This window comes from Oncorhynchus clarkii, chromosome 9 (genome assembly GCF_045791955.1).
Source record: "Oncorhynchus clarkii lewisi isolate Uvic-CL-2024 chromosome 9, UVic_Ocla_1.0, whole genome shotgun sequence".
Lineage (NCBI taxonomy): Eukaryota > Metazoa > Chordata > Actinopteri > Salmoniformes > Salmonidae > Oncorhynchus > Oncorhynchus clarkii.
In genome coordinates, this window is record NC_092155.1 from 16,545,388 (window position 1) to 16,654,667 (window position 109,280).

General features: G+C 43.3%; 6 protein-coding genes and 1 non-coding gene across 15 annotated transcripts; 3 read left to right on the top strand and 4 right to left on the bottom strand.

The window, feature by feature from the left end:
* Positions 1-8,170: 8,170 nt before the first annotated feature.
* Positions 8,171-14,801, bottom strand: LOC139415984 (beta-1,4-glucuronyltransferase 1). Of its 2 annotated transcripts, none has more exons than XM_071164197.1 (2): positions 13,395-14,801; positions 8,171-9,596 (listed from the first exon to the last, which is right to left on the bottom strand). In XM_071164197.1, the coding sequence occupies exons 1-2, from the start codon at positions 14,499-14,501 to the stop codon at positions 9,405-9,407; spliced, it is 1,299 nt and encodes a 432-aa protein (XP_071020298.1). In that variant the 5' UTR covers positions 14,502-14,801; the 3' UTR covers positions 8,171-9,404. The 2 variants fall into 2 exon arrangements, with proteins under 2 accessions (XP_071020298.1, XP_071020299.1); XM_071164198.1 differs by having other exon boundaries at positions 8,204-9,596; positions 13,617-14,783.
* Positions 14,802-19,936: 5,135 nt separating this feature from the next.
* On the top strand, positions 19,937-20,018 carry trnas-gcu (transfer RNA serine (anticodon GCU)). The gene has a single exon. It is a non-coding gene; the product is annotated as a tRNA-Ser (tRNA).
* A 560-nt stretch (positions 20,019-20,578) lies between these two features.
* LOC139415986 (prefoldin subunit 2-like) lies at positions 20,579-24,032 on the bottom strand. 2 transcript variants are annotated; one of them, XM_071164201.1, is made up of 5 exons: positions 23,801-24,003; positions 23,213-23,257; positions 22,837-22,925; positions 22,412-22,535; positions 20,579-21,854 (listed from the first exon to the last, which is right to left on the bottom strand). In XM_071164201.1, exons 1-5 carry the CDS (start codon positions 23,879-23,881, stop codon positions 21,675-21,677), a joined length of 519 nt encoding a protein of 172 aa, XP_071020302.1. In that variant the 5' UTR covers positions 23,882-24,003; the 3' UTR covers positions 20,579-21,674. The 2 variants fall into 2 exon arrangements, with proteins under 2 accessions (XP_071020302.1, XP_071020303.1); XM_071164202.1 differs by lacking the exon at positions 23,213-23,257 and having other exon boundaries at positions 23,801-24,032.
* Positions 23,899-27,037, top strand: LOC139415985 (nitrilase 1). The gene is made up of 6 exons (XM_071164200.1): positions 23,899-24,303; positions 24,775-25,011; positions 25,165-25,268; positions 25,347-25,483; positions 25,605-25,730; positions 26,040-27,037. Exons 1-6 carry the CDS (start codon positions 24,206-24,208, stop codon positions 26,307-26,309), a joined length of 972 nt encoding a protein of 323 aa, XP_071020301.1. The 5' UTR covers positions 23,899-24,205; the 3' UTR covers positions 26,310-27,037.
* Positions 27,038-27,323: 286 nt separating this feature from the next.
* On the top strand, positions 27,324-77,924 carry LOC139415987 (H(+)/Cl(-) exchange transporter 3-like). Of its 7 annotated transcripts, none has more exons than XM_071164203.1 (15): positions 27,324-27,426; positions 32,974-33,166; positions 55,533-55,693; positions 62,852-62,951; positions 63,697-63,884; positions 64,586-64,708; positions 65,235-65,441; positions 66,290-66,370; positions 66,618-67,166; positions 67,742-67,928; positions 68,212-68,429; positions 68,935-69,115; positions 69,856-70,072; positions 73,327-73,402; positions 76,749-77,924. In XM_071164203.1, the coding sequence occupies exons 2-15, from the start codon at positions 33,001-33,003 to the stop codon at positions 76,926-76,928; spliced, it is 2,634 nt and encodes an 877-aa protein (XP_071020304.1). In that variant the 5' UTR covers positions 27,324-27,426; positions 32,974-33,000; the 3' UTR covers positions 76,929-77,924. The 7 variants fall into 7 exon arrangements, with proteins under 7 accessions (XP_071020304.1, XP_071020307.1, XP_071020306.1 ...); XM_071164206.1 differs by lacking the exon at positions 76,749-77,924 and adding an exon at positions 74,097-74,737; XM_071164207.1 differs by lacking the exons at positions 27,324-27,426; positions 32,974-33,166 and adding exons at positions 49,928-49,972; positions 50,170-50,281.
* Positions 77,925-81,962: 4,038 nt separating this feature from the next.
* Positions 81,963-94,561, bottom strand: LOC139415988 (microfibrillar-associated protein 3-like). Its single transcript, XM_071164211.1, has 4 exons — positions 94,367-94,561; positions 93,097-93,514; positions 85,725-86,020; positions 81,963-85,517 (listed from the first exon to the last, which is right to left on the bottom strand). Exons 2-4 carry the CDS (start codon positions 93,368-93,370, stop codon positions 84,852-84,854), a joined length of 1,236 nt encoding a protein of 411 aa, XP_071020312.1. The 5' UTR covers positions 93,371-93,514; positions 94,367-94,561; the 3' UTR covers positions 81,963-84,851.
* Positions 94,562-101,208: 6,647 nt separating this feature from the next.
* On the bottom strand, positions 101,209-105,171 carry LOC139417476 (kynurenine/alpha-aminoadipate aminotransferase, mitochondrial-like). The gene is made up of 6 exons (XM_071166757.1): positions 105,091-105,171; positions 102,735-102,840; positions 102,476-102,651; positions 101,449-101,514; positions 101,350-101,356; positions 101,209-101,288 (listed from the first exon to the last, which is right to left on the bottom strand). Exons 1-6 carry the CDS (start codon positions 105,169-105,171, stop codon positions 101,209-101,211), a joined length of 516 nt encoding a protein of 171 aa, XP_071022858.1.
* Positions 105,172-109,280: the final 4,109 nt, after the last annotated feature.

Below are 109,280 nucleotides of genomic sequence, written 5' to 3' on the forward strand. Positions count from 1 at the left end.
AATCTGTATTGCCGAAGTTCAGCAGTATGGCGCGCTTGAGCCGACATATGCAACCTTTACTGTGTATGCAGTCTCCGTGAATGCGGGAACATCGCCCTTACATTTCAATCACGCTGTAACTCTGATATTCAGCGCTAGGGATTGAATCGAGCCCTCGGTCTTAGTAAGAGCATGCACTGCGGCTTCACCAACTCTCCAATGTGTTTTGTTCAGCTTGTAAACTTGCAAGAGTGCAATATTGACTATAAAGGCAAGAAAGTTAACAACGGGATGGTTTAGCTACCTGGCCGAAAAAAAATGGTCTCATAAGTTATGTGACTGAACAACTAGATCTCAAAGCAGAATGTGCTATAACACCACTACTTCTACAGTCTGTATCATAGAGATACAACATAATACATTTGTGTTCTAATTAATTCTGTGACCATATGCACATATCTGGACCCCCTTCCCGTACCCCCCTCCCCTCTTCCCCTTTCTGGACAAGACAAGGCCTGCGTTCCAAATGGTACCCTATTCCCTATAAATAGTACACTACTTTTGACCAGAGTCTTATGGGCCTTGGGAAAATGTAGTGCACTATATAGAGAAGAGAGAGCCATTTGTGATGCAGTCCAAGGCATTATGATGGTGGAACCCCACTTGGCATAATTAATTAGGCTTAAGCAAGAAGCCCTGCTTAAAAACTAGCTGTTGGTTTTGCCATCAGGAAAGGCAGGGGGTGTTAGGCCCTGTGGGCGGGGTATTATCCATCCAATCATGCTGTATAAATCCACAACACAACACAATTAACAAGCAACTGGGAGGAGAACTAATTACCATTATTTACTCATCATTGGCCCCAACCCCCATTTCTCCCCAAAGAAAAGGGGGTCAACACACACACCGAAACACATGCAGTAAGCACACACACACACACACTCGCATAAGCGTAACACACCAACACACACACACTAATTCCCTCCCTGCAAGTGAAGTAGGGGCTAATTACAAATGCATTTGCAACTCAATACCAGTATACTCTCAGACAGGTCTAGTGTCCCGCCTGCTCCCCTGTTCCTTCCCCACCTAGCAGGGCCTCCCTCGCAGCACCAAACAAACAATATATTCACTTCCCCTGACGCTGTTGAGTGGTGCTATAGAGGTGAAAGAGCAAAAGACAAGGGGGGAATCCTCATCTCATCTTAACAGTCAGAAGGACACCGCAGAGCTCTTATTTTAACCAGCAGTTACCACGTGTTCACAACATACCTGTTTTTGTTGTTTGCATTGTACTAAATATCAGTTGACTTTTTTGTTGTTGTTGAGAGGTACAGTGTATGGCGGGTTGATCCATACTTTTCTCCCTGTGATATGATGATATCCACAGGAATAGGTTTTCAAACACAACTAAAAAGCATAAAGGCTATCTGTCTATGTAACTTTTCATGCTAATGAAAATTAACCCCCAAAAATGTTTACCACATTGTACAATATTTACCACAATGACAAGTTACCTAACTAACACACATCTCATTTCCAGGAGAGATTCTACAGAAAATCCCTTCTAACTTGAATCAATGGTCAAATTAGTCTAGATGTCACCGGGGGGTCATAAAGCCGAACAGAGATTATATATCATAATGAGATGTTCTTTTCCGCTTCAGTTAATGGCCCATCCTCCTAATACAGTCCCAGAAAGTACTCCACCACTCATAGAAGTTGAAGCACGAGCTCTGGCCACCCATCATGGAATCGCCACTTGGATGGAGATGCCCGCTCTCTAGTAATACTATTTCTATGGATCCACCCTAACGAAGGTATCATCCACTGCTGTGTGTGAAGATTAGTTTACACAAGGGGATCTCCTCTCGGTGGCTGACCGACTGACGACACATTCTAATTTAGGCTCTCTGCAGGAGAAAATAGATCCAGAGACGGATGGGTGGGTGGACGGATCACTCTCAGGGTTTGTTTGTTTAATTACTGGGCTGGCCATTGGCCCTTGTGCTCTGAATCTGTCATTAGTGACTAGCACCAAAGGCTACAAGAACTACATATTTACATTTTTGTAATTTAGCAGATGCTGTTATCCAGAGCAACTTTCAGTAGAGTGCATACATTTTCATACTTTGCTTTGTACTATAGGAGATGATCCTGGTGGCTATTAGTGGTCATGGTGATGTCTGTCTTGACATTTTTAGAAAGGTAAAGGTCATTTACTGCATTTGTATACAATTTAAAAACTCTAAAATGCTATTAGGAGCACAGCAAAAACAAGCACAAATGACCCCAGCCATTATCACATTGGCTGCTGTAGCTTCATTCACCTCAGTTGATCTTCAGACACACAGCTTATGAGCTATACTATTAGCTGCTACACAATTACTCACATTTATACAGCACTGGGATTAAAAACTATAATGTAATACGTACAGAAGGATCTGTTAGCAGAAAAAGTATTTTATTGAGAAAAGGTAAACAAATACATTTGCTTTACAAGACTCTTTTGTTGCTACATTTGTACATTTCCTGTAATTCTACACACTTTGGCATGATTTATGCCATATGATATCCAAGTGAGAGTGACTAACAAAATCAATGGGTGGCCCCTTGGAGGTCAGGGCCCCTGGGGGTCAGGGCCCCTTGGCATGTGTCCTGTGAGCACATGCCCGGTAGGTAATATGGCCATGATTACTACTGGTTTAGAAAGCTGGATAAACTAACTAGACTGATTTACCAATTTAAAAATGTTATACTGACATGGGCTGATTGAGTGACATCACAAGAGGAAAACTGCTGATGCACAACCAAGTTTCGATATTTCACCTTATGAAATTCTAATGACCCAGGTCCGGACCTCAGTGTCCTCATATGTAACTACAGCCACCCTGCCGCCATGACATCATAACCCAGAGATTAGAAGAGAATATCCAAGGAAATGAAAGAGAGTCTTACAATTCTTTGAAATCTTAGAAGCCCTGTGTCAAAAAAAACTATTCACTGTTCGCTTCTTGCATTCTGTCTGCAACTCAATAGGCAGTTCTGTGGATTTGGATTGGAGTCTCAATTCTATTGGTATTGAGTTATATTTGATGGTTATCACTCCTTTACCAATTGTAGTCAAATTGAATATCATACTCATAAACATTGTGTTTAAAATGTGTACTTGTCTTTCAAGTCTCCATACCTGCGAACTCACTGATAACTTTTCACTCACCAGTTTGGCCATCATGTCTTAGGTGTCTCTCAAGGCGAAATCATTTCATTCTCATGCTATGCAGCCTCGCTGCGACTCAATGATATAACAGGTGTTATTGGAGTTGTTTAGAAATGCTAAATGGCTTAGAGGTAGGACTTATTCTCACCTAATACTTTAATACTCATTAATTCCTGCTTCAGTGACTTACCTCTTCTGATCCTCCCTCCCTCCCGCCTCACCCACAGCCACGCCCGTCAGAGGAGAGGTGGTCAGCAAACGGGCGCCGCGGGAGGGACAGGTGGACAGAGTGAAGAGTGGGGGAGGGATGAAGAGGATGGTGATTTAAGAGTGCTTAAAGGCTCATGCATAACATTTGTTTGTGTGTCATCTAGAGGCACTGATAGGAGAGTACTACGTACACACTGACCTGAGCTCATAATTACTCTAAAGAGCACCGAAGAGACTTAAGTAATTGATTGATGGATAGATACTCAGAGATACACATTTTGAGACACATTGTTAGCATGGTTATTATTCATTCATAACATTTTCCAGTGGGTGAATGTGTTGTTTTACAGGGTCATCCCATAGTGGTACAATGTCCCCGAAGCAAAATAGTCTTGAGTGCCTTGTTCAAGGGTACAGACAGATTTTTCACCTTGTCGGCTCGGGTATTCGAACCAGCGACCTTTCGGTTACTGACCCAGCACTCTATAATTGTCTTTATTCTTGAGTGACGTTTAACAAATGGAAACTATTTATACTGCTTTTTGTTATGGAAAAACATGTGTACCACAGTGTGTACCAGATAGGTTTAGCCAGCCAGCTAATTTACCTAAATAATCTAAGTGTAGCTTTTTCAATGAACCAGAAAATCCTTGTTATTTCTGGTTGTTTATCAAAAGTTAGCTGGCTAACTCATTGATCCTTATTTATTGTATCCCCTCTTGGTGCACTCACCTCCACTTAGTCTTAATGCAATACAACATGTATCATGTCAAATCCTAACTGGGGTCCCAAGCTGAGGGCCCAATGAATGTGCAGCTGGTGTACAAACACAGTCAATATCATGTCATCCTTCATCTGTTACTAAATGATTGTGATAGAGGATCTTGCATTAGCGCATCGATCGAGGAGACAGGTTTAATTTAGCTCCGTGTGACCAGTGTCAGGTCAGTAGGTTCCTGCACCAACTTGTTGGTTCCTTGTTGTGTGTGTGTGTCTGTATGTATGCAACTGTGTTCGAGCCTCAGTGCACGTGACAGTGTGCAACTGTGTGTCAGAGGGGGACGCCCTGCCCGCCACCGTCCGTCTGTTCGCTCTTGATGAATTCATGCTACAGCGGGGAGGGGAGAACTTGGAGGAGGCTTCTAGGAAGCTGCTGGGCAGCGGGGAAGACGACCTGAAGGCGAAAGAGGCGAGGAGGACTTGGAGGCTAAAAGCAAGGCGCTGGTGAGGCTCGGTGAGAGAGATTACCGTGATCCGTTAGGCCTGATTGTCTTTGCCCCCGGTCAGTGTCACGCCCTATAAGAACTGCCCCTACTAGCTGGATACCAGGGGGGCGGAGGGAAGACGTGTTAGCAGGATACGTTTAAGGTGCTAGTAGCCAGGGTGTCCAAGAACACTGGACTTAACTGGCCAGTCATCTGTGTGCATCGGTAGGAACTTGTTCCATAAGCAGACATAACCTACTCCTGAAGCTGCCATTTGATGACTGATAAACTCACACTCGTCTAAGTGAGACAGATCACTCCCTCCCGGAGTTCAGTGTTACCAGGTGACAAAAGCTGACCTGTTCCTCTCACCCCTCAGACAGATGTCTCACCTTTTTGGGGAAATGTATACAAAGTCCCGTTGTGTTTGACCGGTTCCTCTCACCCTGAGACACAAGCCCTTCTCACATTTTACTGAAGTGTAGTCCTATTTGGTTTATAGTTTGGATATTACTTAAGTCATTTTAAAAACATTTCCATGTAGTCAAAAGCTACTTTTGATTAAAAAAAGAAGAAGAAGTCCTAGTTAAGTTTTAACATGTTGTTGATCGGTCATGACCTATCAGCTAGAGTGACCTCAGTTGAATTCAGGCAGACCCATCAGACATGGAACACTCAACAACTTCTACTTGGAGAGTGTAGGGCAGATTTGATTTCCCTTTTCTAGTTGGTGACATTTTATTTAACTTACCTCAATGTTGTTTCAATGACACACAATGACTCAAAATGCACCTTGAGATAACCAGACAGCATTTATCCTGTACTGCATCATACAGTTATGTTATTCAACTCTGCATACAGAGACAGAGTTGTGGTTCAATTCAATTCCATACAACTTCACTTATCCCCTAAGGGGCAATCAATTAAGAAGAGCATTGATTGATTGATTTACCAGTCAAGTGCTCTCTAATTGTCAATCAACAGAGGTAGCCTGTCATTAGCAGCACGCAATAAGGTTTTAATGGTGAACCTTTTCAATAACTGACTGTTTAACATGCTGTGGCCATAGACAACAGGTCATTCATTTAGCACTACTTTAATATATGTGTACGTCCCAAATGGCACCCTATTCCCTTTACAGTGCACTACTTTCGACCGGGGCCCATAGGGCTGTTAAAAGTAGTGCACTATAAAGGGAATAGGGTGCCATTTTGGGACACACGTTGACTCTCCAGTCCTAGTTTTGGGGTCACTGCTTCCTCACTCCACAAAGCCCCCCCCAAAAAAAACCACCACTAGGCCGGGGTATCCAGCTGGCCTGGCCTCCCCCCCGTAGTACAGAAGCTGTCCACACACACACACTGTGTGAAACACACCTCCTCTCCTTGCTAATCCAGTGGTAGGCCTCCTGCTAGCTCCACATAGAGGCCAGCCCTAATTGCTCTTGTCGTAAAGCTCCCTGACCCAAATAAGCTGCAGCTCTCCAAAGCTGTGGAGATAAACCCCACTTTACCTCACCAAACCTGCTTAATACCACCCCCCCCCCTCCCAAACACCATGGATGGGACGAGGTGGGGGTTACTAAGGAGGGGGCTGAGGGAGACACTGAGGAGAAGGGTAGGGAATCAGAGAGAGAGGAAGAGACAATATGCTAATAGTCATTGGTCCGGTGAGATAAAGGAGAGGAACACAAAAATAAACGACAAAAGAAAATGTTGAAGATTTAAAAAAAAATATGATATGGTTGTGAAGTGGAGTTGTTGGGGTGAGAGAGGAGGTGTGTATCAGTTTAGATAGGAAGACTTCCAAGAAATGTTCAGCTGGTGTTGAGATTATGAGCTGAACGGGTTGGTATGATGAACCAAGTGTCCAGCAGCAGTGATAGCGTGTTACTCTCTTCTTTGTCTCTCCACCTGGTTCGGGAACGCAAGGCGGCTTAGCCACAAAAATGTCACTTTGTCACGAACGTCCTCACGTGGCAACCATCACACCACTAGTCAGCTAACCTCATTAACTTGTGTTGTTGCTGTTAAGTTTCTCTATAAAACGGAGATGAGAGATTGTCATATAAATGTATATTTTTTTATACCGTAATCACTCGCGACAGACTGTTTCACAAGTCTTTAGTCCCTACTCGTGAAAAAATATATCATTTCCAGTTTGGTTTTCAGATATGCTTATACGGCTGTGTTTACACAGGCAGACCAATTTAGATTTGTGTTGCCCAGTTATGGGCGAAAGAGCTAAAATTTGAAAAAAAGACCAATATTAGTGGAAAAATATCAGAATTAGGCTGCCTGTGTAAACGCAGCCTATGAAGGCCTATGATTCCCCCTAGAAATACATTAGGTTAGAAAAAAACCAAAACACCACCATGAAGTGAAAAACATCACTTGCGGCTAAGGCCATTCTAGTGTTGCTCTGTAGTTCCCTCTTATTGGAAGACTTCTAGGCTACGTCCCAATAATATCTCCTTTGTTCACTTCACTACACTGATTTGAAAGGACATTACTGGTATAATAAGAAATATGGTGGGAACTTCCACTAACCCTTGACTCCACCTCGTCCACCCTCCCAATACTTTCAGATTTGTGGGAAACGCACATTTAAAAATAATTTGATATTATTGGGACGCAACCCTACTAGATGTGTGTCTGCCTTACAGATCTAATTCAACATACCCCTATCAGGCGTTAGGCAAATCACAGGGCTCGGTAGAGTTTACTTCAATACAGGTCATGTTGATTAGTAAAAAGGGGCCTTTAATTGGATGTTAGGCCGAATCACCTTTGGCGTCAGCTCCCATTGGTTTAGGGATATCTTTTAAACTCAGACATGTTGTGGCCTCACAAGCTGAGAACAACACCACACTACAGATACGGTTTGCTCGGATGGAAAGATACAAGTTCACTTCCAAATTCATGAATGGATAACTGTCCATTGTTTTATATATGTTGACTTTTCCACTTCCTGAATTGACAATGGAATTCATTAAAAAACGGGAGAGAAATTGAGATATTCCTAATGTGTAGTTTTTTGCATCCAATCATCTAAGTCAGTACCACCAACAGCACACTTTTTAATTTTAGCCCTGGACAAGCACACCTGACTCAACTTGTCAACTAATCATCAATCCCTCAATAAATGGAATCGGGTGTGTTTGTTCAGGGCTTCAACAAAAATGTGTGCTGTTGGGGGTACTGGAGGACTGGAATTGAACACTTATCTAAGATGTAAACACCTTCCCAATCATCTAAGAAGTATATGGTTAGCATGAAAATCTACTGGATTGACGTACTCAGGAACTTGATTTAGAATCAACAGAACAAGAACTGTAGTCCTACAAGATATATCCTCTGAACATAGAGAACCTTCACTCCACTGCCTTCTGCTGGTTTGTGTTGCTACTACACACAAATGTGTGCCAAAAAAACATTCTACATAGCGAATTGAAATGGTCAAAAAATATTTTGATCGTTTTAAATAATGTAGTAACATAGTTCAGCCAATTAACTTCCACTCCAAATAGGACATTTAATGAAAAGCAATTTAAGAATGAAGTTAAAGTTTTGTTGTATTTTAATAGGAATCCAAACAAACCATGGACATTTACTTTTGGACAACTTGAACCACTCAAGTCAGGGAGAAAACATTACATTTGAAAAATATCTCACTAATATGTAAACTTTCAAAATGTAATTAAAAATGTACTCCCAAATAACTAAAAACAACATTTATTAGTGGTTGGAGTACAGAGCTTCTCTGTGCTACAGTAAGTTCTTCACAGGTCTAACGAGTCAGTCCCCATTTATGCAGAAAATAGTAGTACTGTACCATATGTTCACACGCCAAATATCCAGGATGCAGACTGTGGGTAGGTCCCGATTGGCACCCTATTGTTCTATTAGTAGTCTATAGGGAATAGGGTGCCATTTGGGACGGACGCTAGGGCCTACACACTGTACTTGGCCTGAACAGCTGATCACCTTTAAGAAAACAACATCAGTGTTCACAAAACACTTCACACTTCAAATATTCACAAACCATAACAATCTAATCCTTTATAAATAAGTGAGCATTTCAATTAAATAGAGTATCTATGTCAGTAGTAGTGAATAACATGTGTGTTATCCATTGCTTGTACAGTCTCTCTAAACATTCATCAGTGTTTGTAAAACCTGCAGGTATTAAATAACGAACTTTTTCCAGTTAACACGCTGGTATCATAACAGTGGTAGACCCAGACCACTCACTCTTTCCCGCTACATAGACTGCATCTCTCTATGGTAGTGTCCCAACTTATATAGAACAAGGTCATATTTACAAAATATTCTGTGTCAGTAAAAAGTTTCAATGTTTTGTTCTCCTTGAGCTGGATGAAGGTCAGAGGGCACTGGAAACCACTGGAAATGATAGGACCACCCTCACTGTAAATACATAGGTAACGATGATGAAGAAACCCTAGTAGCCACTTGTCTCTCCAGGGGTTGAATGAAAGAAACATTTGCAGAAATTGATGGACCAGACTGGCTCATGTTGTAGTGTAGGGAGTCATTTGTTGATTTCTTGCTGGACAGAAGTCTTGTGAACTTCTCCAAATCAACCCCTAGAGCCATACTTAGGGGAGAAGTGATCCAATGCTGAATCACACTATAGGGCCAGACCGTACTATGTTGGCTTGGATATCATCCCTAGCACGATACCAGCAACTACGGTGGCTGCGTAACCAGGCCAACCCATTGATTCACCGTATAGTGTCAATCAGGCACCAGTGTTCTCACCTGGTCTCCTCAGCAGCGTCGAGGGGAGGAGGGGTACTTGGTCTTCAGGCCCTCCTTGAAGCTGCGGAAGAGCAGGCGGTTCCTTCGGTTCTCCTCGTCTTTCCTGCTGTGGAACTCGCCCTGAACTTTGAACCCTTTGTGCACCACGAAGGCAGCGTTCAGCACGGAGAACCTGTAGCCTGCCACATGGAGCTCACAGGCCTAGGGAGGGGAGAGGAGAAGGGGGAGAAGAGGTAAGAGGGACAACATGAAATGGTGATACTTTATTCAGCTAAAAGTTATCTCCAGAGACGTTCGATCAGGTTCAAGTCCGGGCTCTGGCTGGGTCACTCAAGGACATTCAGAGACTTGTCCCAAAGCCACTCCTGCGTTGTCTTGGCTGTGTACTTATGTAACAGTATAACTTTAGCCCGTCCCCTCGCCCCTACCCGGGCTCGAACCTGGGACCCTCTGCACACACCGACAACAGTCACCAATGAAGCATTGTTACCCATCGCACCACAAAAGCCGCAGCCCTTGCAGAGCAAGGGGAACAACTACTTCAGGTCTCAGAGAGAGTGACGTCACCGATTGAAACGCTATTAGCGCGCACCACCGCTAACTAGCTAGCCGTTTCACATCGGTTACACTCACGTCCCTTTTGACCTCCTCCTTTTCTGCAGCAACCAGTGATCCGGGTCAACAGCATCAATGTAACAGTTTTTAACTTCAGTCCGTCCCTCGCCCCTACCCGGGCTCGACCCTCTGCACACAGACAACTGACACCCACATAGCATCGTTACCCATCGCTCCACAAAAGCCGCAGAGCAAGGGGAACAACTACTTCAGGTCTCAGAGAGAGTGACGTCACCGATTGAAACGCTATTAGCGCGCACCACCGCTAATTAGCTAGCCATTTCACATCGGTTACACTTAGTCATTGTCCTGTTGGAAGGTGAACCTTCGCCATAGTCTGAGGTCCTGAGCGCTTTGGAGCAGGATTTCATTAAGGATCTCTGTACTTTGCTCCATTCATCTTTCCCTCAATCCTGACTAGTCTCACAGTCCCTGCCAATGAAAAACATCCCCACAGCTTGATTCTGCCACCAGCATGCTTCACCGTAGGGATGGTGCCAGGTTTCCTCCAGACGTTATGCTTGGCATTCAGACCAAAGAGTTCAATCTTGGTTACATCAGACCAGATAATCTCGTTTCTCATTGTTTGAGAGTCTTTAGGTGCCTTTTGGCAAACTCAAAGTGGGCTGTCATGTGTCTTTTACTGAGGAGTGCCTTCTGTCTAGCCACTCTACCATAAAGGTCTGATTAGTGGAGTGCTGCAGAGATGGTTGTCCTTCTGGAAGGTTCTCCCATCTCCACAGAGTAACTCTGGAGCTCTGTCAGAGTGACCATCGGGTTCTCTGACCAAGGCCTTTCTTCCATTTAAGAATGGAGGCCACTGTGTTTTAGGGGACCTTCAATGCTGCAAAAATGTTTTGGTACCCTTCCCCAGATTTGTGCCTCGACACAATCCTGTCTAAGCTCTAAGGAAAATTTCTTCGACCTCATGGCTTGGATTTTGTTTTGACATGCACTGTCAACTGTGGGACCTTATATAGACAGGTTGTGTCTTTCCAAATCATGTCAATTGAATCAATTGAATTGACCACAGGTAGACTCCAATCAAGTTTTAGAAACATCTCAAGGATGACCAATGGACACAGGATGTACCTGAGCTCAATTTCGAGTCTCCTACCGAAGGGTCTGAATAATTATGTAAATAAGGTATCTGTTTTTATTTTTTATAAATTTACAAAAATGTCTGAAAACCTGTTTTCGCGTCATCATTATGGGGTATTGTGTGTAGATTCCTAAGGATTTAAAAAATCTATTTTAGAATAAGGCTATCACATAACCAAACGTGAAAAAAGTCAAGTGGTCTGAATACTTTCCAAAGACACTATATATTTTACTGCAGTGCAAGGGTTTTGCAGTGTACGGTGTCAGTTGATGTAATGAAGCCCTAATTGTGTGCAACAATACACACACGTGCCGCATCTCCACTGCAATCTAGAATACCCGGTTACCCGTATCCATACAGCACATACCTGGCTGATGCGGTTGAAGCCGTACTGCCTGAAGTTCTCGTCATACAAGGGCACGGTGCGGTGCCCGATGTAGAAGGGCTCCCAGGGGTCTACTTTATTCAGCTAAAAGTTATCTCCAGAGACGTTCGATCAGGTTCAAGTCCGGGCTCTGGCTGGGTCACTCAAGGACATTCAGAGACTTGTCCCAAAGCCACTCCTGCGTTGTCTTGGCTGTGTACTTATGTAACAGTATAACTTTAGCCCGTCCCCTCGCCCCTACCCGGGCTCGAACCTGGGACCCTCTGCACACACCGACAACAGTCACCAATGAAGCATTGTTACCCATCGCACCACAAAAGCCGCAGCCCTTGCAGAGCAAGGGGAACAACTACTTCAGGTCTCAGAGAGAGTGACGTCACCGATTGAAACGCTATTAGCGCGCACCACCGCTAACTAGCTAGCCGTTTCACATCGGTTACACTCACGTCCCTTTTGACCTCCTCCTTTTCTGCAGCAACCAGTGATCCGGGTCAACAGCATCAATGTAACAGTTTTTAACTTCAGTCCGTCCCTCGCCCCTACCCGGGCTCGACCCTCTGCACACAGACAACTGACACCCACATAGCATCGTTACCCATCGCTCCACAAAAGCCGCAGAGCAAGGGGAACAACTACTTCAGGTCTCAGAGAGAGTGACGTCACCGATTGAAACGCTATTAGCGCGCACCACCGCTAATTAGCTAGCCATTTCACATCGGTTACACTTAGTCATTGTCCTGTTGGAAGGTGAACCTTCGCCATAGTCTGAGGTCCTGAGCGCTTTGGAGCAGGATTTCATTAAGGATCTCTGTACTTTGCTCCATTCATCTTTCCCTCAATCCTGACTAGTCTCACAGTCCCTGCCAATGAAAAACATCCCCACAGCTTGATTCTGCCACCAGCATGCTTCACCGTAGGGATGGTGCCAGGTTTCCTCCAGACGTTATGCTTGGCATTCAGACCAAAGAGTTCAATCTTGGTTACATCAGACCAGATAATCTCGTTTCTCATTGTTTGAGAGTCTTTAGGTGCCTTTTGGCAAACTCAAAGTGGGCTGTCATGTGTCTTTTACTGAGGAGTGCCTTCTGTCTAGCCACTCTACCATAAAGGTCTGATTAGTGGAGTGCTGCAGAGATGGTTGTCCTTCTGGAAGGTTCTCCCATCTCCACAGAGTAACTCTGGAGCTCTGTCAGAGTGACCATCGGGTTCTCTGACCAAGGCCTTTCTTCCATTTAAGAATGGAGGCCACTGTGTTTTAGGGGACCTTCAATGCTGCAAAAATGTTTTGGTACCCTTCCCCAGATTTGTGCCTCGACACAATCCTGTCTAAGCTCTAAGGAAAATTTCTTCGACCTCATGGCTTGGATTTTGTTTTGACATGCACTGTCAACTGTGGGACCTTATATAGACAGGTTGTGTCTTTCCAAATCATGTCAATTGAATCAATTGAATTGACCACAGGTAGACTCCAATCAAGTTTTAGAAACATCTCAAGGATGACCAATGGACACAGGATGTACCTGAGCTCAATTTCGAGTCTCCTACCGAAGGGTCTGAATAATTATGTAAATAAGGTATCTGTTTTTATTTTTTATAAATTTACAAAAATGTCTGAAAACCTGTTTTCGCGTCATCATTATGGGGTATTGTGTGTAGATTCCTAAGGATTTAAAAAATCTATTTTAGAATAAGGCTATCACATAACCAAACGTGAAAAAAGTCAAGTGGTCTGAATACTTTCCAAAGACACTATATATTTTACTGCAGTGCAAGGGTTTTGCAGTGTACGGTGTCAGTTGATGTAATGAAGCCCTAATTGTGTGCAACAATACACACACGTGCCGCATCTCCACTGCAATCTAGAATACCCGGTTACCCGTATCCATACAGCACATACCTGGCTGATGCGGTTGAAGCCGTACTGCCTGAAGTTCTCGTCATACAAGGGCACGGTGCGGTGCCCGATGTAGAAGGGCTCCCAGGGGTCCACCCAGGATAATGTATAGGCCACATCCAGGGGGCCCAAACCCTGACTGTGTCTGTTCACCCACTGAGAGTAGTTTGTGGGGGCCTGGCACCGCGGGCATAGCTCCTCGTAGAAGGGCCTCACCTCGCCCACCTGATACAGCTGCACCAGCTCCGACTTGGTGGCAGGCATCTTGCGTACGTGGCGGATCTCGAAGGCGGGCAGCACGAAGACCTCGTCCGTGGCGGGTTCACGTCTCATGACCAGTGCCAGAAACTGCTGGTGGAGGTCAGCACTGGGCGCCATGTCGATGTCGATGACCAGGATGTAGTTGGCTTCCGTGCCGCCACGGGCAACGTTCCGAAGGAGATTATTCGGGTAGGAGACGTTTCCATTTCCACCAATGGCATAGTTCTGGTATTTGTCTCGGTGCGTCTCGAGCCTGGCAAACACAGCAGCACAGTCCTCAAGCCCGGTGAAATGCTCCCGGTCCTGCTCTGGGAAACTGGCCATCTGCCCAGAGTGGCACACCAAGTGAAAGTCCACCAAGGCCTGGATCTGAGGGCAGAAGATGGTGAGGGCGTAGACCAGGGCTGTGGCAAACTTGACATCTTGGCCATGAGCGAATATGGCCACAGAGAGAGGGTTTTGCCACCTTTCCACTAAAGAATTCAGGTGGTGCAAGTTGTTGATGGATGTGTGCGTTGCTAAGGCCAAGAAGTGAGAGCTGGCATCCGCTCCTGGTTTCTGATTGGTAGAGAAATCGCTTTTTATCAAGTTCTTGTACACGCGGTATTGTCCGCTGGGATCAAAGATACCCCCTGTGGACAGAGAGTACCTGAGACGCTCTTTCCGTGAGTTTTTCTCCGGGTTGGCATTTTTCTTGCCAGAGCTCCCGAAGAGCTCTGAGTATCGGTAGCGCTGCTGCTTACCGTGCAGTTTCGATAGGAAGGAGAGGTAAATCATTTGTAAGAGTGCCACGAGCACCAGAGCGCCGAGCACCACTTTGAACGCGGAACATTTCTTAGATAAATGCATTCCCGACCTTTACATGTACACCACATGCAGCAAGTCAAAAATACTTGAGCAATTTGCCCCAGGAAGGTATCAAATCTACCACTGCTAGTTGGCTAGCTTGCTAGCTAATTTGGCAATTTAGGTACGTGGGGGAGCTCGAATATCTCGTGTCGTTGACACCACGCAGTGCGGCCACAGGGTTCGATTTTAGATCGTGAAATCATTGTACGTGCCTCCTTCATATCTGATGCTTTGCGGTTCTGTCTATCTCATAGCGTTTCAGGAACATCAACAAGACGTTAGGACGTGTTATTCTTCTTCGATGGGGTTTATCAGCGATTGGCATCCAACTTTATGGTGCATTACCGACACCTACTGTACTGGAGTACGGAGAGAAACCAAATCCTACATGCCAGCCCCGTTGCTCTTAAAAATATAAAATATGTGTGACTATATCTAATGACGTTCTACTCAATATACTCTAAGCTAGTTTCCTGTATCCCCTTCTCCCTCATACTGGATCTCAGCCTCGCTCCTTCCCACACTGTAGCAATACATGCTCCAAGGTGTGTGTTCCCTGGCAATAATCACATTTTCCTGTTGGATGCTTTCCGATTACATTTAAGTTCTTATTTAACTAGCCGTGTCCCACCCTTAATCTTGTAAAAATAGCCTCCTCTCTTCTGTCACTTCCTCTCGACCTCCCCTCCCCGACTTTCCTCTGTACTGGAAATAAATGCCTTCCCTTGGTATCTGTAGTCTCTCCAACACTTCCAGATCAACACCTGGAGGCAGGAGGAGCCATGGTGGATTTACAGGAATAGCTACTGTTAGACTAAACTCCCTTGCATACAGTCCCATCTCCTTCACCTGGGTATTACCCACCCACCCAAAGCTTGTGTTCTGCCTTCGCCAATTCCAATTCCTCCTTTGGCCGCTTTTCCTTCCAGTTCTCTGCTGCCAATGACTGGATGGAATTGCAAAAATCACTGAAGCTGGAGACCAATACTTCCCTCACTAACTTTAAGCACCAGCTGTCAGAGCATCTCACAGATCACTGCACCTGTACATAGCCCATCTGTAAATAGCCCATCCAACTACCTCATCCCCATACTGTTTTTTCCCCCTCCTTTGCACCCCAGTATCTCTACTTGCACAATCATCTTCTGCACATCTATCACTCCAGTGTTTAATTGCTAAATTGTAATTATTTCCCCACTATGGCCTATGTTCTTATTTTACCTCATTTGCACACACTGTATATATACTGTTTCTCTATTATGTTATTGACTGTATGTTTGTTTATTCCATGTGTGTCGCACTGCTGTGTGTCGCACTGCTTTGCTTTATCTTGGCCAGGTCGCAGTTGTAAATGAGAACTTGTTCTCAACTAGCCTACCTGGTTAAATATAGGTGAAAAAAAAATGGCAGCTGCTGTCTCCTAATCTGCAATGGCATATCCCCCATCTCCACCTGTAGTGCAGCCACTGGGGATGTCCGAAACACCCCTCTACATATTCTGAGTCCTTGCTCCAGTATGACATCTAGCTTTTCCAATGAGGTCCGAGCTGCCCAACCATACGCAATACTGCCATAGTCTATTACAGATTGGATCAATGCAACATACATTATCCCCAATGAGGAACGCCCAGCCCCTCACTCCTTCCCTGTCAGACAGTGCATCACATTTGAGCACCTTCTTACACTTTCCCAACACTCAATGTGTTTTGCCCAGGTCAGTCTAGTGTCAACGTTTACCCCAAGGAACCTGAAGAACCCCACCCTCTCCAAGTTTTTCCCATATAACCTCAAGCATACCTCATCTCCCACCTTCCTTCTGGTAAAGAACACTGTCTGAGTTCTCTACAGAGAACCGGAATTCCCACATTAATGCCCACTGCTCTACCTCCTCACTTGCTTCCTGTAACTTCCTGACTACGTATGGCACATTTCTTCCCCTCTTCCATGAGGCCCCATCATCTGCAAATAACAACCTCCCAATATCTGGCTGTACCAGAGAGTAAACATTATTGATCATGATTGAGAACAACAGAGGATGAATCACACTCCCCTGTGGTGTACCGTTATCCACCAGGTAGCTAGCTGCCTGATAGTGACTTCCCCACCCTCAAAAGGATAGACCTTCCAAACAGGAAATCCTTTATCCAGTTGTACGTTCTTCCTCCTGCCCCCATAATATCAAGCTTGATTAACAACCCCTCCTTCCACATCATATGCCTTCTCCACATAAAAAAAGATAGCTACAACAGTCTCCTTGTTCACCTAAGCCTTCCTGACCTCTGCTTCTAAGCAGAGCACTGGGTCCATAGTTCCCCTACCGTTCCTGAACCCACTCTGATGTTGCGATACTAACCCCCTGCTCTCCAGGAAGTAAGTTAGCGTCCCTCCTATCCTCCCTCCTATCTAGTGCCCCAGGATGCTCCTCTCTCGTTCTCCCTCTGCCCCTCTGACAAATTTGCTGAGCTATGCACTTGGACAAATGCTTTGGCCATCATCTCTCATCATCTGTTACTGCCACATCCTTCCCACTCATCAACACTGGATAATCCCACTCCCTTCTGACCCCACTCATCCTCTTAATCATCCTCCACACTTCTCTTGCAGGTGTCGCCCTTCCAATGGTGTCACAGAACCGACGCCAACATGACCTCTTTGCCTGACGGATAGTTCTCACCAGGGCCTGATAATACTGAATCAGATGTTGGAAGTTATGCATCCTTTTCAGTATTCTAAATGCCCTGTTCCTACTCCTCAGCATTGCCACACTCTTCTGTCCACCACGGGACTGCTTTCCTCCTTCTCCTCCCTGAACTCTTAGGTATAGCCTCAGTAGCTGCCCCCACTAACGCTGTTCTCACCCAGTTATTCATACTATCCACATCCCCTCTCATATCCACCCGAGCCATCACCTGCTCACTCAGCTCCTGAAACTGATCCCACTTTGTCCTTCCAAACACCCACCTGCCTACTCCATCCACTGACACCTCGTCCTCACTCCGGCCTACTGTGCATACTATGGGGTAATAATCACTCCCTACTGTCGACTCCTCCCATACCTCCCACTCACAGATTCCTGCCATCGCACTAGATACCAGAGTGAGGTCCAAGGTAGAGCCTTTCCCTGTGGCTACATCAATCCTGGTCCCCCGGCCATCATTCAGGCACAACAGATCTTTAATTTCTATTAGATTTTCCATTACTTGGCCATTTAGATCCATCTGCCCCCCCCCCTCATTAAAATCCCCACACCACATTACTTCTATCCTGGCCCTCCACCCTCTTCAGCACTTCCAGGTCCAATATCTTCCAGGGGTTTTAGTTGTTCACTACCACTAGCACCTGTACTTGCTTTTAAAAGGTAGCACATCACCCCCCTCCCCCTACATCTCTGTCCTTATGAACCACAAGTGGTGCAGTGGTCTAAGGCACTGCATCGCACTTGCTAGCTGTGCCACTAGAGATCCTGGTTTGAGACCAGCCGCTGTCTCAGCCGACCCATGGGGCGGCGCACAATTGGCCCAGCGTCGTCCGGGTTAGGGGAGGGTTTGGCCGGCAGGGATGTCCTTGTCCCATCACGCTCTAGTGAGTCCGGTGGCGTGGCAGGCTGGGCGCATGCACGCTGACACGGTCGCCAGGTGTACGGTGTTTCCTTGGACATGTTGGTGTGGCTGGCTTCTGGGTTAAGAGGGCATTGTGTCAAGAAGCAGTGCGGCTTTGTTGGGTTGTGTTTCTGAGGACTCAGGGATCTCAACCTTCGCCTCTTCGGAGACCGTACAGGAGTTGCAGCGATGAGACAAGACTGTAACTACCAATTGGATACCACGAAATTGCTGATTTTCTTTACAAAAATATCTATGTATACCATATTGCCGCCCACCTGCTCCGTAATCCCCGGTCTAGATGCTCCTAACCATCTTGCCCTTGAACCTGTATCTCCCTGGATCACCCTCACTGCCTCTGCATGACACCCTTCTCTCCACTCTCACTTGTTGCACCTCCACTGCCTGCTTCATTGCCGCACACCCACTATGAGCACCACCACAGCTGCAGCACTTTGTTTGTACACCATCCCAACACTTCCCATACTCATGCTCCCCTCCACACCTGGCACACCTATTTTTCTCGTTACAGACTGTTGCCACATGCCCAAACTTCTGGCATTTATAACATCTTAAAGGCGTTGGTACATAAAGCCCTCACGTAATAACTCATATATCCTATGGTTACTTTATTTGGCAGTACCCAGTCCTTGAAGTGTAACAGAATAGACAGTAACAGAATCTACCCTAACTCCACCCCTTGTTGCTTGCAATCTTTGAACACACTAGAACGCCTCCTCTCAAATTGTACCTCTATAGTGCTAACACTCACAGGCACTCCTGTTATCACCCCTTTAATCCACTGCTTCCCTGCTTGATCAGTCCAGCTGCTCCACACCACCTTACACTTCCCTATTTGCGTCACTCTGAGAGCGTTTTCCCTCTGCGCCATGTCCTTACAGAATACCAACAAGCTCCCATCTCTTAACACTTTAGCATTGACAACTTCCCCAATCAACTCTTTTATCACAGCCGTCAACCTTATCGTACTCATCGCCCCAACTCCTCCTTCCTCCCTAAACTTCAGAATCACTTTATGGTCCTCACCTCCATGCTCCCCTCGCGATTTATCTTGCCCTTCCTCGGCACTTTCTACCTCCGAACTGCGGCTAGCTTTGGAAACTATGTTGCTCTCCTCAAACTTCCTTTTCTGCCTCCATAGACCTCACGCTCCCCTTCAAACCCCTTTTCCCTTTCTATCCCGCTTTATTTTTCTTAATCCCTCCTTCATTCGTACCACTATGCTTCACTTTCTTATCCATCACTATCTCCTACCATCTCTGACCCAATCTCAGCACAGTCGTGCCGAGTAAAGTAAACTATGTTGCTCTCCTCAAACTTCCTTTTCTGCCTCCATAGACCTCACGCTCCCCTTCAAACCCCTTTTCCCTTTCTATCCCGCTTTATTTTTCTTAATCCCTCCTTCATTCGTACCACTATGCTTCACTTTCTTATCCATCACTATCTCCTACCATCTCTGACCCAATCTCAGCACAGTCGTGCCGAGTAAAGTTTTTTTAATCAAAGATTGATCGCTAGCCTCAACCTCAGACTTGTGTGTTTGGAGTAGGGACAACTGTGTAATTGTCTATGCGCTTTTCATGTTACCACAAACCCTAGAATATAAGGGCATATAGAGTTTGACATAATGGAGCATTTATTGTGTTCATAGCAAACAGCTGGACGTTCAATTATGCTGTGCGGCTAGCTAGCACTTTTATGAAAATGGTATCTTGAATATGAAAAGCCAATATAGCAAAATTAATAAAATAAAAAACACTGGTTTGTCGTGAACTTGAGATAAATGGTATTGTTGCTTCTAAAGTATACGCAGAGGACGAGGTGGCCGAGTGGTTAAGGCGATGGACTGCTAATCCATTGTGCTCTGCACGCGTGGGTTCGAATCCCATCCTCGTCGGCAATTATTTTCCCATCTCACGAATATTAGTGCTATAATGTAACTAACTAGTTTGAACAGTACTTGAACAAACACTATCTGCCAAATAGTCTATATCCGTGTTTGTTGAAATTAAGACGATCTTGGTCTTGGTCTTGATCTTGGTCTCCTATGAAACTATTCTAACGTTACATTAAAACATGTTGTATAGCCAAACTCTTTACTTCACTAAATCGTGATAGATGTATGAATGATCGATTATATACAGTAAGTACCAAGAGCATGTTCATGTTGCTGTGTACAGTTCCATCGCCTATCCTGGACACACAATCCAAACCTTATTTGTATGGGTACTGTATGAACGTCATTAACGCACCCTTCTAACAGGTACTTGCGCCGGGGGATGGCATACCATAGCTCTGTTCATGACAGCTGGTAGGTAGGTCCATCCTCTGAAGATGTTGTCCAGGTTTGTTTCATGTGGTATTTCAGGTATTTGCCGATGAAACGGTCCCCACAGCAGAACGAGACTGCTGGCGGCTTGCTAAAGACGCTTGAAACAGTGACCACCAGCAAACTGATTGTTTACATTTATTTTTATTCCTAAACATTCACACAAAAAAACGAATTTTCTCCACACAACTACATGGTGATAGATAATGTAATTTAGGGCTGTGTGCTTCAGATACTTTGGGGGCACCTAAGACTATACCAATACATCAGCTGTGTGTCTGAAATGGCACCCTCAGAAAAAGTAGTCCGCTGCCGTTTGGGAGGCTGATTTTACGTTATCCAGATACTCTGGGCACACTGTTTTTTTCTTCTCTCAAATGCACATAGAAATGTGAGTTATAGATCTGTCATTATCATTGAACACAAGTCTAAGAAGCAGCAAATATGTTCTGTGAGCGCAATTTCTATGCTCCCTGATCTTAAAGTTTCATTTTTTGCTTCTTTTAATTTAGGTTTTGTACACCAGCTTCCAACAGCTGGAAAAACAATATTTTGGTTATGGAAAAATATATTTCACAGCAGTTTAGAGCGTACAATGATTTCCTACACTTGCTTGTTTTGTCACAAACTGAAATTAGGAGAACTACTAGAATTTTAGCAACGAGGAAATGGCGGAGCTATTTCTGCAGTGCACCTTCAAGAAAGATTGAAACGATACAGTGCGTTGTTATGAAGTGATTTTCCAATCAGATTGTCATTCCTTTTGCAAGCATTATTTTACAGCATGCCAGAGACAAACCTCAAAAACAGAGCCCCCAACAACAGGATCATAATATACATTGAAATATGACTGACAATAGAGTATAAATAAACTTCAAATCAATACATGGTCATCAAGAAGGCATGTCTTTTACAACAATCATCCCGTAAGATTTTGATGAAACACTGTCTTGAGTAAAAGGCGAAAGGCTTGTAATTAAACCAGAGTGTAAGTGAAATGTTGGTTTAAGTTTTGTTGAACTACAGGTGAAAAGGGATCACTTTGATCTGAAATGAATGTTCTGGATAATCTGGCCCTTGTGACATTGGTTAATTATATAATTTCTTTCATGCAAGACACACGTCAAACTCTGCCTTTGAAATGCCTTCCAGGATCTGTGCTGACTCGATGCTCGATGGCATTCCGCACAATTTCCTATCGCACTAAAGTCTCCACACACAAAGCTACGAAACTAGAACGCCGGCACCGCCTTTAGACCCGCCCCCATTGGAGGTAGCTGCCGATTTGCCCTGTCCTTCCTCTCCTTCTCCCACCAATCGGATATTGTATTTTTCCCGATACTCCGTGAGCTCCCGGCCTTTTGTCTGCATCTGTATGTTGAGGGACTCTACAATCTTTGATATCTGTAAGGAAAAGAGAGGGGACAGCAGAATGATAATCATGATGTATGATCAGCAGTGATTTAGTTTTACAAGATAGTATTGCAACAACCTATAGCATTGGTAATTATGTTAAAGGAAAGACGCACCATAATTAACGTTGATCGTGTGCAGTTGATTATGTGCTGGGTGTCAACGAACGGTAGTGATTTAACATGCAGAATTGTCAGGAAATGAAAATAAAGTAAAGGCCGGCATTCTTGTCGGAGGCGTCAGTTGCTCTAGTGCTTTTTCTTTATTAAAAACATTTCCAAGCGAGATTGTCCTCTTGGGAACGTTATGCGACTGGAGTGTTTGGACTGTAGTGTGGCTGGAGTACTTTGGAACCAGAAGGTTAGAGGTTTTCTTCCCCAGTCGGACTATGCTCATGGCCACCACATCATGAACACGTTGATATATTAATGGTATCTTCTCATCAAGCAATCTTATTTTAGACAGCCCTTTTTACAACAGCAGTCATTACAAAGTTCTTTACAGCAACCCCAGATTATACCCCAAAGAGCAAGCAAACAAAAGCTTACCTGTTCTTTATTGCTTCCCAGAGCTGGTAAGACTTCCTTAACCGTCCTCTCCACGAGCACCCCGCCCACCAGTCGGAAGCACTTCCTGGTTGGATCCACGTCTTTTAGGGTCTCGATGACTAGGCTGAGAAAAAAAGAGGCAAGTTGTGAGAGGAATGTAATAAGGGTGAATATCAAAAATCAAAAAGTTAAGATATTATGCTCCTCCCTTTGGACCCTTTCCTCCAATGCATTTTGAGAGGGAGGCGAGGAGAGGAAATGAGGAATCCAGGGAAGACTTGATTCACCCCCCAGTGTCCAAATCTGTCATCTCTAACACCTTACAGACTGATCAAAGATTATTCCTCTCTGTGGCCAAGTCCATAGTTAAGTCCATAGAGGTGAACAGTGAGTGAAATAGAAGCGGTAACTAGTACTGTAGTTACCTGTGCTCGTTGATCTCCATCTCCAGCTCTGCAGCCTTTGAGGCCATGCTGCGCTGTTCGGAGCGCATCCTCTGAAATGCAGCCACAACCTTTTGAATACACCAAACAGATCACATTAAAACATTCTCTCATTATAATATATATGCCCTTTAGCAAACCCTTTAATACAAAGTGACTGAAAAATCTGGTGACCTGCGGGAAGGCCTGCGTGGGCAACAACTTTAGTCAGTGTCAAAGCTCTCTTACAGTAGTGCATGCATACATACATATTTGTATCCGAGTCCCTAGTGGGAGTCGAAACCATGATCCTAGCGTTGCAAGCACCATGCTCTACCAACTCAGGGGAGCCACAATACACACAGATTTCTGAACTTACATTAGATTGAACAAAGTTGCAAAAAGCCTCGTTATATAGGCCTACCTGGAAAAGGAAATATTATTAGACCATTTATTGATTAGCTACAAGTAAATACAATAGTCGTTTATTTGTGATTAGTAAAACTAGCTGTATTACTAATGCGGTTCTATATGCCACTGGTTGGCAAGGGAGAGCGACGCTAATCGCACGAACTGTGACAGGCAGAAATGGGTTCTCATCTGCTCGACAACACAATTAATCCCTTCCTTGCAATTCGCCTGAGTATCTTGCGTTAATGAATACTGATAGAAACCTAGTCAGACTAACAGATTTCAGTTAACTAAAATTATTATAAACTCAATGAGGTATTGTGAATACGACTGATACCAGACTTGGCCTCTAAATCATAAAATATCAGTTTTGAGGAACACACTAGTAGGAAGCAGACGATGGGAGCGAGCTAGCTAGATAGCTAGCTTGCTAACTAGCCAGAGGCGTGACTGGTAAGTCCAGGTTTGTATCTCAAATCCCGCAACTATTAAACAGCATTTGCTAACAACACATGAAGATTATGACAGTTAAGGAGTTAAAGGAGAGTGGGGATACCTGCTCGGCCGACGGCCCTGATTGTTTCCCCCCGATAATGTTGCTGGGTTTGCTAACCGTGCTGCTACTGTTCGCTGCCATCTTGGAAGGGTGTCGCTAGTGGTGGGGGCTGAGGGCCCAAGTCTTACCATCTTGAGCTGTCTCATGTGATTGCCTGTTAGGAAAATCGTAATCAAAACAACACATGAAGAATGTTGTACTAGCTTGTCTCATAGTCGTGCGAATTTGGCGCCGCAAACACAACGTAGGTAGTTACATTGTTGATGTTTTGATACTTTACTGACTGGATTTTGCATTAACTTGAAATTAAAACAGAGTCCAAAGTACAGCACGAGCAAAGAAGATACTTTCTGGTGTTGCTCAATCGGATACAGACAGATTTGTTTTGACACTTGCGTCAAGCCAATGTTCGTGCTCAGGTGCAGTTTGAGAAGAACTAGGGTGAAACATTTACTGGACAGTCATTCGTCTTGGGGCTCGAGCTGCATTTGGGTGCATCAAAGGTAACGGCACCAGTCAACCTTTTAACGTTGTTTACAATGCATGTGTATGTTACCATAGCCCATTATAAATGGGGGATTAGGGTTGAATTGGTTATTCTAAAATTAAAACTTATTGCCTTTAATTCATTTTCTGTCAAGGTCTACTAGTGTCACTGACTTGTGACTGTAGGTCAATTAATAATGTTCAGCTATTATAACTAGCCACATATTTTTGACCTCTTACACTAACTAACCCTTTAGATGCGTGACTTTAAAAAAAAAACTAGGCAAGTCAGTTAAGAACAAACTCTTATTTACAATGTTGGCCTAGAAACAGTGGGCTAGCTGCCTTGTTCCGGGGCAGAATGCCAGATTTTTACCTCGTCAGCTCTGGGATTTGATCTAGCAACATTTCGGTTACTGGCCCAATGCTCTATCCACTAGGCTACTTGCCGCCCGACTTAATCTAAACTCAATTGTCTTTCTTTCCAGGATGTCATCATCATCGCCTCATCCAGTGGCAGCGGTGTGCCAGGTGACCGCAACCCCTGACAAGGAGGCCAACTTCACTGCCTGCAAGCGATTGGTGCAGGCGGCAAAAGAGGGTGGAGCCAGCATGGTTTTCTTACCTGAGGGGTTTGACTACATCGGCTCTAGTCGAGAGGAGACCCTGAATCTGTCTGAGAGGCTAACGGGAGACATTATCTCACGCTACACACTGCTTGCCAAGTGAGTACTCCTAGCTACTGAGTGTGGTTGTCTATTCTATTCATTTCTATTACATCCTAGTCTAATAATAATTATTGAATGGGGGACTTCATCTCATCTTGTTCTGTTATTGATTAGTGTTTTTGCAGTTAATCCACATCTGTCCTTTCTTAGGAAGCTGAGCGTGTGGCTCTCTCTTGGAGGGTTTCATGAGAGAGGGCATGACTGGGAGACGGACAGGCGAATCTACAACAGTCACATCATCATAAATGAAAAGGGTATGAACACACACACACACACACACACACACACACACACACACACTGAAGTGCTGACACTTTCACTTAACCCTACAGGTGATATAGTGTCCGTATACAGGAAGTCCCACTTGTTTGATGTGGAGCTGCCAGGAAGAGGCGTGTCCTTAAAAGAGAGTGCCTTCACCATACCTGGATCCAGCCTCATTCCTCCAGTTCAAACTCCCATTGGCAAGGTCATTCTATGATTCCACCAATCCTGCTCTCATTGAATTGTTATTGCAACTAACCTCCATCTTTGTACACCAGATTCTTAGATCTACCACCCCAGTATTCTGTCACTGTATTGTGTTCCAGGTGGGACTGGGTATCTGTTATGACCTGAGGTTCCCTGAGCTGTCATTGGCCCTGCTGCGACAGGGGGCGGAGATTCTGACCTACCCGTCAGCGTTCACTCTGGCCACAGGAGCTGCCCATTGGGAGGTGGGATAGATTTTTGCAGAAACACGCATCTTCCTCTGTCTTGCACTATAATTTCTACTAGCGACTATTTCTAGCACTGCTATTTCTATGTTTTAATACAAGTTATAACAGTGTTGTTCGAACATGGTCTTGGGGACCCACAGGGTATGCAGGCTTTTGTTCCAGTCCACACACCTGATTCAAATCATAAACTTCATTAGTTGATTCAGGTGCCTTAGTACTGGGCTAGAACCCCTGTGGATCCTACTCTTTAGGACCAGTATTGAAGAATGAGGACCAATATAAAGCACGCTGCTCTTCTAACCGCAGGTGTTGCTTCGCGCCAGGGCCATTGAGACCCAGTGCTTTGTCCTTGCTGCAGCCCAAGTGGGCAGTCACCATGAGAAGCGTTCGTCGTACGGCCACGCCCTGGCTGTGGACCCCTGGGGGGTGGTGATGGGGGACTGTGGAGGAGAGAACACAGGCATGGTTCTGCTGGAGATTGACTTGGAGAAGCTCAGGGACACACAGAGAAACATGCCTGTGCAGCAACATCGCAGAGACACTAGCTTCTACTACAGTTTGGGTGGAAAGGACTGACAATCAAACGTGTGTCCTAATTCTCCACACTTTTTCTTGAAGTGTGCACTTGTGCACTCCCCCACATAGATTTAACAGGATAGGATTGGCGTAAGCATGTGGCCATTACACCAATCCTATCATTTTTAATCCATGTAGGTATAATCAAATTTCAGGGAAAAGGGTGGAGAATTGAGACATAAGCACGTTCCTATCAGAAAAAAAACACTGGAAGAACAGATTTACCATGTTAATGATGTCAACGTTGGTATGCTGTATACAACCAGTAGATGGTGATATTGGTATGAGGATTTTACACTTTTTTTTATACCACAAATGAGTTATGATGCTGTAATCAAGAAGTTCACCAGCTTTTAAAGATGTGATTGACTTTCTGGCTTTTTGACCTTTCAAACAAGAGAAACTAGATTTTCTAGCCACAATCCAATGTTAGCCATGACCAGAAGATATTCCTCTCTTACCAAATGCATGGGGGTTTCCAATGAAGCACTGTATGTGTGTGTTATGATGGATGAAATGAGGACATGGATGAAAGAATCAGTTTAATAATACATTCATTATATAGGTCAAATCCTTTGTTTGCTAGAAATGTGTCATATGATCTTGTTTGCCTTCAAATCTAAAACATTGCACTCTGACTATTCCCAATCCAATGTTATAGTTTTGGCTTTTAATGTATATTGTTTTATTGTACTTGATGAAACATGTTAATAATAATGTCAAATCCAGCCTCTTTGCTTCTTCTCTCGCTCCTTACGACGGCGGGCGATCAAGAAACCGGATGTTAACGTCACCGGTACAGGATTCCCCCCCCACTAGACAGTACAGCCACAAAGTCGTTAATATCATGAAAACAAAAAATAACTTTTGGTCTTAATTCAACGTTAGGGTTAGTCATAAGGTTAGCAGTGTGGTTACGGTTAGGTTTAAAAAATAATCGAAATTGTAGAAATAGGCGGAGTTTATTACTTTATGTATGTATGAATTAACTAGTGACGACCCACAGGAGCGGCACAAAAAACATGGGGAGAATGTCAAATATATTTGAGTAAAAACTCTGTTTCTACTCAAGAAAAGGATGATTCGGTATGTCCCGGGTGGAATAGGGTTTGCAAAGGTAAAGTATGTTGCTGGTGCATACCGCGATGTGATGAGGTTATATTTTACACACTATCGTAACTACCGTTGGCAATTTTAACTGTGAATACATGTTGCTCATCTCTCCATGCATTATGCTTTAAATAATTGTCACCATAATGATGTTGCACATATTCAGCATATGATGCATTTATAGAGAAGTTTGACAGGTCAGTTATGCATATAGTAAGAAATCGCTTTGTGAAATTCACCATACCAAATGGTGGAGTTGCATCAAAATCGATCAGGCCCCCCTTAACCAACTGATGTTATGAAGGAGCGCTCGAGCCCCTGCCAGTCGTAGCTTGTTTGTTAGCAAAATTCTAGTTGGCTTTTATATCATACTACGAGACAGTTATTCGCAGATGAATCATACTTATTTGTGGTTTTAACTATCTGGCGGCATATTTTATGTGACATTTAGGATGATGTAAGTTATAACATTTGTTGTATCATCCAGAAACACTGCTGACCTAGCTTTAAATTTTTTTTATAGCACCCCCATGGCATGATACATCAGAAAGGCGCGTGATGACAGATACTGTAGTTGCAGTGGAACTTGGTATAATCATGCTTATTTAGTGGCAAGGTAGCTTACACAGCAAAACAGAGATACATATAGTTTGTATTGCATGCAGATGTTATGGCATAAATCTATATGGAGGTATTGATATTTATTTTTCCTTCCTTACTTTTCACCCATGCGTTGTCCTGAATGGAATGTGTCAGCTGTGTTCTACATACTGCAAAATATGATGCTAGGGTGAGTATGGGGCATAGATTGGCCTCTGCATGTGAGCAACAGGAAAGAACCTCAGGCCTCACAACACAATTTCTTTGGGTGAACATTTGCTTTTTTAGGATAAGTGGATGTCTTTTTCTAGTTTCTGCTCGTATTCATTTGCCTCATGAAGCTACAGGTAACTGCCAAAATAAAGGAAACGCCAACATAAAGTGTCCTAATGGGGAATTGGGTCACCAGAGCCAGAACAGATTCAATGCACCTTGGCATAGATTCTACAAGTGTCTGGAACTCTGGTGTCACATCCCTCCAATATTCTTGCACAAAAAAAATCCATAATTTGGTGTTTTATTGGGGGTGGAAAATGCTGTCTCAGGCACCGCTCCAGAATCTCCCATAAGCGTTCAGTTGGTGACTGATTCGGCCATGGCATATGATTTACATCGTTTTCATGCTCATCAAACCATTCCGTGACCACTCGTGCCCTGTGGAGGAGGGGATTGTCATCCTATGGGGGCATAGCCATGGTAGGCAACATAATGGCCCGCTCATAATTTTATACATGACCCTTAGCATGATGAGATGTAATTGCTTAATAAACTCATGAGCCACACTTGTCTTTTCAGTGCTGCATGATTAAGTTAGCCTTCTGGAGCTCTTGACCAGAGCATCGGTTGGAGTCCATTGTGCTTGAAGTGGACTGAAATAGGTGCCTGCTGGTACTCTTTATGTTATTTAAGTGCAGGGTGGCATTCATAGTATTTTTAGAGACAATATTCATGTCCATATTTGGTGTTCCATCTATGACAGTGCTGACATTATAGAAGAATCATCCGTTTTTAACTCTCACTTCTACAATGTGACAACTCAAGTTCCTTTTATTTAAGGTTTCTCACAACTTGCAATTGAACAGTTTTGCATTATAAGGTTATATCCTTGATTATTACAGTAGGTAGGGAAGGTATAGTAGTTAAAAAAAATATATATATATATTGCTTTTATTTTGTTTGGAGGTGTGTCAAGTCAACCTGTAGTGTTGGCAGTGGGGACTATGCCTCACAGGAGATGTGATCATATCACCTGAGGGACAGGCAAAACACTGAGTCATATCCCAGCAACAGTCTCCCCTGGCAACACTTAGCTCCTTGACTACTGACAGAAGAGAACCCTTTCTCCTCTACTCTATAAGTTGTAGGAGGTGGCAATAATGCTGTTGCCATTCAAACACATATGTTCTACACACCTCACTCCTCTCACACATTCTAAAATGTCAGAGTGAAATTGATAAGGAACAAGTATCCATTGTAGCAGGGTTGGGGGTGTAACGGATGTGAAACGCTAGCTTAGTTAGCGGTGGTGCGCGCTAAATAGTGTTTCAATCGGTGACGTCACTTGCTCTGAGACCTTGAAGTAGTGGTTCCCTTTGCTCTGCAAGGGCCGCGGCTTTTGTGGAGCGATGAGTAACGATGCTTCGTGGGTGACTGTTGTTGATGTGTGCAGAGGGTCCCTGGTTTGCACCTGGGTATGGGCGAGGGGACGGTCTAAAGTTATACTGTTACAGGGGTAATTCCATTTAAATTCCAGTCAATTCAGGAAGAACACTGAAATTCCAATTATCTTCAAAGCTTTTCACAAAAACATTTTTTGGGGGGGAATTTGGTTTATTTTCTGAATTGACTGGAATTAAAATGGATTTGACCCCATCAGTGCATTTTAGTAGCTGTTTATAAAGTCATTATCCTGTCAACTTTAACCTAATGCTGTATTTGTTCTGATACGAGATCAAAAGCTTAGCCTTAGTGTGCAGTAAGCAACTTCATGTACCTGACATCTGTTGGATTGAAGTCTATAAAGATACTTAGCCAATTTATGATTGATCATTTCATACCCGTTTGGTTTGTCATGTCAGGCTGGTTCTGAGACTCCCCTGGGAGTGTTAATTTCACTATTGGCTCTTATTGAGCGGTTGTAAACTAAACATTTCCCTCTGTTGATAATGAAGCCTGAAGTTTGTTAAATTGACCAATAATGTTCACGACTTTACCTCAACCTTGTGAAAAGGTGAGAGGAAGAAACATGCAACTCTCCAGACTGGGTAGGAACAGACAGTTCCATGTGAAAATGTAACAAGATTTAAATTACTAACATATGTCATACGGTACCAGTCAAAATTCTGGACACACATTCAAGGGTTTTTCATTGTTTTTACAATTTTCATCAAAACTATGACATAACATATATGGAATCTTGTATTAATAAAAAAAAAGTCTTAAACAAATCAAAATATATTTTAGATTCTTCAAAGTAGCCACCCTTTGCCTTGATGACAACTTTGCACACTCTTGGCATTCTCTCAACCAGCTTCTAAAAGCAAACATAATTTAATTTCATGCTTTGATTTGATCCAGCTCAAATTGATTTCTTCATTCCAGGTGAGAGGGAGTTGTTAGCCTAGTGGTCCAGACTGTTGGTGTATTGGCATGACAACAATAGAAAATAGTAGGTTACTGTATATGAAGTTTTGGGACCAGGCTAGTGAAATGTAGGCTCTCTGGTGTGTTTCTTCCTTCATAGACACCTATGAGAAAATGTTGATGTGACAAGATGTGTGTCTGTCTCACAACGTGGTGTTCACAGAGCCGTGTCTGCAATGATTATACTTGAATGAAACATAAGCTGTAGTGACATCAGTTAAGCTATCATGTCCTTTTGCTTTCATTGTTGTATGTTGATGAGTGCAAATGATCTGGATCAGGCCTAGGAGGACTTCTGACTCTTTCTTCCTGCCATAATGAGCTTGTGACTTGTGTCTGTATATGTCCAAGTTATCATTACTCATTGTGTATTTATTACTTTAAAAAAAAAACTGTTTCTAATATTGCTCTATTTCTTTCACTCTGCATTGTTGGGAAGGGCCTGTAATGAAGCATTTCACTATTAGTCTACACCTGTTTACAAAGCGTGTGACAAAACATTGGATTAGATTTACATTTCTGTTTAAAGAGAGAGGATACTAGACTACATCTAATCTCCCCAGAAGAGTCAGTGATACAGCTGCCAGCCTAAAATAAGTTATCAGAACAATGAGTTTAATAGAGGATTAGGCCTATAGTCAGTTACTCTATCCAGACTTTATCTCTCAGGCTCTCTGGCTGTTACTTGGTGACTCGTCTAGAGATTAAATACCTTTTGATTTCATATGGTTCACTTTTGGATTCATTTAGTTCATTGCATTGGGTCTGGTTGGGATGATGATACACTAGTTCTATTAAATGTAAACATATCGTTAGCTCAACCTGCTTCCATTTCAACTCATAGGCCTAGCTTGTTTTACCACATGGAAAAAGATCACGTCTTGCTAGATAAGACCAGAAACCATTGTTAGAAGAATCATTAACCTGCGTATTCACAGTCATATAGGGTAGCTAGTGAAAAAAGATCACATCTTGCTGCATTAGACCAGAAACCATTGTTTAGAATAATCATTAACCTGGTTATTCAGTCAGATAGTAGCTATCCTATCTTTGATGATCTAGCTCAGATGTTGGTGTATCTCCCCTTCCTCTCTGGTTCTCTACTAACTCATCACATACGCTGTTGCTACTGTTTATTAACTGTCACTTTATTCCTAGTTATATGTACATATTTACCTAGTACCCCTATACCTCGACTCTGTACTGGTTCCAAGTGTATATGTACAATAACTATCGTTACTCATTGTGTACTTATTATTACTTTTATTTTTACGTGTTTTACTTTTCTATTATTACTCTTTTCTTTCTCTGCATTGTTGGTAAGGGCCCGTAAGTAAGCATTTCACTGTTCGTCTACACCTGCTGTTTACGAAGCATGTTGATGAATACATTTTCATTTTATTTCTGATCTGGAAGGTGTTGTTTTCCCCTGCCAACACTAGGGGGCACAATAGTGAAGTTACTGCTCTAGGAGTGTTGTTCTAAACCAGCATCACATCACTGTACAGTGGACAGGATGTATCCACTCCTGTTCATGTGTGTCACTCTGTTCGTCCTAATCCCCAATCTAAAAATAGGACTACACACTCCTGGCTAGTTTTTCCCACACAGAAATGGTTTGTTTGCATTCATGTGTATCCTCAAAACAGATGCAGCACAAATGCCCCACATAACTGATGGACTGGAGAGGTATAAATATTTAAAATAGGAATCGATATCTCCATCTGAGTGGGGACCATATAAACAAAGGAACAAACACAAAACGACAGAGTTCAGATTCAGACAGAGAGGTGTCGTGCACAACGTGCAGGGCATGCAGACTCGTTACTACTATCTAGCACACACTCCGACAGACAGATGGAGGTAACGAGATACATGGGCTGTTGTTCACAACCAGGGCCCTCCATCATCAGTCCTCCATACTGACAGTAGAGAGATACATCATATGGGTTTACTGCTACTGCTGCTCTTCCTCATCCATCTTCCTCTTTAGTGAAGTGTCTGGGTCTGACAGCTCACACTCATGTCTTCTAATAACCTCCGCCCCTTCCTCCTTCCGTCACTACTAGAAACAACCCTGCACTGAGATTGGTACCAGGTTCGGAGTCAGACCTAATTTGAAACCGAAACCTTTACCAGACTCGGCCCTCTGGTTCCAACTCCCTAATCAGCCAGCCCGTGGACTTCCTTGTCTGCCTGAGTGTGTGTGTGTGTGTGTTACTACAGGAGCCACTACACAGGAACAGCTACAACGGCATCGCCACAGTGCCCTACCCTGTGATCTGAGTGTGTGTGTGTTCCCTCCACCCAGGGCACTGCGTGTGTAGCGCGTAGCTAAATGGAGTCGGAGCAGCTCTTCAACAGGAGCGGCTACTACAGGAACGGCTACAACAGTATCACCAGCGCCAGCAGCGACGAGGAGCTGCTGGATGGCACAGGGGTTGTCATGGACTTCCACACCTCCGAGGATGACAACCTTCTGGATGGAGACACCACCTCACCAGGTAGGCCCACTGCTAATCGCTGCTGACTACGCCATCAGACCCCCACAACTGCCCATGGCGCTGGGTTGCTGTTCCCAACGGGGAGAGGGTCTGGCTGGGCTGACTTGTTCAGATAGAGGGTCCGGAAGCTGTGGGTCCATCCATGGATGGGTGTTGTGAGCTGTGTTGTTGTGACTGTACATCGTGTCCTGGCCGGCTTGCCCAATTTGCACTGATGATCACATTCAATGCTGCCTTGCCGGTTGGGTCGCTCACTACCCTAGCTGAGATATTTTCCTGCCCCTGCCTGCTGCTGTGCCGTTGATTCACCCCCCCCCCCCCCCCTCCTCCCCATCCCTGTTTCAGCTCCCAACATACAACCATCTCCATCCATCCATGCCACCTGATCCCAAACCATCCTCCATCAGATGTCTCCTGCCTGCTGTCTCATCTCCATACCAGCGATTGGGGGTTGCAAACTTACCCGCCATCTTGTTTTTGTTTTATGCTTGCAGCCTAGTCCATATTAGCCTGGTTCCAGATCAACAAACATGTTTTTGCATGACAACGGCCATAGGACTGGGCTAATATAGTACAAAGAAACAGATCTGGAACCAGTGCTGCCTGCTGGCCCGATGTTTGATTTGCTGAGTCATGTATTGTTACCGTAGTTACACTGGCTTCCTGCTGCTGCTCTAGGTTTGGGTTCTAGTAGCTGATCAAAAGAGAAACAACTCCCTCATATCTGATATGATGTTTGATATGACAAGTCCCAGAGAAACAACTCCCTCATATCTGATATGTTTGATATGACGTTTGATATGACAAGTCCCAGAGAAACAACTCCCTCATGTATCTGTGCTATGATGTTTTAATATGACAAGTCCCAGAGAAACAGCTCCCTCCTATCTGATATGTTCAATATGACAAATCACAGAGAAACGACTCCCTCAACTCCCTTAATATGACAAGTCACAGTTGGCTTCAGTGACAGTGCAAGCTTCCCTAATTACTATTCACAATCTGAAGTTTAAAAAAAAAAAGAAATTGAATCGAAAGCTAAGCTCCCTCATGAACCTATTTCAGGGTTTTTGTGTGACAATTTTAAGTGCGTCTGAACTGAATATGTGAGTCTGAAAGAAGGATTATAAATGGATTACCTGTATTAAACCTCTTCTGGAAAGGACCCTTCATCTCAATTTCTGCCTAAAATGACATACCCAAATCTAACTGCCTGTACCTCAGGACCTGAAACAAGGATATGCATATTCTTGATACTATTTGAAAGTAAACGCTTTGAAGTTTGAGGAGATGTGAAATTAATGGCGAATATAACACAATAGATCTGGTAAAAGATTAAACAAACAAAAAATGTTTTCTATTTAGATTTTTGTTGCATCATCTTTGAAATGCAAAAGAAAGGCCAACATTGAAATAGGAAGCTGTCAAGGTTAGGGAGTAACGGATTAGAAAACGTTACCAGCAAAAATATTGTAATCAGATTACAGCGTGGTTAAATGTGGAAGACACATTTCAGTTGAAGGCATTCAGTTGTACAACTGACTAGGTATTAGAGGTCGACGATTAGGATTTTTCAACGCCGATACCGGTTTTATTGAATATATATATATATATATATAATACTGAATGAACACTTATTTTATCAGAATATAATACATAAATCAAATCAATTTAACCTCAAATAAATAATGAAACATGTTCAATTTGGTTTAAATAATGCAAAAACACAATGTTGGAAAAGAAAGTAAAAGTGCAATATGTGCCATGTAAGAAAGCTAACGTTTAAGTTCCTTGCTCAGAACACGAGAACATATGAAAGCTGGTGGTTCCTTTTTTAACATGAGTCTTCAATATTCCCAGTTAAGAAGTTTTAGGTTGTAGTTATTATAGGAATTATGATGCGGTGACTATTTCTCTATGTACCATTTGTATTTCATATACCTTTGACTATTGTATCTTCTTATAGGCACTATAGTATTGCCAGCCTAATCTCTGGAGTTGATAGGCTTGAAGTCCTAAACAGCGCTGTGCATCAAGCATTGCTAAGAACTGCTGGCAAACGCAGGAAAGTGCTGTTTGAATGAATGCTTATGAGCCTGCTGCTGCCTACCACCACTCAGTCAGACTGCTATATCAAATCATATACTTAATTATAATAAACACACAGAAATACGAACCATAGTTTCCGGATTTGACCATATTAATGATATATTATCATTTTGAAAAACAAAACGTTTATTCTATCAGTGAAATACAGAACCTTTCTGTATTTTATAGAATGGGTGGCAACCCTAAGTCTAAATATTGCTGTTACATTGCAGAACTTTCAATGTTATGTCATAATTATGTACAATTCTGGCAAATTAATTAGGGTCTTTGTTAGGAAGAAATGGTCTTCACACAGTTTGCAACGAGCCAGGTGACCCAAACTGCTGCATATTCCCTGACTCTGCTTGCACTGAGCGCAAGAGAAGTGACACAATTTCCCTAGTTTATATTGCCTGCTAACATGAATTTCTTAACTAAATATGCAAGTTAAAAAAATATATATACTTGTGTATTGATTTTAAGAAAGGCATTGATGTTGATGGTTAGGTACATTTGTGCAACGATTGTGCTTTTTTTCGCGAATGCGTTTTTTTTTTAGATCATCACCCGTTTGGCGAAGTTGAATTAGGCTGTGATTCAATGATAAATTAACAGGCATCGCATTGATTATATGCAACGCAGGGCAAGCAAGTTAACCTAGTAATATCATCAACAATGTGTAGTTAACTAGTGATTATGTTAAGATTGATTGTATTTTATAAGATAAGTTTATTGCTAGCTAGCACTTACCTTGGCTCCTTGCAGCCACAAGGTCCTTTTGATGCTGCACTCGCATAACAGGTGGTCAGCCTGCCACGCAGTCTCCTCGTGGATTGCAATGTAATCGGGCATAATCGGCATCCAAAAAGGCAGATTATCGATTTTGTTATGAAAACTTGAAATCGGCCCTAATTAATCGGTAATGCCCGATTAATATATATATATATCTTTTTAATTATTATTATTATTATTTTTTAAATTGGTCGACCTCTACTAGGTATCCCCCTTTCCCTTAAAAAAAACTAGATGATTACTTCAAGGATTACTTTTTAAATTCAGAAAGGATGTTTGCGAATTTTTTTATTGTTTACAGTAAGTTTGTTCCACCTGAGCAAGTCTGACCTCAGGTCCGAGACCACTATGATGACAGACCAAATGTGTTTGATGGATCGCTGGAATAGGCTTTTGTAGGCTACAGTCCAAGCTATGTCTTCAGATGGTGTGACTGCTGTCGGCCTCAAAAAGATTATCCAACTTGAATAAACGCTTGGAGGTAAGGATGACAGCAGTGGTGTAGTCTACGGCGATACGGATATCACTTATTATTGATATCTACATAGCACATTGATGTGAATCACGCTGCTGCTCTCTCATTTAGCTATTTGCGCCTTACGGATTGTGGTTGATGTGGACGGCTGTTCACAAATCTAAATGTGTATTTGAACCTAAACAATGGTTGAATTCAAAAAGTTTAAGCTGCCTATCAATCATTGTTTTTGAAACCACTGGACAGCCAACTTCACATGGAATCATGTTGTAGCCAAAAAGTGTTAATATATTTTAATTAGTTTGAAGTTCTTCAAATAGCCACCCTTTGCCTTGATGACAGCTTTGCACACTTGGCATTCTCTCAACCAGCTTCACCTGGTTTGCTTTTTCAACAGTCTTGAAGGAGTTCCCACATATGCTGAGCACTTGTTGGCTTCTTTTCCTTCACTCTGCGGTCCAACTCATCCCAAACCATCTCAATTTGGTTGAGGTCTGGGGATTGTGGAGGCCAGCTCGTCTGATGCAGCACTCCATCATTATCCTTGTTAAAATAGCCTTTACACAGCCTGGAGGTGTGTTGGGTCATTGTCCTGTTGAAAAACAAATGACAGTCTCACTAAGCCCAAACCAGATGGGATTGCGTATCGCTGCAGAATGCTGTGGTAGCCATGCTGGTTATGTGTGCCTTAAATTCAAAATAAATCACAGACAGTGTCACCAGCAAAGCACACCATAACACCTCCTACTCCATGCTTTATGGTGGGAAATACACATGTGGAGATCATCCGTTTACTTTTTCAGTTTTGAGAAAAGTTTGTAGAAGAGAATGAACAGCTGTATAATGTAAACTACTGTGCGTCCTGTTTGCTTTCCCCTTGAGAATGAACACTGTTGCCCACAGCTCTAGCATGATGGTTGTTTGTTGTACAAAGAGCGTTCACATACTACTGTAAAGGCCAGCTCATTGGCTATCTAGTTAGCTATGTTTCAAAACGATAGGTGGTCATTGGACCATGACACACTCAATCAAGTGAACATGCTCGTCTCATTGTTGCGTAATGATGGCTTACCTTCATGGGCTAATTGACATGTTGTGTAGCCAATACGTAATGTAGAATGATGAAACAAGTTCGGTTGCCTTCTAGAGTGTCTGAGGATTGCACAGAAACCAAACATGACCGGGTTAAGCAACGTTTTGTGTGTTAGGATATCAAAATTAATTTTGTCAAACAAAACTATGCTACATTTTATCTCTGGGACCCTAAGGATGACAAATCAGTGGAAGGTTACTGAATGTAAGTACATTATATACCATCAGAGGTGAATGTATCAAACCAGTTGCCTTGATAAGTGTTTTGTTGTTGTGCACTATCCTTAAACAATAGCATGTGTTTTTTTCTCTCTCGCTGTAATAGCTACTGTAAATTGGACACAGCAGTTAGATTAACAATCACTTAAGCTTTCTGACAATATAAGACATGTCTATGTCCTGGAAAATTGGCTGTTGTTTACAACGGTATTCTAGTCACATATCGTATATTGAGCAACAACTGTCCCAATTTCGGGACACTGATCCAGTGAGGTTTTAAAGTACATTTATCAAACCATGGATGTAAGGAGAGGTCAAGGAAAGCCAAAATATGGACAGCTTTTTGTCTTTTTGTTTATGTTGATTGAGTCTGATTAGATGTAATACTAGTCGAAACTAGTTATTTTTTAAAATAATCTAATTGAAGTTGTGCTTAGGGGCACACAGTGCTTGACATTTTTACTCTGCTGCACAATACTCCTTATCTACTGTCTCTCACCAGTGTGTACAAGCGCAGAGTTCCTCCTGTGTTTACATGTTTGTGTGTGCGTGCGCCTCTGAAAGCAGTTATGAATTGCTGAGTACAGGGCTAGTTTTTCTCATATTAAGCTCCCTCACAGAGTTCAGAAGTCAATGTCATTCATCCGAACTTCCGAACAACCAGAGAATGGACCGGCACTAACGCTACTGCCAATACGGCACAATGTGTGAATACCAAGATGTAGCCTAACGACTGTTTTGCTGCCTGCCTGAGCGCCAGTCTGTTTCTACTTCTTTTTAGCCGACTTCTCGTCATATTTCCAAGCAAGTCACTGAACGGCTGTAGCAGCTGAGTGTTGAAACGTTTGGGAAACCAGGTTAGTGAGTCTGAATGCTTTAATGCAACATTGCTGGAGCCTCAGGGCATGTTAAGGCTACATTGCTTCTTTCAGCCAGCTAACTAGGAAATGTTATGTCAAACTAGCGCACTCTGCTGTAACCTACCATAACTTGGTTAGGCCATGTTTTTCTTTAGTGTTACTGACTTCCTACAGTGTGCCTGTGACAAGGAGACCATGGATAATTAACGACCCAGTGGAGACTGGCTATCTCGTGGTACTGCTCCAGTGAGGGTGGCCCGGTTTTGTTTAGTAGTGTGTCTGTGTGTAAAGGGAATTTTCCGGTGAACCAAAGGAGAGCAGTTGTTGATAACATCAATCAGAATCCAATCTTGTTTATTTAACAGGGAGACACCTCCAGAGCAGAAACAGAAACCAATTCTAACGGGCCTTCTCTGAGAATACCCTTCTTCTTAATCACACCGCACCTAATGTTCTGTAAACACCAGCCGAGAGGCTTGTAGGATGTCACAACATCAGCTGCTACAGAATCACATAGTGTCACAGATACATTATCAGTGATCCCTTGACTCAGTCTGGAGTCTAACTTTAACCATAACATTCAACACTGGCAGACATTTCATACTGACAGTTACACAGGTCAAAGGTAGAACATCAGTACTTTGTTACAAGATAATTATAGAAAAATACTTAACCATGAATGTTTTAAGTACCATATTTAATAAAGAACTGTTTCCCTTCCCCCTAGGGAATGAGTGTGAGTTGGGTTACAAGGTCACTCTCAGTAATCTCTGCCCAATCAGTGGTCTCCATTCTCCAAGTCTGCAAACGTTCTCAGTGAACCTTGGTGTAAGCTACTGCCTGTAGGTGTATCCACGTGTTACTAAGTAACAGACTACCCAAGTCAGTGTTCATACACATGCCCACATGATATATACAAAAGTATGTGAACACCTGCTCGTCATCTCATTCCTAAATAATGGGCTTTAATATGGAGTTGGTCCCCCCTTTTGCTGCTATAACAGCCTCCACTCTTCTGGGAAAAATTTCCACTAGAACATTGTTGCGGGGAGTTGCTTCCATTCAGCCACAGACACTAGTTAGGTTGGGCACAGATGTTGGGCGATTAGGCCTGGCTCTCAGTCGGCGTTCCAATTCATCCCAAAGGTGTTTTGATGGGGTTGAGGTCAGGGCTCTGTTCAGACCAGTCAAGTTCTTCCATCAATCAAATTAATTTATAAAGCCCTTCTTACATCAGCTGATGTCACAAAGTGCTGTACAGAAACCCAGCCTGAAACCCCAAACAGCAAGCAATGCAGATGTAGAAGCACAGTTGCTAGGAAAAACTCCCAAGAAAGGCCAGAACCTAGGAAGAAACCTAGGTTAGGAACCTAGAGAGGAACCAGGCTATGAGGGGTGGCCAGTCTTCTTCTGGCTGTGCCGGGTGGAGATTATAACAGAACATGGCTAAGATGTTCAAATGTTCATAGATGACCAGCAGGGTCAAATAATAATAATCACAGTGGTTGTAGAGGATGCAACAGGTCAGCAACTCAGGAGTAAATGTCAGTTGGCTTCGACACCGATCTCGACAAACCATAGGCTGAAACAGGAAAGGAACTTCCCCAAACTGTTGCCACAAAGTTGGAAGCTCAGAATAGTCTAGCATGTCATTGTATGCTGTAGCATCAAGATTTGCCTTTAATAGAACTAAGGGGCCTAGCCCGAACCATGAAAAACAGCCCCAGACCATTATTCGTCTTCCACCAAACTTGACAGTTGACACTATGCATTTGGGCAGGTAGCATTCTCCTGGCATCCGCCAAACCCAGATTCATCCGTCAGACTCCAGAGAACGCGTTTCTACTGCTCCAGAGTTCAATGGTGGCGAGCTTTACACCACTCCAGCCGACACTTGGCATTGCGCATGGTGATCTTAGGCTTATGTGCGGCTGCTCGGCCATGGAAACCCATTTCATGAAGCTCCCAACGAACAGTACTTGTGCTGACGTTGCTTCCATAGGCAGTTTGGAACTCTGTAGTGAGTGTTGCAAACGAGGACAGACGATTTTAATGCTCTCCAGCACTCGGCGGTCACATTCTGTGAGCTTGTGTGGCCTACCACTTCGTGGCTGAGCCGTTGTTGCTCCTAGACGTTTCCACTTCACAGTAACAGCACTTACAGTTGACTGGGGCAGCTCTAGCAGGACAGAAATTTGAAGAGCTGCTTTGTTGGAAAGGTGGCATCCTATAACAGTGTCACGTTGAAAGTCACTGAGCACTTCAGTACGGGCCATTCTACTGCCAATGTTTGCCTTTGTGTCCCTGTGTAAGAATTTCCACAACACTCCATAGACAATCTTAAATGAATCATTGTTTATTGCCAGCGCACTGGAGAGATTTCAACCAACTCAATGCACACATGTCAGTCAGGAGCTCTGCTTGGGTAGTCCCAGCAGTTGCCTTATATACGGCTATTCTAGTTTTCTTTCATTCATGTGCCCGACCAATACTGGTTCATAACATGTAACAATACCTCACAAGGCTTCTTCTCTCTAAGCTGAGACCCTGAAACTTAGAAATCTTTCGTTCTCAAAACAAGGTCTGGGCGTACTGCCAAATTGCAGCTACTGATGGTGAAGATTCAGTCAGCCACTTGCATGAACACAGAAATTAGTCCTAAGAGAAGCACATGAGTATAACATTTCCATCACAGGCGATTGCATGGCTGTGTGCAAATTTTTTTTATACACCTGTCAGCAACGGGTGTGGCTGAAATAGCCGAATCCACTAATTTGAAGGGGTGCCACGTACTTTTGTATATATAGTGTAGGAACTGGATGAAGTGACTAGGGGAGTGAAAAAGAAATTCCCATGAACCAGTTTGGCAGCTTGATGTCCAATCAGCACTTGCCTAGTGGCAATCCATGAAGTGTAATTGCCGGTATCTGTCAGGATTGTGCCTGTAGGTTAAGCTGCCTTTCTGTGTGTCTCGTGCTATTTATATGCACTGTGTGTTGGGGGTGGAAGTGGACCCTTGTCTGGCCCACCTGGTGTGCTGTGTCAGGCAGACGTGGGAATGTTCTGTAGTGGAACAGAATGGAACTACCTGATCCAGGCCTTGAACAGAGGAATTACATATTGGAACTGTGGAGATAGAACATAATTGGTTCTGGAGTGCTGGTTCATCTGATCTCTAGAACCCTGGTGCCACGTTAACTTGGTATTCTCTGTTGGGATTTACTTCCAAACTCCAGATGGTTGATTTCACCTGTGCCATCACCTAGCAACAGGAGCCGTGCTAAAAGGTAGGGGGGCTTCATTGGTTGGTTGTTTGGTTTGATGGTGCCAGCACAGCAGTCAAAATGTCATCTTTCTTTAGGGCGACAAGTGGAATATTCCTGCTGGAGCTTGTGCTACAGGTGGGTGCTGCTATGGTGACCAGTGAGCTGAGATAAGGCGGGGTTTACCTAGCAAAGACTTATAGATGACCTGGAGCCAGTGGGTTTGGCGACAAATATGAAGCGAGGGCCAGCCAACGAGAGCATACAGGTCGCAGTGGTGGTTAGTATATGGGGCTTTGGTGACAAAACGGATGGCACTGTGATAGACTACATCCAATTTGTTGAGTAGAGTGTTTGAGGCTATTTTGTAAATGACAACGCCAAAGTCAAGGATCGGCAGGATAGTCAGTTTTACGAGGGTATGTTTGGCAGCATGATTGAAGGAGGCTTTGTTGCAAAATAGGAAGCCGATTCTAGATTTAATTTTGGATTGGAGATGCTTAATGTGAGTCTGGAAGGAGAGTTTACAGTCTAACCAGACTCCTAGGTATTTGTAGTTGTCCACATATTCTAAGTCAGAACCTTCCAGAGTAGTGATGCTGGACGGGTGGGCAAGTGCGGGCAGCGATCGGTTGAAGAGCATGCATACATTTAGTTATACTTGCATTTAAGAGCAGTTGGAGGCCACGGAAGGAGAGTTGTATGGCATTGAAGCTCGTCTGGAGGTCAGTTAACAGTGTCCAAAGAAGGGCCAGAAGTATACAGAATGGTGTCGTCTGCGGTGGATCAAAGAATCACCAGCAGCAAGAGCAACATCATTGATGTATACAGAGAAGAAAGTCGGCCAGAGAATTGAACCCTGTGGCACCCCCATAGAGACTGCCAGAGGTCCGCACAACAGGCCCTCCGATTTGACACACTGAACTCTGTCTGAGAAGTAGTTGGTGAACCAGGCGAGGCAGTCATTTGAGAAACGCCAGGTCAATGAATACAGCTGCACAGAATTGTCTCTTTTTGATTGTGGTTATGATATCGTTTAGGACCTTGTGCGTGGCTGAGATGCACCCATGACCAGCTCTGAAACCAGATTACATAGCGGAGAAGGTACGGTGGGATTCGAAATGGTCGGTGATCTGTTTGTTAACTTGGCTTTCGAAGACCTTAGATAGGCAGGGTAGGATAGATATAGGTCTGTAGCAGTTTGGATCTAGTGTCTCCCCCTTTGAAGAGGGGGATGACTGCAGCAGCTTTCCAATCTTTGGGGATCTCAGATGATACAAAAGAGAGGTTGAACAGGCTAGTAATAGGGGTTGCAACCATTTTGGCCGGACTTTTTAGAAAGTGAGGGTCCCGATTGTCTAGCCCTGTTTATTTGTAGGGTTCAGAACATCAGCTATCTGGATTTGGGTGAAGGAGAAATAAGTGAGGCTTTGGGTAAGTTGCTGTGGGGGGTGGAGGGCTGTTGACCAGGGTAAGGTAGGCCGGGTGGAAAGCATGGCCAGCCGTAGAGAAATGCTTATTGAAATTCTCAATTATTGTGGATTTATCAGTTGTGACAGTGTTTCCTAGCCTCAGTGCAGTGGGCAGCTGGGAGGAGGTGCTCTTATTCTCCATGGACTTTATAGTGTCCCAGAACTTTTTGGAGTTTACTGCAGGATGCAAATTTCTGTTTAAAAAAAGCTAGCCTTTGCTTTCCTAACTGCCTGTGTATATTGGTTCCTAACTTCCCTGAAAAGTTGCATATCGTGGGGGCTATTTGATGCTAATGCCGTACGCTACAGGATGTTTTTGTGCTGGTCAAGGGCAGTCAGGTGGAGTGAACCACGGGCTATATCTGTTCTTGGTTCTACATTTTTTGAATGGGGCATGCTTATTTAAGATTCAGGAAAGCACTTTTCAAGAATAACCAGTCATCTTCTACTGACGGAATGAAGTCAATATCCTTCCAGGATGCCCGGGCCAGGTTGATTAGAAAGGCCTGCTCGCTGAAGTGTTTTAGGTGTATCAATACACCCAGTCACTACACTAGGCTAATGACTTTCCTAGTTAAATAAAATAAATACAAAGATACAGGCGTCCTTCCTAACTCAGTTGCCGGAGTGGAAAGAAACCGCACAGGGATTTCACCACAAGGTCAATGGTCACTTTTTAAGAATGTTTAATGACTGATTTTAAAAAAATCCTGTTTGCAACAAGGCACTAAAGTAAAACCAGGCATTGGAACCTAAATTATTTTGCAATCGTTTTGTTCTGAACAGAACCATTTTTTTTCTTTAACATTCTATTGTTACTAACAAGCTAGCTAGCTAACAACTTGTGTGTTCAGAGCGGCACCAGAATTAAAATAAAAACACGTCTTACCTTTTTGTAGTTAATACATCTACCTTGAAACACCATAACTATGTTATCCTTAACTAGCATTGAAAAAGTTAATCAATTGTTCTCTAATAAAAAAAATCTCCCCCTAATTTCTGCATCACGCCTGTAATGTCAATAGCTACAGTAGACTTTGCATGCTTTGTGGGGAGGGGCTATAGTCATTGGCAAAGATTTTCAGCTGGTAGGCACTGGAATGCACTTCTGAGTGACAGTGAGGGCTTTGCATAGGCATTTTTTTGTGGGACTGAAAAACATGCTCGGAACGTAAAATAACATCAACCGGTTCCCATACTTTAAAAATAACGGTTCTTTTCCAGAACAGTATAGATCACTTTTGTTCTCGTCTGGTTCTGTTCCTTTTAAAAATGTAGTTTATTTTTCAGTTCTGTTCCCTGAACCGGTTCCAACCCCTGACTAAAACTGCAAATAACGATTTGTATTCCGGACAATCCAACACAGAACATTACTGGGCACTACTCTTCATATTTTCAAACATGGCGGTGGTTGCATCATGTTATGGGTATGCTTGTCATTGGCAAGAACTAGGGAGTATTTTTATTTTTAAAAAATTAGGATAAATGTTTTGCACAGGCAAAATCATAGAGGAAACTTAGTTAAGTCTGATTTTCACCAGACACTGGGATATGAATTTCAGCAGGACAATAACCTAAAACAAAAGGCAGAGTATACACTTACCAAGACGACATTGAATTAGTGGCCTAGTTACAAAATGGCTGTCTAGTAATGCTCAACAACCAACTTGACAGAGCTTTAAGAATTTTTAAAAGAATAATGTGAAAATATTGTACATTCCAGGTGTGCAAAGCTCTTAGAGACTAACCCAGAAAGACTCACAGCTGTAATCACTACCAAAGGTGATTCTAAAATGTATTGACTCGGGTGTGAAAACTTATGTAAATTACATTTTTGTACTTCATTTTCAATACATTTGCAAACATTTCAAAAAACATTTTCACTTTGTCATTAAGGGGTATTGTGTGTAGATGGGTGAGGGGAAACGTATATATATTTAATCCATTTTGAATTCGGGCTGTAACACAACAAATGTGGACTAAGTCAAGGGATATACTTTCTGAAGGCACTGTTGGTAGCTATGAACCCTTCAGATGAAATCTCACACATGGCTTCAAATCCTCTTTGTGCATACATGTTTGAGAGCAAAAGAGAGAAAGTTAATGTGTTTGTGGAAAGGGAAGGAGAAGGTAGAGGAGAGTGTCTGTCTCGTACTACTGGTTTCACTCATTTGTTTATGGTAGTTTTCATCTTCTGGTTATTTCTCTTGCTCTCCCCTGCTGTGGCTTTTGCTCTAATTACATGTGTGTGTGTGTGTGTGTGTGTGTGTGTGTATACACACACACTGTTCTGCCTCTGAGAAATTGCTTCATTCAAGTCAATTAGGCCTATTGATTGTGCAGAAAAACAGTTGTTCTAACATTTAATATATTCATTTGTTAATTCCTTGGTAAGCAGCAAATTAAAACTGTAATGTACTGTATAGCGCTGTGTTCAATACAGATCAATATGATGCCAGCAGTACTGGCTCAGCCAGTTGTCTACCCTAGCAACCAACCAGTGCGAGCCGATCGTCTTTCCTGTGACGACATCACCGGCCCCTTAGCAGTCAACTGCTGAGAGCTCGGCTCACACACACACACACACACACAGAGACATCGTCACTCACGCACACACACAGTCACAAATAAGCCTACGCACACAGCCCGCTACACTATTCGTGGCTGCTGTAAATCATGGAGGCTGCCTCCATGGTAAACAGTTCGCCTAGAGACGAGTAGCTAACGCGCAGTGAGAGAGCTAACGTAAGCTTAGCGACCAACTGTCAGTCAACCATGGAGGATATCTCAGCTGAGACCGACCCCTATCTCCCTTACGACGGGGGAGGGGATACCATTCCCCTGCAGGAGCTGCCTAAAAGAGGTATGCCACGATCCCCGCACCTTTCCTTCCTTCTGAATGGAGGTTGGAGGTTCGTTTCTATCTGTCTGTCCATCTGGCTACAGTTAGTCATGGAGCTGGATAATCTAATGCTCAAACTCCTAGCTGTTGTTATAAAGACTAAAATGGTGTGGCGCTTATGATTTAGGACAGATAGGAGGGCTGTAATATGTGTGTGTGGGCGACAATATTATCTAACTAACGTTAGCTGGCTGTCATTCTTCGACCATTCCCCTGCTCGTTGATGATTAACCTTGGCAGTTTGTGACCCAATATCTGGGCTGTGTGTGTGCGTTATCTGCGTGGTGAATTAGCTGGGTGTGTTTTTCTCACAGGAAGGCTTAGCTGGGCTGGATGAAGCAGTGACCGAGGAGTAGCAATGTGTGCAACTGCCTCCACCTTTTAGTCTCTTGACTTTAAATGTTTGTGTGTTCAAGAGAGAGACACGTGTTTGGTGTGTGTGGGAACACCTCTATAACAGCCTCCAGATGTTGGTCTCAGTGTGGTGCTGATCCATTTAACATAAAACAGTGTTTGAATAATTTATTTTTATGAATTACTAACAGCACCTGATTTTAAACACATTTTGTCAAGGGATCAGTGGAAAACGTTTGAGTGTTTAATACAATGTATTGTAATATTGTTGATATATAGTTGATGTTCTTAACCCAAGGCTTTATGGGCCTGGGAGGCTCACAGGGATATAGGTATCCACAGTAGGCTTACTCCACCAATTATACATTTTTCATCGCAATACATAGTGTAATCCCATTTTATTGTTATTAAACTGCAAAGTTTTCTCTGTAAATTGTCAGGATAATTAGCTTGAAAAATGAAAGATTCTCTACGATGCCTAAATGTTCCTTCCCAGGGCCCGAGACTTGGTTCATCCAGCCATGCACTGCACAAGTCCTAGTAAAACTCTGTATGCTATTTTGATATCACTTGAGTTGTGTTCTGATTATGAGGGAGTCCCTGATATATTTAGTATTAAAAAAGAGGTTCCGGAGAACAAAACACTAACTAACACTAACTAACACTAACACTAACTCACACAAACTCACACTCACACTAACTCACACTAACACTCACTAACACTAACTCACACTAACACTAACTCACACTAACTCACACTAACACTAACTCACACTAACTCACACTAACTCACACTAACACTAACTCACACTAACTCACACTAACTCACACTAACACTCACTAACACTAACTCACACTAACTCACACTCACTCACACTCACTCACACTCACTCACACTAACTCACACTAACTCACACTAACTCACACTAACTCACACTAACTCACACTAACTCACACTAACTCACACTAACACTAACACTAACTCACACTAACACTAACACTAACTCACACTAACACTCACACTCACACTAACTCACACTCACACTAACTCACACTAACTCACACTCACACTAACTCACACTAACTCACACTAACACTAACTCACACTAACACTAACTCACACTAACACTAACTCACACTAACACTAACTCACACTAACACTAACTCACACTAACACTAACTCACACTAACTCACACTAACTCACACTAACACTAATTCACACTAACTCACACTAACACTAATTCACACTAACTCACACTCACACTAACTCACACTAACTCACACTCACACTAACTCACACTAACTCACACTAACACTAACTCACACTAACACTAACTCACACTAACACTAACTCACACTAACACTAACTCACACTAACACTAACTCACACTAACACTAACACTAACTCACACTAACTCACACTCACACTAACTCACACTCACACTAACTCACTAACACTCACACTAACTCACACTAACACTAATTCACACTAACACTAACTCACACTAACACTAACTCACACTAACACTAACTCACACTAACACTAACTCACACTAACACTAACTCACACTAACACTAACTCACACTAACACTAACTCACACTCACACTAACACTAACTCACACTAACACTAACTCACACTAAGTCACACTAACTCACACTAACACTAACTCACACTAAGTCACACTAACTCACACTAACACTAACTCACACTAACATCTATAAAGCATCTGCTATCCTCCTTATTACCTGAACAAAACCTTTACATTCTCAACATGATTCAATGTTGTGTGGATATATCCTTTTTTTCACAGTTAACTATATATATCCCTCAGGCCTTAGCCGTTAATGGCCCACCACTTAATAATATCCTTGCCTTCAATATAGTGCTGAGCAATTAGTGCTTTTTGAGTTTGATTCAAAAAAAATAATCACTTCCATTTATTTTTTAAATAAACTGTGCATTATGTGGGTTGAATGCTATGTAAGCGCAGAATAAAACCATTAATTCAAAAAATTGTAGTGGCTGCCCATTACTGCTTTAACATAATTTATTCACATTACTTTAATACAATATGTGTTTACTTTGATGACTTGATTTCATTCCAAGTCATCATCTCATCTCTATAGAGCTGCTGCCTGTGCTGTCTGACAAAATCACTATTTCAGTAGTTCTTCAAAGTAAATAAGGCATACTTTTATGACTGCTGAATACCAACTATCAATCTCGTAGATCATGTATTTTCAGATGACAGTACCTCTCGAAGCAGCTGCTTTCTATCCCTCTAGATTGAGAGAAGAAAAAACACAGGTCTCTGTGTCTGCTCCACACCCATTCTTATTATAGCTCAGTGCTCCACACAGACCGGACAAGTATGCGCACAATGGGTTGTGGTAATTGTAGTTGCCACGTTTTCTGCGCTAAACTATCGAAAATATTGGCCTGTTGGCAACTACAGCTCTGTACTACATCGCTCAGTTCAGGCTTGATCTGATTTATCTCTACAGAAACTGCATTGAGCTCACAGCAAAAAAAACGGAACGAAATGGAATTCAAATACTTTACCCAAAGTTGGTCAATTAGTTGTTTACAAAACTAAAATTAACCTGCATTTCGATTAATTGCTCAACTTAAACTTAACCTACCTCATCACTGATTATCTCAAAAGAGAGAAACTACTTAATAGATAATGGTTTGTGTTGGTGTAGTCCTTGTTCATTACTTTCCCTTGCTGAATGAAATACACTGGCAAAGGATTCTCTCTCTCTCTCTCTCTCTCATTCCCCCTCTCTCGCTCCCTCATTTTTTTTCTTCTCTCTAGTCTGTTATGAGGTAGGCCTTTCGGTCGCGTTTCCTTACTAGCCTCGTGCAGGCCAGGGTTAGTTGCAGCCTGCTGTTCTCCAACCCCAGTCAGTCCAGCTGCTGAGCTGAGCCTCCTTGATCTGCTTTGCAAGAGTGGAGTAATGCTGGAGTAGCCTGATGCTGGAGTAGCCTGATGCTGGAGTAGCCTGATGCTGGAGTAATGCTGGAGTAGCCTGATGCTGGAGTAGCCTGATGCTGGAGTAGCCTGATGCTGGAGTAATGCTGGAGTAGACTGATGCTGGAGTAGTCTGATACTGGAGTATTGGTGGAGTAGTCTGATACTGGAGTAGACAGGTACTGGAGTAGTGGTGGAGTATCCTGATGCTGGAGTAATCTGAAACTGGAGTATTGGTGGAGTAGTCTGATACTGGAGTATTGGTGGAGTAGTCTGATACTGGAGTAGACAGGTACTGGAGTAGTGGTGGAGTATCCTAATGCTGGAGTAATCTGAAACTGGAGTAGTGCCTGTGTGCACTAAACCCTGACACTGAATGGTCTCACTTTAGGCATGTAACTGAACACACAAAGTGCACGTGTGTGTTGTGACCTCATTGATCAGTGTTGCTGTTTGTGGTTGAAATCAGTACCTTGTAGGATTCTGTTTCCTTAGTGTTATCATTCAGCTGGATGCTGTGTGTTAGCCTACACAGGTCGGTGAAATCAAAACATGAGGTGCCTGCTGCACTGCAGGACCAGGACCAAATCTCCCCCCTGTGGATTTCACTTACAAATCAGGTTGGTTGGAAGGTAGAAGGCGATAATGTCCATCTCAATGATTGACTTGACTGCCTGCTCTGTTTGCCAGGCTGAGACTGTTTCAGCTGACTCCACAAGAACAAGCCATTTCACATTGGTCTTCCTCACAAAGGGAAGCACCAGATGAAAGCTATTAAACTAGTGTAACACACACACACACACTAGTTCCTGCTGCTCTCTGGGAGATGCCTATTTTTCTCTTAGACTTCTATTTCTACATCAAAGGGCTTCATATAGACCTAATACTGTAATTGGAATGGCTTGGCCTTCTAAAATCAGGTTAGAGGTCTGAGAAATGCTTTACTCATTTCTCTACTCCTAGTGGTAGCAAGTAGTGTAGTGAATGCACACATTTATAGCGTCTCTGTTATTAGTGTTAATGGATTAGTTTACTTCTATTTTCTCAACCTCGCCATGGTCCTACTTTCCTCAAAATCAAATGTTATTGGTCACATACACATATTTAATAGACGTTATTGCGGGTGTAGCGAAAGGCTTGTGTTCTTAGCTCCAACAGTGTAGTAGTATCTAACAATACACACAAATCTAAAAGTTAAGAAATATATAATTATTAGGATGAGCAATGTCAGTGGCATTGACTAAAATATTGTATATACAGTGCCTTAGGAAAGTATTCGGACCCCTTGTCTTTTTCCACATTTTGCTAGGTTACAGCCTTATTCTAAAATATATATTTTTCCCCCAGAGTAATTCTCATCAATCTACGCACAATACACCATAATGACAAAGCAAAAACAGAATTTTAGACATTTTTGCTAATTTATAAAATAAAATAAAAACATATCACATTTTATTCAGATTCTTTACTCAGTACTTTGTTGAAGCACCTTTGGCAGCTATTACAGCGATTACAGAGTCTTCTTGGGTATGACGCTACAAGCTTGGCACACCTGTATTTGAGGAGTTTCTCCCAGTCTTCTCTGCAGATCCTCTCAAGCTCTGTCAGGTTGGATGGGGAGCGTTGCTGCACAGCTATTTTCAGGTCTCGCCAGAGATGTTTGATTGGGTTCAAGTCTGGGCTCTTGCCGTGCCACACCAGGACATTGAGACTTGTCCCGAATCCACTCCTGTGTTTTCTTGGCTGTGTGGTTAGGGTCGTTGTCCTGTTGGAAGGTGAACCTTTACCCAAGTCTGAGGTCCTGAGCTCTCTGGAGCAGGTTTTCATCAAGGATCTTTCTGTACTTTGCTCTGTTCATCTTTGCCTCGATCCTGACTAGTTTTCCTGCCCCTGAAAAACATTGCCACAGCATGATGCTGCCACCACCATGCTCAGACTAGAGTATCTTGTTTCTCATATGGTCTGAGAGTGTTTAGGTGCCTTTTGGCAAGCTCAAAGTGGGCTGTCATGTGTCTTTTACTGAGGAGTGGCTTCCGTCTGGCCAATCTCTACCATAAAGGCCTGATTGGTGGAGTGCTGCAGAGATGGTTGTCCTTATGGAAGGTTCTACCAACTCCACAGAGGAGCTCTGTCAGAGTGACCATCGGATTCTTGGTCACCTCCCTAACCAAGGCCCTTCTCCCCTGATTGCTTAGTTTGGCCGGGCGGCCAGCTCTATGAAGAGTCTTGGTGGTTCCAAACTTCTTCCATTTTAAGAATGATGGAGGCCACTGTATTCTTGAGGACCTTCAATGCTTCAGAAATGTTTTGGTACCCTTCCCCTGTGCCTTGACACAATCCTGTCCCTGAACTCTACGGATAATTCCTTTTTGACCTCATGGCTTGGTTTTTGCTCTGACATGCACTTTCAACTGTGGGACCTCCTATACCACAGGTGGACCTCATACCACAGGTGGACTCCAATCAAATTGTAGAAACATCTCAAGGATGATCAATGGAAACCGGATGCACTCGAGCTCAATTTCGAGCCTCATGGCAAGGGTCTGAATACTTACGTAAATAAGGTATTTATGTTTTTGCGTTGTCATTATGGGGTATTGTGTGTAGATTGCTGAGGATTTTTATGTAATCAATTTTAGAATAAGGCTGTAACGTAACAAAATGTGGAAAAAGTCAAGGGGTCTGAATACTTTCCGAAGGCACTGTACATATGAAATAAGTAAAACAGTATGTAAACATTATTAAAGTGACTAGTGCTCCATTATTGAAGAGACCAGCCTGCTAGTGAGTGACTCATCATTCACCGGTGTTTGAACTTTGATCACGTTCCCACTTCCCACAGATCAGGTGACAGTCCCAGGTGTCTTGTATTTTATGTTAGCACTTACCGCCTAGGATTGATATCCTTAGTTAGCTTAGCAGTTAGCACCAACTGCCTCTCCTAGGTATCGTTATAGGCTAACACTAGGCTCTACAGCTTTGGATGTCATTGTGCCAACTGTGCCAAGCCACACAACGTTAGCCCCTGGATGACATGGTTGTACTAAACAGCCCCTGTGGCTGTATGCCACCCTAGATAACAAACCCCAGCACAATATCACACACTGCTGGGAAGTTCAGCAACTACACATCAGTGGTGTGTCCCTGACCGCATGCCAATGGAGAATGATTTCGAAGGTCAGCAAACCATGAATCATCATAAATGAATCACATACCCGTGGCTCAGTTGGTAGAGCATGGCACTTGTAACGCCAGAGTTGTGGTTTCGATTCCCATGTGGGACCAGTAAGAAAAAGTCAGAAAAATGTATGCATTCACTACTGTAAGTCGCTCTCCATAAGAGTGTATGCTAAATAAAATAAAATAAAAATCTATAAAATGTGTTTAGCCGTAACTTGACAACGACTTGTCATTCGCTTTGCATCCATCTTCTGGAGATTGTTAGGGTTAAATCGGGTTATGTCAGTTGATGTGATGTCACAGAGGGTTTTAGGTGAATACTTTCTCCTACAAGGCCAGATTATCAACAGATTTGAGCTATGCCGGTATTGCTTTGCAGTGTATTCCTATTTCTCTCTCGCTCAGGTAAAATGTCTCTCTGTAAAAATACACAATACACTGTATTTGTATATCAGAGAGCTGAAAAGAAGAATTTGCACAACAAAGAATGGGTCTAATATCATGCATGCCTACCAGTTGTTTAAAGCACATACTTGAGGAGACAACATTGTCTTCTGATGTTTTTTTGGGGACACATAGTGACTTTGTTCTTTCCCGGACACAATCCCACAGACCTGTACAGTTGTCAGAACGACGTGGGAGATTTCCCTTTTTATTGGTAGAGTTGTATGGGTAGATGAATGTAGGCCTGTCTCTGTGCCTTTGAAAATGATATGTAATCCCTATCATACTCAGAATACTGCAAAACAATCCACTGAATTGGATAGTGCACTTAGAATTATATTTTTATAAGGTATTAGTCACGTGCCGAATACAACAGGTGTAGGTAGATCTTACAGTGAAATGCTTACTTATGAGCCCCTAATCAACAATGCAGTTTCAAAAAAATAAGAATAAGAGAGAAAAGTAGCAAGTAATTAAAGAGCAGCATCTTTGACGACTACGTGCAGTTGTCCGGTGATACTTCGCATGAATGTGTCTTACTGTAGCAGTGTTTGTTTCTCTCAGATCACAGCCACTGCAGAGAGAGATGACCTTTTTCAAAATGGCGGTTGGCTGCCCAGCTGAGTTGTAGTGCTGTAGCACTCACTACAAGTCACCTCTGCTCCATCTCCGCCTTTCGGTGTGTGTGTGTGCCAGCCAGCCAGTATAATCTATTTAACTATCCTTGGTAGATGCGCCTTAGCACTGTTACCAACCAGCACAGTCGAGCATGACTGGATCTGGGATATCAAGCATTAGCAGTGATCATCAGGCATTGTTCCTGATTATCGTCATGAAGGACATCATTTTGGAATATATCTTTTTGGAAATGCAGTCAGTTTTTCTCCTATACTGCATCTCTGCCAGTTGAAACATTTTAAGTGTTGTAATGCAATTTCAAATATTGCTACGTTCTCTGTGCTTTTTGATCATGCTAGAAGGGTGACCAGAGCCGTGTGTTCAAATCCCTAATGGTGAACAGAACATCAATTGAACATTATTGGTGTGGTGTAGCCTACTGCAGGGTTCACCAACAGGTGTCTGTCTTTCTGATCTATGCCTGAGGCCTACATCCTGTATTAAAACAAGCGGACCTAGACCGAGAAGAATGACAGACTGTTGTAATCCTTGGCCAGTGTTCACTTTACAGTCACACGTTACTACTGTGCCTCTGTTTCCCCTGTTGTGTACACAGAGGCATGTGACTGTAGAAAGGTCCTTGTGGCAATTTTATGGGGAACTGTTATCAGAGATTGTGAAATGAGATTCGAGGAAGAAAACTTCAGACTTGTAAGTAAACATTCTCCTTTAAACCGGAACGGTCCTTTTTGAAGGAAGTCTTTAGATTGTAAATGAACCACTGTTCTGAGACCAACCTCCATGACCAGTGAGTGATTCATTAAAAGGAAACGTAGAGCCCTGGCTCAGATTCTACCTCCTGTGTTCAATCTGCAATTGAACGTCTGCAACTGCACCTCCATTTTGGCTCTGAGCTGCAGGTTTACCCACAGTGCTCTGGTGGTGAGGGGGTAAAGGGAGTAAAGACGATTTAGTCCTCTGATTTATTACGGAGCTGTGTGTGTACACGGGTCAGCAGTTTTTTTCCACTGTGTCTGACTCTGGTTGAGATGCAGCAGGCAGCCAATGGATGGTTGGATGGACGGGGTTTTCCCCAGTGTGCCACAAGTACCAGTCAGTCAGACAAACTCTTGTTTTCATATGCAAGCAGGCAGCATGTGCAATGCAGTGTTCCTAATGGAGTAGATATTTACCACTTCCAGGTTGACACACAGTGTAAAGAAGAAACGTGAAACTAGGGTTGGTGTAATTTGATTTTGGGGATGATTATCGTGTGAGAAGCAGAAAAGGCTACAAGCACACTGTAGTTATGCCTCTGCTGGTGGGTTTTATGTACAGTAGCAGTGTTTCTGTTGTCGGTCCTTGTCAGGGCGGAGGGAATCATATCTTCTGTGTCAGATGTGACTGTGTTACTCAGAGTGGGAGGTTTTCTCTGACGCTGTTACTGTTGCCTCCTTTTACCTGAGTTTTTCAGTGGCGGCTGACAGGGAAGATCATTACGTCACTGTCTGTCTGACCCAGATGGCATATTCCTAACAGCATTTGGCCCATTCAGACTTCTAGCAGGCTATGAAGGAACTAGTATGCCATTGTCTGGTCTCTCACAAACTCTCTCTCTCTCACCTGTAGGATCTAACTACGTCATGTCTAACGGGGGAGGGGTACTGAGCAGCACCACCCACCTGCTGGACTTCCTGGAGGAGCCCATCCCGGGGGTTGGCACCTACGACGACTTCCACACCATCGACTGGGTCCGGGAGAAGTGCAAGGACCGGGAACGCCACCGCAAGGTGAGGATGCGTTTACATTTTGGAAACTAATTTAAGAAAAGAATAGCTGCACACTAAAAATATATATATATATATATATATTTTTTTTTTTTTGAGTAATTTAGCAGACTTACAATCAGTGTATTCAGCTAGGGTAGGTAAAATAACCCCAAGGGTGTCCCCAAGGACTCTGTGCTGGGCCCCTTACTCTTCATCTACATTCTACATTCTACTCACAACTTCTCTTCTCTTTGTGTCTGAACAGATGTCTTTTGAGCAATAATGTAATTTCCAGGTCAGGTCTTCATTGTTGCCTGTGTTGTTGTCTTGTGGGATGAGTGGGGGGGGAAAGGGAGCTATTCTCCACAGTGTCTGCCACAGGTCAGGGCTCGTTTTTTGTTGTCTAGTGAAAGAAATCAAATCAAATGTATTTATATAGCCCTTCCTACATCAGCTGATATCTCAAAATGGTGTACAGATCCCAGCCTAAAACTCCAAACAGCAAGCAATGCAGGTGATGAAGCACGTTGGCTAGGAAAAACTCCCTAGAAAGGTCAAAATCTAGGAAGAAACCTAGAGAGGAACCTGGCTATGAGGGGTGTCCAGTCCTCTTCTGGCTGTGCCGGGTGGAGATTATAACAGAACATGGCCAAGATGTTAAAATGTTCATAAAAGACCAGCATGGTCAAATAGTAGGTCTGGGACAGGTCAGGATTCCATAGCCGCAGGCAGAACAGTTGAATCTGGAGCAGCAGCACGGCCAGGTGGACTGGGGACAGCAAGGAGTCATCATGCCAGGTAGTCCTGAGGCATGGTCCAAGGGCTCAGGTCCTCCGAGAGAGAAAGAAAGAGAGAATTAGAGAGAGCATACTTAAATTCACACAGGACACCGGATAAGACAGGAGAAGTACTCCAGATATAATAAACTGACCCTAGCCCCCCGACACATAAACTACTGCAGCATAAATACTGGATGCTGAGACAGGAGGGGTCAGGAGACACTGTGGCCCTATCCGATGATACCCCAGGACCGGGCCAAACAGGAAGGATATAACCCCACCCACTTTACCAAAGCACAGCCCCCACACCAATAGAGGGATAACTTCAACCACCATCCTGAGACGAGGCCGAGTATAGCCCACAAAGATCTCCGCCACGGCACAAGCCAAGGGGGGGAGCCAACCCAGACAGGAAGATCACATCAGTGACTCAACCCACTCAAGCTACGCACCCCTCCTAGGGACGGCATGAAAGAGCACCAGTAAGCCAGTGACTCAGCCCCTGTAATAGGGTTAGAGGCAGAGAATCCCAGTGGAAAGAGGGGAACCGGCCAGGCAGAGACAGCAAGGGCGGTTCGTTGCTCCAGAGCCTTTCCGTTCACCTTCACACTCCTGGGCCAGACTACACTCAATCATATGACCCACTGAAGAGATGAGTCTTCAGTAAAGACTTAAAGGTTGAGACCGAGTTTGCGTCTCTCACATGGCTAGGCAGACCATTCCATAAAATGGAGCTCTATAGGAGAAAGCCCTGTCTCCAGCTGTTTGCTTAGAAATTCTAGGGACAATTAGGAGGCTTGCGTCTTGTGACGTAGCGTACGTGTAGATATGTACGGCAGGACCAAATCAGAGAGATGGGTTTGTAGGTTAGCATTAAAACATTGAAATCAGCCCTTGCCTTGACAGGAAGCCAGTGTAGGGAGGCTAGCACTGGAGTAATATGATCACATTTTTTGGTTCTAGTCAGGATTCTAGCAGCCTTATTTAGCAGTAACTGAAGTTTATTTAGTGCTTTACCCGGGTAGCCGGAAAGTAGAGCATTGCAGTAGTCTAACCTAGAAGTAACAAAAGCATGGATTAATTTTTCTGCATCATTTTTTGACAAAAAGTTTCTGATTTTTGCAATGTTATGTGATGGAAAAAAGCTGTCCTTGAAACAGTTGATATGTTCGTCAAAAGAGAGATCAGGGCCCAGAGTAACGCCGAGGTCCTTCAGTTTTATTTGAGACGACTGTACAACCGTTAAGATGAATTGTCAGATTCAACAGAAGATCTCTTTGTTTCTTGGGACCTAGAACAAGCATCTCTGTTTTGTCCGAGTTTAAAAGTAGAAAGTTTCCTTATGTCTGAAACGCAGGCTTCTAGCGAGGGCAATTTTGGGGCTTCACCAGGTTTCATTGAAATGTACTGCTGTGTGTCATCCGCATAGCAGTGAAAGTTAACATTATGTTTTCGAATGACATCCCCAAGAGGTAAAATATATAGTGAAAACAAGAGTGGTCCTAAAACGGAACCTTGAGGACAAACTATTCACAGAGACAAACTGATATCTTTCCAACAGATAAGATCTAAACCAGGTCAGAACTTGTCCGTGTAGACCAATTTGGGTTTCCAATCTCTCCAAAAGAATGTGGTGATTGATGGCATCAAAAGCAGCACTAAAGTCTAGGAGCACGAGGACAGATGCAGAGCCTCGGTCTGATGCCATTAAAAGGTAATTTACCACCACAAGTGCAGTCTCAGTGCTATGATGGGGTCTAAAACCAGACTGAAGCATTTTGTATACATTGTTTGTTTTCAGGAAGGCAGTGAGTTGCTGCGCAACAGCCTTTTCTAAAATGTTTGAGAGGAATGGAAGATTCGACATAAGCCGATTTAAAAAAAAATAAATAAAAAAAAATTAAAAAAAAGTTTTTTATATTTTCTGGGTCAAGGTTTGGCTTTTTCAAGAGAGGCTTTATTACTGCCACTTTTAGTGAGTTTTTGCTACACATCCGGTGGATAGAGAAACGTTTTATGTTCAACATAGGAGGGCCAAGCACAGGAAGCAGCTCTTTCAGTAGTTTAGTTGGAATAGGGTCCAGTATGCAGCTTGAAGGTTTAGAGGCCATGATTATTTTCATCATTGTGTCAAGAGATATAGTACTAAAACACTTGAGTGTCTCTCTTTATCCTAGGTCCTGGCAGAGTTGTGCAGACTCAGGACAACTGAGCTTTGAAGGAATACGCAGATTTAAAGAGGAGTCCGTAATTTGCTTTCTAATAATCATGATATTTTCCTCAAAGAAGTTCATGAATTTATTACTTCTGAAGTGAAAGCCATCCTCACTTGGGGAATGCTGCTTTTTAGTTCGCTTTGCGACAGTATCAAAAATAAATTTCGTATTGTTCTTATTTTTCTCAATTAAGTTGGAAAAATAGGATGATCGAGCAGCAGTAAGGGCTTTTCGATACTGTACGGTACTGTCTTTCCAAGCTAGTCGGAAGACTTCCAGTTTGGTGTGGCGACATTTCCGTTCCAATTTTCTGGAAGCTTGCTTTCAGAGCTCGGGTATTTTCTGTATACCAGGGAGATAATTTCTTATGAGAAATGTTTTTAGTTTTTATGGGTGCAACTGCATCTAGGGTATTGCGCAAGGTTAAATTGAGTTCCTCAGTTTTTTTGTCCTCTGACGTCCTTGTGTTGGCAGAGGGAGTCTGGAAGGGCATCAAGGACTATTTGTGTTGTCTGTGAATTTATAGCACGACTTTTGATGCTCCTTGGTTGGGGTCTGAACAGATTATTTGTTGCAATTGCAAACGTAATAAAATGGTGGTCCGATAGTCCAGGATTATGAGGAAAAACATTAAGATCCACAACATTTATTCCATGGTACAAAACTAGGTCCAGAGTATGACTGTGACAGTGAGTAGGTCCAGAGACATGTTGGACAAAACCCACTGAGTCGATGATGGCTCCAAAAGCCTTTTGGAGTGGGTCTGTGGACTTTTCCATGTGAATATTAAAGTCACCAAAAATTAGAATATTATCTGCTATGACTACAAGGTCCGATAGGAATTCAGGGAACTCAATGAGGAACGCTTTATATGGCCCAGGAGGCCTGTAATCAGTAGCTATAAAAAGTGATTGAGTAGGCTGCATAGATTTCATGACTGGAAGCTCAAAAGACAAAAACACATTTTTGTTTTGTAAATTGAAATTTGCTATCGTAAATGTTAGCAACACCTCCGCCTTTGCGGGATGCACGGGGGATATGGTCACTAGTGTAACCAGGAGGTGAGGCCTCATTTAACAGTAAATTCATCAGGCTTAAGCCATGTTTCAGTCAGGCCAATCACATCAAGATTATGATCAGTGATTAGTTCATTGACTATAATTGCCTTTTGAAGTAAGGGATCTAACATTAAGTAGCCCTATTTTGAGATGTGAGGTATCGCGATCTCTTTCAATAATGACAGGAATGGAGGAGGTCTTTATCCTAGTGAGATTGCTAAGGCGAACACCGCCATGTTTAGTTTTGCCCAACCCTGGTCGAGGCACAGACACGGTCTCAATGGGGATAGCTGAGCTGACTACACTGACTGTGCTAGTGGCAGACTCCACTAAGCTGGCAGGCTGGCTAACAGCCTGCTGCCTGGCCTGCACCCTATTTCATTGTGGAGTTAGAGCCCTGTCTATGTTGGTAGATAAGATGAGAGCACCCCTCCAGCTAGGATGGAGTCCGTCACTCCTCAGCAGGAGTTGTGAAAGAAATGGTGCCCTCGATCCCTGTTCTCTGTGGTGGCTCAGTGTGCATGTACAGGCCTTTTTGTCTCAGTACCATTTATTTTATAACACCTAGTCTTTCTCTACTGGGCTTGGGCAGTATCTAACTAGTCACACCTTCATACCGACCTTGTGCCATACCGGGATATTCGGTTATATCTGAAGGTTAGCAACGCTAACAAGTACATGTAACATCCCATAGAGAGTGCTAATGAACACATTGCAAACATTTTATACAGTCTCTGACCTAGAGTATTTGCAGAACAAACATCCCAGCTCATAAAATTATACAAGTAACTCCAAAATGCTACTCAGTTTGCTTCACGCACAAAACAAATATTACACAGGCTTTTGATCCAGGATGAGATTCTTCGCTGTTGCCAAAAAAAACAGTTCAGCACAACTTAATTTTGGAAGAAGTTAACCACTTAGCTAGATAGCTAACTAGCTGCTAAATTAGCAAACCAAATGCACAACTGAAGAGCATTTAGCACATTTTAGACAGTTAACTTAATAGTTAAACAGTGACAAGAAAAAGTATGTGAACCCTTTGGAATTACCGGGATTTCTGCATGAATTGGTCATCAAATTTGATCTGATCTTCATCTAAATCACAACAATAGACAAACATATTAGTTTAAGCAGACTAACACACCAATTATTGTATTTTTCTTGTCTATATTGAATACATAATTTAATAATTCACAGTGTAGGTTGTATGTGAACCCCTAGTATGTGAACCCCTAGAAGTCATTACTTCTCCAAAAGCTGTTTTGAAGTCAGCAGTCAGCTAACCTGGAGTCCAATCAATGAGACGAGATTGGAGATGTTGGTTAGAGCTGCCTTGCCCTATATAAAACACTAACAAAATTTGAGTTTGCTATTCACATGAAGCATTGCCTGTGAACCATGCCCCGAACAAAAGAGATCTCAGAAAATCTAATATTTTTCCACCGCGTTCCTGGCAAACTATTCAGTGGACAGAAGGAACTACCGCTGAGTTGTTTAGAAGGAACACACAACACTATGTGTGGAGAAAAATGGCACAACACACCAACATCAAAACCTCGTCCCGACTGTAACGTATGGTGGAGGGAGCATCATGGTTTGGTGCTGCTTTGCTGCCTCAGGGCCTGGACAGCTTGCTATCATCGACGGAAAAATGAATTCCCAAGTTTATCAAGACATTTAGCAGGATAATGTTAGGCTATCGTATCTGTCCACCAATTGAAGCTCAACAGAAGTTGGGTGATGCAACAGGACAACGACCCAAAACACAGAAGTAAATCAACAACAGAATGGCTTCAACAGAAGAAAATACTCCTTCTGGAGTGGCAGAGTCCTGACCTCAACCCGATTTGAGATGCTGTGGCATGACCTCGAGAGCAGTTCCCACCAGACATCCCAAGAATATTGCTGAACTGAAACAATTTTGTAAAAAGGAATGGTCCAAAATTCCTGCTGACCGTTATGCAGGTCTGATCCGCAACTACAAAAGTGTTTGGTTGAGGTTATTGCTGCCAGAGGGTCAACCAGTTATTAAATCCAAGGGTTCACATACTTTTCCCACCCTGCACTGTGAGTGTTTACACGTATAATTGTCTTTGCTTTTTTGTTTAAGCAGACTGTGTTTTGTCTATTGTTGTGACCTAGATGAAGATCAGATCAAATTTTCTGACACATTTTTTGCAGAAATACATGTATTACCAAAGGGAACACATACATTTTCTTTGCACTGTAAGATATCTCGCTGGCAACATTTTAGTTGTGAATTCCATACTGTAACGTGATCATCTGGCGCGTTGCTGCACAACGGTGTGTGACTCACAAGTCTCCGGTCTCTCGTCGTTGTGTGCATGTAAACACACCACATGACTGAGGATTACTGGTAAACTTCATAATGAAATATTGTGACAGGTGAGGTGAAATGAAGAACTCAATCTGTTTTATCTCCTAACGTATTGCACAAGTTGACTGCAGGTATTTACTTAAGAAAACGGCTAAATAAATAGAAGAAAAAACAAACATCCCGTGGCTGTTTCCAAATACCCCGGTATACAGCCCAAGTCTCTACAGTGTCTGCCAGGGGTCATATTTGTTGTTCTTGTTGAGGAGGTGTTCCCTCCTATGCTCTCTGTGGTGGCTCTGTGTGCATGACTGAACACCACAAGGAAAACCTTTTTGTCTTTAGTGATATGAATCTGGGTTGCATGGTTCCTCAAGGTTCCATTCACTGTCACATTTGAATGTCTTTTGAATGTTGCCTGAATTTTTTTTACATTTTTTTTAATCACCTGACAAACAGGAATTTGTTTGAATTTGAAAAACTGCAGCAGTTCATGGATGGCTAGGCCACTCATTATGAGTGGTAATAAAATAATATGATCATTTTGATAATTTTCTCTTAAAAGGGGAGAACCATACATTGTTTCATACTTTTAACCAGCCGTGTGTGTGTGTGTGTGTGTGTGTGTGTGTGTGTGTGTGTGTGTGTGTGTGTGTGTGTGTGTGTGTGTGTGTGTGTGTGTGTGTGTGTGTGTGTGTGTGTGTGTGTGTGTGTGTGTGTGTGTGTGTGTGTGTGTGTGTGTGTGTGTGTGTGTGTGTGTGTGTGTGTGTGTGTGTGTGTGTGTGTAGATCAACGCTAAGAAGAAGGAGTCTGCGTGGGAGTTCACCAAGAGCCTGTATGATGCCTGGTCTGGATGGCTGGTAGTGACGCTGACAGGACTGGCCTCAGGTAATACAGACACCTGACCTCACCTGTACTAGTAATGTGAGAGCAAAATTCCAAGATTATGTTATAGTACTGTTATTGCATCAAATGGTTGTTTTATGCAACAGAATAGAGGGTTTTTATTGCACTCATCTCTGTGTGTTCTACTGAGAATGGGCCTCTGGAGGCTTAATGCTGACAACATTTACGATGTCTTGGGTGATAAACCTAACAAGACCACATTCCATAGCATGAGTTGGTGTTTCTGTTCTATGAGGTACCAGGGTGGCGATGCCTCCAGAATGGATAATTATGAGAGGAACGTTGTTTTGGTGGCCAGACCCTGGATTCTACACAATGAGAACAGTATTTACAGCAGATGCTGTTTACTGTGAATTATTAGTATGTTTTCATACTAATCTTAACCTTGTGACCCATTCCATGCATCTGTTGTTTGGCATGAACATTAAAGAGAATATACGTTGCTATAAAATGCTGTGGCTCAAATCCCCTCGTTGACAAGCTTCGTTATTGCAATAATAAATGTATGTTATTAATATGTTTTGAATAAGGTAATATCCTGATTGGTGATTGACCTTGTCTTTCCTCATTATTGATTAGAATTTCCACGACAGTAGTCAAGATGATTTACCTTAAATACAGGCTCGTCATTGACAACGTGTTTGTTGTTCATCTTGTTTTTTATGTCACACTGGCACAGGCTTAAACTGTTGTTTCCTTCTCATCCTCTTCCTCTTTGTCCAATCAGGTGCCCTGGCGGGTCTGATCGACATCTCTGCTGATTGGCTGAACGACATCAAGGAGGGGGTGTGTCTGAATGCCATGTGGTTTAATCACGAGCAGTGCTGCTGGGGCTCCAACGAGACCACTTTCGCTGAGAGGGACAAGTGTCCTCAGTGGAAGAGCTGGGCGGGGCTCATCCTGGGCCAGGAAGAGGTGGGAGGGATTTAAAAATTTAATGTCAAAATGTAGATTTCCACCTAAACAGACATAATTATTTATCATGAGAGGGCCATAAAAAATACCAAGTAATGATTATACTGCCAGAATGATTAAAATCTCACCTTTTCTAGTAAAAATTGTTAATAAATTGCTAAGGCGTAGTCACTTTTGAGGATACAAGTACACAGTACAAATATGAGGAATAGGGCTTAACATGTTTGTGGGAATAGGGCTTAACATGTTTGTGGGAATAGGGCTTAACATGTTTGTGGGAATAGGGCTTAACATGTTTGTGGGAATAGGGCGTAACATGTTTGAACTGCTTTCTAAAAATAGTAACAATCAAATTATAACCAACTTACTATAAGATTTCACCTTATAACTGTAAAATATGTGTTTCTCCCCAATTCTATTTAAAGGGATAGTTGGGATTCTGATGCTAGCTGTACACAAAACCTTTCCCTTTTTGTGCTAAGCTAGTTAGGATCGGCTCGCAAAACTAGCTTTAACTTCCTTCATGCTCGATGCAGATCGATTTTTTTATTTATTTAAATGGTATTCATGAGTTCTGATGATTGCCAAAATCCCAAACTATCCCTTTAATGGCAGTTGTAAACGTGCTCCTCTCCATCCTCCGACTGCCCCCTCTTCTCCTCTTCCTTCTCTCTTTCCTCCTCTCTTTCCTCATTTCCCAGGGTCCTGGTTCCTACATCATGAACTACTTCATGTACATCTACTGGGCTTTGTCCTTTGCCTTGCTGGCTGTGTTACTGGTTAAGGTGTTCGCCCCCTACGCCTGTGGCTCAGGCATACCTGAGGTAAGACCGCACGCACACACATGTACGGATGCAAACACTCACAAGTTTACATGGCTACACACACACACTATGTATTGTAATTCAGGCGGGTTCTGTACCTGCTTTGTAGGAAAAATTCATGGTGAGGTTATCTGCTCTAGTCTAGCACTCGAAATCTCACTTTCTAGTTGCCATGGCAACAGGAGAGCGAGCGAGATGGGGATGAGCACTGCGGAGCAGTTGGATTTTTAATTTCTTAGAAATTCTTAGATCGTGACATTGACCATATCTGGCAAGCTAGTCGCTGTGGTCTCAATAAATATTATTATTTGGTTCTAAGACTGACAACAAATGTTGCCCTTAGAGAGAAACGATTTGTCAGAGTATATTGTTTATATCAGGGTGGCTTTTCGGGACATTTGCCTTATTTCTTCAACAGACCTAATCATCTACCTCCTCTACCCTCGGTGCTTCTCCAGATTAAACCTAGAAATAATTTCTCCAGTAGTATATTTACCTCATTTCCCCCCATCTCTCTGTCTCTCAGATAAAGACCATCCTGAGTGGGTTCATCATCCGGGGTTACCTGGGGAAGTGGACCCTGCTGATCAAGACGGTGACCCTGGTGCTGGCTGTAGCGTCTGGGCTGAGCCTGGGGAAAGAGGGACCCCTGGTCCATGTGGCCTGCTGCTGTGGAAACATTTTCTCATACCTCTTCCCCAAGTACAGCAAGAACGAGGCCAAGAAGAGAGAGGTATGTATGATCTACTGTTCTATTAGGTGTGGAGATATACAATATAACTTTGTCCAAGTACAGTAGGAATGAGGCCAAGAAGAGAGAGTGTATGGTTTGGTGTATGTATCCATTGTATTACATTACAAAGTTTAGAGTTTTGTTATAAGACATTCTTTTGGTGACCTTTTCTGTTGTATGATTTAAGACTGTGTGTTCTGGGTAAATACCTGTCAGTGTTTCAGCTCACTCTGCCTTTGTTTTGGATAAATTCCTGCCGGTGTTTCAGCTCACTCGGCCTTTGTTTTGGATACATTCCTGCCAGTGTTTCAGCTCACTCGGCCTTTGTTTTGGATAAATTCCTGTTGGTGTTTCGGCTGACTCGGCCTGTGTTTTGGATAAATTCCTGCCGGTGTTTTAGCTGACTCGGCCTGTGTTTTGGATAAATTCCTGTCGGTGTTTTGGCTGACTCGGCCTGTGTTTTGGATAAATTCCTGCCGGTGTTTTAGCTCACTCGGCCTGTGTTTTGGATAAATTCCTGTCGGTGTTTTGGCTGACTCGGCCTGTGTTTTGGATAAATTCCTGCCGGTGTTTTAGCTCACTCGGCCTGTGTTTTGGATAAATTCCTGCCGGTGTTTTAGCTCACTCGGCCTGTGTTTTGGATAAATTCCTGTCGGTGTTTTAGCTCACTCGGCCTGTGTTTTGGATAAATTCCTGTCTGTGTTTTAGCTAACTCGGCCTGTGTTTTGGATAAATTCCTGTCGGTGTTTTAGCTGACTCGGCCTGTGTTTTGGATAAATTCCTGTCGGTGTTTTAGCTGACTCGGCCTGTGTTTTGGTACTAATCTTTTTTATTTGTTGTCTCTGCAGGTCCTATCTGCAGCATCAGCGGCTGGGGTGTCTGTGGCTTTTGGTGCTCCCATAGGAGGAGTACTCTTCAGCTTGGAGGAGGTACATTTTATATTGTGTGTGTGTGTGTGTTTCTATGAGTGTGTCCGTATGAGTAAGCACATCACACACACTATAGTCTTGTTTTAGGCCGAGTTTCTGTGTAAGCACTTTGACAACTGCTGATGTAAAAAGTGCTTTATAAATACGTTTGATTGATCTGTTCATGCACGCTTGTGTCTCTGTATGAGTTAATGTATCCCACTATAATGTCCCCTATTCACCTGTCTCTCTGCATCTCTCTCTCTAGGTGAGCTACTACTTCCCTCTGAAGACTCTGTGGCGCTCCTTCTTCGCTGCGCTAGTGGCAGCCTTCGTCCTCCGCTCCATCAACCCGTTTGGCAACAGCCGTCTGGTCCTGTTCTATGTGGAGTACCACACCCCCTGGTACCTGTTTGAGCTTATCCCCTTCATCCTGCTGGGGGTGTTTGGAGGCCTCTGGGGGGCCTTCTTCATCAAGGCCAACATCGCCTGGTGCCGAAGGAGGAAGTCCACCCGCTTCGGGAAATACCCCGTCCTGGAGGTCATCTTCGTGGCAGCCATTACCGCCGTGGTGGCGTTCCCTAACCCCTACACGCGACAGAACACCAGCGAGCTGATTAAGGAGTTGTTCACTGACTGTGGGCCGCTGGAGTCGTCCCAGCTGTGCCAGTACAGGAGTCAGATGAATGGGAGTAAGGCGTTTGTGGATGCGTCGCCTAACAAGCCGACGGGGCCCGGGGTCTACACAGCCATGTGGCAGCTGTGCCTGGCGCTCGTCTTCAAGATCATCATGACAATATTCACCTTCGGACTCAAGGTGAGGTAGGGCAGGTTGGGTACTACCGTCTAGTTAATGTAGCCCGGCAGTTAAAGGGGAAGTTCAGACAAAAACCTCCTTTATAACTACTATTGCCTGGTCGTTTGTCATTACCCCAGACAGTTTTTAGGTCCATTGCTTGAGTATTTAGATGTAGGTAATACGCTGATTCTACCCCCACCTTCCCCATAGAAACCCCATGCAACGTCAAAAGTCCATTCTAAATACCTCCTAAACACACCGCTCTGGCCTCCCATGATCGAAATAGTCCTTTTAATGACTTTCTCTGCGCAATTTTTCTGCTAACTTATTTCAGTAGGCACATTTTTACCTATGAATGTCGTCTCGGGAATTTCAGCATTTCCATAAAAAAATACATGTGTTATAAAGAGCCCAGAAGTGTTTTTGGGTGAACTTCCCCTTTTAATGTGATGGTATTGGATATGCATGTCTCTTAGATTGTAGTCTAGACTTGAAGTAATGCTGATCAGGGTTAGTTAGGGTTGAGAAATACTGAGCAAAATCAGAATTGGAATTTCAGTTCCGGATAGTTTTTTGGTGGTTCCTGTCCCCAGGTTCCGGCAGGCCTATTCATCCCCAGTATGGCCATCGGGGCGATCGCCGGGCGGATTGTTGGCATCGCCGTGGAGCAGCTGGCGTACTACCACCATGACTGGTTAGTGTTCAGGGAGTGGTGCGAGGTAGGCACCGACTGCATCACCCCGGGACTCTATGCCATGGTGGGGGCCGCTGCATGTCTGGGTGAGTTACACTGGCTGGATGTGGGTGTCTGTAATGTTATGGTCACGTCTGATACTCCTACTCAGTGTTCATTCTTGTGATCCATTGACAAACACAGTCTATATAACAATGGATCACAGAAACACGGAGCTGTGTAAAATGTAATCTATCCTGTTGGATGGCTTTGGTCCTCTCCCATTCAAACCTTTTCCTTTTGTCTGTAGGTCGTTGCTGTATCAAAATAAAAGGTTTGTCAAATTACCTGGTAAAATAAAAGGTCAATAATATATTTTTATTTTTTCAGGTGGTGTGACGAGGATGACCGTGTCTCTCGTGGTTATTGTGTTTGAGCTGACTGGCGGTCTGGAATACATTGTGCCCCTCATGGCGGCCGTCATGACCAGCAAGTGGGTGGGCGACGCCTTTGGGCGTGAGGGCATCTACGAGTCACACATCCGCCTCAACGGGTATCCTTTCCTGGACGCCAAGTCAGAGTTCACACATACCACACTGGCGCGGGAGGTGTGTCAAAATCAAGTGTTATTTGTCACATACACAGTTTACAGAATGTATAAAAGGTGTGGTGAAATGATTGCATGCTAGCTCCATCAACATATTGTATAACATATAACATACAGATTAAATTAATACATTGGCACACTGAATCATTAACAGTTAGAGGCAGTACCATTGACATCAATGTATGATTAAGTAAAAAGTTGACTTCTTGGTCACAACTTCTTGGTGACCGAGGGGCAGTATTGAGTAGCTTGGATGAATAAGGTGTCCAGAGTAAGGTGCCTGCTACTCTGTCCCAGATGCTAATATATGCATATTATTAGTAGTATTGGATAGAAAACACTCTGAAGTTTCTAAAACCTTTTGAATGATGTCTGTGAGTATAACAGAACTCATATGACAGGCGAAAACCTGAGAAAAATCCAACCAGGAAGTGGGAAATCTGAGGCTTGTAGTTTAAAGGCGTCAGTTAGGGTTCAGCCCTAAACCACTTTCTGTGTGACTTCAGGTGATGCGCCCGCAGCGTAGTGATCCGCCGTTAGCGGTGCTGACACAGGACGACCTGACGGTGGAGGAACTCCAGGTGATCATCAACGAGACCAGCTACAATGGCTTCCCTGTCATCGTCTCCAAGGAGTCTCAGAGACTGGTGGGCTTCGCCCTGCGCAGGGACATCACCATCGCTATAGGTGAGGAGAAACTGAGATGGCAGGTTGTGGGGGGGCACACACGTACTCAATTACATGCTTGCTTACACATACGGACTTATACATACACACACACACACACACACACACACACACACACACATCTTTCTCTTCTCTCTCTCTCTATTTTATGTATTTGTCTACAAGTTCATATGTTTACAACAAGCAAGGGGAAGATATCAGAATAGGGGCATTGGGGAATAATGACATGTTTTACGGAATAAATTTGTACTGTAGTGAAGCCATCTCTAGAGTAATGCAAGGTCTCGTTCATGATCATGTGAAACGTCAATTGCTATGGAAATGCTGGGATGTGTTTTTCAATTATGTTGAAGGTAATTATAATGCAACTATGACGGTGAATGGTTGAGGGACAACTATTGGGGATCTTGGAGGGTTCAGGTTCATGTTTTTTGGCCTGGTGGTAGATCGGTCAACATGCCCTTGAGCAGGGCATTGACCCTGGATGCTTCTGTGTGTCGCTCTGAATGGGAGTCTGTTGGATGACTGGTATTATGTAGTTGTTGAGCGGCTTCACTGCAAGTATATTGTATGTTTTGAATATTCAATAAATAAAAAGGTTGCGGGGGGTGCTCAGACCTGGGTTCAAAACTTCATAGTGTTTATTTTTTATACTTTAGCTGCACTTGACTTGGCTTGCCTGGCTAGCGCAATGGAACCACTCCTTAGACGCTAATCTTTCTCCCTCCTCCTTTTCACAGAAAACGCACGGCGAAAGCAGGAGGGTATCCTGCTGACCTCGCGGGTCTACTTCACGCAGCACGCCCCCACCCTGCCCGCCGACAGCCCGCGGCCCCTCAAGCTGCGCTCCATCTTGGACATGAGCCCCTTCACCGTCACTGACCACACGCCCATGGAGATAGTGGTGGACATCTTCCGCAAGCTGGGACTTCGCCAGTGTCTGGTGACACACAACGGGTGAGAGGAAAGGGGCTTGGGGGAGAGGGGGTAAAGGGGTAGGGTGGCATGTGAAGAGGGCAGGGAGAGGGGGGAAAGGGGTAGGGTGGCATGTGAAGAGGGCAGGGAGAGGGGGGAAAGGGGTAGGGTGGCATGTGAAGAGGGGAGGGGAGAGGGGGGAAAGGGGTAGGGTGGCATGTGAAGAGGGCAGAGGGGGGAAAGGGGTAGGGTGGCATGTGAAGAGGGGGGAAAGGGGTAGGGTGGCATGTGAAGAGAGGGGGGAAAGGGGTAGGGTGGCATGTGAAGAGGGCGGGGAGAGGGGGGAAAAGGGTAGGGTGGCATGTGAAGAGGGCAAGGGGAGGGGAGAGAGGGGAAGAGGCGATTTTAAAAGTGATCTTGGATGAAAACAATGGGGAGGGAATCACAGCCTCAAAATGGGGGAATGTGTTTTGGTAGGGTGGGGGTGAAAGAAGTGGAGGAAGAGAAGGAAGGAACACTGGATGGAGTCTTCCTCAGTCCTCCTAACCTCAACATGAACTAACAAATACCTCAACAGGCAACAGACAGTTCCACCAGCACACACTCAAGTTCTGTTCCAATGTACACACTACTACTTAGAATGAAGCAGTGTATTGGATGTCATCTATTCTAAGTGGTATGCTAGTGTGGATATTGGGATGTAGTAGCATCCCCTCACATCCTTACGGAAAAAGATTGCAGTTAGGGTGGAGTATTGTGTTTTGTGCTGCAAATACTGCGTCTGAAATCATGTTTTTTATTTTTTTACTTCAGTAATTTTGTAGTGTGACTGCAGTTACAGTGCAGTACACTGCAGTTATTCTACAATTACTCTGACCAAAATACCACAGTCGACTGCAGTTACTTCACTTTTACTCTAGTTTCAAAACTGCAATCTTTTTTTTGTAAGGGATAGAGTGATGCATGGACACTGGGACTGCAAACCCTGGGGTTATAAACTGGTACGCTGCATGGCTTTTCAGCTAAATGCTAGCTGCGCTATGCTAACCAATATAACAACTGTGATGCCGCTTAACAAATAGTTGGATAGTTTTAACCAATATTTGAGAGACTTATGATGTGTTTAGAAGTTAGTGGTCATCGTCAATTACTGTGGATGAGCTCACTGGTTGAATATGACACTTCAGAGACACCTGGTGGTTAAAATAGGAATTAAAGGACCATTGGATAAACCCTTGCTCTGTGCGTTGTAACTAAGTAAAAATGCTGAAGTAGTTTTTTGGGGTATCTGTACTTTATACTATTTTATATTTTGGATAACTTTTACTACACTCAATTCCAAAAGACAGGGTTCGTGCGTCATGAAAATACTGGAAAAGTTATGGAATTTTAAAATAGTGTTTTCGAGGCCTTAAAGTTTTGGAAAATGATGGAAATGTATTTAATAAATTCTGTTCATGTAATTTATTTAGGCACAGTTTTTAAATATTTTATCAATCAAATAAAAGTCAACAGTGATTTAACCGCACACCGCTACTGCTTGTGAGTAAGGCCATACAAAGTTGATTCATTTAAACGGCACATACGAAAAACAAACGATTCCCTTCGCTATTTTATTAGTTGTGATTCAGTTCAATGCAATGAATTGAAGGTGAATCAAAATAATAATTAGTGAATCGCGAACAGTAATGTTAGGAGAAAAAGGTTAGATGTAGCCATTCTTTTGGATTATGTGGCTTCAAAACTTGTTTTGTAGATTCTTCCAGTTGATTTGGGCATCCAATGTATGGGACATTGCAACTCAATACATGCCAGTCAGCCTGCAAAGTAAACACTTCTAAGATAAATTACTAAATTAAAAGGTACATTTCCTGACAAATCCGTGGGCTTGGTTCAGCTAAATAAAAAGATTTGTAACCTACCATAGCCATTTGATATGTTAAATGAGTGAATTAATTCAGAAGGCATGAAATATATTTGGTTGCAATGTTCTACATCAAGGGTGGTCAACCATCCTCCAGGATAGCTAATGGGTGGGCAGGATTTTATTCCAGTGCCCTTCTAACAAACCACATTTTAGAAATGAGCTGCTCAACCGGACCTTGATAAACTGGCTCTGATGTGTTTGAGCAGGGCTTGATCAAAAGCCTGCACACCCAGTAGCTCTCCAGACTAAGGGTTGACCACATGTGTTTTATACCGTTGCCTAACAGGTATTCTACTTTGTGCCTTGCACAACGACAGGAGATGGTACATGGGATCAGAGAGCAACCTCCCGGTGTCAATACCACATTGCGCATACATTTTTTTCTACATACATGGAGACGCTGTAAACGGTTGGTCATGGAAATGTGGTTAAAAGTCACGGAGAAGTCATGAAATTCCATCTGTCAAAATGTGTTTGAACCCTGTAAAGAGAATGTATACTTTTTACTCCCATACATTTTCCGTGACACCCAAAAATACTCACTACATTTCGAATGCTAAGGCAGGACAGCAATATGGTCCAATTCTCGCACCATCAATATAACGAGTTGTCGTCCCTGATGCCTCTGATCTGGCGGACTCACTAACCACATATTGCTTTTGTAAATGATGAGTTTAAAAAAAATCTAATCGTGCATATGGTTTGCTTAATGTAAGGAATTCCATGTATAGCATTTACTTTTACTACCACTGAAAGGCAGTCGGTGTGTAAATATATGTTTAAAGACGAGTGTTTTAAACGCCCCATCAGGAGAGGAGAGCACTGAGAGTGAATGAGATTACAGATGACAGCAGTCCTTTGTTTTTAGACTTTTTCATTTTTTTGTCATTTTATCCTTTTCTATTGTTTGGTTCTCAATGAATTCATCATTCACTATACCAATACATATAATAGCCAAAACATCAGACATTTTTAATGGAATCCTTGGTAATTTGCCTACCAAACTTGAGTCTACTATTCACAAGATTAGATACCATTACAAATCAATAAGGAAGTTGTTGAAACTGACAAAGATGAATGATATGCAACGATAACAGTAGTTGGCATCCAACTGACACGCACTTATACACACTCACCATCAGTACAAGTGGTATATTTATGGACAAGTAAAATATATTGTTAATTGAGCTTTTTTTTTGCAATACTATTAGAATATATTAGGTAGGTTGTGTTATGATTTGCCACTTTATGTCATTAAGTTGTTTATATAAGTTATTTTTTGTGTACTATGCTTTGTGCTGCTCTGTGTGTGTGTGTGTGTGTGTGTGTGACGGGCAGTCTCCTGAGTAACAGGTGTGTGTTTGTACAGGATTGTATTGGGCATCATCACTAAGAAGAATATATTAGCGCATCTGGAGGAGCTCAAGGAACACACGGAGCCCCTGGTGACTAGCCCCGCCCCCTGTCTCCTCCCATTCCACTGACCCCTTCCCCTCTCCCATTTCCACCTCTTAGGCCCGCCCTCCTAGGAGCGACGCATGTAACTGACAGTTCCCGTTTCCAATAGCAACCCACTCATCTTACTGTGTCTTTTCAACTCACTCATGAATATACTTTTTTTGAGGAGGGGTTTGTTTGGTTTGATTTGGTTGGGATGTGTGCATCCACTTTCTCCTCACTGGATACCTACCTACTGTGCCACACTATCACTGATCTCCCTATTCATTCCCTACTAGTCATTGACAACAGTTAGTAAGAATACTATTTATTTTTTTAAGATCTACTCTATATGAGTGTTTATTATGGGTCCTGTAATGTTGGACTTTGATGGGAACTGTCATTTGAACCTTGATTAGTTAGATATCCATAATTTACTATTGCTCCACAGCCATTCCTTTCAACAACATCCTACTAGCATCCTACTAACATCCTACTAGTCCCTTCATCAGTAGTGTGGGCTGTTTCATCCGCTATAAGAAATCATTCTAGAATATAGATATATAAGCATGAATATACTGATTACATACAGTCATGTAGCCATGCCTGTGTTTTTAGAGCGTGTGTCTCACTCGACACTTAGAAAACCTTCACATACACACTATTACATAATTTCACTCTAAAATCATTTCACTCCAACAGATCGACGACATCTGACCCGACAACGCGTAGTGCTTCCGGTATTGCCTTTACCGAGCAGACCGTTGGTTGATGTTTTTTCCTGGGAGGGGAGATTTCGCATCTAGTGTCCCTCCCACCCTGCGATAGACCTAATAGAACCACCCTCCTGTAGTGAGAGAGGAAACTCCCTCTATGGTGGTGTAGCGATGGTGGTGGTAGTAGTGTGTTGGTAGCTAATACCTCCAGTAGCGGTAACTAGCCAAGCCACACACCCCCCCCCCCCCCTTCCAACACCCACCCTGATCCTAAACCATACCCACCCACCCCTCCTTTACCCCCATCCAACCTGATCTCAACCCCCTGCCTCATCCGGTGCCTCCCACCTCAACACCCCCACCATTCCTAGTCTGTGTGGTGTTTCATGCCTCCTGTTTCTGCAGCACTAACACCTCCCTTCACTTCCTACAGTACTGCCTCTAGCTCTACCCTGGACTGGAGCTGTGACAGACAGGCATACAGCCTCTCCTCACCGCTCTCGCTCTCTCAGCTCAACTCTGCCCTCACCGCTCTCGCTCTCTCAGCTCAACTCTGCCCTCACCGTCTGTCTGTCTCTCTCAGCTCAACTCTGCCCTCACCGTCTGTCTCTCTCTTTCAGCTCAACTCTGCCCTCACCGTCTGTCTGTCTCTCTTTCAGCTCAACTCTGCCCTCACCGTGTGTCTCTCTCTTTCAGCTCAACTCTGCCCTCACCGTCTGTCTGTCTCTCTTTCAGCTCAACTCTGCCCTCACCGTCTGTCTCTCTCTTTCAGCTCAACTCTGCCCTCACCGTCTGTCTCTCTCTTTCAGCTCAACTCTGCCCTCACCGTCTGTCTCTCTCTTTCAGCTCAACTCTGCTCTCACCGTCCATCTCTCTCAGCTCAACTCTGCCCTCACCATCTGTCTGTCTCTTTCAGCTCAACTCTGCCCTCACCGTCTGTCTCTCTCAGCTCAACTCTGCCCTCACCGTCTGTCTGTCTCTCTCAGCTCAACTCTGCCCTCACCGTCTGTCTGTCTCTCTCAGCTCAACTCTGCCCTCACCGTCTGTCTGTCTCTCTCAGCTCAGCTCTGCCCTCACCGTCTGTCTGTCTCTCTCTCTCAGCTCAGCTCTGCCCTCATCGTCCGTCTGTCTGTCTCTCTCAGCTCAACTCTGCCCTCACCGTCTGTCTGTCTGTCTGTTTCTCTCAGCTCAGCTCTGCCCTCACCGTCCGTCTCTCTCAGCTCAACTCTGCCCTCACCGTCTGTCTCTCTCAGCTCAACTCTGCCCTCACCGTCTGTCTGTCTGTCTCTCTCTCTCAGCTCTGCCCTCACCGTCTGTCTGTCTGTCTCTCTCAGCTCAACTCTGCCCTCACCGTCCGTCTCTCTCAGCTCAACTCTGCCCTCACCGTCTTTCTGTCTCTCTCAGCTCAGCTCTGCCCTCACCGTCTGTCTGTCTGTCTCTCTCAGCTCAGCTCTGCCCTCACCGTCTGTCTGTCTGTCTCTCTCAGCTCAGCTCTGCCCTCACCGTCTGTCTGTCTGTCTCTCTCAGCTCAACTCTGCCCTCACCGTCCGTCTCTCTCAGCTCAGCTCTGCCCTCACCGTCCGTCTCTCTCAGCTCAGCTCTGCCCTCACCGTCCGTCTCGCTCAGCTCAGCTCTGCCCTCACCGTCCGTCTCTCTCTCCAATGTCTCCAGATGTTTCACTAAATCTCAAGCTTTCGTCATAGCTGAATTCAAGAGCACAAGTCATAACAAAAAGTCAATTGTAGGAATACATTTTGTGCTGTTGACGGACATCTAGTTGTTATGCAGCTGCACACTCTTACTATGTCGTAATTGACACTTTCTGTGTTAGCAGAACTCGTTTACATTTCAACCAATTGTGACCTGGGAGTACCTGTAGCGATGACCCACGCTGTATTTTAGATACAAGTGCTCTTGAATTAACCAGGAATGTTGAGTGAGCGTTCCAGTATGTGTATCTGACAAGGTGAAGGGTTGGTTGGTCGGTCAGTAAGGCAGAAGTGTTCTGCCTTGCAATTCCTATAGTGGTCATCTCACCTGCTCTTCCTGTAGGTGTTCAGTAAATCTCCTCCTCAGGCTTCCAACGAGAATCACTCACTCACCATTCTCCCCTGGTTACTCACCCCCTCCTCTCCTCCTTCTGTCCTTCCTCGGCACCAGTGGGACTTGTTTTTGTTGGCCTGGCTGCATTGACGGTCACAGTCGGCTGAGTGGTTACTAAGTATTACTACGTTCCCTGTATCACCTTGGGCTAAAATACAGATACAGTGTGGTAGTAATGGTGCGTTACTTCTCTTGACTAAAATGTAGCACTATCTTGTCATTTTTATTTATGACATCTGATCATTAAGCTTCAGATCCCAAAATAATGAGTTTCCTCTGACATTAAACACATTTCCATAATTTTGTCAGTTGGTTAACAGAGCCCATTATTTAAGTTATTGGTGTGTTATCATTCTGTGTTGATTGATTCCACGATATTGTATCCCCGGCCAAAACCACCACTGACTGACTGACCGCACGAGCCAACAAAAACGTGTAATTCTCTCCCACACCAACCAGACTGTGGTCCCTGCCAGCTCCTCCGTGAATAACTATTTTCTTTCTCCTCTCTCGATCAATCTCTCTCCCCCTGCAGGCGTCTCCTTGGTATTATCACAAAAAAAGATATCCTTCGTCATATGGCCCAGTTGACCAACCAAGACCCCGACAACATAATGTTCAACTAGTCACCTCCTTCCCAGGTCGTCACGATGATGAGGAGGAGAGCGAGGAGGAGGTTGTGCACCTACTGGAGGGTCGAGGCTCCTCTCTATGACAAACAGCCCCCCCCCCCCCCCCCACCCCATGGAACCCTGTCCCTAACCATAGTGACTGAGAGCCTTAGTGACTAGGGACCCTCCCACAGAGCCCTAGTGGCCACAGGAAGGAAGAGACGGCCAGATTAAAGGGATATTAAATGGCTGTTTTTGAAGGATGTTCCGGCCACAAAGTCGCAGCTACTACGGACTGGGACATATATACCCAAGCAACACACTTTTAACAAACACACACACACACACACACACACACACACACGTACAGGAGCTCACACTCACTCATACAAACACAGATGCCAGACAAGAGCACACACTTGACCAATTTAACCTCCTACACACACACACGCACGCACACACACCCTTCATGCTCCTCCACCCATGTCCTATTCCTATTGGTTTATACTAGCAGACATTGCTGTGAGCCTGATGCCTGGCTGCCAGGGTGAGACTTCAGAATGATCCTCTAGGACAAGGAGGGACCTTCAGACACGCCAATTGGCTGTCTGCCAGATGCCCTGCCAGGCTCCGACCCCACTGTGTCCCTCCCTCACACCCCGTCCATCCTCAAAATAATTGTTTACCTGGGAACTGTGTGTGAGAGCAATCAAGAGTGCTTATGTGTGTGTCACGAGCACCTCAACATTCCATTCAGGTTGTTATAGTAACCCCCCTAAAGACAACCCTTGTCTTGATATTAGACTGGGCCTCGATCCAAGGGAGATTTGCTTTAATGTGTGAGAAGTAGAGAGAGCTAGAGGGTTGTCAAGGATACAAGCAGGATGTACTGTAGTAGTTAGTTCATGTCTGAGTGTATGGATGTGTGTTGTAGTTCAGTATGTGAAAACAGATGCAGTGTTGTACAGAAGAGTCTGATACTCATCAGTTACTCCCTGTTGAACTAAATAACTGTGTGAGCATGTCCCATTAGGATGGAGACCTAGCAACACTCCGACAGTGAAGGTGGGGAGAGAAAATATTAAAAGGTTGAGTTACTCTAACTGGAGAAGTTTTTTTTTTTTTTAATATTGCTATTACTTTTAGTATTGATATCTGCAGTCAAGTAACGAGACAATGTCAAGACTGGAGAACTGCACTTTTTTCTTTCCAAGTGAACAACATAAATGATGATGATGTCGATGGTAAAACTGCACAGTAACCGTGTCTTGAAGATTTTACTTTGCTTAATTAAGCTGTTTCATGGTGTGAGAAATGTATCTTTCAAGGCTCCTCTGCCCAGTCGTCAACAAGAACAATTCAACATACTTTTCTTTGCATGTCAGTTTTAACCAATATAAACCATTTTAAATCGACTTCCAGCATTCCATGGTGGCGTCACAAATGGCACCCTATTCCCTATATAGAGCACTACTCTTACAAATGGCACCCTATTCCCTATATAGAGCACTACTCTTACAAATGGCACCCTATTCCCTATATAGAGCACTACTCTTACAAATGGCACCCTATTCCCTATATAGAGCACTACTCTTACAAATGGCACCCTATTCCCTATATAGAGCACTACTCTTACAAATGGCACCCTATTCCCTATATAGAGCACTACTCTTACAAATAGCGCACTACTCTTGAACATGGCCCATAGGGCTCTGGTCTAAAGGTATAGACTGTGTACAACACATTAGGAACATCTTAATATTGAGTTGCTCTCCCTTTTGCCCTCAGAACAGCCTCAATTGGTCGGGGCGTGGACTCTACAAGTTGTTGAAAGTGTTCCACAGGGATGCTGGCCCATGTTGACTCCAATGCTTCAGTTGTCAAATTGGCTTGATGTCCTTTGGGTGGTGGAACTCAAACCGCTGCGCCTGGCACCTACTACCATCTGCCATTCAAAAGGCATGTAAAAGTTTATCTTGACCATTCACCCTCTGAATGGCATAAATAATGTCTCAAAGGTTGAAGAAGGATTTTTAAGCCATCTCCTCCCCTTCATCTATACTGATTTAACAGGTGTCATCAATAAGGGATCATAACTTTCACCTGGTCATTGTAGATCATGGAAAGAGGTGTTTAATGTTTTGTACCCTCAGTGTATAGGGAATAGGGCGTCGTTTGGGACACAACCCATATGTAATTCTAAAAAGCATGAATTGAAGTTACAACACAAGTTGTGCCACCAACTCCTTTAAACTTAAAATAAACGTGTATATTTGAGTTGTTGAAACGTACAGCACACCAAAGGCAATCATTTTGAACCAGCCACGTGTAAACCTAAAACTCATGAAAAACTGTAAATAGGATCTTATGTCTGCTTCACCCTTTGTGTGGCCCACCACACAGGAAGCAGTGACCTCAATGTGTGCACCAGCCAAAGGAGTCCCCTTTCGCTCTTACTTCGTTTCCATGACACGATGCATAGAGTAGCACCTTACCTGCTGAGTGAAGGATAAGGGTTGTGTCAATAATGCCACCCTTTCCCCTATATAGTGCACTACTTTTGACCAGGGCCCAAAGGACTCTGGTCAAAAGAAGTACACTTCATAGGAAAGAGGGTGCCATTTGGGACACATTCTAAAGGGGGAAGGGCAGGTGATGACTACCGCTGCCAATGATTTTCACTCTAGTTCCTTAGTATTGCAGTGACTGTCCTAGGTCATATTCATTAGGGACCAAACGAAAGAAAAAAACAGACAGAGGGGGACTAGCTGGACCCATTTTCCATTGCCAAACGTTTTCCGTTGCTTGCCCTAATGGATACGACCTGCTGTCGGTTGATGAAGAGCGCATCGTCCCCTGTGGTGGTCATCTTCTAGCACTGTGGTTGTCTTCATATGGATCAATGTTTTTCCTTTTATGGTAGTTGTTTAGTTGGTCATTAGGCAGAATTGTATGTATGATTACATTGATTGTACATTTTAACTATATGTTAAGATTAAACATTTTTGTTTAATTAAATGTGAATTGCAAAAAAAGTGACTGGGTTCTTAACAAATGTTTAAAACATTTAACAAGCATGTACTGAGGTAAAAGGCTGGTATTCTGCTATACAACTCAAATGTGTCAAGCTTTTCCAGTGACTGATTAAGTTGACGGTACAGTACACCTAGGAACAAAGATTCAGATCATCTCTGTTCCCAGCAGTACACTAAACATCACCTATCTTTTCACTGGTGTAGAAGAGACAGAGAGCGGGAACACTGGTGTAGAGAGAGAGGATGGGTTCTGTCACCAACCCAAGGAGGCCCTGTAGCAGCACCTAGATCTTCTGCACAAATTCTGTCAGACCTGGGCCCTGACAGTAAATCTCAGTAAGGCAAAGAATAATGGTGTTCTAAAAAAGATCCAGTTACCAGGACCACAAATACAAATTCCATCTAGACACCGTTGTCCTAGAGCACACAAACTATACCTCGGCCTAAACATCAGCACCACAGGTAACTTCCACAATGCAGTGAACGATCTGAGAGACAAGGCAAGAAGGGCCTTCTATGCCACCAAAAGGAACATAAAATTCGACATACCAATTAGGATCTGGCTAAAAACACTTGAATCAGTTATAGAATCCATTGCCCTTTATGATTGTGGAGGTCAGAGGTCCACTAACCAACCAAGAATTCACCAAATGGGTCAAACACCAAATTAAGACTGCAGGCAGAATTCTGCAAACATATCTGTGTACAACTTAAAACACCAAATAATACATGCAGAGCAGAATTAGGCCGATATCCGCTAATTATCAAAATCCAGAAAAGAGACGTTAAAATTCTATAACCACCTAAAAGGAAGCGATTCCCAAACCTTCCATAACAAAGCCATCACCTACAGAGAGATAAACCTGGAGAAGAGTCCCCTAAGCAAGGTGGTCCTGGGGCTCTGTTCACAAACAGACCCCACAGAGCCCCCAGGGCAGTAACACATTTAGACCCAACCAAATCATGAGAAAAAATAAAATTACTTGACACATTGGAAAGAATTTACAAAAAAAGAGCAAACTAGAATGTTATTTGGCCCTAAACAGAGTACAGTGGCAGAATACCTGACCCAAACTTAAGGAAAGCATTGACTATGTACAGGACTCAGTGAGCATAGCCTTGCTATTGAGAAAGGCTGCCATAGCCGGTCTTGAGAGCCAGGTCAGCCTATGTGCACACTACCCTCAACATGTGGAAACAGCTGCACTTCCTAACCTCCTGCCAAATATGACCAGAGAGACATATTTCCCTCAGATTACACAGACCCACATCACAGCAACAATATTTGTGACCGGTTGCCACAAGGGCAACCACTGAAGAACAAGCACCATTGTAAATACAATCCGTGTTTATTTTCCTTTTTGTACTTGAACTATTTGCACATATGACATGTCTTCATTCTTCAGGAACTTTTGTGGGTGTAATATTTACTGTATATATTGTTTCTCTATTCCACTTGGTTAAAGAACAGAAAGAGGGACTATGCCACCCAGACTTCCAACACAAACCAGTCTCTGTGAAGGCCTCCTTTCCTGTGAGAGTTGGAAGCAGTACAAAGACAAAGCCTAAAGTCAGCTTCTATTGCCAGTCAGTTTACACTGTCAGCTCTCTCTCTCTCTCTCACACACACACACACACACACGTCTCCTATTACAGGGATTGTTCAAGCTCTGTCAGTCACTGGCCTAGGACTGGTTTTCCATTCAAATTCTTATCTGCTCTACAAGCCTTTGTGCCTGTCCTTTTAACATCCACTGGGCTATTTCTATGCGTGTGCACACTGCCCTCAGTATGCGTCACATTACGCATGCTTAGGTTAGTTTGCTTCCCTTGAACATTCCTTCCTGCCAAGATGAGCAGTGAGCTAAAACAAATGTTTTCTTGCTAGCTTGCGACCCATCTATAATGACCACCAAAACTATGGTTACAAGAACAAAATGGGTGCCTTTTGTTTTGGTGTAGTTGGAGCCGGCGAGGCTGATTGGGGGAATGAATCAGGTGACGATTAGGTGTCCTTGGTCCCCAGAGAAAGAGCGAGGGAGGGAGAGGCCTAGGATGGACCATAATGTTTTGTTACTGCACAATTCAAACCAAACTGGAGGAAACCATGGTAACACACAGATTTTATTTTCACTACAAAAAAAGAGCATTGTTTACAGCAGAGCAACATCAACCCCCACCCAGACTATTAAGCAGATAAAGTATTTTAGTCCTGTTAAAAGACTAATCCCAATACGTCGCACTCATTTCACATGCATCAGACTGTCAATGAAGCCTCTAATTTAAAACACGTACAGAGGGGAAGGAGGCTGGGGTTTGAGACCCAATTAAAACGAGATAAGAAAATTCACATATTACAAAAAGGAAATGGGAGAAAATAAGATGGAAATATTGGAAACACAGACCGTATAAAGGCGGCAAAATTGTAAAACGTCTAACATCTAGGAAGTCAAAACACCACAATGGGCATCATAATAATAATAAATGTACAGTGCCTTGCGAAAGTATTCGGCCCCCTTGAACTTTGCGACCTTTTGCCACATTTCAGGCTTCAAACAAAGATATAAAACTGTATTTTTTTGTGAAGAATCAACAACAAGTGGGACACAATCATGAAGTGGAACGACATTTATTGGATATTTCAAACTTTTTTAACAAATCAAAAATTGAAAAATTGGGCATGCAAAATTATTCAGCCCCCTTAAGTTAATACTTTGTAGCGCCACCTTTTGCGATTACAGCTGTAAGTCGCTTGGGGTATGTCTCTATCAGTTTTGCACATCGAGAGACTGAATTTTTTTCCCATTCCTCCTTGCAAAACAGCTCGAGCTCAGTGAGGTTGGATGGAGAGCATTTGTGAACAGCAGTTTTCAGTTCTTTCCACAGATTCTCGATTGGATTCAGGTCTGGACTTTGACTTGGCCATTCTAACACCTGGATATGTTTATTTTTGAACCATTCCATTGTAGATTTTGCTTTATGTTTTGGATCATTGTCTTGTTGGAAGACAAATCTCCGTCCCAGTCTCAGGTCTTTTGCAGACTCCATCAGGTTTTCTTCCAGAATGGTCCTGTATTTGGCTCCATCCATCTTCCCATCAATTTTAACCATCTTCCCTGTCCCTGCTGAAGAAAAGCAGGCCCAAACCATGATGCTGCCACCACCATGTTTGACAGTGGGGATGGTGTGTTCAGGGTGATGAGCTGTGTTGCTTTTACGCCAAACATAACGTCTTGCATTGTTGCCAAAAAGTTCAATTTTGGTTTCATCTGACCAGAGCACCTTCTTCCACATGTTTGGTGTGTCTCCCAGGTGGCTTGTGGCAAACTTTAAACAACACTTTTTATGGATATCTTTAAGAAATGGCTTTCTTCTTGCCACTCTTCCATAAAGGCCAGATTTGTGCAATATACGACTGATTGTTGTCCTATGGACAGAGTCTCCCACCTCAGCTGTAGATCTCTGCAGTTCATCCAGAGTGATCATGGGCCCCTTGGCTGCATCTCTGATCAGTCTTCTCCTTGTATGAGCTGAAAGTTTAGAGGGACGGCCAGGTCTTGGTAGATTTGCAGTGGTCTGATACTCCTTCCATTTCAATATTATCGCTTGCACAGTGCTCCTTGGGATGTTTAAAGCTTGGGAAATATTTTTGTATCCAAATCCGGCTTTAAACTTCTTCACAACAGTATCTCGGACCTGCCTGGTGTGTTCCTTGTTCTTCATGATGCTCTCTGCGCTTTTAACGGACCTCTGAGACTATCACAGTGCAGGTGCATTTATACGGAGACTTGATTACACACAGGTGGATTGTATTTATCATCATTAGTCATTTAGGTCAACATTGGATCATTCAGAGATCCTCACTGAACTTCTGGAGAGAGTTTGCTGCACTGAAAGTAAAGGGGCTGAATAATTTTGCACGCCCAATTTTTCAGTTTTTGATTTGTTAAAAAAGTTTGAAATATCCAATAAATGTCGTTCCACTTCATGATTGTGTCCCACTTGTTGTTGATTCTTCACAAAAAAATACAGTTTTATATCTTTATGTTTGAAGCCTGAAATGTGGCAAAAGGTCGCAAAGTTCAAGGGGGCCGAATACTTTCGCAAGGCACTGTAATTTCTCAAAATGTTTCAATGAACCACACTAGAAGGCTATAGTGGCTATGCAATTCTTAATTACGTGCATCACAGACCAGAAGGCCTGAAACATCTAGGTCTTCAATCATCCCCTGAAATATTATTTGTGATCCAATAATTCAGCTGTTACAGAAGTTATATCAGTCTATATAAATCACTTGTATAGAGTTTAACTGACTACATTTGACTATAGACCACACTTTCAAATCCAGATTTTTTTCTCAGAGTCCAGCATGCATTTGACGTACTATAACATGACACTGAAACTTCAGGTCGGTTGGTTGTAACAGTGGTAGGATAATGTGCAGTCTTTTCAAGCTGAAACAAAATAAGCCTTGGTGGTCTGTTTAGTGACAGTGATTGCACAATGTCAGCTTGAAGAGCTAATTTATGAATTTATCATAAAACGGAATAATACTGCAAAGAGTCAACAAGTCAAGTTTTTTTTCTTCCTGAAATCGATTGAGGAAATGCTTGAATCGAAAAACAAACAGCTCTTTCGTCTGCTTACTAATACTAATTAAAAGGCCCTTTACAATGCTTTATACTTACGCATATCGCTTGTTGGTTATCCTCTCCAGCCACAATATATTCAACATGAAGATCCATAAGCATGAAGGATGATGATTATACTCAATGTCTTATCAAGTTGATTTATTGGAATCCAGACTAGGTTATTAGAATATAATCCAGATGGACCTACATACGTAGTATCTAGGTTCCAGTTTTAAGATAGTTCTGTTGAGAAGTGAAATAAAATGACCTTTTCTTGACATATTCTATGTTTTTGAGGGTGGGGGAGGGAAATGCATAGGACAGGATCGTTCATCCCATTCTTTTTTTCCCTCCTGTTGTTTACACATAGCTTTCGTAAATCACCTGACCAGGCTGTAGTTTAGTAGTAACCTCTGGATCTGGCTCCGCCTCCAGCTCCACCCCCAATGCCGCCTCCGCCACTGGCTCCTGCTCCAGCTCGGAACCCTGCTCTTCTTGCTCCTCTAGGTGCAGGGGAGCCAATGGCGGAGGAGATGAAGGTGTGGCCTCGGCCAGAGCCGGGGCCTCCATGGGCAGCGGGGGGTGGATGGACACCTGGATGGCGATGTGCTGAGGCTGCTCGTGCAACGACGCGTCGTCAGAATCCGCTGCAGGGGATCCAGAACGCTCCCTCTCTCGCTCCCTCTCTCTCTCCCGGAGGATGGTGAAGACGTCGCCGGGCCCCACCCCGACCAGGGCCCCCTGCACCAGGGCCGCCCGGCATCCCAATGCCCCGCCCATGTGGTGCCCCTCTGGGGCCTGGCGGAGGAACGTGTGCCTCATCTCCTCAACCCCCACCACTTCCAGGATCTCCTCCATGAAGGTGCGGCAGTTCATGATGAGCGGGGGCAGCGGGATGCTGCGGGCCAGCTCCTCGATGTAGCGGGCAAACTCCATGGTCTTGAACTGGGTCACCTTGGCCAGCTCCAGGGTCTTGGCTGACGTGATGATGGGGATACGCTTGGCGATTTCAAACGCCTTCTGGAGCTTTAAAATAGAAAAGAATAGATTGGAATTTAACTTTATTGGACATTATCATGGATGGAAATGTTTTGATTCTTATTTTATTAAAAACATCACCTATGTACATTCAAAACAGTTACACACTCACTCACCCGCCCACACACCCACCCACAAAGTTACTAGCTATGTCTTTGTATGGTCCTCACAAGTATAGCCAAATGCGACACAAACCTTCTCGGCGCCCTCAGTGCGGAAGAAGTCGTTGATGGCCTTCTCAGTCTTCTTCAGGTGGCTGCTCATCATGCAGAGGCGCGTGATGTTGAGGATCATGATGATGGTGAAGGTGACGAGGCACACGATAACGTAGTAGGCCCCCAGGTCCCCGCTGTGCAGGACCACGCGCATGGTCACCGTGCAGTTGGCGCTGCCGTGCACGTTGGACGCCATGCACGTGTACTTGCCACGGTCGGCGAACGTGATCTCTGTGATGTTGAGGATGCCATCGTCCGTCAGCAACCACTTGTCACCTTTCGGAGGAGAAAGAGACAGACCGAGACAGTCATTTAGAGGACTGTAGCTTCAAAATCGGTCCCCACCAATTAAACCCAAAATTCACTCAAACCAACTGTAGGTTTTTCACATTAACAATGGTGAAGGACAGACTTAACTAGAACAGCTCATGATACATTGCTACAGAAAGAAATATCATACCATAGAAACAGGGTCGATTTTCCTTCAAGGAATGGGCTATCTTTTCTATGAATTCTATTTCTATGGATCAATCAAGTCACAGGAGGCTGCAGAGGGGAGGACGGCTCATAATAATGGCTGTATCGGAGCAAATGGAATGGCATCAAGCACCTGGAAACCATGTGGAAACTATGTGTTTGATGCCATTCCATTAACACGAGCCCGTTCTCCCCGATTAAGGTGCCACCAACCTCGTATGATTCAAGGTTAGTGCAATATGCATTTCCTGGTTGCAAAGACAGCAGCCAGGCTCAGGCTATGCTAGACAGGAAGGTATCTACTAGTTTTTCCAAGACAGTCACATGCAACAGCTTTTTATAGCTAGCTGCCATGGCCATGCTTTCTGAGAAGGCCTTGGGTTTGCACTGCATAGAAAGAAAATTAATAGAAATTCCCATTCAACCCCCCCCACCCCCAAATTCTAAAATCATTCTATTTTTATGCTTCCACTGTACTTCTTGGGTCCTGAAGCCACTTTATAGCTCTCCCTCATCACGTTACTTTTGGAATCAGGCTAGGCCACTAATGAAATGCATGTTTTTGGCACAGAGCTCGATTCATTCATTATCCCCCATAATCTAGGCCTATAAAGGACTCCTGTAATTAATTTATTGCAACAAATAGCAATTCATTAGGTTGCATAATTGATATTATTGAGTGATAATATTATGCCAACTGCAGGACTGTCCTCGAGCCTGCAATCCAGCAACCAGCTATTTTTAAACATACTTTGGATTGGAATCCTCGACCCCCCCCCGAAGTGGACCAGTCTTCCCTTTTTATTAGTTACTGAGAAACCATCTTTGTTTCATTCGTCCACTGTTGATACAGTCCAAAAACATGTTGCATGTCAACAATTAAGTTTTCTAGATATAGAACTTTCAAAATACAGTGTCACAGTACGATGCGTTTTGTTCCTTGTTTATTTAAAATTCTCCATTCCAAATGGCACCCTATTCCCTATTTAGTGCACTACTTTTGATCAGGGCCTATAGGGCTCTGGTTAAAAGTAGTGCGACTTAATAATAATAATAAATGGGCCTTTGTAGTGCTTTTCAAGGACCCAATGTCGCTTTAAAATTTATAGAAATTAAAAAGAAAACAGGAGTCAAAACAAACTAAACAGACTAAACAAAACATGAATAAAGAGAGGGTTGGGCTCAAAGAAGGGAAAGGGTAGGCCTTTTCAAAGAGGTGGGGCTATAGGAGGGACAAAGATAGTGATGAACGGCGAGTCCCGGGTGGCTAGAGGGAGGGAGTTCCAGAGCCTAGGAGCAAACCTGGAGAAGGTCCTGTTTCCGAAGCTTCGACCTGGGGTGACAAGGTGAATAGAGAATAGGGTGCCATTTGGGATGTAGACTGGTCAATATTTAAATAGAGAGTGGGGCTGAGGGAAGCTGCATTCTGTCTGGGAAAATACCATGTGGTGCTTGCTGGTGAACAGGGAGACAAACGCCTGGAGCGGAACACAAACAAACAAGCTATCATGTAAATGTTGAACCAAGGAAGTAGCCAGCCAAACATTAAAGCGTGTTACAAACATCTGTCGACTGTCGAAATTGGTTCGTCTTCCTCTACTACTAGGCTACTACTACTGCTGATACAACTAATCTTGGTATAATATCCAATTTATTAAGAAGCTCTTTTGTTATACCTATCAAGGCAAAATATCCTGAACAAAAATATTAACGCAACATGCAACAATTTTACTGAGTTGAGTTACAATTCATATAAGGAAATCAGTCAATTTAAATAAATAAGGCCCTAATCTATGGATTTCACATGACTGGGTAGAGGCCCACCCACTGGGGAGCCAGGCCCAGACAATCAGAATACAGGAGTAATGAATACTCCTCAGTTTCATCAGCTGTCCGGTTGCAGGTGATCCTGCAGGTGAAAAGCCAGATGTGGAGGTCCTGGGCTGGCGTGGTTACACCTGGTCTGCAGTTCTGAGGCCAGTTGGACGTAATGCCAAATTCTCTAAAACAATGTTGGAGGCGGCTTATGGTAGAGAAATTAACATTCAATTATCTGGCAACAGCTCTGGTGGACATCCCTGCAATCAGCATGGCAATTGCACGCCCCCTCAAAACTTGAGACATCTGTGGCATTGTGTTGCGTGACAAAACTGCCCAATTTAGAGTGGCCTTTTATTGTCCCCAGCACAAGGTGCACCTGTGTAATGATCATGCTGTTTTATCAGTTTCTTGATATGCCACACCTGTCAGGTGGTTGGATTATCTTGGGAAAGGAGAAATGCTCACTAACAGGGATGTAAACAAATTTGTGCACAAAACTTGAGAGAAATACGATTTTTGTTCTTATGGAACATTTCTGGGATTCTTTTTATTTCAGCTCATGAAACATGGAACCAGCACTTTAATGTTGTGTTTATATTTTTTGTTCAGTATAAATGTCATCCTGGCTATATTTCACCATGGTCTACATTGACCACTATTCTCCTGTCGCTGCATGAAGTGGCAACATCTGACATTGCGTTAGAACATCAACGTACGTAGGCATGTGGTGAGACAGTGGATGGATGGATGACTTCGCGTCTCTCTCTCTCCAGATTCTGACAGCTCATCCTGAGTGGGTGGGTGACTCAGAAAGAGAGAGTCTATCACAGAATGCGAGAGAACATGAAACCAATTCTGGAGGCGAGTAGTGTTAGGCTTAAGACAGAGCATGAATAGACTAGTACACACACACCTTCGCTTCCCACACACTTAAATCCATCAAGCCTCCAGCCTCTCTGTCGTGTCTCTAAAAAAACTGAATGCGTAAAGGAAATGTACCGGGGAACCTGGACATCAATTTATTTCCATGAGAATAGAGAGACTAAGCGTATACACCCCTGCCCCCCGTGTGAAGTGTTTCAAGGCTTCCTTCGAAAGTACGTGAGTGTGTGGAAAGCAAAAGCTCTCTAAAAAACAGGTGTCGACAGCTATAAAAGAAAAGTAATGCGCAACAGGGAAGAAACAACTGTTGTGTATGTCATAACAGGTCTGTGACAGAGCCTTGTGGAGCATGAAGTCTTCTACTGACTGGCTCACCGTCATCCATGAGTAAAATAGCCCCAGCTATGACCACAACAAACATCAATCTAAACATTGACAAATGTATTAATGTTGTGTGCATGCTACAGGTAACAGGCCATAGTGGTTCAATAATGATTGTTGTGCCAGAGCAAGTTCCAACAGGTCTGTTCAAAATGGAACCCGCAATGCTCATTTAGCATTCCTGTTTTATAGCAGGTGACTCACACGGTTAAAAGCTTAGATTCTTCATTATTGTAGCCGACTATTTATCTGGAACATATTTTCTACATAGACAGCATTCTCTCTACATAGAGAGAATACTTCTCTACATCTTTTCTACCCAGACAGTATTCTCTCTACATCTTTTCTACCCAGACAGTATTCTCTCTACATCTTTTCTACCCAGACAGTATTCTCTCTACATCTTTTCTACCCAGACAGTATTCTCTCTACATCTTTTCTACCCAGACAGTATTCTCTCTACATCTTTTCTACCCAGACAGTATTCTCTCTACATCTTTTCTACCCAGACAGTATTCTCTCTACATCTTTTCTACCCAGACAGTATTCTCTCTACATCTTTTCTACCCAGACAGTATTCTCTCTACATCTTTTCTACCCAGACAGTATTCTCTCTACATCTTTTCTACCCAGACAGTATTCTCTCTACATCTTTTCTACCCAGACAGTATTCTCTCTACGTCTTTTCTACCCAGACAGTATTCTCTCTACATCTTTTCTACCCAGACAGTATTCTCTCTACGTCTTTTCTACCCAGACAGTATTCTCTCTACATCTTTTCAACATAGACAGTATTCTCTCTAAATCTTTTCTCAACTCCTTTTTCTTTTCGCCCCCAATCTCTTCTTTTCTTTTTCCAATCTGCCTCCACATATAGCAGATAGATTAGGACTGAATGAAAGAAATTATCCTATTAGTATCCTACCCGTTAGTATGCTATTAGTATCCTACCCATTTGTATCCTACCTGATAGCATCCCATTAGTATCCTCCCCGTTTGTATCCTACCTGTTAGTATGCTACATGTTAGTCTCCAATTAGTATTTTACCTGTTAGTATCCTATTAATATCTTACCTGTTAGTATCCTATTACCTTCAAGCTGTTAGTATCCTATTACCTCCAACCTGTTAGTATCTTGGCTGTTAGTATCTTACATGTTCGTATCCTATTATCTCCTACCCATTAGTATCCTATTACATGTTAGCATTCTACCTGCTAGTATCCTACCTGTTATAGTATGCTATTAGGATCTTCCCACTTGTTAGTATCCTCCTATTCCCCCCCCCACCTGTTAGTATCCTCCTATTACTCCCTCCCACCTGTTAGTATCCTCCTATTACCCCCTCCCACCTGTTAGTATCCTCCTATTACCCCCTCCCACCTGTTAGTATCCTCCTATTACCCCCTCCCACCTGTTAGGATGATCCTATTACCCCCTCCCACCTGTTAGTATCCTCCTATTATCCTATTACCCCCTCATCACCTGTTAGTATCCTCCTATTACCCCCTCCCACCTGTTAGTATCCTCCTATTACCCCCTCCCACCTGTTAGGATGATCCTATTACCCCCTCCCACCTGTTAGTATCCTCCTATTACCCCCTCCCACCTGTTAGTATCCTCCTATTACCCCCTCCCACCTGTTAGTATCCTCCTATTACCCCCTCCCACCTGTTAGTATCCTCCTATTACCCCCTCCCACCTGTTAGGATGATCCTATTACCCCTTCCCACCTGTTAGTATCCTCCTATTACCCCCTCCCACCTGTTAGGATGATCCTATTACCCCCTCCCACCTGTTAGTATCCTCCTATTACCCCCTCATCACCTGTTAGTATCCTCCTATTACCCCCTCCCACCTGTTAGTATCCTCATATTACCCCCTCCCACCTGTTAGGATGATCCTATTACCCCCTCCCACCTGTTAGGATGATCCTATTACCCCCTCCCACCTGTTAGTATCCTCCTATTACCCCCTCCCACCTGTTAGTATCCTCCTATTACCCCCTCCCACCTGTTAGGATGATCCTATTACCCCCTCCCACCTGTTAGTATCCTCCTATTACCCCCTCCCACCTGTTAGGATGATCCTATTACCTCCTTCCACCTGTTAGTATCCTATTACCTCCTCCTATTACCCCCTCCCGCCTGTTAGGATCCTACTACCCCCTCCCGCCTGTTAGGATCCTACTACCCCCTCCCGCCTGTTAGGATCCTACTACCCCCTCCCGCCTGTTAGGATCCTACTACCCCCTCCCGCCTGTTAGGATCCTACTACCCCCTCCCGCCTGTTAGGATCCTACTACCCCCTCCTGCCTGTTAGGATCCTACTACCCCCTCCCACCTGTTAGTATCCTCCTATTACCCCCTCCCACCTGTTAGTATCCTCCTATTACCTGCTCCCACCTGTTAGTATCCTCCTATTACCCCCTCCCACCTGTTAGGATGATCCTATTACCCCCTCCCACCTGTTAGTATCCTCCTATTACCCCCTCCCACCTGTTAGTATCCTCCTATTACCCCCTCCCACCTGTTAGGATAATCCTATTACCCCCTCCCACCTGTTAGTATCCTCCTATTACCCCCTCCCACCTGTTAGGATAATCCTATTACCCCCTCCCACCTGTTAGTATCCTCCTATTACCCCCTCCCACCTGTTAGTATCCTCCTATTACCCCCTCCCACCTGTTAGGATGATCCTATTACCTCCTCCCACCTGTTAGGATCCTACTAGTATCCTGTTAGTCTCCTGCCTGTTAGAATCCTGTTAGTCTCCTGCCTGATAGTATCCTACCTGATAATTCTATCCGCTAGTATTCTACCTGTTAGTATGCTAATAGGATCCTCCTACCGGTTAGTATCCTAATAGTTTCCTACCTTTTATTCTCCTATTAATATCCTACCTGTTAGTATCCTACCAGTCCCCTACCTTTCAATCTCCTATTAGTATATTATCCGATGCCATTCATATTTACTAACAACCTCCCTGTTTTATGACCTACATTCAGCTCAATACTGTATTATGTATCTACAAACAGTTAGGTAGTGGCAGTGACCACCAATCTGCCTCCATATAGGTACCAGTAGATAGATTACAACTGAAAGAGAAAACAATGACAATAGTATCCTATCAATGCCAGCAATATTATGTACTTTATCTAGTATCTGAAGTTAAGTAGTGGCTGTAACTTTTTAACTCTTGAGGTTTTGGAAAAAAAAGAGGGGACAGGCCAGCTTGTTTGGTTTGTTTTCATCATTGCTTTGGTGTATGATTATGCTTATCTGCTGGGTTGATATTGCATAATCGCAGCAAATAATCCCCCTTTATATATATATATATATATATATCTCATCATAGTCTGTCATAATGCTACACTCAATGTGACCTTCCTATGAAATCCCCCCCACCCCTCTCTGTTCTTCCTCCCTCCGTTGTACACAGCACACCATGTTTTCTGACTGTTGTCTACAAATGCTGCCCTTTGGCCATACAAAAACTTAAATACAGAGGGATTTAGTCAGTAGTTTACAGAGATTGAGGCTATTTTAACTATAAATCATAATTCTATCTTTTTTCATGACAGTTTGTGTTAATGCCCGTCATCCTCTGCGTCAGAAGGTCTGCATAGTCACACGATTTGTTTCATAATGCCTTATTATTGAAATAGAACTTGAATGGTAATGCCTTAAGCGGACACTGGCAGTTCAAATTGGTGTTGAGAGCTGCTGATTCTGTGGCTAAAGCTACATCAAGGACATTATTGATAACTGTACATTCAATTAGCTTGACTTACTTGTCTCCGTGTCCAGCAGGTCTCCATGCGAGTTGAACCACTGTATATTCGGTACAGGCTCTCCAGTGACGTTGCAATCAATCAGCGCGCAGTTACCTTCGCGGGCGATGATCTGGCTTACTTTCGAGAACACCAGGGGGACAAATCCACCATCTGCCACCGTGCCGTTTTCTGTGCTGTTTCTATCTGAAACCGCCGATAGAACCCCGGCGGTGTAGAGGCTGATAGTGGACAGTAGCAAGAAGCTAAAACCGTAGCCACTTGACCGACTCATTTTTTCCCCTTCTTCCTGACCGTGGCTTTCCCCCGAGGATAGTTTGTCATGCCACTCGCGTCTTCATGTTCAACACATACTGGCTATCTCCTGATTGCGGTAAAAGGCAATTTGGTATTCTGCTCCAAATCTTGAAGCATTCCACTGAAAGAGGAAAACAATTAAAAGAAAGAAAAGCACTCATGAACATTCTGAACAGTTGGTTTGTTTAGATAATCATTTCTCTGCTGAACCAAAAGATAAGGCCAGGGACCTTCGGTTGGTAAATTACTCCCCGACCCAATAGTCTTTGACTCCGACAACAACAAAGAAACACTACCAAATTCAATAACAGTTTTTTTTTACTGTAAAGCCAACAATGAATGTAATATTGTCGTTACAGCAACAGTATCTGTTAATGCATTGTTACAACATAGAGCTGCAATGTTACAGACATGATAGAATTATAATATTGACGCCTACATAATATTTATTTTCGGTCTATTTTTATTAGCTAACGTTAGGCCTAACGTATTGTCTGTCTAAAATCAATTGCTTGATAACAATAAATGCTGTTAGTTAGTTAGTAGTATAAATATATTTATTTGACCGACAATTTGAATGCAAAAAAGTAGCTAACCTAGATAGCTATTCTGGGCTATTTGCAATAGTGAGCTAATATTGGTCTGGATGCAAAATAGTGGAGGCTTACTAGCAATCTAACGTTAACGTCGCTAGCCAGCCTGGAAAGGACACAACGGGTTGGCTAACTAGCTAGCTTCTTTGATATAGCTAAACGGCCAAGTTGCTCACATATTATAGTTCGCTAGTTAAATGTAATGTTTAATGTAGTAACGTTAGCTAACTAACATAAAAATAATCAACCGTTACTGTAGCTACTAACGTTACTAGGTACAGGGAATGATGAATGCTAACGTTAGTTGCTAACCATCATCATAGCTAGCGATAACGCTATCTCGATTAATAACGTTTTCCAACATCTGATTGCATACTTACACAATAGTCGTCCACTGTTATGTTTGCGGAGCTAGGTACTAAAGATGTTGTATCGTTATGCGGTCAAGAAGGAGAACGCCGTCTGTCTTTCGGACACCGCTGCGTTCCGCTATTTATTCGACATCCTCAAATCTCTTGTCTTTTGCTCAGCTGGCGGCTTGACACAACATTCGTTCGCTGCAGCGTTCAGCTTCCCTACCCTAGTCAAATTACAAGCAAGCAGCAAGAGAACTAGGACGGTCATTGGCAACGCACCAACTTTATTTGATCCGACCTGAAGGGGTCCACATGTGCACATGGCAATCATGAATGTGTCATTAGTGGAATTAAATGTAGCTAGAAAAGTATTATATATATACATATATATATTTTTTTGTTGCAATAATTGAAAAGAACATCATCACTTCTTTTTATTTTTATTTAACTAGGCAAGCTTGTTAATAACACATTCCCTGGCCAAACCCGGACACTGTGCCAATTGTGCACCGCCTACAGCCTGGAATCAAACCAGGGTCTGTAATGACACCTCTAGCACTGAGATACAGTGCCTTAGACTGTTGCGCCACTCGGGAGCCCAAGCTTCTACCAAAAACTAAAATACAGCAACTAAAACATGTCGTTTTTTCATGAATGAATGAAGTGCATGTATGAACTAAACTGTAGGCTACATTTAGGGCTTACTGCTTTGTGTCTGCCCTTTGTCTTTCTATGAAGTCTAGTACATTAACATACAGTTCTCCAGACAGTAAACAGAGGCCAGTGTCTCACTCTCTCTGAGATCCAGGCAGTTTGCCATCATCAACCACTGCATTGTTCAATCTGATGGATGTAACTACAGTACTGAAGACTGATGAAGAGGCCAAATGTGGTTCTATTTAATCCTCAGACTTCCCTTTGTATATATAAATGACCAATGTATTCAGAACACGACTAATTTGAATAGGCAAAATAACTAGGATACAAACAAATTAAATCAATGCTATCAGTAGCTTACTGTATACATTGCAGGCACACTCTCTTCACACATTCTCTTCACACACTCACACACAAACTGTTGTAGTCAAAAGAGAGTGTATAAAGTTCAGGTATAAATAACAAACTGTTTGGCTCAACCCAAGTAGGTCATATCTGCCTTCCGGAGTGGATTATTGACCGACCTTGTCGGTGCTTTAAAAGCATGAATCAATCTCTGAAATGGACACATGCTATTAAAAGACTCCATTCATTAATCCATAACCCTAGCTATCTCGCATTAGCAAGTGTTGATATTGTGGAAAGAGTGTTAATTTCCCAATAAATATACACAGCAGAGTTTCAATGAACTGCAAATTCAATTCTAAGCAGGAGTGAGACATAGGGGTTGCTTCAGATGAAACACAAACACATGGCCAGCTGCCTAGGTGCCTTTCAAGTTAGAAAAACATTTAAAAACAATTAATATTTTTTTGTTCAGAAATGCTTGGCTCAAATAATGCTGATTTAGTTGTAAAGATGTTAACAGAGTTACACAGTGCTAGCTACTAAACTAGGCCGATGACTGCCACAAGGTGATTACATTTACAGTTATCTCAAAGGCAAAATGCGTATCTTGTCCGAGGTAAGTTAGCGTCTCTGTGATTCAAGTGTGAATTAGTGTACAGTGTTTGAAATATATATATCTCTGTCAATGAAAATAGTTAATATTTTTGTTATCTGAAGTACTCCTTACAAAGCTTCCTTGATGAGTGCAGAGCCTCTTGAAAGCCAGTGTAAAAAGAGAGAGAATATATATTTATTACTCATTTATTGAATTCAAGTGTGTGTGTGTGTCTGTGTGTGTGTTTCTTCACCTCATCGATCTGTTGCGGTGTGGAGAGGGAGAAGGCCGCTCTGACATAAGGACAAGGGTCTGAGCTGTTGATCATGAATACACCTCTAGGGACGAGCAGCACCTAGGACAACAGACAATATTCAACACACCAGTACCTACATACCAAATCTCATGACAGAACCAAAACTGTGGTGGTGGTGATGAACTTATATCATAGCCCGGTGACTCCATTTGTCTCACACACACACACACACACACACACACACTCTTATCTTGAAGCTCAGAAATATGTGTCTTAAAACTGCTGAAAACTTTGTTTCTTCCTCTCCCAGTCCCACTCTGCACATAACAAGCCTAATTATATCCTGCAAAAAGCTTCAATTGTTTCGTGCTGTGAGGGAAAATCCCCCATGTTAGTGTAACAGATGTGAAACGGCTAGCTTAGTTAGCGTGGGCGCTAAATAGCGTTTCAATCAGTGACGTCACTTTTTTTTTTTTTTTTTTTTTTTACCTTTATTTAACCAGGCAAGTCAGTTAAGAACAAATTCTTATTTTCAATGACGGCCTAGGAACAGTGGGTTAACTGCCTGATCAGGGGCAGAACGACAGATTTGTACCTTGTCAGCTCGGGGGTTTGAACTTGCAACCTTCCGGTTACTAGTCCAACGCTCTAACCACTAGGCTACCCTGCCGCCCCACTTGCTCTGAGACCTTGAAGTAGTAGTTCCCCTTGCTCTGCAAGGGCCGCGGCTTTTGTGGAGCGATGGGTAACGATGCTTCGAGGGTGACTGTTGATGTGTGCAGAAGGTCCCTGTTTCGCGCCCGGGTATGGGCGAGGGGACGGTCTAAATGTATACTGTTACATTGATGCTGTTGACCCGGATTACTGGTTGCTGCGGAAAAAAGGAGGAAGGTCAAAAGTGTAACAGATGTGAAACGGATAGCTTGGGCGCTAAATAGCGTTTCAATCAGTGACGTCACTTGCTCTGAGACCTTGAAGTAGTAGTTCCCCTTGCTCTGCAAGGGCCGCGGCTTTTGTGGAGCGATGGGTAACGATGCTTCGAGGGTGACTGTTGATGTGTGCAGAAGGTTCGCGCCCGGGTATGGGCGAGGGGACGGTCTAAATGTATACTGTTACATTAGATTATAAAATCAAATCTGAAAGTGTTCCCTGCTATTTTCACATAGAAACAGACCAATCAGAGTGGATTTGGAGTGTTCTCGTGTGGGAGGGGAAACGGTGGGTTTTAAAATCCGTTTGCCTTGGTGAATACTGGCTGTTTTCCATCCTATCCCACATCCTATTCCTGATAACACTAGCCCCGCCCTGCAAACCTCCTGCTGCTGATCATGATGCATGAGTAGAACTAGAAACCCAGACAACCAAATAACACAAGACACACAGTAGGGTTACCTGTAGCCAACCTGTCCTTAATATCCAAAATATATATCATTTTAATGACAGGAACCTCTCAAAGATGCATGACTTCAGTATAAATGGACTATTTTAGAACCCCAAGCATAATCTCATTCAGTCAAACAGGCTGTATTAGTTTAGTCAGTGTATGTGTCAGCTGTGGTGAGCCCGAGGTAAGGTGTGTGTGCGTGTTTGTTTGTGTGTGCACCTTCTCCTCCAGAGCTTTCTAAATGATTAGCTGCTGGGTGTCTGCAATGCCCTTCAGTTTGATCCACAGGAACATGCCTGCAGCTGGAGCGCGCCACTCTGTCACATCTACACACACACACACACACACACACACACACACACACACACACACACACACACACACACACACACACACACACACACACACACACACACACACACACACACACACACACACACACACAGGAAAGAGAAACAGAATGGTTGGGTCTGGGTGCAGGGATTGTTTCTTGGATTGTGCCTTTAGCAAAACGCTAATTCCTCTATAGACTTTTTTAGTTATAACCTTTTAACAAGCTCCTAGCACTGTGTTATGTGATGGCTTTATCATAATGTTAGGCTTTGATGGGTTTGGATTTCTGAACTTTAATAGTTATTAATCATTAGTTGTAATAGAGACCTGAGGGGTGCCATAGCCGAGGGGCTACGCCAGAGGTGAAGGGTTATCTGTAGGGGGAAGGTCCTGAGAATAGGAAAAGCGATCCCGTGGCAGGCATTGATAAGGGGGGAGAGCCATGGATTAATGATGAAGGGGGTCCAGGTCAGGTCATGTCACGTTAAGGGAGAAAGAAAAGTTTATGGCCCATATCACTTAGATTCCTGCCTAGCAATAAAGATCCAACATCGCTAAACATTGTGTTCTGAGAATATGAAACATACTTATTCATGTCACTGAGGGAGAGAGGGTAATGTATAACGTTTACATTATGTCAGGATATGTTGTTGTTAGCCATCAGGGATCCTATAGGAGGGATCCTCTGGGAGGAGAAGAGACACAGCCTGGAACTAGTCACCATGACAGCCGTGAGTTGGGGAGGAGTGAGAACTTTGGGTTAGAGGTCAGGTCAGATGAAGTGAGGGAGAACAGATATCACTAAGGTTCTGTCTAGCAACAGAGATGTATTGGCTGTTCAGATGTGTAGGAGGAGACTCAGCATAGGAGAAAGGGTTAAATATCAATGCTTGTGTGAATTTCCTGCAACAACAGGGTGATCAAATTAAGACCCTACATCTGTAGGTGTGTTATTTATTCAGGTGACATTGGTACGACCTTTGACCTACCCATCTGTGTTGTTGAGGACACCATCCTGACCCCAGCCATGCAGCAGTTGGGGCACAATGAGCTGGAGAGGGGGAGATGGAGAGAGATAGAGCGAAAGGGAGAAATCGAGATAGGAGACTGAGAACCAGGCCAGGGTGTAGTAGTCAAAGGTAGAAGTCACCCCAATCTCGACACCAATAACCAAATCTTGTGCGCACGCTGGCCAGCTACATTGTAATGTTTTGGTAGTCATGCGAGACTTCTCACCAGCCCCCACTGAGCAATAATGTAAGGTACTACCAACCTTTGAGAACTTGACCATGGAAAAGGACTATACAGTATAGCTATGTCATGACCGTATTTTTTTATTGATTTTCTTCTCTCACATTGTAAACAAATGGAATTGACTCTTTCTATATTCCATATTGTCTATAACATTCCATACTTCTGTATCATGTACATTTACTGAGGAGAAACTGAAGTGACGATCAGACCGACCAATGTAATTCCATCTCTTCTAGGGCGCTAGACAGTGTGCTTGTTCTTTAATCACACATCCTCATTTATCTATTCCCTAACTTCCTCCTGCATGTGAGTGAATAACCCACAGGTGTCACGATGACATGACGTTGGTCTACAAAGAGCAGGCAGTGACTGAGTGGGACTGGCTCTTCCAGCCAGTTCATGAAAGGTGAATTAGCATTGTGTTAACCTCGGTGATGACACTGATTAAACTACCAACACTTTCTGTCTACTCTCATCTACAGGGAAACGTGGGAGTGTCCGCCTATTGGCACCCTATTCCCTACACAGTGCACTACTTTTGACCACCCTGGTCAAAAGTAGTACACTATATAGGGAGTAGGGTGCCATTTGGGAGGTAATTACAGACAATTATGTCACTAATCTATACTGAGAATGTTACAGTACATTCACACAATTAAATGGAACACTTGTAAATCTCTCTCTCTCGATGATTGCATTTGTCTCATTAAAACCCAGCCAAACGGTCTCTTCTGGGAAAAGCACTTTAAAAGGTTTTTTAATCATGGTGCTATTCCCTAGGAACCAAATGGAAGCAAACGGACCAAAATGGGGAGGGACTACCTAAACTTGTCCAATAAGAAACGCTTGTTCTCGTTTTCTGTTGCGAAACATGTTCCGACGGTGTGCACTGATGAATATCACCCAGGAGCTTTTCAGTTTTGCTCTTATTACAGTCACAGGAAAGAAGACTCTTATGGTATTTAAAAAGTGACTAGAGACTAGACACAAAGTAGAAAATACAATCACATGAAATGAAAGATGGCTGAAGTTTTAATTACTACCTACCATGCATTTTAAAGGGGGGTGGTATGAAAGTTTACTAAGACATGCATGCTACATGTACATAATAGTAGTTACTTGTTTATTTCTACATTTATTTTAAAGGGGATGGTGGGGTAGTTTACTACTAGGCCTACTTTTAAAGGGGAAGGTGGGGTAATTTATTACGACATGTATTTTAAAGGGGAGTGTGATGCATTTTAAAGGGGGTGTGGGGGTTGGAAGTAAAGGTTCACTCACCTGTGTGAAGGTGCTAGTGTGCATCTTATAAGCCTGGATGTGTAGTACCACTCTGTCCACCAGCAGCTTGGGCCCACAGAGCCTATTCTCAGCCTACACACACACACGCAAGCAAGCACACACACACACACACACACACACACACACGAGTCCCTGTGGTCCATATTGACTAATACTGAAGGGAACCCTCTCTTCTTTTGCATCCTGTGTGTGTCTGTGTGTGTGTAATTAAATTGTCAAACATAAACTGGAAAATCAAGGTGCCACTAACCAGCTGTTTACACACATTCTGACTTAATCCCTCTGTAAACAAGTTCAGACGTGTAAATAGACAACCACATAGCCAACGTGTCTCATTGAACACTCTGACCTCAGAGGGAGAGAGACTACTACAAAATAGTTACACTGATATAACTAGTAATCATGTAATAACTGAAACTAAACAGTTATCTTTTTTTAACAATATTTTTTAAAGTCTTTGTATGTTTATTGGATAGAGGGAGATAGAGGTGAAAGGTAGGAGAGAGAGTGCTGATTCGAATCCATTCTGGCAGTGGTACAACTGACCTCTGCTCCAGAGGCAGCAGCATAGACCGCTAGACCACCCCAGACTACTGAACAGGCCTCTCTTGCCAAATAGATTATTATCTCAATGAGATTAACCTGCATTAATAAAGGTTCAATGAAAACAGTTTACTTCCTACTTCCTCCCTGACTTCTAACCCCACATGGTTGCTTTGGAGATCTGACAGTGTGCCTCACCATAACGACAGGATCTTTGAGAAGGAGTCTGTCCTGATGATCCGCCCGTCAACGTCCATGGAGAGAAACGTGGGAGCTCAGGGCGACAGACAGACAGGCAGACAGGCAGGCAGACAGGCAGACAGACAGAAACACACGAGCAGCCTGTTTATGATATACAGTAGGGGTGATGCCAGTGCTGTGTCCCAATAAAACACACAAAGTCAAAATACATGAAACAATTACACAATTTTTACCTTTTCAAACTGTAGGAAGTAATAGGGGTCATCCTCGATAACAAGGAGGTCATACTGTCTGGCAAGCTGTCAAAACGAGAACAAAAGCTGATTAGTTCTGGTGAATTAAACCTTTAGGGAAATCAATTTTCCACTCAGGTCAGAAAAGAACAAGCACAATCATTTCGCTCCCATATGCATAAGTCATTGTTTCAGTGTCAGTAGTTTTTACTGGCCCTGTGACCTGACCAGGACCGTGTCAAACTCCAGTCCCTAGTCATAGGCTGGTCAACATGAATCAGACCGTTAGGGAAATCATTAAAGAGAAGTAGAACAATGGATTCAGATTGGTTCCCTCTTTTCTTGGCTAATGCATAGCCCTGTTTAAATACTTTATAAATCCTTCCTTCCTTGTTTCCTTGAGGTAAGCACTGACCTATAACTGATTCAATAGGTGAAAGCAAGGTTACCAACTTCTTACTATCATCAATTCAACCAATTCAAATATATGATTACTTCAAGGAAGGAAGGTAGAAAGGAAGGGTGCATTTTCACGTATTTGAACAAGGCCTATATTCTCAGAAAAGGAGTGATATGTGGCACCACTTGTCCTCTTAGGGGATCCCTCTGAAAAGATAGAACCATTTAAGATCAGATAGAACTCTTTCTGGTTCCAAATAGCACCCTTTAACAGGTTCTATTTGAAACCCAGGTTCTATTTAGAACACAAAAGGGTTCTCTCTGACCTGAAAAAGGAAGCCTATTTTCAAGGGGTTCTCCTACAGGGTGGCGCAGCGGTCTAAGGCACTGCATCTCAGTGCTAGAGGTATCAATACAGACACCCAGGTTCCAGGCTGTATCACAACTGGCTGTGATTGGGAGTCCCATAATAGGGCAGCGCACAATTGGCCCAGCATCGTCCGGGTTTGGCTGGTGTAGGCCGTCATTGTAAATAAGAATTTGTTCTTAACTGACTTGCCCTGGTTAAATACAGGGACAATTGATGTTACTTGGCACTCTTTTTTTCTGAGAGTGTTTGGGTCTGCACCTTGAAGATCTCCCTCTTCCTCTGGGTGGTCAAGGAGGCCCCGGTGGGGTTTCCTCCATTGGGGATGGTGTAGAGGACCCTGGGTACGGTGCTGTCTGGCTTGTGGACATCTGCCAGATCCCATTGGGACAGCACCTCCTTCAGACCCCCCAGGATCATACCGTGCTGGTCACCGGAGGGAGGGAGGGAGGGAAGGAAGAATGGTGAAAGAGAGGGAGAGAGAGTGGGAGGGGGACAGAGAGAGAGAAAGAGAGTGAGAGAGTGTTTGTGAGAGAAAGAGAAGTGCTTCTTACTGCAGCGAGAGTTCCAGAGTAGGTAGATGCGTGGAGTACACCGTCTCCAGGATTGACAAGCATTTCAAAAACCTACCAAAAAAAGGGGAAAAAATTATCCCGTACCCAGAATCAAAACATTCCCTTCAACATAGACAAAAGTATACTGAACACAAATATAAAAGCAGCCTGTAAAGTGTTGGTCCCATGTTTCCTGAGCTGAAATAAAAGATCCAAGAAATGTTCTGTACACACAAAAAGCTTACTTCGTTCAAATTTTGTGCACAAATTTATTTACATCCCTGTTAGTGAGCATTTCTCATTTGCCAAAATAATCCATCCACCTGACAGGTGTGGCATATCAAGAAGTTGATTAAACAGCATGATCATTACACAGGTGCACCTTGTGCTGGGGACAATAAAAGGTCACTCTAAAAGGTTCTGTTTTGTCACACAACAAAATGCCACAAATGTTTCAAGGCTTGAAGGAGCGTGCAATTGGCATACTGACTGCAGGAATGTGCACCAGTGCCGTTGTCAGAAAACTGAATGTTCACTTCTCTACCATACGCCGCATCCATGTCATTTTAGAGAATTTGGCAGTATGTCCAACCGGCCTCACAACCACAGATCACGTGTAACCACACCAGCCCAGGACCTCCAGATCCGGCGCCAATAATTAATTGCAATATGAGTGAAATTGAGTGAAATTGTTTTCCTTCCAAAAAACATTGTAATTAAGTTTGTTAGAAAGCAGCTTTTCTGTGTTGGAATGGTGTGGACGTACCCCAACATCAGAATGGTGTGGACGTACCCCAACATCAGAATGGTGTGGACGTACCCCAACATCAGAATGGTGTGGGCATCTGTCATGAAAAATATTAGGAGAATGACATCCTCCTATATGAGGAAATAGAAAGCATTTTTTGAACAGTCTGAAGTGTTTTTTCTCCAATTTATGCTTTGGCCACAAAGACGAGAGTCAACAACATTACTTGGGTATGAGTTAACAGAATATAAACTTTCAAAAGTCAGATTTTCACTGGGACAGTTACTTTAACCTTTCCATTCATAGGGGCGAATTCTAAGTTTAGTTGAATTTTTATTTAAGTCAATGAGAGGCGAAGTGAAAGACGTGAAATTGGAGGTTAGGATTCACCCCATTCAGAATAACCTACAGTTACAAAACCTCACCCAATTCTCTTATCTTTTTTTGAAACAAGAAATAGGCCTAATCATTAATAATTACATTTGTATAGCAGCCAAGGTATGTATTAATAACATATTCAGTATTTGATGTGTGTATTGGATCCTGGGCTGCATAATAGGATGCCATTTGAGACTCAGCCTTGGCTTTATTGTCCCGGCATCTCTTATCAGCTGTGATTGAACCAATGCAGACCACCCACACACACACACACACACACACACACACACACACACACACACACACACACACACACACACACACACAACACAGGTTGAGAGAGCTATAGACCAATACGAGACACTATTTATACAGATAGTAATAAAGCTAGATAAGGAGCCATTAGAGAGATAACCTCCCTTCTAACACTGCCATTGACTAGTATAGGTGTCATGTTGTCCTAACCTTTTCAATGTTGAACAGCACTGTGACAGGTCAACAGTTTAAACAGGCCAATGATTTTACATTGTAAACTTAGCCAATTCCTGACCATATGAATTGTGTGTTAGAGCTAGCCATGTACTGTTTATTACTCTGTTTGTGTCATGGGGAGATTTTGGAGGCTATGTTCTTGTTGACTCTCCTATATTGTAGCAATACGAGGGTAGCCCTGACCAGGACACGAACCAGTAACTGTCAACCCAACACCTTAACCGTTACGCCAAGAGATCCGAACCTCTTGACGAGGTCACTAGGTGTTGGGTTAAGGTTGTTACAATATCATGCTCTGAAGAAGCTTCCAGGATCTCTTAGAAGACTAGCCCTTTCGTGGGCTAAAATACTTAAGGGGGTTGTGGTATATGGCCAATATACCACGGCTAAGGGCTGTTCTTAGGTATAAACCCCCGAGATGCCTTATTCCTATTATAAACTGGTTACCAACGTAATCAGAGCATCAAAAATAAATGTTTTGTCATACCCGTGGTATATGGTCTAATATACAACGGCTTTCAGCCAATCAGCATTCAAAGCTCGAACCACCCAGTTTATAAATCATAATAAACAATATCTTGGTCAAAAGTAGTGCAGCATATAGGGAATTGGGTGTTATTTCGTACACACCCAGTGTTTCCCGCTGGAGGCAGAGTACTGTAGAGCCCTCTTCATCATGGTCTCGTCGAAGGTGGTCGTGTCACCATTCTGTCCCCATTCTTCACCTGGATGGAGCAGGACTGGAAGGGGAAGGTGTTGGGAGCCCCTCCGGCCAGGGAGATCATGGAGGGGGAGACCTCTGCTGGGGGAGGATAATTATCTAAGATACTGTTTGAAGAGGTAGGGACATATGGACAGATAGGGTATTTACATGCTGTCTACTAATGTTGATTTTTGGGTCAAGTTACAACAAGACATAAAGACATAGTAAATACTGTTCACCCATCCCATGTGAATCATCTTCAGAAAAACGTGATTATGGTATAATGATGAGATGTGTTATACTATGTTTAGTTTGAGTGTGATATCCTTGGCACGTTGATAGAGTACCTTGTATGTTACTGGCAAGACAAGTGCAGTAGTAGGTTGTGAACTAAACTCCTAAGTAGTTACAGTTACTATGTTGTCCTGCTCCTGCGTACAGCAGCACTGGAGTGGATTATCTTGCAATAAAGGCAGCGCGAATAGAGAGCAATAGTAATGGAGTATTTTTGTAGGCACTAACTCTGCCATGGTTGGTTGGGCAAAGCCTATGGGAAATTGAATGGCGTTTTTGTAGGGGTTTTCGATAAACGCCAGAAACAAGGTCTGTGGTAAACACAGTCTGAGGAGAGTTTTGTTCTGTGAGATACAGTTAGAGGACCATTTTCTTTTCATGAGCCTGGTTTTATTTCTATTACAGCATATCGGATGACTCTCATTCATATTCCATTCACCCAGTTCAATGTAACAGCGATAGGTTTAGGGTACTACATGATACTCGAATTTTCCCTATATCCACCATGAGGTTGCTGCAACCTAGCCTATGCATGAAAGTTTACAATGTTGGTGCGCACACAGGCCGAGAGACAAATGTAAGGCACTCTTGCCTGCATCTAGCTGATATAGGGTGTAATCATTAGTCCAACAGTTGCAAACAGGTATGTTTATCTCCGTTTTGTTCCATTTGCTTCCGTTTAAGAAACGTTTTTCAACAGAATCGGCAAAATGAATACACCTGATCACGGGTAAACAGAGTTCACTCTCATAACAGCAACGTTGTAATCATTTCAATTCAATTTGCTTAATTGGCATGACGTAACAATGTAAATATTGCCAAAGCTTACTTTGGAGATTTGCCATATTAACATTATAAAAATGATAAAAATCAATGTTGTCAACGGGACAACAGTAACAACAATAATCAAGGGTCAAAATAACCAAACGCTGAACAATAACAATAATAATAGAGGACATGTGCAGGCTGGTTTGTGTCCCTCATCTTATGCTGCTTGTGGACTTCAATGCACAACAAATCAGCTGCATGTGACCAGGCGAGAAAACCTTTCCAAGCCAAACCTCTACAAACAGTTTACATCGTTGTCACCATATTAGCTCAAGTAACCTCATAGTCAGTATAGTTAATCTTTGAATCAACTACTCACCACATTTTATACACCGCAGTGTTAGCTTGCTGTAGTTTATGCTTTCTGTACTAGATTAATTATCTGATCCCTTGATTGGGCGGGCAACATGTCAGTTCATGCTGAAAGAGCTCTGACAGGCTGGAGGATGTTCTCCGGAAGTTGTCATAATTACTATGTAAGTCTATGGAAGGGGGTGAGAATCATGAGCCTCCTAGGTTTTGTAAGGAAGCCAATGTACCCAGAGGAGGATGGAAGCTAGCTGTCCTCTGGCTACACCATGGTGCTACCCTAGAGTGCTGTTGAGGCTACTGTAGACCTTCTTTGCAAAATAGTGTGTTTCAATCAGTTGTTTGGTGACGTGAATATATTTAGTATAGTTTTATCGAAAAAGGATCACTTTTAAAATCTTTGACAATTTCAATTTTTATGAAATTCACTGAGGAGCATGGTCCTCCCCTTCCTCCTCTGAGGAGCCTTCACTGATGAGATAATCTTCATCAGCAAACGACACTAGAATTTATGTAATAATAAAAAGACACAGAAAGCACAAAGACTTCATAATTCATAAAGATCATGTTAACTGACTGATATGATCTCATAGAAGAAAACATAAAATCTCCTAAACCTGTGTTAACCTCAGACCTTATTTTCAGCATTTATCCCAAAACCCTTTTCCTTCCCCATTCATTTTTGACATAGGAATGGCTGAACGAACCAGAGGTAACTTATTTCCGGGTTTTAGGAATGTTTTATATATATATATATATATATATATATATATATATATATATATATATATATGGGGATACAACCATCCCAGCTCTGCAGATTTTGCTGCAAAGAGACATAATCATTAGATCATTTGTTTTGGTACTGTCCGTATGTAGCTTGTTTTTGGTTGCAAGATCGGGAATGGCTGAAGAATTGCAACATTTATTTGGAGCTAACTCTGCAAATAGCACTGCTGGGTGATTTAAAAAGTCATAGTCAATCGATCAACAATATAAGACAACTCTTAGCAAAAAAATGTATATTTCATTTACAATATGTAGAATCTATGAGAATAGAAAGGTTCAGCACTTTTGTGAAACATCACAGGACAGTTTTTATTTATTTATTTTTTATTTCACCTTTATTTAACCAGGTAGGCTAGTTGAGAACAAGTTCTCATTTGCAACTGACCCCTGGCCAAGATAAAGCAAAGCAGTTCAACACATACAACAACACAGAGTTACACATGGAGTAAACAATTATCAAGTCAATAACACAGTAGAAAAAAGGAGAGTCTATATACATTGTGTGCAAAAGGCATGAGGAGGTAGGCGAATAATTAAAATTTTGCAGATTAACACTGGAGTGATAAATGATCAGATGGTCATGTACAGGTAGAGATATTGGTGTGCAAAAGAGCATAAAATCAAATAAATAAAAACAGTATGGGGATGAGGTAGGTAAAAATGGGTGGGCTATTTACCGATAGACTATGTACAGCTGCAGCGATCGGTTAGCTGCTCAGATAGCAGATGTTTGAAGTTGGTGAGGGAGATAAAAGTCTCCAACTTCAGCGATTTTTGCAATTCGTTCCAGTCACAGGCAGCAGAGAACTGGAACGAAAGGCGGCCAAATTAGGTGTTGGCTTTAGGGATGATCAGTAGTGGAACAGTAGTGGAGAGGGTAGCAAGTTTTAAGTTCCTCGGCATACACATCACAGACAAACTGAATTGGTCCACTCACACAGACAGCATTGTGAAGAAGGCGCAGCAGCGCCTCTTCAACCTCAGGAGGCTGAAGAAATTCGGCTTGTCACCAAAAGCACTCACAAACTTCTACAGATGCACAATCGAGAGCATCCTGGCGGGCTGTATCACCGCCTGGTACGGCAACTGCTCCACCCTCAACCGTAAGGCTCTCCAGAGGGTAGTGAGGTCTGCACAACGCATCACCGGGGGCAAACTACCTGCCCTCCAGGACACCTACACCACCCGATGTCACAGGAAGGCCATAAAGATCATCAAGGACATCAACCACCCGAGCCACTGCCTGTTCACCCCGCTATCATCCAGAAGGCGAGGTCAGTACAGGTGCATCAAAGCTGGGACCGAGAGACTGAAAAACAGCTTCTATCTCAAGGCTATCAGACTGTTAAACAGCCACCACTAACATTGAGTGGCTGCTGCCAACACACTGACACTGACTCAACTCCAGCCACTTTAATAATGGGAATTGATGGGAAATTATGTAAATATATCACTAGCCACTTTAAACAATGCTACCTTATATAATGTTACTTACCCTACATTATTCATCTCATATGCATACGTATATACTGTACTCTATATCATCGACTGTATCCTTATGTAATACATGTATCACTAGCCACTTTAACTATGCCACTTTGTTTACATACTCATCTCATATGTATATACTGTACTCGATACCATCTACTGTATCTGCCTATGCTGCTCTGTACCATCACTCATTCATATATCCTTATGTACATATTCTTTATCCCCTCACACTGTGTACAAGACAGTAGTTTTGGAATTGTTAGTTAGATTACTTGTTGGTTATTACTGCATTGTCGGAACTAGAAGCACAAGCATTTCGCTACACTCGCATTAACATCTGCTAACCATGTGTATGTGACAAATAACAATTTGATTTGATTTGATTTTGAGATACACCTGCTGGAGCACGTGTTACGGGTGGGTGTTGCCATCGTGACCAGTGAACTGAGATAAGGCGGAGCTTTACCTAGCATGGACTTG

Excerpts from the sequence above, each read along its gene's own strand:
- LOC139417476 (XM_071166757.1), bottom strand. The coding sequence starts at position 105,171 with ATGATCTCCCTGGCCGGAGGGGCTCCCAACACCTTCCCCTTCCAGTCC. Across the intron at positions 102,841-105,090 it reads TGAAGAATGGGGACAGAATG|GTTTTTGAAATGCTTGTCAA; the intron begins GTGACACGACCA and ends TTTTTTTGGTAG. Across the intron at positions 102,652-102,734 it reads TCTTTCTCTCACAAACACTC|CCGGTGACCAGCACGGTATG; the intron begins TCTCACTCTCTT and ends CCCTCCCTCCCT.
- LOC139415988 (XM_071164211.1), bottom strand. The coding sequence starts at position 93,370 with ATGAGTCGGTCAAGTGGCTACGGTTTTAGCTTCTTGCTACTGTCCACT. Across the intron at positions 86,021-93,096 it reads CCTGCTGGACACGGAGACAA|GTGACAAGTGGTTGCTGACG; the intron begins GTAAGTCAAGCT and ends CTCCTCCGAAAG. Across the intron at positions 85,518-85,724 it reads GCACTGAGGGCGCCGAGAAG|CTCCAGAAGGCGTTTGAAAT; the intron begins GTTTGTGTCGCA and ends TCTATTTTAAAG.
- LOC139415984 (XM_071164197.1), bottom strand. The coding sequence starts at position 14,501 with ATGCATTTATCTAAGAAATGTTCCGCGTTCAAAGTGGTGCTCGGCGCT. Across the intron at positions 9,597-13,394 it reads GCTTCAACCGCATCAGCCAG|GCCTGTGAGCTCCATGTGGC; the intron begins GTATGTGCTGTA and ends TCCCCTCCCTAG.
- LOC139415985 (XM_071164200.1), top strand. The coding sequence starts at position 24,206 with ATGTTCGTGCTCAGGTGCAGTTTGAGAAGAACTAGGGTGAAACATTTA. Across the intron at positions 25,012-25,164 it reads CGCTACACACTGCTTGCCAA|GAAGCTGAGCGTGTGGCTCT; the intron begins GTGAGTACTCCT and ends GTCCTTTCTTAG. Across the intron at positions 25,269-25,346 it reads CATCATCATAAATGAAAAGG|GTGATATAGTGTCCGTATAC; the intron begins GTATGAACACAC and ends TTAACCCTACAG.
- LOC139415986 (XM_071164201.1), bottom strand. The coding sequence starts at position 23,881 with ATGGCAGCGAACAGTAGCAGCACGGTTAGCAAACCCAGCAACATTATC. Across the intron at positions 22,926-23,212 it reads GCAACTTTGTTCAATCTAAT|GTTGTGGCTGCATTTCAGAG; the intron begins GTAAGTTCAGAA and ends TGTATTCAAAAG. Across the intron at positions 21,855-22,411 it reads TGGGAAGCAATAAAGAACAG|ATATCAAAGATTGTAGAGTC; the intron begins GTAAGCTTTTGT and ends TTTTCCTTACAG.
- LOC139415987 (XM_071164203.1), top strand. The coding sequence starts at position 33,001 with ATGGAGTCGGAGCAGCTCTTCAACAGGAGCGGCTACTACAGGAACGGC. Across the intron at positions 68,430-68,934 it reads ATACCACACTGGCGCGGGAG|GTGATGCGCCCGCAGCGTAG; the intron begins GTGTGTCAAAAT and ends GTGTGACTTCAG. Across the intron at positions 73,403-76,748 it reads AGGAACACACGGAGCCCCTG|GCGTCTCCTTGGTATTATCA; the intron begins GTGACTAGCCCC and ends CTCCCCCTGCAG.